The 125,547-nt window shown below is 28.6% G+C and overlaps 2 protein-coding genes across 8 annotated transcripts; one reads left to right on the top strand and one right to left on the bottom strand.

Moving 5' to 3' along the window:
* The first annotated feature begins 15,443 nt into the window (after nt 1–15,443).
* LOC129959982 (nephrocystin-1-like) lies at nt 15,444–70,719 on the top strand. 7 transcript variants are annotated; one of them, XM_056072939.1, is made up of 24 exons: nt 15,444–15,581; nt 17,173–17,290; nt 18,307–18,402; nt 20,149–20,243; nt 24,469–24,538; nt 27,628–27,658; nt 27,748–27,772; nt 28,726–28,768; nt 29,880–29,945; nt 31,833–31,917; nt 34,375–34,463; nt 34,581–34,656; nt 37,748–37,800; nt 42,487–42,564; nt 42,697–42,769; nt 44,591–44,634; nt 45,871–45,944; nt 46,368–46,435; nt 47,942–48,041; nt 54,147–54,256; nt 57,135–57,208; nt 57,297–57,341; nt 57,578–57,694; nt 65,435–65,973. In XM_056072939.1, the coding sequence occupies exons 3-24, from the start codon at nt 18,355–18,357 to the stop codon at nt 65,582–65,584; spliced, it is 1,614 nt and encodes a 537-aa protein (XP_055928914.1). In that variant the 5' UTR covers nt 15,444–15,581; nt 17,173–17,290; nt 18,307–18,354; the 3' UTR covers nt 65,585–65,973. The 7 variants fall into 7 exon arrangements, with proteins under 7 accessions (XP_055928914.1, XP_055928917.1, XP_055928916.1 ...); XM_056072942.1 differs by lacking the exon at nt 65,435–65,973 and adding an exon at nt 70,655–70,719 and having other exon boundaries at nt 15,474–15,601; XM_056072941.1 differs by having other exon boundaries at nt 15,474–15,601; nt 28,729–28,768.
* Nucleotides 69,706–104,777, bottom strand: LOC129959980 (myotubularin-related protein 2-like). The gene is made up of 13 exons (XM_056072935.1): nt 104,290–104,777; nt 102,702–102,777; nt 94,776–94,870; nt 93,769–94,065; nt 90,476–90,550; nt 89,078–89,152; nt 85,610–85,798; nt 84,354–84,638; nt 84,126–84,233; nt 80,462–80,554; nt 75,027–75,140; nt 74,695–74,874; nt 69,706–70,380 (listed from the first exon to the last, which is right to left on the bottom strand). Exons 1-13 carry the CDS (start codon nt 104,527–104,529, stop codon nt 70,234–70,236), a joined length of 1,974 nt encoding a protein of 657 aa, XP_055928910.1. The 5' UTR covers nt 104,530–104,777; the 3' UTR covers nt 69,706–70,233.
* Between the last annotated feature and the right edge of the window lie 20,770 nt (nt 104,778–125,547).

Here is a 125,547-nt window from a genome sequence, read left to right as displayed (position 1 = left end):
ACATTTTTTTTTCAAAATATTTCATGCAATAATGGAAACATTTAACACTAGGTTTACCATGAGTTGGCATATACCTATTTCTACAAAAGGGTCAAAATGACCCCTTTCGATATTTAATCAGGAAAAATATAAATTGATCTATCTATTATGAAGTTAAAATAGAAAAAAATTCTAGATTTTTAATATATTTGTTGAGGTGTAGTGTGATGAAAAGACAGTTCCTATAAGTTTATTTCCTGAAAAAAGTGTTTATTTTCTAATCAAGGTCTTTAAGACCATCTATTCTTCTACCATCATCTTCTACCAAAACATTGACTCACACGTCTTCTTACTTCTTATAATAGTTTCTGTCTGACTGACTTTCGCTTCTTGTTTCTTATAAACACTATTATACCTATTTCTATATTCATACCTACATCTATGTGCGTCCCTATTAAGCCGTTGCATATTTAAATATAAATGTATGTATTCTCAACAATATTTATTCGACTAGTCAAAATGATCCCTTCGGCAAAAGTAGGCGTGCTATATACATTCCTCCGAAACTAAAAAAAAGAAAAAGATAAGATTTTCGATTATATGTCTTATAAATGTAAGTAAAAATTAATTAAAATACTCTCATAAAATACGACAATAATTTTCTTGAGGAAAATTAACGTAAAGTTTTCTCAGATTGGTCAAAAGGACCCCTTGGTAAACCTAGTGTTACATTCTACTGAAACAATGAAAGTATGTTGCAAGTATTTCCATAATTTCTTAATCCCATGCTTTTATTCCAGCTTTGAAAGTTAAGGAATAAAGTCATAAAATCTTATTTCCTCAAATTATTTGGAGAATTTATTAACAAATCTGTCATGCATAGATACAATACGGCACACCATTATAATTTTCCATAATAGAATAGAACTGTGCATTTTGTATAAGAAAGTTAGAGAATATATAATTAGATCAGATGTTATATACATTTACATCAGATGGCGTTTGACTCCATTGGGGGCTTTATATATATAGCAAGTAAATAACCCGGTTTATTACAGCTTGATGTTTAAAAGGCATTGAATCATGAATATCAAATTAGAGGTCAATAGAAATTGAGCACAGTCAATATACTCAGCGAACAGCTGTTGCCAAAGAAAATGATTCCTCTCGGCAAGCTAGAAGGGAAAGTTAAATTCTTTTTCATCTAACTTAGTATTTTCATTTTTTTTTTTTCAATCCTTACACAAAAACATATGGGAATGGTCTTCCTGAAACATTCTCGTATAGCATCCAATTAATTTTCTTCGTCTCCCCGCATAAAATTGTAAACCTTGGATAAGGCCTCGAATACCTTGAATGGCGTTCACCAAGGCCATACAAAATACTTACAAATTACAGATCTGGTTATAGTTACAAAATACAGATCTTTGGCATGAATCTAGCATTTTTACTGAATCTATTTTGAGAATGTGTGTTTTGGAAGCTTTTTTGCTGACCGATTCACACTGAAATTGGACACGAAACTACAATTGTAGTGGCAAACTACATAACGAATCTCATGCCGGCGTCCTGGCATAGGGGTAGTGCGTCTTCCCCGTGAACTGGGCGTTCTGGGTTCGAGTCCCGGTTTGGGCATGGTAGTTCTTCCGTTATTCTATCTGTGAGATGTGTGAATATGCCCCCCTGTAAAAAGGGGTTGTGCAAGCGTATGAGTGATGCGTGAGTAACAAAGTCTTCCTCTTGGCCCTAGTTGGCGCTACTATAAAAACAAGAGACGCTCCCCCTAGAGCTTAAATCGCTGTCTTCGCATACAGCGGGCTTGTACGTGGCAAGTGCCATAAGAAACAACAACACGAATTTCATTTATTTAAGTCATTGAATTATCGTTTATGAATTATCGTGTTTACATGTATGAGAATGTAAGAACAAATCTGTCAAACAGTTGACAGATTTGTTTCTGAAATTTTGATGTCACAAACCACATGGAGTTGGACAAAATGTAAACTGTCGTAAAACGAAACTTTCTTCAGTTTTACAAGACAAATTTCTGTTTAAAATTGTTTTTTTTTTTTTTTTTTTTTAACTTTATATGTCATGACTTAGCTGTTGAAAAATAGTTCAAACAGACTAGTCATAAACAGCAACAGAGTCTGCAAAAAAAGTTTTCAAACAAAGAAACAGAGAAAGCTGCATTAGACACAACCTGCTCTCATGATTTTTATACTAAATTCCTTTTATAAAAAAATCTAAACGTAGGATAATATCCTTGACTAAAGGAATGTAACTTAACATACCCTAATTTGTTGGATAGGGAGCGTATGAAACTATATGGTAAACACCTCCTCCTCGTGAGATCTAGTTTCTTTCATAAAAAATTCTGAAATCAGCAAAATTCTGCAAAATGATGTCCTTGATCCAAATAGAATGTGTCATATCTCTCATAATAACGAATTATTCAAAAAAAATAGTCTATTACGATTTAAAATACATGCTGCTTTATTTATAAAATGGTAAAAAATCACAGGTTTTTTTTTTTTTAATTCTAAGATTTTAAACCGTAAGCACGAATTTAAAATATAGCACATGATTCTTAAGCATATTTTTTTTCTGTCACCAGACAACTAAAATGAAATATTTAGAGGTGAAGTCAAATAAATTATCCTGTATCATCATTTTAGCATAAAGGTAAATATTGATGGGTGGAGGTATCATTTTTTTCGGGCTTTTTGATAGAAATGATTCGATGTATAATTTTTATCAATATCTTTCTTTTGATTACCATGCAAATACAAGACTTTTGAGCGTAATTTGAATTCAGCATATAAAATTATTTCGTTCGCTTTACTTCAGTGTCCATTTAGAAAATGCAACAACTATAAAGACTATACAGACTATATAGACTATATAACTATATAGACTATATAACTATAGAGACTTTCTATAACTATTTATAGAAAGTCTCGGTGAATGAAAGAAATTCTTTCATTATTTGTGATAGTCATTAGACTATATTAGAGTTATTTGTTGTATTTTTTCTGTGCATACACATAAACTATAGCATGTTTACCACTCCATTCGGAAAAAAATGTCAACCCTAAATATAATATATAAGGAAAATGCAACTATTTGTAAATGCGATTGATATCTGCCACATCAGACATGGCTATGCACGCTTACAAATTTGAAAGCCGCGATGGCCTAATGTTAAGATCTGGGTTTCAAAGTGGAGGGTTCTTGGTTCGAAACCAGTTTCCATTCAAGGTTCTTCGTATATATACACATTAAATCGGAAGTCGTGGGCCAAACGTTTTCCCGTTTGGTATGGGGTGAAAAGTTTGGAAGGGGAGTACTAGCTCAGATGCCCCTCTCGTCATTTGTCCAGGGTTGAAAATTATGCAGCTCGTCCCAAAATAGCTCTTATGTTATTTTCAAAACGGTAAGTTAATATATCTATATCAAACTTCACACGATTGATCCAGATTCTTTTTTCAGGAAAATTATATTTGGAAAGAAAGATGAAATTTTAAGCCAATTTGCACACTTATTTTTAAATATATTTTTAGATATACATTATTGTTGCAAGTCAAGAATTTTCCTCTTTCAATAAATGAGAAGGCAACTTATTGATAAAGAATCGAAGACTCTTGTTTCTAATGAAAAATCTTCACTAAATTACACACGTATGATCTTCCACAATCCAGAAACAACTATTAATCCATATTTTGACACCAGCTTGTCATTGGAAGCATCAATTTATCGTGTTTTCGAATCGTTTCTGTTTATAAATTCAACAGCAAGTGTCAAATGTAGTAAAACTGCCAATTAACTTCGTACTTGTTTAGATCGATGCGTTTTCCTATAAGATAGTAGACGGGAAAATTTATCGTATGTGTTTCGCTTATTTTTATTTAGACTTTGCTTTTTCATCGATCTTGTAACAATGTGTTATTATTTTTGAATAATAGATTATTCCAATAAAATCAGTACTTTGTTATCATAGGTATTAATTTAGCATGTAAGTGAATAGTAAAAATATAACTATTAACGATATTTCAAAAATGCATGCATGAAATATTCAAGCTTCATAAAAGCATAGTAATGATTTTAATTCTAGAATGTCTGTCATTCACTTCGATTTTGCAACTAATATCTGTTAAAAATAAGCTAGAAAATATCCAAACTCCATTTATTTCATATTTCGATTGTTAAATATTTCATGATTAGCATGCTTTCTGTTGTCTATTGTTTGCTTATTTTAATCACAATAAGAAGGTTATATTCAGTCATGAAAAAATAACATACATTACTTTGAAACGAAAGATACTATTCAAACCTCTAAAATTGCATTTTTGCATATAGAAACGTAAACTACTAAAGTTTTGCAGGTAACACCAATATTTAATGTAAAAAATGAATGCAGCATAGAATTTGTGAAATCAGCTATTGGGTTCTTTATCTGACTCTCTGATTTGGATGTACGGTTCTGATACTTAGTCTCTATGCTCTCAAAAACCCTGAGTTCGTTAGTAAATTTAATTTCCCATAACAAATTTCAATATTTTAGGTCTATTCATTTCGAAACTATGGACATTAACCTAAGGACAAATTAAATCTGTCGAGGAACAAACGACATCTCGCATGCGTGAAGTGGAAATTTGGAGGAAAGTGGATGACTCAGTTGCCGTCTTCGTCATCGAATTATGTTTCGAAATTGCGAAGTCAGTTCTATGACAGTTCAGATGCAAGAATTGCTAATATAATTAAACTAAACTAATGTTTCTTAGGATAAGATTCATTGTTAACGCCATGTATATTTTCCAAAAAACTATTTGGAAGGATGATAATTCATGGGAAATTATTATCAATATTTTATAACACAGAAGGATTGTCTGAAAGGATTTTCTCTTTTGCAAAAATAAATTTAAACTAACGAAATAGCCAAGTCTTCGTTAATGAAGTCAACTTTTTTTCTCCATGAATTTCCTTGTGGTCTTGAGAAAAATAAAAATTATATTGTTGCGAAGTTTTTTGTTGTTGTTTGCTCAGCTATCAGAAAAAATTTCGATAGGTGAACTTCACATTTCAGATTTTAGCAATACCTATTTGAAAGTATTTAATCTTTAAAGACGTTGATTTAGATAATCTTTTAATGTGTTATCGTTTAATGTGTTAGATGTGTATGAATATATTAACTATATAAAACATAATTAATTACATGAAATTTGCAAAAATGCAAATGAAATATCCTTAATTTTACACCAAAAGCTTATGATCAAAGATTTAAATAACTCGAGAAATTGAAGAAGTTGGGGGGGGGACTCTGCAAAAAATCATTCAACCTTATATTTTGAAGAGACTACTTCTATAAAAATTCAAACCTCTTCTGTCACTGATATTATAAAACGTTTTGTGATCCCAGAACATCAAAAAAAAAAAATCGATGCATTCAAAACCAATATTTATGCAAGTGGTGCACCTTCTCACGTAACTTGACATTTTTTAAGACAAGCATTCGCAGACGAGCAGGTGATTAGCCATCACTGTGAAACAGCGTGGCTAACCTGATATTACCCCAATTGACTTTTGCTCGTAGGGCTTCTTGAAAAACCAGGTTGCCTATCTTTTGTTTATTTTATTTTATTTTTTTATTGTTTCGAATTTTTGTATTGTTTTTCATTTAATAAATAGCGAGCGCATCATCTTTATTACTTGTTGCTCAAATTTTGTTTCATTTTGATAAGCAAATTACTCTCCACGGTCGTCTGAGCTGGAGAATTTTAATAATTTTAATTTGAATAACCGTATATGTTTTCAATATTTAAGGCATGCGAAGAATGAAATATTTTGACAGTATGGTATTTAATCTCTTTTTTGTCCAGGTCAATATCGTGATTTGTCAATTAGAATGATTTTGAGTACTGCAATCAGCAGATCCTCTTTTGTTAAAGTATTATTCCATGTTAAGTTTAGTATTCCATGTTATTTTCTCCCCAAGGATGTAAAAGAACGATATATTTTTAAGGGACTTTCTTAGATTACCAAAATAGCGTCTTAAATTTTTTTAAATTGGCTGAGTGAATTTATATCGAATGCCTCAAGCATTCCATTATGTGCGATTGAAAGATGCGCTGAACATCGGATGAAATAGTATGAATGAAAAGAAATGAGAAAATAAAAAAAGTTACAAAATTAAATACTGCTAGAAAACTGTGTTAAAACAGAGACTTTCGCTCTTTTTTGTTAGAATCCAATGGAAGTTTAGATGAAAGATAAAACTGTCTTGATCTTTAAAATTACTTAGTGTCATTTGGAAAAGTATAAATTTAGTTTCCTTAAATCGGTCATTCAAGAGCATTCCACGCTTCAGTCCACCCCTTTCGGAAAACGAATCTCTGCACACTTCAAGCTTCTTCCTCCTAATCCACATTCGAATGAATTAGACTTCAAACTTTCCAGTTGACGCCCTGCCAACGTGATTTTTTGCATTGTCAATCATTTCACTAGCATGATCACTTAGTAGCACTGAGTGATCATGAATGACCGTCTTTAGGTACTTGATTTAAATTGGTGTGGAAGGAAAATTGAGTTTCATAGATAGATACGGCAACGCTTTCCGACGATTCATTTATTTATTTATAAAATGAACTATGAAATTTGAGTATTTTAAAATTATTTTCGTCCTCTAGTTGTTATTTTAATATTCCTAAATAAGCATAGTTATTGAAATTAGTTTATAGTTATAGTTATTGATATAGTTATTGAAGACTTATTATTTTACAGAAATCCAATGCTTGTTCTGTTTTAACAAAAACATGTTCCTTCCTAGTTAATTAGAGCATGTAAATATATTTATTTTCGCCATAGATCTTTATTGAGTTACTAAGGATAGCTTGAAAATAAAAAGAAAATATTCTCCGGAATTAATTTTCAGTGTTTGCACGATATAAAAGCGTGCTATCATTCATTACCATATTAGAGCAATATTCTGGCCTGCTCATCATAATAAAAATTCCAAAAAATAGTGTTCTTGTAAAAAATTTTATAAAGCCCTTTTTCTTATGGAAAACATTCTAGTAACGTACAATGAAGAACAGAATCATTTCACATTCTTATCCTCTGTGTATTTCAAATACTTATTCTCTTGAGGTAGATAGAATAAAAGAAGAAATTTTTAATGAGCTGCATTAAAATTATATTCAATTACTATGCAAAAGTTCTTTAAAAAATTAAACTTCCAAGGAAATTTCAAAATATTTTCTCAGACAAAACAGATAATTCATTCCTCAAAAGCCACCAATCATTTTTTCTTTATTCATGATATGACAGAAACATGATCAAAACAGTGGCAACTGGTCGAATAGAGTTGCCGAGCTATAGCACCAGCAGCAATTATTTTTTGAAGTTGCCTTTTCGTTTTTTTTTTAATTAATTTACTTAATTTTACACCCTGAGAATTCACCAATCACCAAAATGAAATAACAGTAAAACCATGAAGAGAAGACAGAAAATAAATCAACAAGCAGGCGAAGCGCGGCCCACAAAAGATCACTGCTCACTCAACAGATCTGAGAATGGAAATAAATGTGCACACCCTGTCAGTCAACAATATGTTGAAAGCTTGTCACTGGGTTACCAATGGCCGCACGCAGCATTTCAATATGAACATTTCGAACAATGCTGGTCCGCTTTATTATTTACACTTCCTTGAAGCCTTGAAGCCATAAGTCACAAGGGTTCAGATTTGGTGACCGTGCAGGCCAGATAAGGGGAAAGCAAGCGAAAGACATGTTAGTCGGGGAAATAAGCTTGAGTCATGTTTTTTAAACGTCTTGCTATATGAGCACTGGCACCATCTTATATTGATACTATGGTGGCCAAACAGTCACTTTACCTTAATACCAGGACAACATGATCCTTCAGGAGTCTCCGGTATCGGTGAATGCTGACTGTATGCCTAACAAATCTGTTCACATATTTGAAAAAATACGGGCCAACAATGAAATTTGCCGCGAATCTATACCAAGCCGTGACGTGATGTAAGATATGTAAGCAACAAAAATGAATCATTTTTGATCAAAAAATGGGTTTGGTCTGAAATCTAAATAAAATAAAACTTTTTTTTTTTTTGCTTTTGACAATCTGAAGTTTATTTAAAATATGATCTTTAATGGATTTGTTCTTTCCATGTGTAATTTTAAAAGATCAAAATTAATTTTATCTCAGGAGCTATATTACGAATTTTAGTATGAAATTTGATACACATATATAAAATGGTATACATAAGGAAATACTAAAAAACCTTGGATTCTGTAATGGGTTAATCTGAAGTAATAATCAATTGTGTTCATTAATTCGATTAATCAGTTTTTCAATCTGAATAAATCTGTCCTCTTTGTCCTGAAATTTCTATCGGCACCAATTTTGTGAAGATGCTATAATAAATAAAAAAGTTACAGAGGTGCCCATTATTTTCGTTGACGACTGTACAATAAGTTTTTCTAGATTTTGCAATCTTATACAATATGGTCTACTTGGGTAAAATGCAAATAAAAAAGAAAGAGGTCTGCTGAGAAAAGTGAAATTTTTGAATAATTTAGCGCTATGATGATTAAATTTAAAAACTCGCGCAATGAATCGAGAAATTATCAAATCATACAGAGTGAAAAAGTGGAGGAGGTGCTTTCAACCAATATGAAAACACGGTAATCAAATTGAGTTAGGATTTCAGGACTACTTTTATTTTCAATCACATAGTTAACTTGTATCAGATAGCAAAATCAACTTGTACAGCACATCCCAGGTAAAAAAAAAAAGTACGAAAGCTTAGAAATAGTAATAAATAAATAATCTTAAAACTTCTAAACCTGAGAAAACACTTTTACAAAAAATCTTAAAGTGTCTTGCAAAATCAGTTTATTCATCATTGTCCATATGCAGTAGAGAAAGGACTTAAAAATAACTGCAGAAAATTTATAAATCCATGAATAGGTAAAATAAATGAATTTTTGACTATAGACCATATAATAATTTTAATTCGCCTGAAATCCTTAAAATGTGTATAAAAATTAAAATACTAATAAAATAGAATTCACATATAATAACGAGAAATTTTTCTTATGTTTTACAAGTTTTCTTTTTAGTATAAGGATTTTCTTTTGCAATACCAAAAGCCTTTGTTTTACACATAAATACAAATCATAATCTCAGGTGGAATTGCTTTGCAAAACCGTTTTTCTGTTGGTTCTCTTTAATGCTCTTTATTCGTATGAGGTAATAAATTGCTTTCACGCTGAGGAAAAGGCAACAATGATTTTTTTTGCAAAACATATCATGATCAAATTGACAAGACGATGAATTCCCTTTCCCGCTGATGTAAAGAAACATGTTTTCTTCGCATACCCTTGCCTTAAAGGCTTTGATCCCATTCATCAGCTCGAGAAAAGCGGAATCAAGGATATTCCTTTATCGCTCATTCCAAGGAATTGACAAATCGTATTCAAAACCATTCGTTCATTTGTCTCTATCGTAATTTGTTCCCTATCTGGAATGAACGGCTAATCTCTACTTTATTCCTTTCTCCACCAAAATATTTTTTAAATTTACTTTTGAAAACAAGTTGCTTTGATGAGTTCGGTTTGTGATGGTGTCAGTGAAAATTGCCTTTTCTCCGCGCCCTAGCTTTCAATCCGTTGTTTTGGTGCGAGAGTGTTAGTGATAGTTTTTATCTTTATTTTGTAATGCTGACAAATAAGGTCATCTGTCATTTCATTTTTGTAGTTTGTAAAAGGATTCCCTTCCTGGCAAACGCAATCCGAATTTATCTATCCCCTCTTGATAGTGTTGTAACCATGAGCAGAAATGATCAAATTAATATGGATACTGTTTAGAATAACAATTACTTCAGAAATATCAAAACCGCAAATGAACAAATAATGCGCTTGGAACCAAATTAACATCAAGGAATAAGTGTTGACCTTTCGAATGCATGAAAATCACAGAAATTACCTCAGTTAAACCCATTTCTCGTGCAGGCTTTCATAAAAAATATCATTAATAAGCATGATTCAATAGACAGTATGAAATATACTGTACAATATAAAATGATCTTTACAATCAAGGACCCAATATGCGCTATCAAACTTTTATAATTAACTAAATTTATGGACAAAGACGTTGCGACTGATCTCATATGGGAAACATCTCTTCTCGTTTCTTATTAATTGACATACAAACTAATATCCCCATGGAGGAGCTGGCTCAGAAACGCTGGAAAAAAATAACCTCAATGTAGAAGAAATGCGGAGATTCTTAAAACAAAATTCTAGAAAAGATATTTCACCAGTTTTAATCACTGTCCTTGGAATAACTCTACCTGACTCCATTAAAATTTGGTTTATAAACCAACGTATCCAACAATTTATAGACACATCCCGACAATACAACAAATATTATTCTTTCACTCACTCTACTGGTATTCGAGAAAAAAATCATCACTCCTGCTACGTTTGTGGCGTGGTACCTAGTCACGGACCAGAAAAATGCCATAGATTGCAATGGTTCCCATAATACCAAATAGACAGTCCATCGTACGTAAAAGAACAAAATATTCTAGAACTCAAGAGCCACAATCATATCACAAATGACGAAGTTTGCAAAATGTTTCAAATGTCAAGCATAAAACATTCCGATACTGTTAAAATCATGCTAGCAGCTGTTTACTTGTAAGACACTTTCAATACGAAATTCAAATCATTTTTCCAAACAATAAATGAAAGATTCGAAAAACGAAGTGTTTCAAACAAAAATCTATTGAATGCATTATCCAAAATCTGTGCAAAGTAACTGCATAAAATCTTGATTGAAGCACCTCTCCTGCAGGCAAAAAAAAAAAAAAAATCCCTATAAAATTTGAATCAAATTTCTAACACTAAAATATATTAAGATGCAAGTGGAAATAATGATAAGCAGACTATGCTATTAGACTGTCTTTCTTTTCTTTTGGTTTATGTATTTGTTTGTCCTTGGTTTCTTTTTTTTTTTCCTTTCTTTTTTCAGCCCACTAAATTTGGAGTTTTAGATAGTTTTCCCCCCTCCATTTTCAAGGCCACGGTGGCCTGGTGGTAAGGTCTCGGCTTCGGAACCGGAGGGTTTCAGGTTCGAGACCCGATTCCACCGAAGAACCGTCGTGTAAGGGGGTCAGTTGCACGTTAAATACGTCATGACCAAACGTCCTCCCGCTGGTGTGGTGTGGAGAGGGGGTGCCAGCTCAGGTGTCGTCCTCGTCATCTGACCGGAGTTCAAAATTACGAGGTCCGTCCCAAAATAGCCCTAGTGTTGCTTCAAACGGGACGTTAATATAACTAAACTAAACTAAACTATCCCCTCCATTTTCATTTACTTCGTTACTTGTTGCCACAGTCTTGATTTTTTTGTTCTTTTGTCACAGTTTTTCATTGCACATTTTTTTTCATTTTTATATTAAAAAAATAATTAATGTCCTTTCTGCAATGGAATTGCCGTAGAATTAAAATTAAGAAAACCTGGTGCAACAACCTCCGTTTTCCACATCCTCTTTTTGGATTTTTAATAGGTTTTGAACCTTCCTATGTAAACTCTCTGGGGAAAAAAACCCCTTTCTAAAAAGATAAAACGTTTAGCAATTTTATCTAGAAATTCACTTATCGCATTCATACCATAAACACCATTTTTACAGTTTGAGCGATCTGTCACGCTTTGGATGAGCTGACAGTTCCAAATAAAGGATATAGCCCTATATTACTTTCAAAAGCATCGCTTTCCATTAGCAAAAAGTTATTCTATGTCTCACCTCTAAAATTCACATAAAAAATAATCTGAAGCAAAAAAATCTCATTTTTATGGGTTCCTGGCTATTCAGGTATCATGTGAAACGAAGAAGCAGACGGTCTTTGAAAAACAGTTGCGGAATCTTCGTCATTCATTCTTAGATTGGACTTCAGCCTAGGATACGATTTCCAGTTTGAGAAAAAACTCCACCCAAATAGTCTCAGACAATTATCATGGAAACACATATCGAGCTATGATTGGAAACTTCCTAGACATCATTACCATCACAAATAGACTAGAAGTAAAAATTCAAAATAGACTTATTGGACGTATCATTTTTAAAATGATCGTAATCCCAGGTCTTTTATACAAATTCAATCTTTCTTATTCATCAAGTGCAGCGAAGACAACATTTTCCACATCCTATTAAAATGAATAAAGCCTTCAGAGTTGCGCTTTCGAAAAAAAACTTAAAATAAAACGACCGAACATTTCATTTGCTTTTCTATTGTCTCTCGCAACCAAACATCATTTAAGCATTTTATTCAAGTCTCAAGTACTTAGATATCCACTAACTGTAACCTTTTAGGACCGTCTATACCACAAGCACAGATCTAAGCATCTTAACGCTTATTGGTTGTGTAAATCACGTGAACTAAATACTAGGTTTTACTTATCTTGGCAGTTTACTGCCTTTTTGGCGAACACACTAACTCGATATGTATATAAAAAAAAAATTTTTTTCGGCTTTTTATATTTGTTTTAAAATACTAATATAGTACAATGAATGGATACCAGGAATTTTGTTTTTGTTTGGTCGTAATGCTTATTAAATTTCTAGTGTGACATATGTGTAGGTTTAATATATTTTTACTTAACAAATGGTATCATGTATAAACAACAACAGTGGTATTTTATTGGAAAAAAAATTATATAGATTTTTATTTCTGCAAAGGCTTTATTTGTTCAATAAATAGAATATGGTTGTTTTAATATATATACATATATATATAGATAGATAGATAGATTTCAAATAACAACCACCTAGCATGTTAATTAATCTCTAAATTGTGTTTTGAACACTTTTGATTTTAATATTGCTATCTGTAGTAATGTAAAATATCATAGTACATATTTTTAGCAGATTTAAAATGCAGGTACTGCTGTGATTTATGATATTTCTATACAATATAAATATATATAGAATACATATTTAGAATTAAAATAAGTTAATAAAAAGTAAACAAACAATATAAGAATCTTTTAAATTCTATAACAATCAAAAACCTGAATCAGAAAGAACAAAAATGCAAATTTATATTTGCATGGATAAAATGCATTACCCATTGCATGGATCCCACATAAAATATGTGGTCTAAAATTATTAACTCTTTTTGAAACGAAATTAAATGTTGAGTTGGGTTTTAAAATTACAAAGAGCAGAGAATAGAACATAAAATGCTATATATAATTTATAATTCTTTTTTGGGTTAATAAATCAAATTACCAGATAGTTTTCATAAATTCAAAAAGATATTTTTAATAATCGAGTATAAATTTTTTTTTACTCGCCACAAGCTATGAACCTTGTTTCAGGAGCATAAGCTTGAGAAAAACTCTCCGCCCTTCACAGTGCTGATAAGTTTTCAAAGTTTTTAAATGTTTATTATTCTGAAAGTATATGCACTTATATTAGCTTCAACAAAAGTATTTTTGTAACAAGATTTCAGCAAAAGGGATTGTAAATTATTTTGTAGCTGAATCTGTTGTATGTAATTGACCCTATAGTATACACACACTCCTTTTATTTTTGGCAGTTTCTTTGATAGACAGGATTCATCTGGATCATGAACTTTAATAAACTTTTTTGCTCTTAAATTTAATGAAAATGTCATGGTTGAAATCTAAATAAAAGAAAACTCATTTGCAATTTTAAGGGGAAAAACTTTAATTTTACTTTTACAGTTTAAAGTTTAAATTAAAACATAACTTAAAATTTATATTTGAATGACCATTCATAAACGCATTATGTCTGTAATATACTTTTTGAAGAATATTTATAAATCTTTGTAGATATTTTATTCTATATCTGCTTTCCAATTTTTTTTTATTTTTATTTTGTAAAATATCCAGGATTTGGGTATATACCCCTGAGTATTTTCCCACCCCACATCACTAGTTAGGTGCCTTCTACCTGTTTTATTAAAATGGATATTTTGTCAAAAATTCACCAATACAAGACTTAAAAAAATATTTTGAACACAAGGCAGCAGCATTATTTAATGATTAAATTACTATAATTCACAATATTTTCCTGTAACAAAGTAAGAGTTAAAATATGTGATTTTTATAAGCTTTATATTAGGCTACTATCTTCTTTCATTATTTTTGCAACATTTTTTTTTTCTTTTACAAAATACATTGGTATGATAAAATTTCAATTAGTTCCTAAACACTAATGATTAGGCATTATTAATAAAATTTTTAGAAACTAGTTAAGATTCTTCTGGTGGTTTTTAAAATTAAAGAATTTGATTCCTTTAAAATGTTACTTCAAATAAAAACTAAAATAATAAATAAAGCTTTTTTTAAAAAAAATCTACAATTTCTCTATTGAAATCACATATCAAATCTTAACTCTATAACTCAGTCAGCTTTTGAGTAATTAGATACCATAACCCAGATAGACATAACTCCAAAAATGTGTTTTCTATATACCGGAAATTATAAAACATGGAGATTCACCAAAATCTCAAAATTATTTTTTTTTAATTACAATATTTTTTCTTTGTATACAAGAAATTAAAAAAGAGGAATTCTTAAGTATTCAATTTTAACCCTGCTAATTTCATAAATTTGCAATGAACAAATTTAGGTGAATTATTTATTGCTGAACAAGCATAAGAAAAATATTTAATGTTTATTTTTAAAAAGGAAATAAGTCAAAGGATGCAAATGTGTTTTCTTTATTTAAAAACCGAATTATGTAGACAATTTCACAAAGTATCAAATAAAAAAATTTAAAAGAATACTTTAAATATACTTTATTTACATAATAAACAATTCACTTTTTATACATTTAAAAAAAATTTACAATTAAATTTATACTCTTCAAGATGCATACAAGTTGAAAGATATAAGTAGTCAAAATCTCCTTTATTTGTTCAAAACTCTTTTAAAAGAATAGTTTTTTTTTTTTTTTTTTTTTTTTTTTTTTTTTTGCACAGCTTTTACAGAGGTGGATACCACAAATGTGGTCTTAAATGGAAAATATCTTTCAATGCAATTTTGTTTTTGGTCCTGAACTGGCAATTTACTGTCATTATGAATGTTATGACTTGTAACTAGGTGTTTGGACGTATTTTTTAAAGAAAATTTCATTTCTCAGTAGATACACGAAATGTTTTTAGATCGTTAGTTAGCAGATTCTTTTTTTACACGTCATAAATGGACATTTAAATATTGTTTTCTGTAGAAGTGGGCGTCACATAAGTTGCACGTGTAATTTATTGGGGGTACTTACGAAGATCTGAATGGTCGCCAAGGGTTATCGCCAAGTAGTAAACAAAGCGAGCGATAGCTTGCCTACCTTCTATGGTTGCCGTCTATGACCATCCAATCAGCGTTAGGTTGCACTAATTCCGAGCTTCTGATATAGGCGCTTCGCCAGGACAGAGCGAAAACAGAGTCGTTATTTCCTACGCTGTTTGCATCCAAGTTCAATAAGTTGCTATGGTAACCGATAAAGTAGTCTGGATAGCATAAAGAAAGGCGTTTGATTTAAACCGAGTATAAATGTGTGTATCTTTCCTTTATGGTAACAGTGCTTTTCTCAAATGTTTTCAATGATAGAATTATAAATTTTGTTATCAATTTACCATTCTTTATATTTTTGGATTTCATATTTATAGCTTCAAGATATATTTAAATGTTTGTTCAGAATAGCGGAGCAGTTGTTAATCGTCGCTTGAATATAATGTATCTTCAAGTATTTATCTCCTTAATCTTTATGACATAAGTATATGCTCTGTTATAAACAGAAAAAAAAAAATTTATAGCTGAAAGTCATTTTTTTTTATGCATGTTAGATATTCTTCCATGCTTTTTATTTTAAAGTTGCATAATAAACAATGTATGCTTTAGGATTTCGAATTCACGCATTTTAAATAATTTAAAATATACAAAAATATTTTTGTGAAAAGTATGTGATTATTAAATGTTTATTCAAAATAACAGTAACAAATTAATAGTTATTGAATATTTTGTAAGCATAATATTACAATAAAGTTAGATTGTTATCATAAAATTATTTTGAGGAACAAATGGGAAAGAGTTTTCCTCTTTTGCTAGTATTAAATGATAAATTCTTGGTCTTCCTCCCAAATACAAAGCTTGTCTGTAAAAAATCTATCCATCGCACATAGGAACATAAAAGGGAATAGAGAAATAAAATAACTGCCTAGATGATTAGAGAAAATATAAATGAGTTAAATAAGAGGAGGAGAATGGAAATAAAATGTTGTTTATTAGTACAGCAGTTGTACCAGCCCATGTATAAAGATAAAAATTCTGCTTGTATATTATTTATGCTGCCCATAGGGAAAATGGTTAGCAAATATTTTTTCTCATTAAAAATCTCTGAGGCAACAAATTTGATGATTTTTTTTAATGAAAACATTAAAAAGAATTTCAACTAAATGAATGTTGAGTAAATTGGATTTTAGCAATACATATTATTGAAAATTTATTTGTTTCATTATATTATTTTTTTTTGTTACATTTCAATCAAATAAAATTTTGGTATCAAATGCCAAAAGGAAAAAGAAAAAAAAAATTATTATTATTTTATTTTCGAAATGAATAGCTTCATTTTGCACAGAATCGTATTAGAGATATCTTATTAATATGACCTTGGACTGAATAAATAATTTTTTTAGAGTTATATTAATTTTTTACTCTTTCCCAATTAAGGAAAATTGTTTATAAAACGCTAAAACATAATAATTTTTGCTGAATAATTAAGCTATGTTTTTACATTCTAATTAGATCAATACAATAGAATATCTGTAGATCTTTGAGCCTCTACTCTGTCCTCTACAAACAAATTAAATTTATCACAATGCTAATATTTTTCTGAAATAATCTGAAACTTTACAGGAAGATTGGCTATTGTTAAAGAATTATGTGCCAGGAATTTTAAGTGTTCATATTCTGAAACTTTTTACTTATATGCACTAAAGCATTGGTAAAATCATTTAAATTATACAGCTTTAATATAATAAAATTGTAAATTGTGTTCAAAAATTTAATTTTTCTATTTTTAGTAAGCAGTTTAATATATTATTTTTCTCTTTGTTCATTGTGCTTAATTATTATACCTTTCCCTAGGTTTACTTGATGACCTGAAGAGTATACCTAGGGTGTCAAGCCCATTATACATAAAGCAACTACTTTAGTCATATATCTTGGTCACTCCATGATAAAATCATGGGATCTGTTATGATATGTAGGTATTATTTTTATTGGATTTTAATAACTCCTCATTTGCCCTTCAGATTTAATTACCAGTATTGTCTTATACTGACAGTAATAACCTTTTCTCTTCTTCTTATTTTATATATTAGCTCAGATTGTACTTAACAAAGCTGATTTATATTTAGGTAATTACCAAAACAATGATTTTCTTATTTAAATGATGTCATTTATTCATCAGACTTCTGCCAATCATAATAAATATTGATTTGTAATATGTTTTTAACTATAATTATAAATGTATTATGAATTATGTTAATGGATATAAAATACAAGTTGATAATTATTATTGAATATTGTTTTTCTTTTGTTCAATTACAATGCTTCATTAATAAAAAAAATGTTTGTATAAAATATATTTACATTTGGCTTTGTATTTAAATATAAGTCTGTATAAATAAATCTGTCTGTATAAATAAAAGTTTTTTTTTAGTTTTTTTTTTACTTAAGTGCTTGGTAATTTCAAACCAGCTTAATATGCTCAATATCCAGTTTTTATGCTCAATAAAATATCTTGTTGCTCACTATTTATGTTATATAGATAATTAGTTTATGAGAAACTAAATATTATGTGCAATTTACTGAAAAGCGTGAAATTTCAGAATTTCTGTTACAGTTTTTAATTTGCAGTTTTGTGATAAGATTTATGCTCATTTTTAATGTTGTTATATAATCTGAGAGGAAAGAAGTATTTTTTTTATGTTTATAAAAAAAAATCCTATGACTCACTTTCTTTTATCTAGTAAAAAATTTTGCTGGTTCTTTTAATTTTAGTTAATTAACTTTTTAGTTTACCGCTTTCTGTTTTTTTAAAATACGATATTAATTATTATTTTTAGATTATATGGTATGTAAGGAAGCATCAAGCAATTAAATCTTTGAAATGACATAAAAATGATTAGTAATTTCTAAGTTTGTGGATTACATTATTATATTTTCTCATAAAATTTAATTTATATGGACAACCTCTGGCTAACTATTTTTGTTTAGATAATTGAAGACTGCTGATCAATTGCTTCCTTTGATAAATTGTGAAATATGACTGATGAAGATAGTGACAGCAAAGATGATGATTTACAAAATATGGTAAGCATTCACTAAATAATATTACCATATAAATTATTCATTTTCATTTCTGAGTCAATATAAAAATGTTCATTGTTTTTTTGGGTTTTTTTTAGAAGAGTAGAACTCCTTCTTTTTTTGAACAACTGGTATCAATAGAAATGTTTAAAATAAAAAGAAAACTTTACAGGAAACACAAAAATATCTCTCCCTAAACTTTGAAAGCTCTTGAATAGTTTTTTTTATTTATTTATTTAAAAAAAATGGTATTTGAATTATTTGCTGTATCTTATAGAAATGTATAATTACTTTGAATCATTAAGCTTAACCATGTTCTTAATTATTTTTGCTTGTTTAAATAGTAGCCATAAACAGCATTATGTAGTTGTCATTAATTGACTAAAATCTGAATCTTAAATGTGAAAACTAATGTATAAAAATTTTGACTTTTTTAGATTAAATGTTTTAAATAAGTAACAAATAGTTTTTCACTTTTGAATCTTATATCTTGCCATTTTAAAAAAAATTAAATTAGACTTCAAATTTAATTTTATTTGAATATTCAATGGTAATCCTTAATTAGCAAGGCTTAAAAGAGGAGAATAATTGAAGACTGTATTCATTTAACTATAATGATAAATATTTATGTAATTAAAAAATAATGAATCAATTGATATCCTTTTTTTTATGTTTCTTAATCAATCATAAAGAATACTTGTTTTGGAGATAATGCAAATATTCTATGGCTATATTATTTGACTTTCAGTTAAAAGTAATTGAGGTAGATAAAGTGATAAAGGTATCTACTTTTTCTCTTTTGGATGTTGTTGTTAATGAATGCATTAAGTTTTAAAATATATTAATTATTTATCTATTAAGTTTTAATTCAGCATAGCTTTACTTCCTTTTAAAATTAAATAGCAGATCCTGAACTCTTGTTTTTTTAATGGAAAATTAACTTATTTATAAAAAATATTTGTGTGGCATTGAAATGAATGGCTCATGAGGTATATGCTTCATCACATTTTAATTTAATGAATTTTTTCAAAACACTTTAATATCTTTCACTCCGCAAAATTAATTTAAAAAAATTAAGTGAAATTTGAACTGATTTTAAACATACTGGTAGTGACTAATTTCAGTTGTATTCATGGTGTAGCAAACTGAACTTGGATTTTTTTTCTAAACTTAAATATTATATTGATTTTTTTTCTATTCCTATCAATGTTTTAATAATAATTCCTTTATTTTCTATGTACTTTAAATATATAATCTCAGATAAGAGGAATTTTTAAAATTTGTTTATAGAATTTAAAGATTTGATTATAGATTAGAGATTAATTTTGAAACCATGAAAATATTAATTTCCCTGATACCTGATTAATCTTTAATGCATAGGAAACTTTTTCATTTCAAAACTGATTGGTTGAAATTTTTTAATTAGAAATATGTATCTAATAAGTGAAGTAATTCTATACTTTGATTTTTGTTTTCTGATTTTCCTTTAAAAATTATTTCTATTTCTATTTATTTCATTATTCTTTTCGTAGTATTGCAAAATGCTTGCGATACTACGAAAGTATTGCAAAATGCTTGCAATACTTTTTTTAGCAAAATGTTCTTTTCATGTATGTATTATGTATGTTTATTATTTGATAGAAAAGAGAAGTTAGCATAATTTGCCTATGTGAATAATTAAGAGTTTGCTTTAATTTTATTTGACATATTTTGCATTTATATCTTTAGTTTTTGCAAATATCTTTGTAGACTTTTGTATGTGTGGCTCTGCATGATTTTAGAGCTGAGCAGACACATGATTTATCATTTCAACAAGGTGAATTGTTAACTGTGACTGGAATCAGGTACTTGTTTAATCTCCCTTGTTCTTTTGTTGATTAAATAATGTACTGAATTTTGTATTTTTTAAAAGAATTTTTATATATACCGTTGGAATCAAGAGGTTTGATAGAGCTGTAATTTAATATAAATGTAAATAATAGTTCTGGAATGAAATTTTGTTTAAAACTTTCTAGATCATTACTGTAAAAAAAGAAAAAGAGCAGGAAAAATATTTTTTATCAGACTCTTTAAACTTGCAAATAAGGGGTATGAAGAAACAAAGTGCTATCTTGTAATCATATATAATTTCTTTTTAAGCAAAATATTATCAAAACAACATTATTTGCATGTTAAAATTAATGAATTTCAAAGAAAATGTTCTATATTTGAAGAAAATTTAGAGTTTTTTTTTTGTTTGATTTTAATATGATTTTATAAATAATTAATCCTAAAACAGAATTGTATTCTTTTTTTTTCTTTAACATACTATATATATCTGTGTCTCAGTGAAGCTTTTCATTTATTTAGTGTTATTCACTTTTTGGTTTCAACATTTCTTTCAGGGTATTATTGCTAACAAACTTTTAAAATCTTGTAGACATCATATGAATAATGTATGAAAAGCCTTTTCATCAAAGCTTTTAAATTAGGATCTCATGTTGTGTGTCATCATTAAAAGTCCTGAAAAATTGCTTATTTTTAATGGTATTATAAAAGGGCCTTAAAAGTTCTTTTTTTTTTTAATCCAGATACTGATTTTTATTCCTAAAGGGTAATGATGGGCAGAATTTTCTGAAATGTTAATCTGTTAAATATTACATGAATATATTTTTCCTTGCATTTTCTGATCTTTCATCTTCGATGGAATGCCTGTAAGCTTGAAGTAAAAGGGTTTCCCTCAGTTTAGGGAAATATTGATTTTGTTGGGAAAATATATTCCTTTTATTGACTTGCCCCCCCCCCCTTTTGTCTCCTTTTACTTGTTTAGATAGGGAAAAAAATGATACTTTTTCAGGGATATCTAGATATTCATGGTAATAATGTGAATTTGTTTTTCAGCCCATTATTTCTTTTCTGCACATTATTGCATTTTTAAAGAACATGTTTGTATTATATCTCAAAATTGTTATTGATGAATTATTTAAGTATTTTTATTGCTCTTAATTTTTATGCAAAGGTTTTACTGCTTTTTTACAATATTCCAGGAGAATGTGCATTTAATTCACTATGAATTTTCAAAAGTGAATAAATACACTGAATGTTTGAAGGCTGGTAAAAATAAAATTAAAGCAGTAAGCATTACTAAATAATTGAGAATATCAGCAACATCAGCCCCTTCACAATATCGCCTATTTTTGGAGGAACAGAGTGTTAAAGAAATTGCTCCTAATGTCATCAATAAAGTTAGAATTCAATTTCTTGATATCTTTATGAAAACAGAAATATTTCTTAGAAAAGGATATTGCTGAACTTTGATGTTAGCAATAGTGTATTGACTGAACAAGCTGAATAAACCGGAGAATTTTTATTTACTAACGAAAGCAAATATGTTGCAAAAATCTATGAGTGAGAAAACACAACCATTGAAAGAATTAGATAACAAAATTTGTATAAAGAAATGGGAATTTTGTGTACATAGTTTATAAAAGTTGCAGATTTTTATATCCAAGATTTGTTTACTTGTGTCCTTAACCCTTTTAATTATTCTTCAAGGAATCGAAACATTAATGAAATGATGGTGTAATGTTTTTTAGTACAGCTAACTGTTATTTAATAAAGTTATTTTATACATGCATTAAAACTTGCCTAAAAAAATATTTTAAATAATTTTGTTTCAATGTTTGAAAAAAAAAATGTTCATCAGTTACTAGTGATATTCTACAAGGTGTCTCAACATCGAGATTTGAAACTTCTAGAAGGGTTATAGCATAACTAAACGACTCAGAATCATTTAGTAATGCTGGTCGAAAAATTTGCCAGACACGGTTATACGCCACTGCACGTGTGGAAGATTCCCAAGCCTTTCCTAAGAGAATCTTCATTTCGGCGTCCAGTGACCATAACCAGAGATGTCATAACTGTCCACATTGAACAGAACAAGATCATTAACCAATGACGTGACAATGATGCGAGAGTTACCTAAAATTAAAATATGAAATGCATAGTTTATGTCAAGGTTGTGAAAAACACCTTCACAGTCGACTCAACTTTTTGACTGGAAGGACGTTAAAAATCTTACTGGGGTATATTAATTCCATTCATATTTGTCTTCTATCAAAAGAAGAATGACAACAAGCAAGTGAAAGTTAAATTATTTTCTTTTAATTAAAAAGTAATAAAGTCTTGATGTCATGGATAAAATTACTGATATCCATACGGGAGAGAAGAAAAAAAATGGGGTTTTTCTACAAATGAACTATGCATATTGGATTTAAATTTTGTGTCTACTGACGTCAGCAGGGGCGTCATTGCTGTGTCATTTTTTATGATCTTGCTCTACTTGCTTAGATAGTTGTGATATCATTGAATCTTCATATGGAATGCTTGATTGAAGATTCTGTTAGGAAATGTCTGGAATCTCACCATGTGCAATGTCATCTACCGTGACTGGCAAGTATTTCCGACTTGGCATTACTATGGGATTCGGAGTCGTCTAAATGTTTCCTACCCCTCCTAGAAGTTTATAACCTTTGTATATTTATATGAAATTGATAATGTTTGCCCATCTTAATGAATTTCATCGTAACATATAGTTCTGCTATAAAAATACTACTTTAATATCGGCTCTTTTTTTCCTCCCTCTAAAGGTTTTAAAAAGTGCAAATTTTTTAAGATAAAATTTGACTATACATCTTGAAAATAAATGTCTTAACAATGAATGTAGCATCAGCTCCAATAAAAATAATGAAATGCACAAATCATGTTCAGCAAACTTTCAAATTTATTTTGTTTCAATGGTTTTTGTTCAAAATCTTTTATTTTAATTATGGATCAAAAGAGATTTCTTTTTATATATAGTTTTATTTTTAATATTTTATATCTTTTTATATTTAATACTTATTCAGAATGTCCACTGATATCGTAGCCCAGTCTCTAATTTCTAATCCGTTAAAGATAGGCATATAATTCCATTTGGAAAAATTCTTTCAATTATGAGAAAAATTATATTTTATATTGCTTTAATCAATAATTGTATTTCTGAAAATCTTAAAGATTCTAACTTTTTATACGACCCCGTGTTCCTATTAGTTATATTTGGTTTTTAAAAATATTCTCATAGTCTCATAAAAAAATGTTCTCAAACAGTAGAATGATGTTTATCGTTTTCCTGCTTATTACATCTACTAGTATCTGTACTTTGAATCTTTACGCTCGACAGTACTCAATGAAGATCCTGACAATACACAAATTTTTTTGTAACTCCTTCTGCAGCGTAAATCCATGGTTGACCATGAACGTCATCAATTCCTCCCCTCCTCTTCTCTGCTAGGAAAACGGAATATTGCATGACCTTGCTAGCAGAAAAGGTCTCCTTTTGTTTCCATTGTTTTGCAACGAAAAAATAAATTTGAATTTATCGAAGAAATAATTAATGAAAAATCAAGGGGAGGAAGGGGGTTTCCGCCGTTCTTGTTTTAAAACAGTATAATTTGAGTTTAAATTGACGGACCTCTGTTTATAAAAAACTCAAAAAAAAAAAAAATTGAAAAAGATAACGAAAATGACGGATGCAGGAATTTCAGTTTCAGTTGAAAAGTGTTTAGGGAAAGCTGACTATTATGAAACAATATTCCCCCCCCCCCTCATCTTCCAACTATTAGTAATAACATGACAAAATTGCACAATATATTAAATAAAAAATTTGTTCATTAAATTTCACAATTCGGGCTTGGAGATGCATGGAGTCACCATTACGTCTATCTATACGCCAAATTTCATGGCTGTAAATGCGATACATTTTTCTGAACACTGCATGCGCTCACAATCACTTCCTTATGTAAGTGTAGATAAATATAAGCACTTTAATAAGTTTTAAGGTGCAAGAATGACTTTTTATATTGTTTTTTTTTAATACTCTTTTATAAAGAACACAGTCGATATTAATGTATTTTGTAACGTTGAATATATATTCAACATTTTCAAATGAGATTGCCCGCTTCTATTGTTTGCTTTACCTTTTACAGTTATTAGTATATTCTTATTTTTAATTCATTAACAACAATTTAATGCTATTTGTTATTTTTTTAGGGATAGTGGTTGGTGGGAAGCAAAAAATGATAAAGGAGAAACTGGCTTAGTTCCTTCTACTTTCCTTAAAGTATATATTTACAATAATTCATGATTCGTTTAGTTATCTTAAAAATTAATTTTGCTCAAAAATTTTAAAATTACTTTTTGTTGAACAAATTTTTGTTTTAAGTTATAAATTGTATTTTATAATATTAAATAATTATTGTGTTATTCTCTTTTTAATAAATAACTGTGAATAAATATCCATTGTGTGAAGAGAAATGTTTAGTTATACGGGGTGTCTATAATTAAATGACTCTATTTTAAAGTTGTCTACAGACGTAACTATTGTTCAGAAAGTTATGAAATTTTTTGTAAGACATGGGAATGAATTGGAAACGTTAAAGAATGGGAATTTGTTTGAACAAATAAAAAAATAGTTCAAAATTTCGTTGCCAGAAAACGTATTTTAATGAATTCTACATTTCAAACACATTTACGATGGTTTACAAATTTAATAAAACAGGTTCAAGAATTTGACTTCATATCAGCTATCATATAAAATAGCATATTCCACAGTTGACCAATGTGTGTTCTTGAAAATGCTACGAACATGTCTTAAATCCTGTCTTTAAGATCGGGTAAAGTTCTTGTATTATTATGACATACTAGCTGTTTCAAATGTCCCCAAAACTAAAAGTCGTATGCATTGTAGTTTGGGGACCGGAGAGGCCACAGATCAGAGATGTGGCGTTTGATGACACAATCATCTGTGATTTTTGAGAACGTTTTTAACACAAATCTAATGTGTGAAGGAACTCCATCTTTAAAACAATTGTGCATGAAAGGCACTGACATAATTGCAGATCCGGAACAGTTTTATTCTGTAACAACAATGCATATCGTAACCCGGTGATCGAGCATGTTATTGAACCTTTAGCACTTAATACCTCGAAGAAATACGGGCTGAAAACAAATGATAAAGTAAACCAACACCACACCATTACTTTTAGTGACTGCAATGGAACCTGTAAGGCAGAACACAGATTTTCTGGTTCACAAATTCGGCGGTTGCGAGTAACCGAACTGCCCAAATGAAAGTGCGCTTTGTTACAACCTTCGTAAAACAAGGCCTCACAACTTATTTGTGACCTCACACGGGTAGGATGATTGGCTGCCATGAGCAGAATCCCGCTTTCTTCCTTGATGTTTAGGTATATTTTAAATTCACTTAAAAATAACTGATTATTAATATTAAGACATTTACCTTGCATAAAATTAAAAATTATTTATTTATTTCCTGTGTGAATAAAAGAAACGGCATGGTAGAAAATCTTAAGGTCCTCTATATCTTATTGATCATTTAATAACATTTAAATCATAATGTAAATTTATTAGATATATATATTGGGATATGATTGTTAGTTTTTCTTGTTTTAATGGAGATTTTCGTTTTTATTCTATTAAAAATCGTTTTGTTTTTTCCCTGAAAGTATTTTTTAAAGCTTAAAATTAAATTAATCTAATACTTTTTAAAGCTTTTGATGATTTTTTTTATTATAGTGACAGGTAATACATGTATTTTATAAGTTAACATAAAATTGTTTACTTCTCAAATTACTTATGAACTTTCAAATAAAATATTAATGTATTTAATATAAAATTTAAATTTTACACCAACTAATTCTGTTGATAAAAAAGAATTACTTTCACAGCTTGTTTTTTCACATTAAGAATTGTTTTCATTTAATATATTAGTAATTCATACAATTTAATAAACTAGCTTTTATTATATCTGATTTTATATTTCAATGCATTTATAATTAATCTCGAAAGCCAGAAAGGAATTGAAGTGAGAAATGGTCTTGAATCTCGAAATCATGTGGAAGCAGCCTCTGCATAAGTTGAAGTTTGTGCGAATAATACCCGAGATACTCCATTATGATCTTCTGGTCGGTTCGACGGATCATATCTAATTCTTCTGCAACACGACGGACGCTGGTACTAGCCTGTACGATGGAAGTTTTGTTTTCTTCCATCTGAAGCACAATCTTCTCTATTGCTCTTGCGGAAAATGGTTTTCTTCCACTTCCAAAACGAGCCTGTTTCGTCAAATTTGGCTATTATTAATCGAAGTTTTTAACAGTCAGTGGATCTTTTCGCATCTTATTCTAACTCCGATATTTCCGTAAAGTAATTACTGTGGAATTGTCGTTTTTGGTTAGATAATTTAGCTAACAAAGCTTGATATAGTAAACGTAAGGATTTTCTGATTAGCAATAAAAAGAACATAGAAAACAAAATCTGTGCAAAAGATTCTAGGTTTTATAACAGCTGTTGCGTGATGTGGACGGAAATTTACGTTTTTTCTTCTTCATTCGTTTAAATCTTTCGCTCAAAAATTAGTTATCGAGCAAGTTTTCGATCAATTGCAGTTATTGAACGGTATCTCGTTAAGAGACCCCGTGTTTCGCAGTTGCTAACGCATTCGAAGATAAATTTCATCAGGGAACTCGATTACTTACATCGAAAAAGAATTTTGTCTCCTGAATGTTTTGTTTTCCTCGTGTTAACTGTTAAAATGATTGTTTTTTTGTAAGTTTCACTTTTTAGTTCAAAGTTTTCGATAGCAATTGCTAACCCGATCTGCGTAAACCATCTCAGTGTAACGTATATGCACCTACTTTCGGCTACTTTTGTAATCATTCTACTGTACATAGAGAAGAATCCAATGTCCCTCATCATATTCATGAAAACCAGTTTTTTTTTTCCCCATGCATTTCTTTTATTATGAATTTTTGAAGACTAAGCGAATTTATGTCGCACCCTGTACATTGATCGATGTATGTTATTTTAAACATGCCTAGCTTTTGTGAGTATCATAACCTACAAAGTGATTCAAGTGATTTAAATTTTGAATTCATATAGTATATCAGGCTTCAAAATTTTCGTTATATGTATTAGAAGTTTTTCTGATTTTGTTAAACCAATGTATAACTAAGAAAAGCTCTTTAATTTAAAATTTAAGTGACAATTTGGAGAGTAATTAAAAAAATTAAACAACTAGTTATTGTTTTATTGGGGTCAAGTATATTTTTCTGTTAATTATTAAAACTTTTATTGCAAAGTATGGTTTGAACTCCAGATAATGTATATTAACCTCTTTCAAATTTTTAGATTCCTGATCATGTAAAATCAAAAACTGATGGTAAGTTTTTTTGTTTTGTTTTTTCATTTACCTATCTTGTATTTATATTTTTTACTTTGTATTTATTATATCACTCTTGATTTATTTAGGTACACTGGGATTGGAAACTGAAAAGTGAGTACGAAAAACATTTTGTGGTTTACTTCCTTTTCTAATTAAATAAATTTAGCTTTGAAATTTTGATCTTAACCTTGCTTGTATTATATGAGAATTATCGAGAAAATAAATTTCCCTCTCTGCTAACACCTCAGAACAGCCGTATTCTGCAAAAACTAGTGTGCATACCTGAGCATTTTAGGACAAAACAATTGCCTGCAATAGTCTAAACATTCTTGTCGCGTGAATTATTGCTGATATAGCGACTAAAAATACTCTTATCTTATCCTGTTTCTCTAACAAAGTTTGTAAACACGCAAATCGTGGCGGCAATTGTAATTCATTGTCAGTTACAGAGTCGAAATTATAACCGAGCATTAAAGCTTACTTAATGAGGAGAAAATATATCGATTATTTTTTTTTATGTTTCAGATTGTAAAATATTAAAACTTCGGGAAGATATTATATATATTTTTTTTCTTTTCAAGTCAAAAAATTATTTATTTAAATAAAAAAATTATACCGAAATATTCATTGGTGACCAAGTGATATATAACTTATTTACAAATATGAATTTGAATGACTCTTGTTCTAACATTCGAATGAATATATTTATATAATGAATAATCTTTCATGTTATCCAAAGCAAATTGTATTTCCGTTTATGGTATTAAACATATCACTCTGTGTTTTTTCATATATATAAACTAATTTTAGAGGAATTTTCTGGAAAAATTTTAATGAAAGTGTGTTATATTAAAATTTTTTGTAGTGGTATATATTAGTGGGAATGATTTCAAAGTGTATCTTTGACTGTTTAAAAACATACATTTTTTGCTATAGGAAGATTACTTTCTCATTAATGAAAGATAGTTTGAAGCTTTTGATTGGTTTTAAAATCACTTAGTATTTTGCAGAACTCAATTTCAGTATATTCACATATCTTATATGAGTGTTTCATTTATTTTCAGAAGGAATGTACCATTCTCTGATTCCAAAAGTATATCCAAAAAGGTATTCTCTAACTTATTAGCACTTATTTTAAATTCTGCATATTACAGGAGCAAGAACATTTGTAAATGCAGGTAGTGCATTTTTGTTGGAATTTTTATTTGCAATAAAATAATGAAATAACATTTTCCCTAGTTTTTATTTGCTTGACACAGAACTCCATGTTTCATGAACTAAAAGGGTTTATTATATATTATTTTAAACAGAAACATGCCGTTTATTATAATTTGCTGCCAAACTTTTCAAGTGCAAGTGTTTCCACATTCAGTTGTATACAGGCAATATTTTAACAACGTCCATCAAAAAAGTTGAAGCTATATTTACACATCCAATAGATATTAATTTGAAAAATTGTGCACTTCTTATATTCTGACATTTTTATTTCTTTGTTAATTAATTAAAAGAAAAATGCTTGTGAAGTGAGTTCTAACCCTCTTGGTTTTAAAGACCAAATTTTTTTAAAAAAATGGCGAGTTCAGAGGAATAAAAAAAAAAAAATGGGCTGGAATTCTTATAAGTCTTATAAAATTAATATCAAACAATATTTCCTTTTCATGTGATGTTAATTTTTTTTCATTAAATTACAATTAAAATATTTTTAGCAAAAAGTGGATACCACATTAAGATTTTCCCTTTTAAAATTGTATTGAAGATATGGATGAAATGAAATAATTTTATTTCTGTAAAAACTCGCAATCTTTGTATTTTTAATTTGGAGCAGAGGGTTAATTTCTCCAAGAACCCAGCTTGTTTGTAGATTATTATTGCATCATTTTAAACTCAGGGAAAACACAAGATTATGTTTCACATGAACCAAACTTCTACAGATTTGAAAATTGAAATTGTCATAATTCATTTTACTGTAATAATAGTGTGTATTTGATGATTTTATATAAAAACAGTTTCGAGTCGGCGAGAGCCTCCCCCACGCCCACTAGACCTTGATTGTTCGTCATGCTAGTTCGAAAACGTGTTTGCAAAAGTAAACAGAAATAAATAAATGATCAGCTTAATGATTTCTTAAAATCTTAACAATTCTCCGTCTCATTGTTAATATTTATTGTAATTATCTTGCGTCTCTAAAATGACTAACATTTGAAATATTTTAAAATAGCCAGAAAATTCTGAATGTAACGAAGATTTTATCACTGACGAAACTGAGCCTCCCAGAATTCTTGTGGTAAGAATACTTTCTTGTATAGACATTGACATTTTTATTTCAAATAATTGACAAGTTAGTGTGCCAATACATTGAGAATCCAAGCAAATATAGTGCATCATTTAAAAGATCCGAAAAAATATTTCTTAAAACCATGATAATTATAATTAATTATAGAATAATTTTGTTAGTTATTCATATGTCAAAGAAATGTGACATTCAAATTAGAGATAGAAATACTTGTAATCGAATTAGGAAGGATTAATCTTTGAACAATTGAACATTCTAGTTTTAGAATAAAGACAGTTAAGTTGTTATGCATTCTGATTGAATAATCAAACCTAAATTTTTTTTATAATCTCTTATTAATTTTACATTTTATATTGTTCATAGCTTTTATTTACAGAGTATCTATTAAATTGAAGTTGCGATTTTAAAACGCATCCATCAAAATGCCTTTTATAATACATTTTAAGATATGTTTTATTAAATTTAATTTGCATGAAGGAAGTTAATCCAGAGTGATCTAAACTTAACTACACTAAATCTTAAACTACACTATCAGATCAAAAGTATCCTGGCACATTCAGACCTACATTTTTTTTTTTTTTTTTGAAATTTTCCCCAAAAGGTTGGATGAAATGACCTTGAATGTCAAACTAGTAAAGAAAGTGCATGCACTCATATTTAACAATGAACATTCGACCACGAAGACATTTAAGGGACTGACCAGAAATTGATGAATTGGAAATGATTTAGGCTCAACTCATTTCAGAGAGAAATGAAAATTAATTCACTAATTGTTCTGTTGGTTACACGTAATGCATACATGCATTTTTCTAAAAATAACACGTAAATTTGGCAAGAAAGTTATATAAAGACTTCCAAATATTTTTGCTTATAACATGCAAGGCTTTCAATGAAAACATGTGAAGCTTACCGAATAAATGACAATGTGCTCGCAAAGTATATAAAAATTTAAATTAAATACTTTGAATATTTGTAGTAAATAATTTTTAACTGTGTCTGTGTGAAATGCTGTATATTTTTTCTTTACAATTTCAAAGTCATATGTAGGGGTAACTTATATAACGATTTCAAATTAATATCATTAAGATTCATAAAGATAGCGGCATTCCAGCCAATTGAATTTCAGTTTGCTCTTAAAAAGAAACTAAATTATAAAGAATATTCTCAAACTGATATTTTTTAAACTTGAATCTTCGAATAGTTGTATTAAATCGTATAAAAATTAGATACGAAGATTCTTTGCTCTGTAGCATTTTACGCCATTAACCTAGATTGCAGTGTTGTCGAGCTTTGCATCACTGTAAGTGATGCTTGCCAATAATGTGGTTTATAAACCACTACCTGGGCATGAAAACCAAGAGTTAGTCATGATATTTATTCTGAGTTTTTATATTATCCTTAGATGACATTTTATCAAGCATTCTGTAAGTTTCGTAAAACTCGGTTTAAAACCCTGCTTGTTATAAGCAAAAGATACGCTGAAAAAATTGGAACTAAACAAACTTTTTATTTTCCCGAATACAATACTATTTCCATGAAAATGCGTGTGAATATTGCACACGAAAAAAAAAAAAAAAAAAGCTACAATTCATTATCAGTTTTCGGGGAAACTGGGTGAATACAAATCATTTTCTTCTTCTCTAATTTCTGATCATTCCTTGCAATCTTCTGGTGACCGAATTTTCAGTGTAAAATGGAATTTCAAGCATATTATTTACTTGTTCAAAGACAGCTCGCCCATCCATTTTGGATAAGTTCGAAAATATATGCAAACCCATAATGTCCAGATATTTTTTTGATGATATAGAATAAGTGCTATTTCAAATATACTAAATAATAGCAAATGATAGAATTACAATTTTTACCATATATTTTTAGGATCGTTTTTCGGAGTTATCAATAAATCACGATGTGCTGCCTGAAGGATTTCGACACTCAATGCTCTTTGATCTTGCCCAAAAGGGTATGTATTTTTATTATTATTATTATTTTGCGCCCATTGCACTTTTGAAAACAAGAAATAATTCCTTGTTCTCGGCTATCTTATAGTTTCTTAAAAAGATGGCGTCATTATACTCAATATGCTGATAATTCTAATAAAAATAGGAAAAGATTATTATTTTTTTATCAATTAATGTCAATATGGGAATTTGTATCAATGAATGTTAATATTATCATATATATCATTATAATTAATTCCATTGCACGAAAAATTAATTAAGCCTTTTTAATAAGATCTTTCTCAAATATTGTTAACTAAAATAATGTTTTCATCCTTCTTTTACATTTACGCACTTTCTACAACGTATTGGAAGCTTTTATTCTTGTATGATAAAAAGAAATCGGACTTATGAGATCCCAAGCTACGTCAACAACAAAATTAAAATTTCTCAGAATAATTTTGAAGTTATTTACTATGGCTTGAGTTATTAATATAATTATTTCCACTGATTTTTTTCCGTTGCTGAAAATCATTTGTTTTTCGTTACCTTTGCTGATCAAAATTTTGATTATTAATTTTCGGAAAACGTCTTATATAATAATGCCGCAAAATATCAATCTTGCTCCAGCCTGAAGTATTCGACTTGTTATGAAACGATGAGATTTGTCTAATCGGATTATAAAGTACAATAAGCACAATTTATACGTTTCTGATTTATTTGTTTCATCAGTCTCGATTCAGGAGGCAACTATTTTAATACTTCGATTATACAATGCAAAGGACGCAGGGCCTACGTTATACATCACTTTCCCTCAATAAAATTCGCAGATTTTCTTGATTAACTATTTTTTTCACTATTCATTTCAAGGACTGCTCTGTCTGACAAGCATATCATCTTCGAATTCCTATGTCTTTGAGCACCTACGTGTTTTCTGTATTATTGTTTTGTTTGTTTCTTAAACTTTTAAAATGTCTGGAGAGTATAAAACACTTACATCGAACGATAAAGTTAAAATTTTAAAAGAATATAAAGAAAGTAATAAAATTAATAAAAAACAGAAATAGCAGACTTTAAATATTTCCTTTTCAACTATGAAAGTCTTCGTCTATGACAGAAAATAAATGATGACCAACAATCTTTTATCTGTAATATAATCTTTGTTTCAAAATAAATTGTCTTTATTTACAGATTGGCATAACTTTAGATTTTAGAAAATGCACTGATTTAAATTTTAAGCTAAATGATGATTTCACGATATAATAACTGAATATGAAGTAATCGAATAAATTAAAAATAATGAATAAGAATACTAAATAAATTAAAAGTAATGAATAAGATGAGAAAAAGTTGCTTCCAAAAATTGATTGTAAAAGAGACGTCAATAAATTTGTGGTGTCAAATTAATAAAAATTTTTATTTATACAATATAAACTTCAGCCTAATGAATTAAATTATGGCTTTCAATTAAACGTAAATGTCAATCTTTATTTCTTGCTTCGTTTATTTATCAAATTAAATACACATAAAGTATTTTAAAATCAAATTTAAATGGATATTATTTATATTTAGCTATTTCGGGTTTTTTTTTTTTTCCTTCAAACTACTTGATTTTACTTTAACAATATTATTGTTTATAAATATGTACTTCATATTGCTAAGGCTAAGCAAAGCATGCGACTCCTTTACAGACTAAATGATTTCGTCGGGTTGTGTACGCCGTGTAGTCTCGCGGACTAAATTGTTTAGTTGTAATGGAAATGTGAATATTAGAGAAATAAATTAAACTTAACTAAATTTATTTGCTTTTTTCTTTATAAAATAATTTCCTACCTTTTAATTTCCTCCCTTGGTTTGAATTCAAAGACTTAAATTTTTGAGGACTTTAAGGAAAGTACTTTAATTTCTGAGTTGTGAGGGTTTGCCACGCCTTTTGGGATCTAATAGTTGCAGCTTTAATTGTCTTAAACTGCTGCTTAAACATTTCTTCAATTTCAGTTTCACATCTGAAATGGGAAAACCTTTTCTGAACTGATAAAAGGTCGCCAACTTCCTCCTTTGCTCTTTTTTTGCTTTGAATTTCGTATCGTCGAAACCTCGTCGCATTTCTTGCCAATGATTATGGCTTAGACTCACTTGTAATAACATCTAAAAATTAAATTTAAGATTCATCATTCAAGTTAAAATAAACTGAGTTATGGTTTCTTATCCTAATTACACTTTCTTCAAGATTCTACAACATGACACCGTTATATTTTAATTTTAATTAGTGCTTGGAAAACCTTTTGGTAAGTTTTGCTTTATGAAACTGGAATTGGTGTCTGCTTTAATTTTAGATTAATATACTGCCTGTAATAATTTATCATCTCTATCTGCTTCTAATATTCTCTCAATTATTGGGTTTTTAGATTAATATACTGCCTGTAATAATTTATCATCTCTATCTGCTTCTAATATTCTCTCAATTATTGGGTTTTTAGATTCCCATTACATTATAGGAAATTTTATGGCTCCTAAACTAGATGAATCTGGTATCGCTTTTAAAGATATATGTTATGACAAGACACTAGTAAGTACTTCAATATATAAATGAACATTTTTTAAATGTCATATGTGTATTCTATCTTCTATAACTTAAATTTGTGTGTATGTGCGTGCGCATTTTAATTTATTTTATTATTTTCAGCTGAAACCTAATTCAACGCTACTTCAAAAGAAAATTAGCTTGATTGCTGCAAGACAAATACCTGAGCCTCCTAATGGTAAATCAATGAAATTTATTTTATTGTTAAATTTAATCATTGCTGATTCTTCTACCCTCAGTCGTACCCAACTCACTTATTTACTGAGAGTTCTGGAATAATCTTGTTCCTGGAAAAATTTAAATACCTTTGATGTGACTTTTCAAGGTTAGATGAATAGAATCAACTGCACTGTTTGAAATGTGTTGGAGTTAATTGTTGTAAAGTTGATTTTGGAAAAGTTAATTCATTGTTGTAATTTGTCTGTCCAGAAGTTCTTAAAAACTCATTCTTAGCTAAATATTTGTGTGCACCGCATATTCAGACACATTCTGTTTTTACATAGTAAGTTGCAAAAAAAAAAAAAAAAAAAAAAAAATGATCACTGGGATATAATTTGAAAGTTATCCCATGCAGACACAGATTCAAGGAAGTGTTTTAATTTTTATATTGCACATTATATCCATCACTGAAGTAATCTAATTTCTTTTATAAAACCATTTACAGTTTCTTGGATCTCGAATCTTGTACGTTATATTCCAGATCATGATACCAAAGCGTAAAATCAGATTTTCATTGCATCATGACAGAATAAATAGTGTATGGATCTCAGATGCAGTAGTTCAAGCTTCCTCTTGTATTATGAAATCAGACATTGTGATAAATCTGACCAGATAACAGTTATATTTGAGGAAAACGTTTTCTTTAAATTAGAAAAAAAAAATGAAGCCTGTGATTTCTCAGTGTATAGATTTAGTATTAACTTATTCAGTTTTTTTTCCTATTAATTTAGCAATACATTATTCGACATATAATTATTAATATTGAGCACCATATCATTTCATTTCGATCAGTCGAAAACCCACTGATTGTACTCAACTGGATCATCATTATCAGATTCTCAAATTTTGACTGTAAAAGTTGGATAGGGATATATTTAAATGGGCACTTGTCACAATGTCTCAGCATACTTTCTCTTCATTCTCCTTAACAAACAATATATGAGATAAGTTATTTGTAACCGTTCTTAATATCTGCTCTTGATTCAATAAAATAACACATTGCGCTTACACACATTAAATGTATGACCTTTACACCATTTAGGTCACAAAGGACCACATTTTAAAAACCTTATTTTCAAGTTAGGATATTGCAATTTAAAATTTGAGTATAGCTCACTAAAATTGCATAAAATCGAACGTTTTCTTTAGTACACTTTTTTTCTCTATGCTCGCCACATCCTACATCTCTGGAAAAATTATAGATTTTCATCAATCTGTTAAAAGTTTTTCAAAATTCAACTGTTTAGGATTCAACTGTTTCCCTATTTACGAGTTGATTGCTAAAAAAGACCCGACTGTGAACATTTTTTTTTTAAATCTTACGAACAGAATAGTTAGATATATTAAAATCTTTTATTTTTCTTTTCGACCATATTTTTGGGCTAGAATCATCAGAATTTAAATCCTTTTGTTTCTGGATGTACAGTTTAAGTTATTTTTATTGTATTTACAAGCTTTTTATTACACTATTTTTCTCTTTGTAAATCGATTTCAAGAGTAATTTGAAATTTTCTTTTTACATTTTCATATGCTCTTTGTAATTTTTTTTTTCCCTTAAGATGATCTTAGTTCACCAAATACATAGAATTTTAATGGACAGTATTCCAGTTTCTTGGAATAAAGAATTTAACCACAGTATTTCTAATAATTCATCAGGTGTTAATCCTACGTCATGAATTTCATGATCTTAGGTGTATTTAAGCAACTTTCTACATTATTCTCATAAATTTGATTTTAAATCCCTTATTCCTGTAAGATAAATATTTTTGTCCTGTTTTCACACTGAAGACCTTTGATAAAATTATCCTACTCTTTTATACAGTTAACAGAACAAAAGGTTTTTTAAAGGAAGTTTTATATTTTTTCAAAGAGTCACTATGTACTTTTTGTAAAAGTTCATGCTTTTTCAAAATTATACTTTGCCGATGAAAACATAGTTTTTAACTCTTAACTTGATTCATTTCTCAGTTGCAAATGACAATCGCTATGAGTAATTTTTCCAGCGTTTAATCGTTAAAACTTAATTTTAACAACTTAATCGTTTTTTCACATAAAAAAAATGTTTAATAAGATTTTTTTTTTTTTTTTTTTTTTTTTTTGCAAAATAGCATTAGTATTTTGAATTGAACAAAATAGTGCACACTTAATTGTTAACGAAATAATTGCAATACATTAAAATCCAGACAACTTAGTAAAAACTAACACATTTAAAAATTATACTGTGAAATATAATCACCAATGATCTATGCTTCACTGGCTTGCATGTTACACACAAGGCTTGATATATTTAAATATATTTGTGCTTTCTTTGCCCTTTTACAGTTTGAATGGTTTAATTGCTTATAATAAGATTTCTGAAGCGTGGACATTGTAGTCTGTAATATCCTTCACTTTTGAATCTCTCCCTTTATACAAAATATTTTAAAGACTGATATTTTCATCTTGATGTTTATTTGTTCAGAAAGCTCCTACATATTCAAAGAAATGAGCTTCGAACTTTTTCGGGAAATTCATTATGCTTCATATAAGGACCTTATTTATATGAACGGTTATATTTGAAAAGGATGGTTATACCAATGGTTATATTTTAAAGTTAAAAACGGTTATTCATTTTCTTAAGAATAGAAATTAAAATAAATTTCCAAATAGAAATATTTGAAGATACAACGTACAATCTCTTGTTCTCATTATAGTAGCTGTAATGATTCTCTTATGCCAAACCCTTTTAGTATTAGCATATGGCGTGCATTTTGTTGAAAGGTATAAATTGCTTGAATAATTAGTTACTGTGAAACGGAAATATTCAGAAATTTTAGCGGGACTTCTAGTTTCTTTTCCTCTGGAATAGATTTTGTATTCCAATTGCTTTACTTTAAAGCATTTTATTTTAAAGTTATAAAAATTAATTGATATGAATGCATGTTAGTTCCCCTGTTTGGAAAATTAGTGTATATTTTTGTATAACTTTTTACTCCCTTTTTTCAAATCTTGCGATCCTGGAATTCTGCTTTTCACATTATTAATAATCTTAATATGTATTTTATGAACAGATTTCATTGTGAAGAGTCGTCATATAAGAATGTGCTTTCATGATGGTAATAAGGTAAAAAGAAATTATTTTCATTTACTTCACTTCGGTATGCTGCTAAAAGTGGTCCAATCCAAAGAAAAGGAATACCGAGATAATGTTTGAAATCAGCCGACAATAATGTATCGTCAGTATATAATATATATTGCCCATACACTATCTGTTCAAAAGTATCCAAGCAATTTCGGATTTACACATTTTCCCCAAAAATCACCAGAAAACATGAGAGAATGCCCACAAATTTTGATCATGTACAGAATATGCATGAACTTAAAATTTACAATGAAGATACAGTCGCGGACATTTAGGGTATGGACTAGATACTAAGGAAGAAAGAAATACTTTATTCTCATCTTATTTCACAGAAAGTTTATTATAATTTGCAACTTTCATCAATGGTTTAGTTTGCTCAAAATTTATTCGGAAGAATATATTTGGAATATTTTTCAAAAATTCCATTTTTTTTTTTTTTTTTTTTTTTTTAGCATGCTTAGTTTTCAACAAAAACATATGAAGTTCACAGACACTGTGCCAATGCATTGTTAATAAATTATATTGAAATTAAAAGTAAATACTTTGAATATCCTAGAAAGTATTAGTTTTTGAAGTAAATAAACTTCAAGTGTGTACTTGCATAAACTTAAAATATTTTTTTCATCATACTTCCAAAGTTATATATAAAAAAAGTTAAATTAGATAAAAAGTCTAGTTAAATACCGTTACGATACAGAAGGATATTGGAATTTGGAGAGATGAAATTCAGTTGCTCTGTAAAAGATTGGAGGAATTTCCACGAATTGCTCATTTTTTAAATTTCAATCTCCGAGTAATTGAATTCAATTGCAAAAATATCAAAATTTTAATAAATACACTTTTGAATACTTATAAATTAAGTACTTAAATTAGATTATAGTAATTTAGGCATTTAAAATAACAATAGATTTTATTCTGATAATCGTTTTATTTTCACAAACATTAGAACTGCAACTTAATACAGACTATAAAATTAAAAGCATCCGGATACTTTTACCCTGATAATGATAATAGATGAATCAATTACTACTGTGAAATGGATATTATTAATATATTATGTGAATACTATAAACACTAAGCGGGTGAATTGGGATATCGAATTTGAGCTGGACCATAATGTCCTATTTCATTGACAGATCTTACCAGTCTTCTTTCACTAGATTGATGTGTAGTTCCTTTAAATACATTCCAAAAATTGTTAGATAGCCTTTTCCAAAGAGTAGCAAATGTCATTACAGCCAAAAGGGACATCACTTCATGTTAGTAATTGATGCTTTTACACGATAAGCAAAGCATAAAGATATTTTAAATTCACTTAATTCCTGTGAGTTGTGTAAGGCTCTCATCGAATTAACGAAACAATGCAAATTTAAATCCTTTTCTCATTACCAAAAAGTATCCAGTGCCTTTAATTATATAGAATATATCATGCATAATTAGTAATCTACGTAATATTACAATTCTAATGTTCATACAAATAATGGGAATGACATAATAAAGTTAATCATAATTTATGATATCTAATTTACTACAATTTAAATTATGTATTTCATTTATTAATACGCAGGAAGTTGGCGTATTTCTGATCTTTATACAATTCAATTCCTAAAATTCAGTTACCTTTAATGCCAATATCTTTCTGATTTTTTTAAGTATGCACCTGGAATTCTTATATAAGTTGCCTTCAGACCTGTATCAAATTTTGTAGATATCCTAGGAAATGAAGTATTTGGGAGGCCCTTTTGGAAAACCATATCTATTTAATGATTTAAATTCAATCGCTATGTAACAGGTTTTAAGAAAAAAATATTATATCTAACTGATTAACGAAATATTTAATGGAGAGTGCCTTCCAAAAAAATTGGTTTCTGTGCCTCAATATAAAATAAAGTTAAATTAAAATTTCTTAGTTTAATGTTATTAAATGTTTAAAAAATAGGTTATACAAGTTTCTTTTAATGCGCTAAATACTTAAATAAAAAGTTCACAAGAGCTTTTGACTTGTGAATCAGTCAACAAAATGCAGAAAAAAAACCTCACTGATCTGCAAACAGTTTTGAGAACAAGAAAGATAAATCCTAAGAATAATGTTCTAAAATTTAAACAACACTTGATTTTAATGTGAAAATTTTCAAGTACTTGAATATAATGAATCAAATGAAAATACGAACTTAAATAACCGTGGAAATACCGCCGAAAGGTATGGAGCCCTTAAATAGTGACCTACTAATACTTGGCACATTTGATAATCCAGCCTTGGTTATTTTATATATCTCGCTTTCAAATTATGAAAGAAGAAAATATGGTATACTTCAAATACGCTTAGTTAAAAATTGAGTACTATAAATATTCATATTTCCTAGGATTTTCGAAGTATTTACTTTTAATTTTAGAATATAAATTCCACATTGTCATATATTTTACATGTTTCGTACAATTTGATTGAAAACTATGCATGTTATAAGCTAAATTGGAAAATGCTGGAAAAGCGTATTGTTTTAAATAAATTCTTTATATTTTTTTCCGAATATGCATATTATTTATTTTTAAAATATATGTAAGTATTGAGAACCATTAATAATAAACAAAACCAGTGATGAAAATGGCAAATCATTATAAAATTGTTGTGAAACGGATTGAGCCTAAATTATTTTCTTCTTCATTAATTTCTAGTCGGTCCCCTAACTGGCCTTGTTACCGAATAATCATAGTAAAACCTGTCTTCATACATATTCTTTTCGAATTATTAGTCGAAATTTAAAGGTAGTTAAAGAAATGTGTAGATCAGAAAATGTCTGGAAACTATCAGTAAGATACTTATATGCACATTTTTTTCTTTTACAGAAGTGATATTTTAAAACATTAAAAAACACATTAGTTCGTTTTTCATTTTCTTTGAACTTGATTACTTTTAACAACATACCGACAATATCTCTTATTTTTATTATTTAAAGAGTTTATTAACTCTTTTGTGTTTCAATAAATGAATTTATTAAAAATAAATAAATTAGCATTTACTGCTTCAAGATTTTTATATAATAGTTAATTTTCCCTTATCTCTTGCAATGTTTGTATTTATACTTTTATGTTTAATTTATAAATATTTCTTGAAAGCTAATTTGCTAATTCTCCTCCCATTTCTTTGGCTTCTTATGTACAGTCTTTGACTTATAAACACATTTTCTGTTGTTTTGTAACTGTGATTCTACTGTAAGAACTGCAAAGTTTTGTGCACCAATTTAAATTGAGAGTAGACCTCTTTATTTTTTATTTTTTTATTTTCATAAAATTATAAAACTTTTTTTATTTATATTCCCATGACAATCGTCTTTGCATTTTTTAAATTGGCCATTGTGAAGGCATTCTTTTAGCCAGCAGTGTTATGGGAAAGTTAAAAATCTTTTCAGTGTTTTTGAATTCGTTTAAATCCTTTTGAAAATTATCTTCAATTGTATATTTTATATCTTTTCCATGTTATTTCATAAGTGTACTATTCAATGAAACTTATGAAAAATGGGCCCTTGAATTGGCTTCCATATTGTCCTTGAATTTCGACCATGTAAAGAATTTGCTTTGACTCTCATTTTACAATGAAGATTTGGCCACGAGAGCATTTGGAAACCGACCAAGGAAGAGAAAGGATTTGGGATCAGCCCATTTCACAGAAGGCCAAGACGAACAGAGGGGATGGGTGAAAACTACTGCATAAACTTCATCATAGAGCAACGGCCTTCACTGCATCTAAGGGTTATTCCACTTAATAGTAATTGTTGAATTTACAAAATAAGCAAAAGTGTCTGATTAAATAGTGCATATCAAATTCTATAATGTTACAATTTTAATGTTTCTGCATATAACATAAATGATGTAATAAAATTTATTTTTTATTTATGATGCCTATTTTGCTGCGATTATTTAATTAATAAGTATGCGCGGAGGTTTAACATTTCTAACCATTATGCAATTCATTTTAACTATTTTAAGATTTATAATGAATAAATATCAATTTGTGGGGAATTCAACTGTTAGCTTCTCATAGAGGATTAGTGATGTTCAGCTCGCCTCAATACTAATATCTTTCTCAATCTTTATGGTATTCAATTGGGAATTTTATATAAATTGCCCTGTAAATCTGGCTTTGAAATTATGAAAGAAAAATGTGTTGTTTCGCATATGTGCAATCAAAAATTATTAATTTTGCTTCGTTTATTTTTTCGAATATACACTTTCGAGTAGACTTTCAATTTATTAAAATGTTTCGATGGCATGTTATCATATATTTTGTAAGTTTCATACAATTTGTTTGAATATCCTGCAGGTTACTATAAAAATACCCCCGATATTTATGATTTTTAAAAAATCTTTTCTTCTTTGGAATATGCGTGCAATTTGTACGAAAACGCATGTCAGTATTGCGCTTAGCATTCAAAATCAATGATGAAATTTCAAATAATTATTAGCCTTATATGAAAAGAGATGCCCTGTTTTCACTTTGAAATGACTTCGTGTTCTGTCATACGCTTGACGCAGCTTAGCTAGCATTAGTCATCCCACAACAATAACAACATCCTGTTGCTCTTCATTTTTTAAAAATACACTTTAACATGTTGTGTTTCTTTTTTAATGTGTTTGGATTTCTTTCAATGTGTTTTAAAAGATTATGTTCAGCAGGTACTCAGCAATATTCACACTGTGAAGGCGAAATGGAATAAAAGTTCTCCCAAATTATGGATGTTTAATTCAAAGGTAAAATGCTAAAAATGTTTTATTTTTAAACTTTATAAGAGCTGTTTATTATAAAAACTATTCCCCTGTTTTTATAATATAGCATTTTCTTATTGAAATAGATTAAAGATGAACAGTTAACTTTTCTTTTAGGTGACACCTAAGGACTCGTGTGTTGAAGAAGGAGAAATATTTATTAAATGTAATGAATGTGTTCCCACTTTAGGTACTTATTGTTTAAATTTTTATTTTTCATTTTGTATGCATTAAATTTTTAAATTTTATCTTCTCAACAGCTGGATTGAAAAAGTTGGTCTATTTTTTTAAATACTTATACAAGCTCTGTTTTTAAATATTTCTTTATTAAGTTTGATAATGTTTTGCACAAGTGCAATCGTTTAGCTATAATGTAGTATTAAGTGTCGATGTCTCAGGCTGCAGTCTTGTGGAGAACTGTAAACACGAAAAATGTTTTCGTCTTTTAACTCCGGGAATTGCATTTACAATAGAAGTCCCTCAAATGATATATTACATTAACTTCTTTGTCCAGAAACAGTTGCAGTATAAGTACTTTTATTATTAATCTAATGCAAATTGTTAATAACTACCGGCATAAAATTACATTAAAATATATCCTAATGATGTAAGATCTTATCGAGTTATTTTCCGTATCTAAATAGATAGTGCTCATAAACCTAAGTAACCAATCGTTGTTATCCTAAATGAAAATACCGCTGCCAAATAATTCTATTAGGAACATCAAACTTATATATATATATATATATTTCGTTTTTGACATTATTGTTTTTATCTAGCTGTTTCTGTTTTCAAGTGAAAAAATTGAATTAATTTCTATGATAGTTCCGGCTTATTATCATTTCCTTCAGCTTTTAAATAATGTACAGCTGTAAAAGAAAAGGATACTCCAGATAAAAGAACAACTCAAAATTCATGGCATTCAAATTACATATTTTACATTCTCCCGCTGACTTCAACGAGGAATCATAGTAATTAATCATTTAATTTTGACTTAAACATGGATTTTTATTTATTTATTTATTTGTAATCTTAAAACTGGACGTTTTAATTTCCTTTTGAATAGACAATCTTACTTGCTTTTAACTTGATTGAGGCTTTAAATTAGTTTGGATAATGTCTAAAAAACCTACAACGATCCTGTCAACCTACAATATGTTGGTGGAGAAAATCGGATACTTGTCTTTGTGTACCTACTTATTTTGATTTTAAACTGTATTTGGTGCTGAGAGTCAAAATGATTTTTCAGTCTTGTAATCGCACTAGCTAAATTTTTCCACAAAACTGCAGGGATTTGATTTGTTTCTCTTCTTCACGAAATTCTGTGGTGATCTAATGGTAAGGTCTTGGCATTGAGGATCCAGGTTCGACATCCGAATCTACCAAAAATTCGTCTTGTACGTATAGTAACACGTTATAGCATACGTTAGTCTGATATCGATGATCCGATGCAATTCCTGTGGGCCACAATTCAGAATTATAAGATTCTTCACAAAATAAAAGCTTATGCTGCTTCTAAAGGAGACGTTAATATAACTAACCTAGTATTTTATGTGACGGAACAAGTTATTTTTTATATTCGTTTATAAAAATTTTTTAACCCAATTTACAAACTGCATTTTCTGCCAAACAGCTTCATTTCTGAACTGAGTAATTTTATTTAAAAAATAGTCTAAACGAAAACGAAAAAAATAAATAAATAAATAAATAAATAAAAAGCTAACTTTATTACTTCTTAATTAGTAATGTACTGAAAATCGAATAATACTTCTCCTGTCAGTGAACATTTTATTTATACAAGAAAAATGCTGTAAGCTAAATAAAATTAAGTTAATATTTGAAAAAAAAAAACTGCTGTTTTAGTGTTCTGCTCCTGTTCTGTTTAATGTAAAACTCCTGTATTGTCTTTCCCCTTTAGTGAAGTCAGTTGGTATACACAAATAAGGAAGCTTTTATTCCATATGTCTTTTTAATACATTTCAGATGTATTAATTTTTTTTTTACTTTTCAGGGATTTTATTTGAACTGTGTATCAGCTATGAGCACGTGAAGGGAGTAAGTTGATAAATGTTACTAATTATATATAAATAAATGTGTAATATGAAGATGTAATACTGTTTCCTTATTAATGAAGCTGTAAAGTTTTAACAGTACTGCTACCAAAAACAATTATGTTAAATAAATTATTATATTATTTTATCATAGAATAAATTTTGTGTACAAATATAATTAATTATGAGATTTATAGAGAGTAATTTCTTATAGGTGTTTTTGAGCAAAGTGGCTTTGAGTAAACGTTGAATTTAAAAAAATATCTTTGTTATTACTTAAGTAAGAACTGAGCTGAATATGATTCAAAAAGATTATAATGAAATAAGAATTATATAATATAAATCAGCTTACGTGAATAAATAAAACATTCAGTAAGCATTTAGAAAGTACCTTAATTTTTAAGCTACATTTCTGATCTGTGCATTCCATTTGCTTTGGATATCCCATGCTTACACTATCTAAAAACAAAGATATTTTAGGATGCTAATGATTGCTGATATTGAGATATTAGAGTGTTATTGATTGTTAAATGATGAAAAGAAAAATTTTGAATATGGAAATAAAATAAAAATTTTAAAAGTGTGATTTTTTTTTCAAATTAGAAGACAATATAAGCTATTTTTTTAATATATTTTTTTTAAATTTTATTGTGAGCACTTTTTTAACTAAAAGTGCTTAACTAACTTTTTTATATAATAGACAGATTTAATCGCGTTTCAACCTGTATATTAACGTGTTTTTGTCTATTAGACTCGTTTGTTTGGGATTTTTTATTGCTCGTGGTCTATCCAAGCAACTTACAGTATTTCAAAGCTTTGATCAAAAAATCATTGAACTACTGCTACTTTCCGCAATGGCCGGAATAGAATTTTTTTTAAGTGTTTCTCGTATTCACCAAATCATTTGTTTCATTATTTGCAATCAATGCGTTATTTTTACCAATCAACATTTATTATTTTGGAATAAAATCATTGTTTGAAAGTTGCATGAAATGAGACAAATGATCGAATAAAATATGTAGTATAGTATTTAATAAAGCTTATAAACTGTCGTCTTTAACGTCTTTAACTGTCGTCTACACCGAAAAAGAAAAGTTTTTAACTAACACAGTGCTACCAATACTGGGGATAAACTAGTCAGCTTTAAATAAAGCAGGTAATTTATATCTATTCAGAACCTTTGCTACAAATGTCATTAAAATTTTTAATCAATAACTTTTTTATAATGTTATTTCTGCAGACTTCTGGTGAGATGTGTTCTGGTTGGGCCTTCATGAAATTATTAAATGATTCAGGGGAGCCTGTCAAAAGCAAGTATGTATTTATTTCGTTTATTTTGTATGTATTTATTTATTAAGGAGGAAAAATTAATTGGTTGTCTAAGAGGAAAGACATTATTTGTTTCTCAGATATGTCATGAAATGAAATAGAAATTATCGTTACGTGATTACGTTATATTGCAGATTTTTAGTACTTATCTTTGAAATATTTACTTTTTATTGTTCTAATTCATTTTTAAAAGATGCGAGCTGATCATTGTCGATGCTCTTCAAGTATTATTAAAAAAAAGTAATCCTGTTTGCAAAACTGAATTTTTTTTTTATCTTTCTGTATTCAATTTTTATATTCTTATTTTTGTTATTTTGATGTTAATTCATTTTTGATGTTGAATAAAAATAAAATTTTTATTTGTTAGTTGTTTTCATTTTCCATTAGTTAACTGTTGTCTCTTTTAAGAACTAACATATTGAAAGTCCAAGATACAGAGCCATTTACTGCTTATTTTCTTCGTGCTAATTCACAAGGTAAGGTAACTTACTATATTTCTGTATTTGAGAAAATATATTTTATTAGGGTTTTTTTTTTTTTTTTTTTTTTTTTTTTTTTACAATTAACTTTGACTGACTTATTCATAGAATTGGATTATTGAGTTTCTGTAGTACTGAATAAAATAATGCATATAAAAACATCTGATTCAGAAGATTCTTTCATTTTCACACTTCATTTGTTATGTATAAAAGGAAGTTCATAGATCTTACTACAGACTAACAGCATGAGTTTACAACCTAAAATAACCTTGGCCATAGTGTGTTTTGATTCAATACTCTAAATAAGACGAAAAACTGTGATATAAACCTATGAGTGGTTCTCCTCGTATATGTCGAGTTTTGATTTCCGTTTCTTGGCATATCAAAGAGTATCATGTTTGCTTTCTGAACCTCTTTGAATTAAACAACTGAGTCTAAAATTTTATATAAATTAGAAAATCATATTCTAAAATTCATACATCGCATGATTAGACAAATCGATTGGTAGTCAACTCTTTAACGGATTTCATTCAACAAAAGACACATCTATAATTTTGGCTGGTTTCAAGAGCAGATTTGATTTAATAAGCAGAAGTCAGATGCGATCCACTTAGAGGCTCTAAACGGCCTGCCGTAGATTTTAAAATATAATGGCACAGAAATTTTAAAGATATTAGAATTGCTATATTTATAGCAAAATATAGATATTGGAAATACAAGATCAAATAATGTTATAATTATTATTTAAGATAATATTTGACTCCTATTTTATAATAAATTACGTTGGCCCTGCTAAAAAATTTTGCCCATTTTTGATCTGGCCCATTTTGTTCTTGAACTCTCATGTCCAAAATTATTTTATAATTCCAAAAACTATTTTTTCGAACTCGAGGAGGTCTAAAACGTGAGAATTTATCAAAACTGTCAGATTTTTTTTTTTTTTTTTTTTTTTTTTTTTTTTTAAGATTAAAATGCCTTCTCTTTGTTTAGCTGGCATATGGGAAAGAGAAAGAGGGTTTGACTATAATATTAACTTATTTTTTCTCTTAAACTTTTATCTTAGTGAGCATGAATGATCATAAAAATTTCTTAGATTAATTTCTTACTCATAAACACACACATACACAAAATGCTATTTCATAATGTTTCTAATGAAAATATACACCTTCCACTTTTGACTATCCATTCATCTGTTTCTGTGTTTTTTGCCAAAAATAACTAATAAAATAATTTTAATTCAAAAAATTAAAATGGCTTCATCAGTCTATTGAAATTTATTTGAATTACACATAAAACTGAAGCGATACATCTTTGCATCCAATAGAATTATAAACTACAGAATAAGTTTTCTTCAAATTCGCTCACAAATACTGTTTTTTGGTGCAAGAGCCATAGATTTGATCATGCTGCACCAAGCTAAGTGCAATTCCGTTTTATTTATGTCGACGATTTAATGATTTCCATAACAGTGCAAAATAAAATATTATCCGTCAATTCTTTTAGGTATTACAGGTTTCTTCAAAAAAATTAAAGATAAGCAAAAACTCCCTCGCATTGTCATTTCGATTTGTGATCCCGATAGACCTTCCAACCAGCAAATGAGGTAAACATTTTTTAACTTAATTATTTTTATACGTCATTTATAAAATAAATGTTATATATGCGTGTGAGTATTTTATAAATAAAGAGAGAATGAAATTTGAATCAGCAAAAGTCGAAATGTAAAAGAAAAGGTTTGTTAACTAGTATAGATAACTTTTAAACAACAAAATAAAAGCAAACAAAAAGAAGGTTGCACTAGCTCAAGTGCTTTCACACACTCACGTATGTGTGCAGTTAAGACTGTCTATGGGCATAAATAAATTCTTGGGATACACGAAAACATTTGATTTTTAATATGTGATAAGAATTGCAGTTCATTTACAAACTATGAAAAAAAAAAAAAAAAAAACAGAAATAAAAATATTTTTAACAAATAATACAGAGTTCCAAACGATTTTTTGATATGCGTTAAAAAATTATTTATTTTTGGCTGAAATGTTGCCAGTTAGAGAATAGAAATTCCTCTTCGGATTATAAACAGGGAAAAAAAATGTTAAAACGAGACTATAAATAAATGACGCAGTTTCTTAGGGCTGAACTTTGATGTTAAATAAAAATTGATTTATTGTTCTATTCTTAAATCTAGTTTTGTAATGTATGTGGTGAAGGTTCTTTTCTTTCTTTTTACTCTTTAACATTTAAGAGAATCCACTTCAAATCCCTTCTTAGTACAAGCTCATTACTGTCGACTGGTTCTTCCAGCATCGCAAACCAAACGTTTTCGAGTCATCTGTAGAAAAGTGGCCACTTGATGGGCATATATTCAGTTGTATCTTGAGATTTATGCTGAGATAATGTATTGGCTTAGGAAAATCTATATAGTTGGATGATTTGCCTTTTTCTCAGCTGCATTCACAGCATTCATTCTGTATTTAAAGTTGAGTACAGTACACTCCCGAATATCCGGCCTAATGTGGCGGAAGGGCAGACCTGATTATAATAAAAAGGCGGATAAACCGGAATTCTATGAAATCGTTTCTTTGTCCACCCATGCCATAAGACACATGTTTTTATATCAAAATTCACTGTTATAATACGTATTTTCTCACTTCTTATTAGATACTAAGCCCTCCATTTATTTCAAGCGATATAGAATAGAAGACTCTGTACCGGTAGTTTATATACTGCATTGCACGTTTCAAGAATTTATTAGAGAAAAAGTAAGTTAAAGGATATAAATAATTCGTATTTTAACATAAATTCTGTAATGCCTAACTTAAACGCAGGAAATATAACGTAAATCATAGACCTAATTCTTAAGAAAACTGACTCAAACTGATTTTATTTTTCACTGATAAATGAGCATGAACAGACATGAAAAAGTAACCCTAAGATAAGAGTCAAAACATACAGTTTTCAGTTATTGAAAAGATCCATAATATCAGACGTCCGTTTCATACAGACGGAAACAATGAGCAACGAGCAGAAAGCTGTTCTTTTCCTGTCACAACTTGTATTTTGCACATGACACGCAGGAGAATCGTAGCAGACGCTGGCATTCAAAGCCTTGCATTCCTCATTTAATTACGATAAAAGAAAATTAGGTCATTTAGTCGCGAGCCGGATACTCGGGAGTGTACTATATTTCTAATCTGTTACTGACACGAGATGAGGTGACAAAAAACAAAATAGTTTCGCTCGAATCAATTCGAATTCAAGATCAGCTTGTAAAAATTGCAATTTTCGGTCCTTTCTCTATCATTTCGTTTTTCTCAGCTTTCGTCGTATTCAAACCTAGATATATCAGATTACTTTTTTTGAAGGGGAGGGAAATGTCCCCAGAAATCGATTTACTTTCAGACTCGCCGCTCTTCTATCCAATGTCGTAAATTAGGCTATCCCCCCCTCATTGTTTTGGGATTTATTAGGTACAACTGCTTTAATACGTATACTTATTCTTTAGCATATCTATTTTTCTTTTTGTGTAACATTCTAAATTTCGATTGAGGATTGTTTTTCACATAGTTATGGCCCACCAGAAAGAAAAACATTGAAGAGGCCTTGAAACAAATAAAGTATAACGAAATAATTATTACATTTTTTAAATTTATTTGTTGCAGTGTGGGTTTAATCCTTCTTTCCATTATTTTTTTTCTTTTCTTTTTTTGTAAAATAAATCAGGGTGATATAATTCATGCTTTAGATTAAAGGAAAAATGTTTTAAAAAATCCTAGTATAAATGTATGATATAAAATAATGAAAAAACAGTAGGATGAAAATATCCTTCATCATGCAAATTTACATGTTAAGTTTAGTATAAAATCTTCAATGTCCCTCTGTTCTAAATTTCTTCACTCATTATCGCTTTTATTAGCAAAAAAAATAATAATAATAATCTGAGATTAGTTATAAAAAATATTCAAAAAATGTCACGTTCCTTCCAACCAAAACAAACAGTGGAATGATAAGTTCAAATCCGCTATAATGATTGTGACATTTGATAATTTCATTTTACAGCTACATTCCTTATTACGCAATAGATGTGAAAAAAATTGCCTACAACAACCAATTTATAGTACACCTGTTTCGAGTACTTTGTTCACTAAATGTTAGGATGAAAATTTCCAACATCATGCAAATAAGGATTACAATTTGTTGCAGAATGGAATTAAGAATACGCAAAAATGATAAATATTTAAATTATTTTATATACGTAATATCCCTATCACGCAGAAAAGTGGTAATAAAGCGAGCAAAAATAATGGCTTCTTAAAATACGGTCAAGAGGTTACAAATACGTAATTTTTATTTTATTTTATTTCTTAAAAGGTTTGAAGCAAATTCATTTTTAGTATTATCATTCAGTTTTTGGCTGCTTCGAATCCGAGAGATGAAATGCCTCAGGAGATAAATAGTTTTCAACTATTGCTAGATCTCGAGTAATTTTTTTAAATTATTATTTTCATTCTGGTGAAAGATCCTTCTGCAAATTCCATGGTGACTGGTAAAATCAATAAATTTTCAAAATATAATTTAGATTCAAATGGATTAGTTTTCTAAAACTAATTCAAATGAATTAGTTTTAGATTAAATATCTGTAATAATGTGATCCTGGAAGGCTACTCTTGCCAAATTATATGGATTTCATTAAATAAATCCAATGTAATATCGTCTTGGAGAATCGCATTTAAATCTTTGCAACATACGAGAAGGTCAACTTTAGGCAAATGAGAAAGTGAGAGAAAGATTAATTTCAAATCTTTTCTTATGCCACGTTTGTTTACGATCAAAACTATTTAGTTTGCAAGCCTCAAAGTACTTTTAACGTATGCAAATTATGTAATAATATTGAAATGCGTGTATATTCGGATTAAAAGAAAACTTTAAAAAATATTTTTCTTCCTCAAAACTAATTAGCGTTGCAGGAAGCTGACACATCTTCTGACCTACGCTGATTATAATGTACTTTTGGAGAGTAAATGTTTATGTTAAACGTTGGATTCATCATTGTTTATGAAGAAAAAGTGCTAAATTTTGAACATTTCCTCTCCTGCTGTATTAATTGGTATCCGTACTTTTTAATAGTTAATTTTTTTAACATTTTTAAGGACTTAACGTGTTTATTATACACTGAAGAGCCAAAGTATTATTACTACCTCTCTAAATCTTGTTGGTCAACTTTTAGCTTCCAGAAAACTTTAGCACTCGCTGATGTGAATTTAGCATATTTGTGCTATACGCTTTTAGGCAAAAAATACAAAATGCCCAACACATGGCTATTAATTCTCATAAATTACACATCGGTTGGTTATGAGCTTGAAAGAACCGTCTCATGCTATCACGCAAGTGCTTGACTGAATTAAGATCTGGAGAATTTGGCAGTCAGGACAGTAGGTGGAATTTCGACTCTTGCTCCTGAAGCCATACGGACACGGTCTAACTTTTGTGACAGGAAACTTGGCCTTGCTAGAGCATTCTATTATTTTTTGGAAAAACAGAGCCATGAGCGGATGTAACTGATTCACAATGACATTCATGTAATCAAAAGCTTTCATGTTGTAGTCTACAATAACTACAAACCCTTGTATTGATAAAGTGGAAGTGCTTCACAGAATAATTCAGCCATTACCAGACAATTGTACCTGGCTTATTCTATTCTGTAGCTGTTCCCCAGACAGTCGATAAATTCAGGCAGATGATGCAAGAAAAGTCTGGCTTCATTTATCGAAGAAACAGTTTTAAGGTGTTCAGGGCTTCGTCGATGCTGCTGCCTGCAAGTATAAAAGATAATGATGTCCAATCAGCAATAGAACTTTAGTTAAGGGTCAATATATGGTCAACTTCGCATCTTCCAATTCAATATTCCAACAGCAGTCCATGCTGGTTGTGGATGGTGCTGAATTTGTCATCTACCACTGTCCCATTCATGCTCGATCGGAAAAAGATCTGATGATTTCGCAGAGCAAGGCAATATGTCGGCACTCTGTAGAGCAAGCACTTTGAAAGACAGCAGATGTATGGGGGAAGAGCATTTTCATATTAGAAAATGCTCCCTTAAATAGGGATAAAAATGAAGCACAACCGGTTTTGTCACGTCTGATGAAAAAAATGTTCTGCCAATATGCGTGAAATAATAAAGAAAGGGCTTTTGATATCAAAGGAAATTGCTCCCCAGACCATGGCTCTTGGTTCAGACTTGCTGTGTCTACGTCGCAGTTAAATTGTTTCCAAGTGTTGACGTGGTCTCCTTCAAGTCAATATACGGTCATCACATGCACCAAGACAGAAACATCACCACTCCGCCTTCCAACGAGTTCTTTGCCCACCGCAGAAATCGCTGATCATAATAATTTCATAGTATGAAGGATACAGTGATTTTGGTTCAGAACTATCTCTCAAGTAATTAAATTACTGTCGTTCGCTACTATTATTCGAGTTATTATCTGGTAGATTTATAACATATACTCATTATCGGTTCGTCATTTCAAGAATTAACACTGCTACAAAAAAATCAGTTGATAGCATTTTTTACAAAAGCTACTTTAACCTAAAGTAGTCAAAATTTTCAGTTTCTAAACCATGTATGAAATTTATTAGGTTTCAAACATGTTAAATAACAAAATATGATATAAATTCCTGGTAATTTTATCAATAGAAAATTATGTGATGTTGATATGAGGATTCGGTAAATAAAAGTGTCAGACCCCACACATACAATGTCTTACTTATCCAAAAATGAATATCAAATAAGTTATGCTATAAATGATCTGCAATATTTATCATTTTACATGTAATAAATAATAATAATTGATGCCTTCTTACGAAAATTTTCATTTGAGTAAAACATTCTAGAGAACTATCTACATGCTTTTTTTACCTAAGAGTGGCCTCTAACAAAACAAAATGAATATTCAATAAATCAGATTTAGTTTCACTAGATCAGATCAGATTCATAAGTTTTGAAGAAATGAAATCGAAACTCATAAACAGACAAAGCGGGGAATGGGGGGGGGGGGTCATGAGAACAAAGACGAACTTTGGATGGGAATAGCGAAAAAGAAAAAAAGAAGAGAAGGATCATTTGGCAGCGCTCCAAGCCATGTCTGATATGAATGCAGTTCTAATACCTCTAAATTTAAAGGGATAAAGAGTTGCTTTGAATCTGATAAATCCCTCAATTGTGGACAGTTTGGTAGCCTTCATAGGCTGCTCGCCGAACAACCACAACGCCCGTTTCTGTTGTTTTTTTAAATTTATTTCCTCTCTTATATTTTGTTTCTATTTCATTTTTTTTTCCCCATTTTCGTTTATCATTGAATACTCTGAATGGAAAAGTAAGCAAATGAGATAAAAATCGAAATTTCAGCTTTTTAAAATAATTTCGGGTGGGGATGGGGGGCACTGCAGGCCTAATGGAATGCAGATGATATTAAAAAAAAATAATAACTTGAAATATTTCTCAAGTTAATTTCGTAAAAATGTTGGAGACATGAAAAAAAAAAGTAAAAGGGGAAAAAATCTGTGTGTGTGGCTTTAAAATGAATTTATTATTATTTAATGAAATTGTACAACTACTTTGAACTATTATTGATAATAATACATGAAGAATATTATTACATATTTGAGTTTCTTTTTATTTATTTATTTGTTCTTATGAACCTTTTAGCTTCTTACCATCGAGTTTGATTGGACCATGGAGTTGCATCGCTATTCTTTCTTTATCTCGCAAAATTATAGCAGAGGACCTTTTGGAACGAAGTTCATTTGACAGCTCTGGTAATTATGATTTTATTTTCAAAACTTTATTCCTTTTTTATTGAAAAAATTCGTGCTGAATGACTCCAATACAGAGTGTTGCACATATTTTCTGTTAAAAAGCCAATGTGAGCACGTGAATCTATCGGTTTCAAAAGTAAAAATTTTTTCTAAAATCAAACCCATTATTAATAAAAAGTGAGCTTATTTCTTTTATTCACAGCATAAAGTATAAAGCATCTACTTTTTTTACATTTCCTGCATTAATGCTTTGATAGTTGTTATCTTGATTTAAATTATTGTAGGATATGACAAGGGTACCGATTTTATAATCATAAATTAATTCTGAGTTTAAGTGAATCTGGTAACTATAATTTTCTTCTCATCCTCTGTTGTTATATGTTTGTTCAGTCGACTTTGCCCTTTAAACTAATATACGAAACTTCTTGAAACTAATAATTCGTTTAGATGTAATTTATAAATAAATATACATGTACTTCAGATAGTAATAATGGAGACATGAACACGGCCGGGAACATCAGAGATTGGCAAACTTGCACCGACTACAGTAATTGTAGATTTTACCGTTATTTCTTCAAATGTTTGAACAGGTTCGGTTGAAGGTGAAAATAATTCTCGGATCAAAACGGTTTCTAAGTTGCTTATTTTTTTATTGCCGGATTTCTGTCTTTCTGATTCTGTTTAGAAAATAAATACTTACCTTATTTTTTTATGTAGAATAACTAATAACAAAAAAACAATCACCAAAAAATAATAAAAAAGAAGAATATTGCTGAAATTATCACAATTGCAATAATCAACAGTAAATTCAAAACAAGGAATTTGTTGACCTCATCTGTCTTCATAAAAGCATCGACGTTACGTGTTTCCATTTTAGAAACATTCGAACAAGACGAGAATTTACATCAAAGGACTGTGACCAAAGAAATAAAATTTTGCCTCTTAATTTCTTAAAATAAAATTTAATATCTTAAAAAAGACAGTATGAACCTAGAAACTCAATGTTTTTAAGCATCGATCAACTATATGTAACTAGTTTCAAACAACCTTTATGTACCAAATTTTATTTATATATTCGCTAAATTTTATGTATGTATTCCCCAAATTTGTGACTGCAAATGTCGTTTATAAGAAATTTGTAGAGTAGTAATAAAATTAGGGTAAAGACCTTAAAACTTAATATATATTAAATATATATTTTATACTACTTAAAAGTATTTATGATCCCCCCCCTTATCTACGTATAGAAAATATAAACCCAGGTGAAGGCGTCGGCACAGCAACAATTTTGCGTTATATAAAATTCTTTCTTCTGGTCCGTGTGTGTGTGTGTGTGTGTGTGTGTGTGTGTGTGTGTGTGTGTGTGTGTGTGTGTGTGCGTGCATGAATGAGTGAATGCGTGCGTATAACCCTAAGGATAGCAAACCTAAAAGTTACCAAACTTTTAATCCATATGTTTGGCGACGAAGTTTAAACTTTTAGGCCACACATATGACATTTCTTCCCTGCTTATACGGTTTAGTACTGTGGAGACTAACTGTAATTTAAAAAAAGTTTGGCATTTTTGTGAATGATTATGAAGCAATGTTGAATAATGAAAAAGTATGCAAAACGCAGTATATATAATTAAGAAATTTAATACAATGAATGATTGTAATATTCTAACATAATTTCATTTTTTTTTTGATACTACAAGATCAAATCTGTCTTAAAGCAGAAAAATAATAAAGAGCAAATATAAATATTTTAATTACAGAACAGCAAATAAATGTAATTCCCATATAAAAATTATATATATAAGAATTAAATCTCTCGTACCTAATGTCGAGAAAAAAGTTTATAGTTCAGCGTAATAAAAATATTTTTACAACAATTAGATTCATATCAAAATAAAAATTTGTTATTTTCACGTCAATTTTATATGGTCTTTTAAGAGACAATTGAATAATAGTCAATGATTCCCACTTAGACTTGCTGCTTTTTGAAACTACAAGGAATACAATTTGAATGTCTTCTGAGAGTATTAGATGAAGAGTATTCTCACAAAGCGAAAGAGCTAAGCAATAAGAAACAGATGTCCTGTCACTGTCTTCAGATAGCCGGTTTTAAGAGTAACCGCTACTGCTCTAAAAAAACTGCAGAAGGGGAAAGACATTCCTTTATCCATAACTTGATACTTATAAAAGTAAACCCGCGTTTTAGACTCGGCAATTCCGTTAAACATAGCAATCTGAATATCTACCGACATGAATGTTAATTTCACTTTAACATAAGGAACTCGAAAGTATGTTCGCTCATATTTTGAAAACAGATGATTGTAGATTGATGAAATATAACATCCGAGCATAAAATTTGATGAAATTTTAGTGGCAGGATTAATGTTTCTTCTGTAAATGTTGAAGTTAGTACGTATTTCAATATGTTAACGATCCTTTTAATTTTTTTCTTTAAATGTTTAATTTTGTAAATTTTTCGGAAACCATATTTCAAACTTTAAACCAAAACCTCAAATGATATCTTTAGGTAAAATGCATGAATAATGCCAGCATAATATTTAATTGTTCGGATAGAAGGAGGTGCACGTGTTTACTTCCGCCTGTTCGTTCATTTGAGTTATTACTCAAAGATTCTAATTATTAACTCCTTTTTAAGAAGCAAATAATTTTATCTTTTGGAAACGATGTCACAGCTCATTAAGTATAAGTTACTATAAACTTATAAACATGTTACTTACTCTTCTTTATGTATATTATTTAATCTATTTCTTTCTTTTAGAGATGGCTTCTATTTTTTTTTTAGATTGTTAAATTTTATGTGTTATAACCTTTACAATTTTAATGATTCTTTAAATTTTAATATTTCATAATTCTTCCTTTAGAACGAATTTTATCTCCAGTTCTTGCAAGTCTGCCCCATGTTCTAAATGACCCTGACTTACTGGATGCCCTAAGAGTAACCAGACATTTTGTTTTCTGTTAAATATTACTTTTTATTTGTATTGCTACTTCTTCATTCCCTGATTTTTTTTTTTTTTTTTCAGATATCTTGGACTTCAGTTATGAAAAATCTTAATACAGATGATATAGTAGGTAGATATTTCTTTTTGTTTTTAATACTAACTTTGAATTTAACTATTGCTTTATTTAATCATTTTCTTGTCATGTGTAATTAAATGATATTCTTTTTTTTTAATATTGTAACTATTATTTCTAATACAGCCTTTGAGGCAATCAGTGTATGGCAATGAAATCACAATAAAATAAAATTATTTTCCGATTAATAAATCGAATATTGTAATCAAAGACATCTTTTTTGTTTCAGAGAATGGATAATATGAAGAAAAAGACATTTCGAGATTTATTTTGTGAAACTGTTTTTGTTATCGCAAATAGTAACAACATTCTACCGCTCAAGTTTGAAAAATCCGAATTGGAAAATGTAAGAAGGATTTTTTTTTTTCATTTGAATATTATTGTACTTATTTGGTATTTTATACTCATAAGAAATTTTATTTGAGAATATTAGGAGATCAATGCCTTATCACTATCTGATGAGCAAATATGTAGGGTAGCCCCCCCCCCTAAAAAAGGAAGCAAGCTTAAATTTTCCTAAATATTGCACCTAAGCATATACTTTCAATTTCATTAAATAAGGTTGGCAATTGCATGAACATACTGTGGCCTCTGTCAAAAGAGATAGTAAAAAATTAATAAATAAATAAATAAATTTTTATACCCCTCCTATAGCGAAAAACTATTAGTGAGTAAAATGTTTTTCTTATATTCATCTATTCACATACAAAGTTCCATAATTCTATCTGCAAAATTTGCAGATAGAATTTAGAGTTAAAAATAAAATTTAGAGGGACTAATCAGAAATTTAGATTGAAATACTTATTTCAGAAATGAAAATTTATTCAGTACAGAAAAACTATCATATGCAAATGTTTATGCACAGTGGCAGAAAAGAAAAAATGAGCCAACCAGCTTTATTCTGGCATTGTTCATGGTACATTTATAAAAAGTGTCATTTGAAAGGGCTTAAATTACTCCTAAAAATTTCGTAAGGGGCCATCTATTTATTGAAATAGGAGCAAACTTCAAAATTTCCAATAGCTGTACCCATTTTTCTCATCAAATTTTAAAACTACATCAAAAGTTATTACTGGAAACCAAGTTTCATTAGTTTAGACATATTCGTTTCGAAATTAAGAGCAACAAAATTTTGATTATCTAATATTAAAATTAAATTATGAAATTTAATTCATATCTTTAAAAACTTACGAAGTTATTGACGTAAACTATTTTTATTATGAAAAGATAAGATATTCTATAGATTTTGCATACATATTTAACTTCAAAAAAATCATTTTTAATAATTGAAATAATGATAGAATTAGAATTTAATTTTTTAATTGCAATAATTTTAAATTTTGACATAAATTAAGGAACAAGATCATTTTATGGGGACATGCATAACTTCGGCTTATTCCTATGGGTAGTTTTCCAGTTATATTAAGTTTTCTGTATTACTCCTCAAACGGTGCATTTAGTGGCGCATTTACAAATTTTAAAATATCTACAACTTTTTATTTGGTATTGAAATGCTGCTGACTATACATTTCTTGAAACAAATATCGTTTTCTACATTTTTGTAATATAAAAATATATTTAAAAAATTCGCCAGCGACAATAAATATAAAAAAAAAATCTTCATTGTCATAATATTTTGTTAACAGTCGTTGTTTTTAAATGTAGAGGGTAGTTAGTCTGTGTCCGTGAAATAAGCTTGAATTTTTACTCGTCTGCTGATATAATGTCACTTACAAAATATAACAAATTTCAGAAAAATGGGAATTTTATTTCGTAATTATAAATTTGCAGGATTTAACTATTTAATTTTACAAATATTCTGACAAATTATTTCTCTTAGTAATTTTTGGATAACAAAATCCATATTTTCTAACAAGAAAAGGGACATTAGTGTTTACTTAAATTTACTAGTGTATGTTAAAATGTACGGTATTTCTTACACAATTCTCAAATTCTATAAGATTAATCTGGAGTGATTATAATTATTGTATTATTACATATAATCACAATTGGAATTTTAAAAAATCGGGCATTAAAACATTATTTAGTAAGCGTTAATTAATATAATATATATATTGAAAGCAGAGTAGTGGCCGAGGAGAGAGAGGAAACTTTGAATCTTTAACTTCGTTTTATTCTCTCCCGGGAAGCATGATTTATTTACAAGCAGCACGGTCAAGGCACGTCCGCCCACAGCGAGATACAAGAGCAGATTAGCGTAAAAGAGGGAGAAATTATTTATCCCTGGTTTTATATACCATTAGATTCCGATAAGGATTTCCTACACGCGTCGACCACAGGCAATGGAATTATAGGGATCTTTTAAAAGAATGTGCTTGATGGACAGTTTTTTATCCCTTCACTCGAAGTGTGGGAACTTGTCGACTTTTAGTCCATTCAGCAATTTTAGAACTCGTGTTGAATTAATTAAATAGAAAAAGTGGAATGGGATCAGGACATAAGAGACTATTTTAAAATGAAGTTGGTATGTGCTGAATTGAGTGAAAAATTAGGAAATTAAGTTTAAATTAGATTTTAAAATATCATTACATATATATATATATATATAAATTAAATTCTAATTAATTTCTTAATTTTTATTTTAATTTAGCCCAAATTAACTTCATTTGAAAATGTTCTTTTATTTCCTGATCCAATCCGCCTTTTTTTGTTTAATTAATGCTACAGAAGCTCTGTAAACATGCTTAAATCAGCGGTTCCCACATTCCGAGTGAAGGATAAAAATTGGTCGATTTAAACAAATTCTTTTAAAAGATCCCTATAATTAATTCCCTTACCCAAATCGACACGTGTAAAGAAATCCTTATCAGACTCCTTTGGTATATTTATAATCATAGGGATAAATGTTTCGTTCACTCTTTTCTCTTTTCGCTCTTGTGTTGTGATGTAGATTTAACTTGTCGCTTCATGAAATACTTTGTCCGTAAAACATAGAAGAAAGCTGATTTACATATCAATGAATGAAATACTCTATTTTTTTTTTTTTTTGTATGCTTGTAAAATAAAGCGGTGTATCATTTCATGTCTATTTAGAAGTAGTAAGCAATGATGATAGTATATACTGATAAAGAAAATGTAGGAATAAAGCGCAAAAGAATAAAAATCGTTAATTTTTTTCTTTCTGAATCGGTAAGGTATTAATTTTGAATCTAAAACTGGTATTTCTTTTAAATAATAAAAATATATTGAATTTTTATATATTTTACTCATACAACAAAATGTTACATTTTAGTGCTTTCAACGTAAAGGAGAATCAGGCTCAGCATATTTCTTTCCTGAAAAAAATCTAGATTTCCCTGAAATTTTCGTTATAAATATTTTGTTATGAATGAAATGGCAAATGATGTTACCAATGAAGGTTTAAAAATGCTTTAAAAGTATAACAAAAAAAATACTATTATGGATGTCCAAAGAATATGTAAATCTTTCACAACTAATTATAGAAACAATGTCTTAACAGAAAATGTCAAATATATTGATTTCTATGTAATCATGGTATATTAACCAAAAGTATAACCATTCAGGGAGATTTTTCCATGAGAAATCTATTCATAACATCAAAAAAAAAAAAAAAAAAGTGCGTTGCCATAGGAAATTTTACTGTTTGTACAATTTTAAATATGTAGACAAACCCCCTACGAAAATTTTAAGCATGGCATTTTTTAATATTCATTACTACCTTTAAAATGGTAGTTTTAAGTTTTTAAGTAGGATGTTTGATTGCAAAATAAATCGGGGTGGCTTCTTTTTTTTCCCGCGATTGTATATCATCCAATCATCATGCCATGAAAGACTATTTACTAATTACCCGTAATGTTTACTTTGATAGGTCGATAGTTGTAACTTCGACTTTAAAAGGAATGGAAGAAAACCTGAACCTTTAAGATATCACAGATAAGTTCTAGAATCCAAATAAGAAAATGAAATTCTTTGCCCAAACTGTGAAATTTCTAAAAGAATGACTTATTTCATAGCAAGGATCATTTGGAAATGCTAACGATTTATGCTGTATATAATCATAATGCTGTCCTAGATATAGAAGAACGCAAAAACGTTTTCTGAATTCAAGGCATTCTTCTAGGAAGCGCGTTTACTGAACTGTTTAGCTATAAAACTTCAGCATCTATATTCTTCCAGGGAAGATGGGGCTTTGTAGAAATGATACAGAAATAGTCATTCTGGCTTATTTTTCAAATTATCCTCATACTGGAATATGAACATTCAGTTCAGAGTTCAGCATTCTAAAAATGACAGTGTAAAAATTAATAACAGTAGATAGCGTAAATTAATAACTGGTATCCATATAACATTTGCAGAATCTACGAAACAGTTACATGGTCAACAATAGCGAGTTAACAAAATTTGGTAGGTGGCGCTGTTGTGCTATAGAATTAATCAAAATTCACAAAAATCATATCTTAAGACATAATCTTAAAATACAGACACAAGTCTTGATGCATTTGTTTTATATATTGGTCCCGTAAAATAAACTGCAATTATGATATCACCCTCTGATACAATTGAAGTGGGATCTTGACAATTTAACAAAAAATTTATTTTATTCAGACACTTTTTATATAAAATTTTTATTTCATCAAGAGAACTAAGCATAATATTTTTAAATCCCCGAATAAGATAAACCAATAGTTTATTAAAAATTAATGATTAGTTATTAATACCATATTTTACATAGAATTCCTTCATCACGAGATGAGAAAGATGAAACATTTATTTTCTGTATGTATCATGCATAAACAATAGTCTTTGGCTTTTAACTGACATTCGTTGAAAAACGTACATAATTTTATTGGAATATTATAGTATCACAGAATGAGATGAGAGTTTGCTTCGTGGGGGAAAGGTATACCAACACGCATTTATACTCTTTATTAACTGAACGTATACCCCCCCCCTCCCAAAAAAAAAATAAATATTGCCTTATACCATTAACCTGTAGAATAATGGACATATGTGCAAAGAATGGCATTGGAAGATTTTCATTCCACCTGAAACTTTTCAATTCTGTCTTCAGTAGAATAAGATGTTTGGAATGTAAATAATTTTTTGTTACAGTATGTGCACTAGGGTGGAACTAAAAAATGAACTTTTGATTTTTTTTTAAATTTGTAATAGCGCGGAAAAGTTGCCTTTTGGTGTAGATAAGATAAATTAAAAATATGAAAAATATTGGAGTACATCCTGAGGTGCCACAAGGATATAAAATGATTTATAAAAACACATTTTTATAAAAACTTTTTCCAAGATTTTTACATGTCTCAAATATGAAATTTTAAATAGGCCTTATAATATGAATAGAAATATATAAACAGTTTTACTATTTCAATGGTATGGCATCCAGGACCCTTGAGTCATTGCCGTAGCGGGTGTTATAGAGATGAGTCGGAGATTTGTCTGCTTGTAATGACAACTTCAGCGCTGGTGTCAAGTGAGCAACTTTGCCGAATTCAATTGAGTTGGCATCTCCGGTCCACCTATTGTGTAACTCAGTAATGTAAGTGATTTGTTAGTTTAAGTGCTTTTTTTTTTTTTTTTTTTGTGAGTAAAAACAGCTCAGACCAAATTAGTGAAGACAAGACAAATGTCTTTTTAGGAAACGTAGTGATTTGCTTGAAGTTGAACTGTTTATTTACGAATCCGTTATGAAGTACTACTGTTATATTAGACATAACCTCAAAATTTCTTCAAAGAAAGATCCTTCTGTAAGAGAAATATGTAACACTTTGAGAGTCTCTGGAAGCATGTTTTAATAAGGGGAAGGGGTTAAATTACGTCATTTTCAAGCCATGAGGTTATGTCGATTGCCTTTGCATTGAAGTTTATTTTTGGAACTTTAAACCTTCCAACTCTACCTTCTGTTCTTGTTTTTAAAGCATGTCGTAAACCAAGTTCTCGTTGAATTTTACGTTTATCACTTATCATGAACAGAAAGATATTTTCTGGAGCAGCAAAGTACCCATTTTTTTTTTTTTTTTTTTAATAATAGGGTCTATAACGTTCTTGAGATCGTCATAGAGATATCTTGAATATGATTATGTAGCTAACTAGGTATCAATATTATCTATAGCCATTTAGGTAATATTGATATATTTATATACAAGGCATCTGAAGCTGAGTCAAATAGTATAGTGGACCCGGTTATCGACTTTCCTCGGTTCCCTTGTCACACGCAAGCAGTGGAAAGAGCTGTAAAATTGGAGACCGAATCGGCTCAAAATGTCTATGGTTTAATCGCAAGAGAAGGATACACAAGAGCAAAAATTGATTCACAAGTGAATATAAAGTAGAAACAAACATTTTGCAGTTGTAACATTAGTAATCATTAAGGATACAGAAGCAAGGAACACAAAATTTGACATTAAAAAAATATTTTATTACTATTATTGTATTTTGTAATTAATATTTTTTTTTTAGTTGTAATGCTTATATATGTAATTAAAACCTTCCACTGCAACATTATGCGTACAAAAAATTCATAAAAAATATTATTATTTTTACAAAATTTAAGCTCTTTGTGGCACTTCAACATGTAGTATTGCAACCAATTTTTTTAAAATTCTTTTTATCCTAAAAAGTAACTTTTCCCACTATTACCAAACTAAAATCTTAATTTTTTTTAAGGTCATTTTCATTCTACCCTAATGTGCACTATTCTAAAGGACATTAAGGACTGAAGTAACCAACATTTTCATGTCTTTTAATTTACTTGATATATATATATATATATATATTATGCTTTTAAATACTAAAGAAAAAATAACTTAAAATAACCCTTTCAAGATTTCCTTGATTATAATGTACTTAAATTACCCTTAATTTCTTAAGTCATTCTTGAAAGGTTTTCTCCTGTGATTTAAGGATATGGAGGTTCTTTTAAAAACCCTTTTCCACATTAATTTCCTTTAGACCTCCTCACTTTTATTAATCCCCTTCGCATTCGAATGGTGCCTCTCACTCACCATTCAAGACGGTGCATCATTTTGATATTGTAATTGTTAAAAATACCTAGAGAATGGTAAAAAGATATGCACACATTTTTTCAGAGAAATTCAACTTTAAACAATTTTATGTATTTATTTTTCGGAGCAATAAACAAGTTCTTGTATCACACGTATTACTTCTCCAAGTACAATATGTTAACAATAAATATAAGAAAAGCGCCAACTGAAAGCAGCTGTGACATTGTTTTGTTTTGTTTTGCTTTGCTTTTATAGAACGCATAACTCGTCTATTTTATGCTAGTGAAGTTATGTTTCTATGGGAGAACAGATTCAGAGCCTTCTGAATAAGCGAGTTTTAATTATAACAACTATATACTTAGTTGTTATTTACGCTACAGAATTGTTTTGCTATAGTTACAACAAATGACAATTTATGAACAAGTACATGTATTAAGTGAATAATTATGCATCAAACTTTTCCGAGTGCAAAGGGTTAATTCTTTGAAAGACAGAGAAATTGGAATACATATAATATGCAATCATCAAGGAAAGGAAGCAGGTAAAGGATTAAATGGAAGTCGCATCTTTATTATCTTCGTGTTCAAGGGGGAAGGGAATCGGTTTTTAGCAATTATTCGGATTTCTTTGAGAAATCTATGATCAATGGACAATACATTCGTCAGATTGCAGAATGCCTGGAAATGCAATCAGATCTTATATAGCATCGAAACGGATTTTATCTTAAATGTAGCTGAAAAGTATCGGATAAATTGAAATTATTTTCTAATCTTGTGAATATTAATTTAGATAAAGATAAAAGAAACGCTATTTCTGTCTGTTGGAATGCAAAAGAAAGGATTAATTCATAAAGAGTATGAAGAAAGCTGTTTACATTTAAGTCGGAATAAAATTACAAGACTCTTCACTAATACTATAATCACGCCTCTTCTTTCCTAATATCGTTTCAAACATATTTTCAGTGCCTTTCAATTTAGCACAATATTCATATTAAACTCGATTCGATATATATATTAATTTTCATTCTACTGTATTTTTTAAATGAACACATTAAATGTTATAGATATGAATTTATTATTTGTTCACAGGCAAGGAAGTTTGAAATTAAAAGACTTCTACATATTCAAGAAGCTCAAGAAAAAACATTACCTTTATCTGAAGAACTTGAATTTTCACCTTTTTCTTTGAAGATGATATCTGCAAACATTATTAATTTCAACGAAAGAGAAAAATTTTAATGAATTATTTTTATCTGAAGTTAGACATTTTTAGCTGCATTTTGGAAAATAATTCCTTAACCTTTCTTCCATTTTGAAATTCAGGAACATCTGAAGATTTTATAAATACCTTCAGTTGAAAATACACATTCAAAATAAATATGCTATGAATATCAAATGTTAACTTATAACAATTGTACTTTACTTACAAAATAAATTCTAAAATCCTTCTTACGTGAAAATTTTTATTTGTGTAAATTCCAGCAAGATTTATCCTTTTTCCCTCATTAAATATAAATTACTGACTAAGCGGCCTATTTTATCACAAAAATTCGCCTATTTTATCACAAATTTCCTATTTCGACAAATGCAAATCAGTGTAATCTTAATATATCAGTCAGAAATCTATATACTGGCATAACAAAACATTTTTAACAATAGCATTACTAAATGTAATTTGTCCAAAAGAAGAATAAAATTACTGATAACTTTTCACTATCAACTGATTTTATACAGAATATTTAAAGAATACAAGACTAACTTAACAGATAATACATATCAAAAACAATTTTTATAATGTGTGTGAAAGAAAACGTTGAGACACGAGAATATTAGGACGTATAAATTAAAACAAGTTTAATGGGGGGAAAATTGCAATAATGCATGTCAGATAGCGGCAAAGGGAAAATTGGTAAACGCCCTCGAATACATCACGATCTTTCCTTGATCGGCCGAAAATATTGTAATGAATTTCTCTTTCGATGAAACAGTTTCAAATGCATGACTCTTGAACTGTTCCCACAAAAAGAAACTGGGCCATGATGAATCATGCATAGGGTTTATACAAAAACCGACTTTTTGAAAAGCCGTTTTCGAATTTTTGTCAAAAAAAAAAATAGAATAGGGGAAAATATTTTCTCTAAGTTATATAGAATAACAAAAACGCGAAATCATTATCGACACACACACACACACACGCATATATATATATATAAATTAAGGATTAAATATATGTATTACTTACACAAAATAATGAAAACTTAAACAAAAATTTTGAATAATATTTATATTGTTTTCACTAATTTTAATTTCTCTTAAGAAAATAGGATTTTAAAAAACATAAAATATCGACTGAACGGTGGCTATGTTTTGCTCTTATTTTGGACACAATATTGCCTGAAATGGAAAATACTCGTTCACTAGCTACTGAGCTTGGTTTCATGCTATCAAATAACAAATTTAAGTGTTTTGTTATTTTATTCGTTGCCTCAAATAATGAAAATTCAGCTTTCAGTGCCTTTGGATTTGTAAGTTTTTCTACAGGGTCTTTAAGAAACTTATGAATAGATTTTTCCATGGCTTCTTTTAAAAAAGTATTACTCTGATGTTTCGAGTTTCTTCGATTTGCTCTTCATCAGAATCGGTTTCCACATAAGAATTTGGAAATGTTCTAGACAATATCTTTCCAGATAATGTAATAATTTAGGTTTTTGAAGCTAAAAAAATGTACACTAGATTTCTTCGCTGAACTAGAGCTGTTTTGTGGATTTTGCAAATACAGCAAAAGAGCTGCTAATTCTACTTGTCTTTTTTGAAATCGCTCTTCTAAAGCATATAATCATTTCAAACTTATTTCTGTGTTCAAATATTTTAGTTCATTTAACAGAAATTCAAATATACCTTCACTTGTTAATAAATTGTCATCTTGTCGCCCTAAGCCTTCAGCTGCCCCAACTGATAAAATTCGATTTTATTTTCTTTCTTTTTTGAAGAATTGGAATATCCAGGCATTCCGGAAAACCGGTTTTCTTACTTTAAAAACCGGTTTTTTAAAGCCCTCAAACCCTAATCATGCAGTTACGATGACAAGGGTACACAGCTACTCAATTTAATCTATCGGCATGGGCAAGCCACGTTTAACAAATAAACAGTGAAAAAAATCGCCCATTTCTGAATTCCCTTATGATTAAAAAAGAATATTCAACTTTAATAACACCAAACTATAACAGGATTATGTAGATTCAACAGAAGCTAATTTTCATATTCTACAATGCAAAATTTTAAACATTCACGTTATTCGGCTTTAAAATTTAGAATTGCGATATTAGATTTACAAAAATGTTGTAACACCTTCAAAAACTTTTGTAATGCCACTATCAAAATCTAATTGTTTTATTTTTTTATAAGCGAATAAACACGATAATCATCACCCGAGACTGGCGAATACCCAATAAAAGACTGTTAATAAATTCAAAGGTTATCAGGGCTGTCGATTTTACTGGATTAGATTCTTAGAATATTGGAAACATGAACAATGAATGATTCATAGCAAAATGAAAAAGTAATCGAGCTGAACCAACATCAAAAGTTACAAAGAATGTTGTGCTCGAAATTATACGTCCTATGGACCGGCATCACAATAAGTGATATTTAGCGATGGGAAAAAAGTAGGATTTGGATGATCCAGATGGCTGGGCTTAACTTATGAATGAAAAGTTGGTGTGTTTTTTAACCGTAGACAAGTTGGTGGTTCGGTAATGATCCAAACAACCTTTCGGTATAATGGACAAGTGTCTCTGAACTTTACTAGTGGCCACCAAATATCAACATTATATTAAGACCTTGTAGGATAGCATGTTGTCATTTATTAAGCATCGAAGCTATCAGTGGGAAATGCAGCAAGATGTTTCGATTCACACTGCAAATTCCTGGCATAATTCTCAGAACATAAGTTCTCAACTGACAAGCATGCAGGCTATATCTTAACAGAGAATCTCTTTGTCATCATGTGTCATAAAGTTTATAAAAATGGTAAAAAAATATTCTACTGTAAATGAATTATTGCGGATGTATGGTACGAAATTAAGCAACAAATCATGTTCTTGGATCGAAATATATTTATCAATTAATCAACAAGCATGAATGCACAATCAGGTTTTAAATCCTGTTTACTTTCATTTTAATTCATTTTCGACTACACTTTTGAAACAATGTTAATTTTGCTTTTAATTACTTAACAGCTTGCAATTTGCTCAAGTAGAGTAGAGTATAGTTGTACTCTCTAAATGCAAAGATAAAAACGGTATAATATACATATGTTCGTGAGTGAAACAAAGTCAAACATCAAAAGGTCCAAATTCAAAACAAATTGATCAGAGCAAAATTTTATTTGGATTGAGCCTAAGCTGATTTTGTCTATTCCTTTTAAGATAAGATTGCCCAGGCAGAAACAAACGAAATTGCACTGATTGGAATAGTACGAACAGTCTTTTGGATATAGAAATGCTCTGCTTAAATCAAAATCTGCAAATGTTTCACAAGAAGGAAATATCATAAAAATTAATATAAATATCTTCCATAATTCCAAAGCTTAGAAGAATTGTTAAAATAACCTATAACCAACTTTTTTTATTTACTTCATAGAAATTAAAATGTAAAGTTTTATTCTTGGGAGAAGAAAAAAAAAAAAAAAAAAAAAAAAAAAAAAACATTGTTAATACACGTGAAAAAAAAATCGGTAAATTATCAACCATTTTTTTTTATGAGCAGTATTGCCATTATACTGCAAAAGAGTAAAAATATCACTCTTTTTGTGAAGTAAATATTAAAAATTTGTTGCTTGCAGATTATTGAAACTCTTGAATCATCACATACATGACAAAATGTTTCCCCAAAGAGAAAGGTCAAACTGGACGGCAAAATTTTCCATCAACTGAGTTCAAAAGAGGCAGTGAATCCTTCGATTCCGCTTTCAGAATATGAAAGAAATATCACATTTTGAAATGATGCCTCAAGATTTCATATAACAGTAATTTATCCTATCTGCGATCAAATTATGGAACCATATTCAGAAAGAAAAATTCTTTGATATGAAGAAATATACTACATTTTTGTATTCTACGTAACAGCCATTTTCGACATACTTTTTAGCTGGACTAGTTACCCATGGTATTCTGGACCCATGTCCAACAGGTATAAAATGCTAGTTATAATTTTTCATATACAGTTTCTAATTTCGATTAGCTTGTAGATAAAATACGCTTACTGATTAAAAATACACATTAATTCATTTTTCATAATATTTTATTAGCACATATTTGTAGTGTGCTCTAATAATTAAGAAAATTTATTATTAAAATCAGGGATTTATGAAGCTTCTTTTTATGGTCTTAAATACAATAATGCAAATATATTTCATTTATTTATCCAAACAGAGAATAATTTAAATAGCATGCCTTATAAATTCATACAATATAAGATTTTAGTATAATGAATATTTGCTTTCAAGAACTATACAGATATTTGAATAATTCAATACAAAACTTTTAAAACAGCTAATATACATGTGTATTCCACTTACATGTTAAAGCTATACGACTAGACAATAAATCGTTTTAAGAAATAAATCGGCGCATATTTAAATATATTTTCAAGCAACATGTGTTAAAGAAACAATATGTAAAAAATTGTATTTTTAAGCAAGAAACTAGCACCTTAAAAGGCTGCAGTTTCATTCGTAACAATTATATAGTAAAAAAACAGAAAGAAAATATATATATTTTAAATATTTAAAAAACTATAGAATGTGAATATATATATTATACACAGATTATGTCATATTTTCATTGTTATCAATTTAAATTGAGGCAACAACTATAAACAGAAAAATGTTATACAGTCACAGGAGATGATAAATGAGGAGGTGAATTAAGATTACGGGCATTTTTGACTTCTAACTCCCTCTTCTGTTCTTCCTTTTTACGTAAAAGCTGAGCCTTTACTGCTAATAATTCCCTACTACGAATATGAATTGGTTCCTATAAAAAAGAAAGAGTACTCTTACAATTCAAAAATAAATGCATTTTATTATGTTAAAAAATGTACATTATTTATTGCCACTCTGAAAATGGTTTTTAAAAAGTTAAGTTAATATCAGAGAGAATTAAAATGCATTAAAAGTCATGGTATAATTCAGAGTACAATTCTTTCGAACTGAATTTTTTTTTAATTAAATATTTCTTAATTAATATATGAACGCTGACCAATAAACAACATACATTTGGAAAAGTTCAAAAAAAATTTTTTTTTCAGAGAAGCATGGATATGAATGAATGAAAAGGACAGCACCCAGAGAAATAAAACAGTATAGAAATATATAAAGTCATGAACCTCATTAGAAAAATGACAAAGTAATTCCATTTATTTGGTTGGAAAATAAACTGTTCAGTACATTATTCCATTTTTAAGAATACTGTGTAATTGTAATTATATTACAAAATGCTTCTGTCTTTCATAGTCATCATAATATTAAAAAAAATAACTATTTAAATATAAGAAAAACTTGCAATCATAACAACAGGAATGCCAATAGTATTGTTATTCATGTATGAAAAATATGCAAATTTAAAAAAAAGTATCTGAATACATCAGATTAATTGCAACTATTTGTGCATCCTAAAATAAATTACAGCAAATTATTTGATTAAGTCTGCTATTATGCAAGGGTTTTAAACAAGGATTGATATCCCCAATAGAACTATATAAGAATTTTTTAGTGCCACAAAATATTTTTAAAATCAAATAAAGGAAGTTATGAAAACTGTTTAGATTTTTTTAAATGCAGTATATTAATTCATTAACTTTATTTAATTCCGATATCGCGAAGAAAATGCAACCTATAATACGGCAGATACAGCATGATAAAATGGATCTCACCCCCCTCCATCAGATGGAAAATATAAGCATCTGGATAAAAGAATACCACTTTTCAAGCCGTTATATTAAAAAATCAGTAATTTTTAATAACTTTTAATGATGCTAAACACCCTGAAACATATGAATTCGTAGGAGTGATTTCAATTTCATTATGAAAATAATCTACCTTATAAATGGATGGGCAGATGCATTTTGTTAGTTTCATATCAAAACCATAATATTTATATTTTTCAGAGGTAATGTAGTGTAATGATTTAAGCTTATCACATTAATTAGAGTATTCTGCATATTTGAATATATTTGATTAATTATACAATAAAAGTAAAGTTAAAATATATCTGGAAACTTTTTTTAAAATGAATGCATTATAATGCAAATGAATGCAGCCAAAAATGACTGGTTTAAAAATATTTTGAAAAAAAAATGATAAAATAATATATAACATTACATAACATATATTATACACAGTTGAGTCAAATTATTATGATCACCTATTAAATAGCCGGAATAACCTCATCTTATAACCAAAACAACAGTAAAATAAGTAATGGGGCTTGGAGTTAATGAATGTAAGGCAGAGATATGCATTTGCTACCATCACGAAACTCGTGAAGAAAGATTCCTAGGTGGGGGATCTTTCTGTTAGATGTGTCAAATGAGATGTTCCACAGATTTCCACAAAGATTAAGATCTAGGGAATTTGTACGGGGCCTCCGAGATAGCAATAAAATCGATTTATGGGCATGCACACTGACCCTTTCTGCCATTACGACTCGAGAATAAGCGATGGGCCACTCGCTACTGTTGTCAATCAGTTTCCTAATCAATCAGTTACCTCTCGCATGTATTGGATTCTTAAACTTTTTGCGTTTCAGATTCGTGCAAATATTTCTAATTTAACAGTGGAATACAGAGAAGAGAATATGTATTATCTCCGACTTTCACGTAAGTACTTAAAACGATTTGTTTCTCTCTATTAGCAGTATTTTCCGAGTTGCAACTTTTTGATTGCAGGCATACATTAAACTTAAAATTATGTTAGCGTTAGACGGTTATTCATTGTAGCGAGTAGACATTTTGATGATATATATAATTCGGATTTTATATTACCATTTTAGGAATAAATTGTTTGCCATAATTTTCTTTTGCTTTTTATGAAAAACAACTTTCTTTTATGTATTTATTTTAAGTTTTTGTCCAGTGACATTTGAAAATTGTTTACCAATTTTCTTTTAACAATGCATAAAGTTCCGAGTATCTTATATTTTGGAAAATACTGCTTATAAAAAGTAAATTAATTGTTTCAAGTATTCACATGAATGTTAAGGATGGTACTGTATTCTGTCTTTTGAAATTGTATAAATAAACCATTATTTTTGATACACACAACTGATACTTAATATAAGAAGGAATTATTCTATTATTACATAAAATTAACACAATTGTTTTTAATTAGTACTTGTGTCTTAAAAAATCTCAATTGTATTTAATAGAGAAAACTCAATTGCATATAATAAACTTCTTAAATATTACATCTATTAATGATTAATTCTTAAAATTACAACTTAAAACAATTATTAAACATTAAAAATATTTTATGGCATTTCAGTTCATATTACTTTTCTGATGGCAGGCTTTTTATTGTTCTTTTGAGAGAGGGAGTTTATTCAATGGATATATAAATAGAAAAACAGGCATGCAATTCTTGGCTAAAATAAATAATACGGGAAAATACTTTTCAGGAATATTTTGCTAATTTGAACATATAACATTTATTAAAAAAATTAGATTTTTTTTAAAAACAAATTTTTTTATTAATGTAAGATAATTAATTACTCATTAATAAATCTTAATAGAATAAATAAATTTTAAAAGGAAAACAAAAATCTAATGCTGTAGGAGGCAGATTTAGAAGATAATGATAATATTTTGTAGTAGCTTCGTTTGCATTTCTATTGAAAAGAATTAGACAAAAAAAAAAAAAAAAAAAGACTGATGTTCAATTTAAAATAATATGAGCTTTGACTTTCTGGATACACCCTTCATAAGCTGAAGCTTCATTTGCAAAGTGATGCATAAAATTAATATTTCATCCAAAAAAATTAATATTAGATATAACAAGTTTTGTGCCAAAGAAATCTTTATTTGATATTTATAAGCGAAAATTGTCACATCAAACGAAGACATGGTTCAGCGTTTTTAACAAATTTTAAAATATTTAACATTTGTACAAAGTTTTCAAAACTGTTTATATATTTGCCTAGAGAATTCATATTAAGTAAATAATCTTTAAATTATTTTGCATAATCAACTATTTCTGTAAATGTAAATGCTTCAAATTGAATTTGGGATAAAAAAAAAATTTCTTATCATTTTATACTTTTACTACGTTAAAATCTATGTAAAATGATTAAATCAATAAAATTATAAAATAAGTAGACATGTTTTAAAACAACGGCATGAGAAGGAATATAAATAACATGGCAAGAGAAAAGCAACCATCGCTTAGTTTTTCTCAATTTTCGGCTGTTCCAGGCCCACAGGATGTATTTTCATCGCAGGGGACCCGATTTCGAGAGGATCCACCAGGGTACTAACTGGAACTCTTCCTCATGCTTCCCCGAACCATGCATGGACAATTCTGTACACGACATGTAGCATTATCCTGTCCATCATTTGAAGAATATATAGTTTCCATGTAAGGATGTAACTGATAGGCAACTCTGGCTAAGTAAATAACAGTTATTGAGGATGCTTTAAACAGGAATTAACGGAACTAAAGCACGCCAAGAAAACATGCCCCAGACCATCAAACTACATCTTCCATCTTGTTGGCGCCCAAAAATGGTATCTAGAAGGTTGTTTTCTGATGTCTCTCGACACATAAATTAGAGCCCGTCGATTCAATGCAATGGAAAACTAGACACATCAGAAAAAGCAAACTTGTTCCACTGTTCCAGAATCCAATGTTTGTACTGTAATGGAAATGCACATTTCTTTCAATACACGCCTGTAAACATGAGTGCTAAATTCACACATCTGCTGCGAAGGCTAATACTTAATAAAGTATATTGAACCGTTACCCTAGATAGCTTTCTGATGCATCTGCGCCGTTAAGGTATCGACGGTAGCGCGTCGAGCATTTTATGACTTATCCATTACAGCAGCTATTGCTGTAAGAAAAGGTACTCTGAAGCCATCTTTACATGCCTTCCAACAAACAGGTTTCTCAATCTTACCAATGACTAGCCACAAGTGTGTAGTTATTAGAAATAGAAAACAGCCACAGAAAGGCTTAAGCAGAATTAAAAATAAGTTTTAAATTTACAGGTCAGAAAAAAAAGGGGGGGATACTTTTATAGCTCACATAAAATTAAAACTGATGAGATGTCGTGAGAAACATTAAAATTTTATACCTGTGGGCGCATACGAGGATTCCAACGACAGTAATATCCTTTCCATAACTCAATGCATCTTATGCTGGGCACGGCAAAAAGAATATGCTGTTGCTGGTGAGTTGTGTACAATGGATTAATGAAATCACTTTGATTACTGTTAATGAAAGACCACAATGACACTGTTCTGTTCTTCAGATCCTAAAATTAATGAAATAATTAAGTAAAAAGAAAACTATACCAAGAAAATAAAGTAGATCTGTGCATAATGATATAACATTTTGAAAACATTCATTTTGTATATCAAAATACAAAATATACATTAATAAAATACAGAAATATTTTTGAAATACCTCTTTCACTCTTTGGCATTCAGAATTAAAGAGAAACGTTCCAAATAAACAACTGTACAAATGGTCTAAAATTGTTATCAGGAAATGTTCGTTAAACTCGAAAGCATTAGGAAACTAGAAAAGAAAAAAAATTTGAAGGAAATTCGTATGAAAAATTTCTACGAAAATATAACTTCATCTGTTACAGAATATTTTGAAAAATGAAGCATTTAGAAGTTTCACAATTTTATCAAATACTTAGAAAAATTAACTCAACCTAGATAATCATGGATATAGCAACCTGAAGAGTGCTATTTTTAAATAATCAACTCATTACCCGATTTCAACGAGTGCCTATAAAAAAAATACTATTCATTACTTATTAAAGATACATGATTTCTCCATTAGTTATACCATAAGTTGGTCAAACAACTGAATATTCACTATGATTGGTTAATTTAATGAATGAACCTGGAATCAAAAATTCTTCCTGGTCTTAAAGAATAATATGCCAATCAGAGGTCATTGAAGCTATGAAGACACAGTGCTATCAGAGTAAGTATATATTGTAGAAATTTAAAAATACAATAGGAGAACCCATTAAAATTTATTTACAGATAATTATTTTAAAATATTATTTTACTTCAAAACTCAACTTTAGGAAAAGAAATACAAAAATAAAAATATTATTTTACCTCAAAACTCAACTTTAGGAAAAGAAATACAAAAATAAAAATATTATTTTACCTCAAAACTCAACTTTAGGAAGATTTACAAATTATCAAATTTAAACAACAATAAATTTCAAAATCTACATTAAGAAAAAGTGCGGCAATTTCACCAATATATCAAAACAAGTATCCATTTTACAACACTAAAAGTAGAAAAAGTATAAATCGCAAGTTTCTCATATCCTGATTAATTACCATACAACTGAATAAGATGTTACAAAAATTAGGAACCTTTGTACAAACATTCATATATAGACCCATATATTTTCTAGGCATAGAGTTTCTTCTAATTCATAATAATGCAGGTTTCATTAAAAGGAATTCTTAATTTTTAATATTAATTATTTTTTAAATTTCAATACTTATTTCTCCATTGGCCCAACACCTTCAATTGTAAAGTAAAGAATAACTTTTTTTGTCAAACCAAAAAGGAAAAAGAAATGAAAAGATAATGTAAACTGTCAGTCAAAAAAATTAAATTAGCTTTTATATAAGTAACTTTTTCACATTTCTTAATATTGACAAATTACAAACAGTTAATTTGGAAGGATGCATCAATCTGAAATATCAACACAGATGTAGAAAGATAGCAAGACCAAAACATTTTAGAAGAGAACAACAATTTTTTTTCATCATGTATATATTAAAACTGAATCAAAAACTAAATGCTTTAAAAAATAAGTTAATAATTTATTCAGTATAAAAAAAATATTTCAAGAAACTTTCAATACAACTTGTGTATTTTTAATTTTATTTATAATAATTTTTCGAAATCTGAATGAATATGGAATTAATTAAGGAATTCGAATCAACTGATTGTAGAAACAATCCTTGATATAAAGAAAAAACTGTTCATATTTTAATCAAAATATTTTAATATAATAAGCAAATTCTAAAATGTTTATAACTATGCTGCATGGTAGAATCAACCCTCATTAATTGTTTACAATGCAAACATTATCTTAATAACATACAAGAAATAAACAATTTGAAAATTTGATTTAAGAGATATTGATTAGAATCCATCAAATATATGTAAAATGTTACAAACATCAGAAATTTATAAAATCAGTAAATTGGACATAACCGATAAATATAGATTAAAAAATTAATTGCTGAAGATCTTAGGGAGAGAACTAATGTACAGAGAATATACCATTCCCTGACACATGCATTTAGGTAAATTAAACAAAAGAACCACAATCAATCACCAATTCCGTATTAGTTCAGAAAACTTAATTGGTCAATATCAGATAATGCGGACAGATTTTTATCACTATAATTTTAAAATAAGTTTAGAATCTGAACAAAAAAAATTATCTAAATTTTTACAATTTTAAAAATTAATGAGCTAGAATTCACTTGCATCTCGAATGTCATGCCCTTGTCTCTCTATTGAAGATGCTATTGCTCCCCCTATCATGGCAAAAAATATCATGTGGGGAAAATTTACTTTGAAAAGAAACTTGAGATTTTTTTATTGTTGGTAACTTTTATTACTTTTCTTTATTTCTCCAGAGACATTATGAGATTTACTATTCACACCTCAATAACTCTCCTGGAGGATGTTAAATAAAAAAGTGTCAGTACCACAGCCCCAACATTTTTGAAGACAGATGATATTAATGCATTTGGTCGATCAGGGTAACTACAGAGACTTTTTAGTCAGAGAAAATTTCCCTGACTAAATTTACATTTCCCTGATTAACAGTTACTAATTGTATTAAGTTTCCAGGCTTTCACCCTCTACAAAATCACAAAATGTGTACAATATACATAATAAAAATAATTTTACCAATTATTTAATATGATATATACATACATAATGAAAAAAAATCCATTAAAACAATACATTTATATTTCTTATAGATAAAAAATTTTGGAAATTGCACAAGAATTCTAAGAAACATTAAAACTACTCTTTGCAGCACAATGTAAATTATATTAATCACACAGGCTATTATTATCTTTGCTCAAAACTTTAAAATAGTTCAATAATTAATTAGTGCTTCCTGCATGAGTACTAACTAAAATGTTGCAGCATAAATATAAAATAAGTATAATTATACTTATGTAATATATATTTTAACAAAGATTTAAATAAGAAAAATTGCAAAAATATTACTTTAATTTTATTTTTTTAAATCATAAAAAATTAAATGCTCTTATCAAAAATTTATGCTTTTATAAATGAACATAAGATTTTTAATTCAATTTATTATTATAAGTAATTCTAGAGAGAAGATACTAATTTTTAAATAATAATTCAAGTTACAAATAGCTTGACTATTACAATTAAATTGAAAAAAATTATAACTAGTAATGAACTAATTATTAATTTCAAAACTGAAATATTAATTATTAAAATACTAATAAAACATTTTGTTCAAAACAACCTCTCCTAATTTAAGTGAACTAAAAAGTTATAAAATTTCTTTTGCAAAAGTTTGAGGCTAGCAATTTTTTCCTTAACTCTCTGTATCAGCTACCTCAAGAATTTTAAACTGTTTTGCTATTAATTCTTTAAAATACTCTGCTTCTCTTTTTCTTTTCAAATTTTCACTAAATTTCTCTTTTCGTTTCTTCACTATACTATTCGTTTTTGACTCATGAATTTCTCACTTTTAAAATCAATTGTTTTGACAATTCAACCTATTCCACCATTTTTTTTTAAATATGAATCAAAGCGAAAATCACTACTTCATTTGAGGGAGAAGAAAACTTAGGCTTCGGACGTAGAAAAATGATAGCGTGAAATCTTCGATTAGTGCAAAATGCTCTCGTTGATATTTCTCTTGATTTTTAGATATTTTTATGAACTTCTTTTATTTTTTCAGATCGATAAAATTCCTCTTTTCCCTGATTTACCAGTTCTATGACCACCCTGTCGAATGAATAACAGTTAATCATTAAAAAAAATCGATCTAGAGAATGTCCATCATGCTTCTGGAAGAAAAAAGTTGAACCTAACTGGAAAAAGATTACAATTGCAATAGGTCATTTCACGAATTGCTGACCCATTTTATCAAATGAATACATTGATAAAAATTACATGCAAAAAAAAAAAATCCCAATATATTTAGAATTATTAAAAATTATATGTGCACTACAGAAGTTCAGAATAGGCTTCAAAGTCGCATGATAAAGCATAGTAGTAGGTTAAAAAATAAGATTTGTATCACATATTAAAAACGCTTTTTAAAATGTATTCAAAAAATCAATTTCAACTTCATTAATATCATTACGACCTACTATCACTATTAGCTGATATATCATATTTTTCCAATAAAACATAATAAGCTTCCCCATTTGTGGTCATGTCTGTTTTGTTACATCATATTTATTACAATTTAAAATGCCCCCTTTTTATAATGTGAAATGCCCCATTGGTTATCTGGAAATGGATGAACACCTGCACTATCTACTTGTAAATATTTAAAAAAATAAAATATATAATATTAACATTTATATTATTTTACCATATAAATGACATATAACTGAGATTAAAGTAGTAAGAAAAATCTTAATATAATGTTTAAAGGAAGTTACTGAGATATATAATAGAATTAGATTTTTAATTTGAACGTCAAATATAATTTCTATGCTTGAACTGAACTTGGTTAAGTTTAAAATAGTGCCAATTAAGGAAACAGAGTTATATTATTTCAATATATCTTTTTCAGCAGTGGGGGTAATTATTTCTTTTGAAAACGTGCAAACTATAACAAAGGGGAAAAACATTTATCTACAAAAATATTTTTAAACCCAGTTCGCATAATGTACTTTTCAACTAGAAGATAAAAGATCTGGAGAAAATGTTAGGGAATCATTATACAACTAGCCTATTTCGGATGGAATGTGCCCCTTTTCTGTTGGGCAGACCATGACCCCTTGTGGGGCGGACACGAACAACACTCCTGTTAAGAACCTAAAAACTTACCAGGGATAATTAAGATAAATGTTTCCCTATCTGAGATAATAAAAATTAAAGAAGTTTGAACGTTTTTAAAGTCTCAGCTAGCTTCGTATAGCCTATATTTCATACTGCTACTTCGGAATAACCATTTCCTGTATTTCAATATACGACGGTGTATATCTCTGAAGAAAAGAGAAAATGTCATTGAGCGTTATCTTAACATATATTCACGTCCTTGGATCTACCTTGCGCTGGATTCTTTTCCCGAATTCTCTTTCGCCATGATATATTTAATGAACAAAGCTTTACGACTATACTTTCGTTTTATTGTATTTAACATCTGGGAAAAGAAAAAAAATTTAAAAAAACATATTTTAAATTTCCTTGCATTTCTCAAAAAAAAAAAAAAAAAAAAAAAAAAAAAATTAAACACTTTTTAAAGACTTTCTTTACAAAATTGAGCACTTTTAAAGTACTTTAAGATGGTTTCCAAATCTAAGCACTTTTAATGATGCTATGCATCCTAATTAAGCGTGCAAGATTAAGCAGTTTTAAACCAGTGTTATGATACAAAGCTGAAGTATATTATTAATATGCTCCTTATACAATTTTTATTTACAATACTTATTCATATATTAAATTATTTTGTAAATAAATTATTAAAAACTTTTGAATTAAAAAGCAACAACATAAAAGTTAAAAGTGCTTTTAGGCAACAAAATTACATAATACAATTTACTGACATAAATTTCAACTATAAAATGCATATATTAGGAAAATCTGAAACAAATTATAAATAACTAACTTACCTTGCGAGTCATTTGCCACACACAATCAATAAACTGTACAAACACTGGTGAACGATCTGCATCTGAATGTTTGTCATCTCCATGGCCAATACGCTTCAATTAAAAAACTCGATTAGTACAGAAAATTATCAATTATTATCAAATTATGTATTAAAATATAATTATTTTTTAATTTAAAGTATTTAATAAAAAGCCATTCATTTTATTATCAATAAAAATTTAGGTGATAGCTTAATTTTAATGATACATTAACATATTCATAACTTTTAAAAGTTATGAATATGTTAATAACATAATTACAAGAAAATTTTGCCTTTTATTGCAGAAAAGGATAAAGACGAGAACAAATGTTTTCATATTATCAACATCATTTTAGTGTTTACTTCACAGTTTTTCTTCTGATAAATTCTGCATTTACAAAAAAATATATCAGAAAATTGAGTTTCGTTATAAATTTGTTATTCCAAAACATTAAGCCTTAGTATTCTTCAGTCTGCTGTCTCCAACAGGTATAATAATAATCCTTTATACTCAATTTCAAACTCAGAACAAACAACCTAAAGAGATTACAATTGTTTTAAACATTATGATGATCAATGAGTTAAGCTGCTATGTAAAATATAATTATATTTTCAACTCGTTCATTAATGTAATTTAATTTTAGTTTCTCATCATTATAGATTATTTAATTAAATTTAAAGAAGTTGGATTCACTGTCCTTTTCAATTACAGTCTCCCACTAAAATAAATGCTTATTTCAGAAAACAAATTATTAATTAATAGTATCAACTTGAATATCATCTCAGACAGTGTTTCTACAAGTTAAGTCATACAAAACACATTGGTTCAAGGAAAAATTCCTTGAAACTCTTCTTAACACATGTCATTATAAATCATGCAAATGAAAAGTTGTACAACCTGTTAAGAAATATTTAAAAAAAAAAAAAAAAAAAAAAAGCCAGAAAACTAATTTCTGATTTTCCTCTTGTTTTCAGACTTTCAATCTGATTCTACAATATGTTTTCAAAATCTCTCAGACATTAAAATTTCAATTTACAATCTTCAACAAATGAGACATAACAATTGTAACTTTTCTTTTTTCGTTTAATACAGGAAAGGTGTAAGAACAAAAATCCGCACCACACTCTAAAATAGTTACTCTGTTAAATCACGACCTCCGTAATACAAGGCCTCACAACTAGTTTGTGACGTCACACAATTAGGATGATTGCCAGCCGTGAGCAGAATCCTGCTTTCTTCCTTGATGTGTAGGTATATTTTAAATTCACTTAAAAATAACTTACTATTCCTAATATTAAGACATGAATCTTGCATAAAATTCAAGATTTATTTTTTCCCGTGTGAATAAAAGAAACGGCATGATAGAAAATCTTAAAAGTCCTCTATAGCGTATTGACCATTTAATAACATTCAAACTTTCGAAGATGTGAATTTATTAGATATATACATTGAGGTATTGTTAGTTTTCTTGTTTTAATAGTTTTTTTTATTTTATTAAAAGCTGTTAAAAATCGTTTTATTTTTTCCTTGAAAATATTTTTAAAGCTTGAAATTAAATTAATCATTAAGACTTTTTAAAGCTTAATGATTTTAAAGCTTTCAAATAAAACATTAATGTATTTAATATCAGATTTAAATTTTACACCAACTAATTCTGTTGATAAAAAAGAATTACTTTCACACCTTGTTTTTTCACATTAAGAATTGTTTTCATTTAATATATTAGTAATTCATACAATTTAATAAACTAGCTTTTATTACATCTGATTTCACATTTCAATGCACTTATACTTAATCTGAAGTAACAGTAAAGGATAACACAAATAAAAAATCACACACTATTTGATTCATAACATTTTATTTTCAGAGACAATAACAAAATACATTTTGTTTCTTAACTTTATTATAAATTTCATACAGACAAATGAAAATAATTATAATATTAAATAAAGTTAAAATACAAATTTATAAATAAAAGTTAATAACAATATTAAAAGAAACAATTGTGATAAAAGTCAATTAACAATTTATACTGATATTACTTGTTATGCTTGAAAATTTAATATTAAATATTTTTATCATCCCTCCTCTTTTTCAAGTTAGTAATTTTTAATTTTTTTTTTTTCCTTTCTTTTTTCTGCTTTCTTTACAGCTAGGTTTTTTTTCTGAACTAAAGCTTTAGCTAAATTATCATTTTTTTTCTTATCATAATTATTTAAAAATATATTTGTGGAGCACCAAACTTTCCAGATAATGGAATTAAACTGATGACCTTCATCACATGCTCCACTATCACAGAATTCATTTTCTTCTAGAATAGAATATGTAAGGCAAGAAACTATTTTTCTTTGATCGTGAAGTTTTAGGAATTCAGACTCATATTCGTCGCATATTTTTTTAAATACTGTAAAATTATAGAGCACTGCATTTAAAATATGTTCTTGCGGGAAAGAAAGTTTACCCCCATTTTCTAAACCTATATGAGCATGCAATTCATATTGTTTTACAACTATATCTAACTTTTTTACATAATATTTTAGAACAAAATATAAATTTAATTTGCTACAATCTATAGTCATGATATATATAATAAAAAATTAAGTTTTATTATTCATTAGATGATTTTAAACTTTTTTTATAAGAGTATAATAACAGTAAATCACTTAAGTACTTTGTAAGATTTTGGTGATAATTATTACATATTTCTAAAAAAAACTTATCTTTTATACTCCATTGGTACTTGAATAAGTTCTCCTGTACTGGTATTAAACGCTTCTCTAACAGTTAAAAACTGATTTTCTGGAAAATGTTTAGCACAGACCTACATATATGAAACAAATATTAGGCTTAAGTCAAATTTAAAAAAAATATATATGAAGTATAATTAAAAAGATACAGAAACAAAACATTTTAAATATTAAGAACAAATTTTAAAAAAAAGACTATGAGAAGTAACAATAAAACAAAGAAATTTTTTATTTAGCTCAAGCAAACAATACCAAAGTAATTGGAAGCATAAGCAACTAAATGTAGAGAAAACAAAATGACAGAAATGGAAGTTATACATAATTTTAAATGTTTCACAGTTCAAGAGAATTAATTAACTAAATATTGTACAAAAAAGAATGAAACTTACCTTACTATATTTAGTTGGCACGAAATTGTCCCGCTTTATTGCAGAGATCCATGCTCTTCTAGTGTTTTCATTTCTTGGAAACGAAAGTACTGAAATATTGGGGCTATTTTTCGTGTAAATACTTTTACAATTAGGAACACAGCACGCACTAGGCATCTTTATTACAATAAATTAAAATTAATATGAAAAAAGATCAGAAAACTTTTAAATAAAACCAGTAACACAATACCCGCACTTCGCTACGCCAACATCTACCGTGACTAACCGCACTCTTTTACACCAGCTGCCTTTTGAAAATTCATCCTAACTCGTGACGTCACGGGCTGAACGCGTTGGGAGTTGTGAGGCCTTGTATTACGGAGGTCGTGGTTAAATACATTCATTTCTACATGTAAACGATCCAGTCTGGAAAGCGCCGCATGACAAGATTTCTTTGTAATAATGAAAGAATAGAATTTCTAATGAAAAACCTACACTAACCAAAACATGCATCTTCGGACTACTTACTTGGGAAAATTTATGACCAAAACTTATCCACTCTTTTTCAATAAGCACTTCAAAGCCCTTTAATGTCCGATAATAGGGGTCCAGCATCAGCATAGCTAGACTTGTCAACTATATTAAAAAAAATTGCCATACGAATTAGTCCTAGACCATGACTTTTTTTATAAAACAATTTTTATGCAATTTCAATAAAATAAATTTCAAAATTCAAAAGTAAAATGAAAAACATACTTGGGAAGTTCTGTCCCAACCATCACTACAATGTACTACAACTGATGTTTTGTTGCTTTCTACTTTATGCGCTATACGCAAAGCTCCAGTCATAATAAAACGTATGTGTTCAAGCCAATGTGTTGAATCAATGCTCGACAACAGGTGATTTTCATCAATGGATGGAAAACAAACTTCTTTAAGCTTCCGTAAACTTTCTCTCATAACATGAATATTATGAATGTCTAAGAAAATTAATTCAGCATTTTGATATGCATCCTCACTTTCATACCCACCACCTCGAGCCTACAGAAAATAAACAAAAGAAATTTCTAAAATTATGCATCAGTGTAACATATGTTTATCACAAAAAAAATCACCCATCAATACACACGATACAAGGTTTTAATAAGTAATTCAGATTTTCTAAGAGATTAAATGTGCTGAATTTCTAAGAAAAACAGTAAATAAATAATAACAGTAAATTTCAGTACAATAAATACATTCTGCATATTGAACTACATATAATTTTCAAATGTTATATAAAAATTTCTTAACAATGAGTTGCAAAAAGAAAAGGAGGGAGAACTGAAAGCAATATAAATCCTGAAAATTTGTAATAAAATATCTGGTGGTAAATATTTTAATTTAGCTTTACAATGATATGTACAACAATAGTGTCATCTGACTTTTCACATAAGAAACATTTCTTCCTAAATCAGAATTTTGCCAACATAACATTTAATTGGCTACATAAAAGAAAATAAATTGTACCCCCAGAGTAGACAAAATTTTAAGCATTAAACTTCCATTTCAAATATCACACTTATTTTATCACTTTTATTATTTACACAATCAAAGTAGAATAATAAATACCAACCATAATGAACAACTAGCAAATCAATAGATATAAGTAAATACAAAATTAAAAGCTTACCGATTATACAGACTTTAAATTATAATAATTATAGTTTTATCACAAGACAATTTACTTAATAATTCTAAATGTATTAGTTTATAACTTTCGCAGTTAAAAATTGCGCACATTAACATCAACCAATTAAAAACTATTATACATTACTTCTGAATTATTAAAATTAAAATAAAATTATGGTCTACAAAAACCTAGATTAAAATATGAGTTACATACCTAGATTCCTATCAAATAAATCAAAATATACTTATATTTCACAACTGTAGCCCAATATAATTCAGAAAAAAGATGGAACAAAAGCAATGTCTTGATTTAAAAACTGAATGGCATTCGTACAGCTTACTTTATTTGCAACTGCATTGACACTGGGACGAGCATCCATAATGAATATCTTATGTGACTGGGCATTTGCATCCATAATCATCTGAATGTATCTTTCATCTTCCTTACACCGCTTTGAGCTAACTCCAACCAAAGGCTGGCTACATCTAGTAATACTAGCTTGACTTTCAGGATGAATCCAAGATAATACCTATAAAAAAAAGAATGAATGAAAATACAGATAAAAGGAAATACTGAGCATGGCATTTCACACTTGAAAAGTCAACTAGTAAAAGTATTTGGACTTTTCTATGCAAAGAATTAGAAATTAATATGAATATATGGTTAAGGAAGTACATTATTAAAACAAGAAAGAATGTCAGAAATAGTAAAACGAAACATTAAAAGAATGAAAAGTCCAAAATGTTACAATGTTGCAAGCAGTATCACCAATTTTACTGAAGTTCATTTTTGCAAAACAAAGATCTATCATAATGTCCACTGTTATAAGGAATGATTCCCTCCCCCTCAAGAAATATACTCGAATTAACAAGCTATCAAATTGCTCATTCACAAGTTTTATGCCGCTCTTGGTTCTTAATTTCTTTTAACTTATTAATTAGATTTTCCTATATAACTTTGAATTGAGAAAATATATAAAATACATCATTATTTTTTTTATGAAAAACATGCTAGAAAAACAATTCACCAATACTATGAAATAGTTTGCACTGTCAAATGATTCAAGTTGAATAGAACCTTAAGAATGCCAAAACTTTGATTTATGTTTACATTAGGATCAGCTTTTCCTGTTATCTCACTTATATTATAAATTTCACACTAAAATTATTTTTATCAGCAATATCAATATTTTAATTTAAGCATACACATAGGATTTATATGACAATCTGTTACGCCAATTCCCATTGTTACTAGTAGATAAAATAGGAAAATAACAGAATTATACATTGGTTCTAAATATCTTTATATTGCTCATTTTTATATATGTTGCAGCAACTTATCCCAATAAAATATCAACACGCAATTATTATCCGCTACAATTTTAAAGTCCTTATCTATTAAGCATGTTACAGATAAATTTTAGTTGAGAAACATAACTCACACTGGTAAATTTATAAGATTATGATGCTTTGTACTCAAGAGTTTTTGCTCCAACATTTCCAACCTCTTTACACAAAATTTTAGAATCATTAATAAACTAAATAAATATCCTTTATTTCGGGTATTACTCTTCATTACCATATTTGATATCATTAGCAATCTTAAAGATATTATTTTTATCTTAAATTCTTGAAACTGATTATATGTATTAGCTGAAACAGCAAACATGCAATTTCACAGAAATAGAAATTTCAGTAGTCAGTGTAAATACAGAACAATACTTATAGTTACTGTCAGGCAGTACATAATGAATTTTATACAGATTTAGATTAAATGGGTTTGGATTTCAAACAATATAACAAGCAGAAGCTTTTCATTTGATTTACATAACATTTGACAATACTAAAAGGTATATTTCTCAATACTAATCACATATAATTGACATGGAGCAGAATAATTAATCATTAAATATATAAATATATTAATATGCAATAATAATTAGATATTGATAGAATTCTATGAATTTGTGGGCTATATATGTGTATTTAACACATAATAAGTACTTCATTAATTTTAAGTCAGTATTTACTTAAAATTACTTGAATTTGACAAAATTATCATTGAGCAATTGTTTAAAGAATAATAATCTTAATAACATTTGAAAAGTTTGCATACAAGTAGAATAAATATGAACGCTTATTTTCTAGAACATATTAAACGATGCATTCGTTAATAGACGCAGTATATAGTGCATTTGCCGATTATATATAAGCATTTAGCATTTAATAAGGGTATACGAAATAATTGCAAAATTTCTATAGACGGAAACAAAAATTTGTAATGTAAATCTGACATTCTATGTACGAAACAGACAGAAAAAAAAAACTATAATATTTTGAAAATTAATGTCGTCTACAATTGCCTTTTTAATATATTTTTTAAAAATAGGCAAAAATTTCGACTTCTAGACAAATACATATAAAACATTATTTTTCTTATTACTTACATTTGTATACTGCATTATAATTTTTAGAGGAAACCTCACAAAAAAGAAAAAAATTTTACAGGAAAAATACTAAAAAGCAAAATTTTATTACATTTATTATTGAATATATTTTGGAGATCAATTGCCAACATATAAACTTTAGACTTTTTAAATTATGTCAATCAAGTAGGTTGCAACTAAAAACATTATGCAAATGTTTTTCTTCTATTCAGAATTGTGGACTTCATCTGCTCAAGTAATTTTTTTATGTCAAATTGTGTAAATTATTTTATCAATTTGAAGCGATGTCTATATCTACAATAAACGAAGTTACACAACACTGAAATCAGCCAAATAAGCATTGCCACTTCCTACAAGCACTGATCAGCTAAAAACCCTGTGTGAACATGATAAATGTATTTTCAGCTGTCAACCCAGTCGGCAAAAACTACAGCATGTGAGAATACCCTTAATATAAGAAATAGCATCAAAACCTAATTCTACTGCATCTTTTTGATTTCTAGTTTTATTGTTGATATCACATTGTTCAATCTTTTTAGATTTTTAATACCAAAATAAAAATTTCTTTCCTTTTGCTCTAGGATATTTATCTTTTTCATTTTAGCGTTTTCGATTTTGGAATCCTTCCAATTCCTTCACTCAGAATCCTAATGAAGCTAGAGAACACTTTGCTATCATATATTATTTTAAAATAAAATCATGGGTATGGATTTTGAGAACAATGCATTTATTTCTTTAAAAATTTGAAAGGTCGAATAATAAAATATTATAGAGTACTTAGGAATATTAAATACATTCAACTACATCATTAAAAGCTCACAAAAGGAATGTGTTGGAGTGAAGCGAGAAACGTATCACAAAGAAATACATTCACCAGAAAAATAGTTCGCTAGCTACAACCCCCCACCCCCCCCCCCCCAAATTATTTTAAAAAATGAAGAATGTTCTTCAACTTAATGCTATCAATTCCATTTTCAATAACTTTCGTTTTATCAGCACCTAGAATCTTGCTTCACAATGATGAGAAAAAAATATGTTAAAAGAGTTCTAAAAATTATATTTTAATAATGAAGTTTTAATTTTTAAGAATCTGAACAAAATAAGGAAAAGCTATATAAATGTCTATTATAATGCTCTTTATAGGTCATGTATCAGTTAACGTCACTGCAGAACAAAACATTTTATTGGTTTCAATGCATCATTTTATATTATAACCATTAATTACATCAACGTTCATCAAGATGGTTTATATACAAATCTAGATAGAGCTGCTGGGCATTAACAGATTAAATAATTTAAGCGATAATAAGACATTCATATCATTGTTATAAATATATTATCTCAATGAGTTTGGTTACTTACAGGAATGCGTCCTCTACTACGAAAATTTGCAACAGCTCTTAGATCTTCATCCGTTGCAGCTGCAGGCACAGCTAACTGAAAAAAAAAAATTGCATAATTATAATGAAGGTTGAATAAAATAATTTCAAATATTAGTATTTTTGGATTGTTTTTAGGATAAACACGATCGAAAATTTTCTTTACTCAACCAAGGAATAAACATGCACAAAATTTTTCATGATACAGCTGATAATAAAATTAAACATTTTACATATGCTATCTCTTTTCAGATGAAAAGTTTTGCACCCCAAATGTTTTTATGAAAATGAAGCATTAATTAATAATAACCAAGAGAAAATTCAATAAAAATTGATGCTTAGTAAACTTTAAATCTTTTAACTTGCAATGACCCTTTTTTACGTTATTTTGATTTACTTAGAATTTTTGACAAGCCAATAGCTTTTTTACCCCACAATTTAAGAATCTGTTACAGAGCAGCACAAAACAAATTTCAGTAAAACGTTCATTTTTTTTAATTATTGAAATTCTGCAAAAGTTGAAAATTAATTACAGATCATATCAATATAAAGTATAAAAAACTAATGTTAATTAATCATTACTAAAATAATATATGTGCAAAAACAAGTTTTCAACTTAGTGTGTTTGCATTGAAAAAAAAAATCATAAATTGGAATATTCCTGAAGAAATTATTTTCTGAATTAATGCATAGTTTAGAAAGGAATCTCATGCACACACACACACACACAAAAATTATAATTCCCTCGCTTTGAAGAAATTTTTTTAAAAAAAGCATTTTTCAGTTATTTTTTAAAAGTAAACTTCTAGTCTTTCTATCCAAGCAGTAAAAATATATTTATATATACAATCCAATATCTGAAGAATTTCAAGCATGAAAACTGATCGACTAATTTTTCAAATAGCAGTAAATAAATAGATGGAATCAGTTTTTGGACACATGATATAGAAAGATTCAAAATTTAACAAATGTGAATATCTTATTTTTCACAAAAATATATCAGAATATCATAAATTAAATATCAAATCCAAATTTACAATGATTAAGAGAAATACATAGGCATTTTGGGGGGCCAGAACCACATGATAATCACAATAGCAGTACATTTTTGAAGCAGACATCAACAACATCCTATATAACACTAATGCAATACAATATAAAAACTACTAAAATGAGCCACATTTTTACTACATGTAATAATATGTACGATGTCAATAAATACACAAACAATTACATCATTAAATAAACTGGATATCGTATAATGTTTTACAAGCTCACATTTTGATTATGTGCGAAAGCTCATTAGTAAAAACAATCCATTATAATATGCTTTTATAAACGTATATATAACGTAAAAATAATAAAAATAAAAACATCTTACAATGGCTGGATATGTATCACAAAGTTCATAGTGCTCATTTATCTTCGTAATCTTCCAGCTTTCTGTAGGCAGTCCCTAGAAAGGAAAAAAACATTTTTTTTTTTTTTTTTTTTTTTGTATTCATTCAACAAAATAAAAAAATTTTAGTCATGATTATTTATCATTCTCACTCAATATTCTTATTGGCAAAATATTGTTATTACTTTGGGAATCTTGAAAAATTATCAATATTATCATTGAAAATGTTTAACATTTCAAACATCAGTTAAATTTCATTAATGCAAATTCAAAGTATAAAAGAATTTTCTTTTCAACTAAAGAAATTATGACTTAGTCAATATTCATAACATACCTTAATATAAACAAAATAAATACAACTATGCAATTAAAGACCACTTCCAAAAGAGGTTTTAAGTAATAGTTGCTTTTTCAAAACATTACAAAAAAAAATTTCAATTCTGATTTTTTTTATTTATTTATATATATATATTTGCATTATACAAAGAATGCCCCCTCCCCACCTTCTTAGGTTTCTTCGACTTGCAAGTTATTAATTTATGTAACATAATGGATTTAAACTTAATTTCTGCATTACTTTTAAATAATACAGGCGTAGAGTTTTTCTTACATTTAAGGTACACATCTTATATTTCTAAAATCCCATTATTAGGTAAGTAAGTTTGTTGGCAAGACAGAATATGTCTAAATAAGAGTTGTTTTACACTATCGTAAAAAGTAGCTCTTGAACAGATAGCTGTTTTCCTCAATGGGGGATGATATACAGAACATTTATTAATTTACCCAATGCCTGATCTAATACAATGCACTGCTTCAGCAAGAGCCACTACCAGGCAGCTTAAATTGGAAGTTATTCTAACAAATTCTGATTTCAAGACAAAAAAAAAAAAAAAAAATCAGCTTCATTTTCATGTTTTCCATATAAATGGCATCATTACATCTTCATTCATTTACAAGTTATTTCTAGATACATGAATCACCTATTATAATAAATACAATCACATAATAAGTCAACATGAATAACAGTTCAACATGACAGAAAAAATATTCTGTTTCAAAGACTAAGAAAATTCAATTTCTGATACTATTAAACTTATTTAAATATAGCAGTATTTTGATCTCAAAATTATTTCCATTATTTCTTGCAAAATACAGATAAAGCAAGCATCTTAACGTTTTGTAGTGTAGATCACATTCCTATGCTTGAAAATCATTTTGAAACAAACTCCTACCAGAAAAGAAATTGGTTTCCTATTGCAAATTATATTGCCCATGGATAATGAAAGTGATAGTTCATCTAAATGTAACACATTATAAACTGCAGTTTATTCAATTTTGTATAACAAGCTGTAAATAATTAAGTGAAATTTACAATAGTTAAATCAAAATCTTAAATATGGCAACTGGCTTCTTAAAATATACTCATACATAAAATATTCAAGAAATTTTGTTCTTCAATTTAAAAAAAAGGGTGTATAAAATAAACTATAGTGGTGGTCAAAACTGTGGACACTTTTGAAAATCATTATATTTTCTAACTTTGTATGCTTATAGAAAATGTTACATTTCACAAAATGCAAACTTTTACATATCATTTTAAAGAGAATTTATTTCAAATTTCAAATATTTGCAATACAAAAAAGTTATTTTTACTTAATCTAAATAACAAACACAGTGATGGATTGTAATTTCTAACTTTCCTAACAAATCACTGTTCTTTTTCTGGGAACCAATCATATGTTAATAATTGCTAACAGAAGCTGATATGTTTAAAGTTGAAACAAGTCATTAATGTAATTTTTTCTGTAGAAGGAAGACTTTTTTTTTTATGTAATCAAATTGCAAGTTAGTAATTGTTATTTTTTTATATATAGTTGGAATTTTTGTAAATATTTCTAATATTTAGTCAAGAAGCAATAGCATCAAATAAATGAATAGATTGGACACCTAGAAAGAGAACTAAGATTAATGTGTTACATGAATGTGGGTTTTTTTAATACTGAAATTGCAAGACAGGTGGTTGGCTCAGTGACTTACATCTGGAATCCAAAATTTTGTTTACTATATCAGGAGACAAATTCAATAAAAAACAAAGCAGGAAATGGCTGAAAAAGGTGCACCACATCTGTTGATGACAGAAGAATAAAAAGACTATGTTTCCAAGATAGAAGAATGTCATCAGCGGTCATCAGAAGTCAATTGAATGATGCTAACATTTATGGCAGTTCAAAAACAATTAAGAGAAGATTATTAGATGTGGGACTAAAAGGTAGAATTGAACAATAATATCCTTATCTCAATTTACAGCAGCATATAAAAAGATTACGATGGGCAAAGGAATGGAATTAATTGGACAGATGATCATTGGTAACAAGTTATACGGAATGATGAAACATAGATATTGTTATTGGCAAAAATATGCAAGACATAGAATAAGCGAAGAGCTACATCCTGACTGCATTCAGGTAAATATGAAGAAATTAGAGTCATGCATGTCAGCAAATAGTGTTAGTTTCCTTCATGTTATGGACAGGACATTAATTGCAAGAAAATACATTGACACTACTCTAGAACCAAAACTTACACCTTCCATCAGTGATCTCTTTCCCGACAATGCATCATTTATTTTTCGGCAAGATTCAGTTCCCTGCCACACAGCAAAAATAGCAAAAGAGTGGTTTAGTACAAGCAGCACTGAATTGATATGGCCAGGAAACAGTCCCGACCTCAAAATTATTATGGCACTGTTTGAAAACTCTTGTGCATATGAAGCATTCATCAAACAAAAGAGAATTAATTGAAGCTATAATTGTTTCCTGGCATCAAGCAATAATGAAGGAAGAACTTAAAACTCTTGGCAGCTCAATGAAACATCAGTGTAAAGCTGTAATAGAAAAAAAAAAAAAAAAAAAAAAGGCTACCCTACTAAATACTAATAACTCACTGCAGTCATCAGCATCCAATATATCTCGCTAATTATTGCCGCTCAACTTTTTTTGTATAGCAAATATTTGAATTTTGCTTTTTGTATTGAAATCAGCAATAAATTCTCTTTAAAATGATGTGCAAGTGCTTGCATTTTGTGAAAAGTTACATTTTCTATAAGCATACAAAGTTAGAAAACATAACGATTTTCAAATTGTCCACAATTTTGGCCACCACTATATAAAACACGAGCACCTACAACCAAAGAAGAATTATGTCAATTTACAGATGAAAACAATACAATATAAGCTAATTATATATCACTGAATATTTTTTAAAAATGTACATACTTGTCTCTTATATTCAGCAATAGGCTCATATACAGTCCATCCATTCAGCACATACTTTCCTTCATATTCAAAGGTAAATAGTGGTAATTTGTTTGAAATAGGAAATGCATACTGCTGAAGTTTTTCAAAAACATCCCGCCGAGAGTGATTTTCTTGCTTGTGAGCAAACCGCAGATTACGCATGTCTTTGCAAAACAATTCAATGCCATAAGATAGTTCACCTCGACTGCTAGCGCCACCAACTTTTTCAATTCTGCTTACAACTCCAAGTGGTACGTCTAATATAAAGGGAGACTCCTAAAATTTTGTTTAATTATTTAAAAATTGTTAAATAAATTTTATAAAATAAAATCAATTTAATAGAATCAATTTACATACAACAATCTCAAGCATATTATTCTACATTTTTATAGACTTATGAAATGAAACAAATTTTTGTTATCTATGCCAGTGTGAACAGCATTTTCTTTTGCTATTTTATAATGAGAAACTAGCTTTTAAATTATTACTACTCTATTTCCCTTTACGAAAATGGATTCCAATGCTAATGGAAAGTGCATTTGAATTTATTCTTTCACAGCACTAAATAATTCAAATGCCAATGTGGAGACATTTTCTAACAAAAAAATACCGATTATAAATTAGCTGTAACATTTTAAAATTAATTGCATGCATAGATCAATTAAAGCTAAAATACAATTGATATAAACTAGCATATTATGTGTTCTTATAAAAAAAATTCCAATAACATTTAAGATTTCGAGATGTTTAAATATAATAGAGTTGCAAGTTGCATTCTGCTAAAAATAAAGCATGTAAATTCAATACTTCATGTTGGCATTATTCAATACAATATCAAGTATATTATTTTAAAAGTGTTTATGTCATAATTTACAATATAACAGGCACTTATTTTATAGACAAAAGTATTGCTTTAATTACTCAAATTCTGAGTTTATAGTAACTACAATGAGAAAAACAAGTTACACATAAAATGTTATATTTACCTTGTCAGTACTCCTAAAATAAAGCTTGTAACTTGTTACAAACAAGGTTCCTCTAACTGGACCAGTAAAAGGACACAGATAAGTGACATCTCTAGCTATAAGAAATTTATAATATAACATTAGTTTCAAATAAGACAAGAAAACTATCATTTTTATATATATCTATCTGCAAAACATAAATGACTCTCCATTATGGCAGTATAATCAGATTTGAGAGTAAATACCTAGAATATTAATACTGATCAACACATGTCCACTGACCTTTCAAGGAGGAGATAATTTTTCTTATATTAATTTCCATTTTGTGACTATATATACTAAATACAGCATAAGTAATTTGACGATCAGCGATTGTAAAACTTGCAGGAATTCATCACACACTATTCACCAAAATTTTATAATTTTTAATGCCTCAAAATATTTAATGTCTGCAAAAAATGTAAAATCAAACCATTATCTATAAAAAGCAATTAGAAATGAAGTTAATAAAAGAAAAGTAATAATCATGGAAATATGTTTATAACACATGAAATTGCTTAATGGGTCATTTTCAAAATTCGGTGCCATTTGGAAATTGAAAAGACAAAAATAAAAAATTTTTTAATTAGTACATTTTTCTTAATATTATTAAACAGACATTATTTCTGTATATTACTTGAATATTTTTGATACATTTTTTTCTTTTATATATTTTTAATTGATGTTTTTTTGGTCAGATATGATGAAAATTGTCATGTCTGTTACCGGACATTTTTCTTGTAATTTTTGTATTTAAGTTCAGTGTACAATAAAGTAAAGCTATATTTAATATAAGTATAGAGTCATTTTACCCATATAATAAAGACTTTTGAATAAAAAAATATTTCTTATGGTATTTTTATACTTTTGTTTGTCATGTCTGTTACTAATATAGAATTCTTACAAGGATTTTTTTAATATAAAATACTATAAAAAACAATTAATGCAAAATGTCTGTCATTCTTATATATACTAGGCAGAGTCAATTAATATGTAACTCTAATTGTAGCAATATTATGTCAATTTAAACTTTTTAAGGAAAATTTTGAAATGGTAACAGACATGACACAAAGTAACAGACATGACATAAATTCAGGAGCCAAATTTTGATGTATAGCTTGAAAGGTAGAATTAAGCTAAAATGTGTTTCTCTTTTAGTACATAACTTTTTACTATAAAATTTAAAAAAAAAAATATGTATATATTATTTGAAATTCACAGATACAGAATTGGAACGTGTACACATTTTATTTTTTAGTATTTTCTTGAGTTACAATGCTATTTATTCAACATCATATTTGGAGAGATCCACATCAAACATCAAATATTGTAATTGGCGAAAAGAGCATCCAGTTAGATTTGGATTTGGAAGTTTCATTACAATATCCTCTGCTTCAATATTATATTCTTTATCATCCTCTCAAAAAAACTTTGCATGATTCCTGACTTTTTTTAAAATACTTAACTGTAAAATTGTTGTCCTGGATGTCGATTATTTCTGAAACGAAATATTTTATCGATCGTTTACCCTCCAATTTTACAAGTACGAAGCTTCCTTCTTGAATATCTTGTTGAAAATTGTTGGATAAAGGAGAAGAAAAAGATTTACAATTATTTTCTGTGTTATTTATCGTCATGGCTGTGCTTTCTTGTTCATTTTCTTTTAATGCAAATACATTAACTATAAAACAGTCACAGACATTTTTCTGTCTGCAGAAACAGCTTAAATCCCTAAAAAACATTCAGTCGTTCCCAAAAGAAAAAAATTGATGTACGCTCATCGTTCCTTTTAAAACCGGAATATCAGATGGAATTATTTTTTTAAACATTTCTACATCAGTTTCACAGATATAATGAAGCTGAATGTTTATTTTATTTATTAAAACATTAAACAGAGTTTTTGCATCGGGTATATCTGTCCCATGTGCAACTATTTTGTCAGCAGCTCTCATAATGGCTCCCCCTATTCCATCAGCAGCACCCTTGCCATGACCAGCCTCAAAAAAAGACCATGATCCATACTTATAACCATTATTTGCTATATGCTCATTCAAAAGGAAGAAATTTTTCTTCTGCCGATATTGCATGGTAGGGCCATCAGAAAAAAAGTGGATAATTTCAACTTCGGGGGAAATTCTCTTAAGCTCGTTGAATATTGGCTGAAGGTGAGCCGAAATTGCTGCAGGACCATGGTCATAACATTCAGAAATTGTGCAGAACGAAATTGGTTCATGCTGGTTTCTTAGATATAAAACGCTAGTATGCAGAGTTGCCTGCTTTCTCGATCCTCCGAAATGAAATGCCTGCACTTCTGTAGCATGTTTGCACACGTAATTTTCAGAAATAAAGTTTAATAAAGCAAATGATTTGATAACATTGCAAACATTAATCAATTTAGTAAATACAATGTGATAATAAAAAACAAAGAAGATAAGAGAAAAAATGAAAACTGTAACAAATATGCGCTTTTAAAAAGTAAGAACTTACATTTATTCCCTCCCCTCCCCACCCTTAAAAAATTCTTCCTAAAATATCAACTAAATTTTAAACAAAACAAACCCAAAAATTGAACCATATTTCAAATCTTGAAACCTGTCAAGTCTGTTACCAAGTTTGTCATGTCTGTTACTATATAGAGTAACAGACATGACCAGTAACAGACATGACATTTCAAAGTACAAAAATTAAGAAAACTAAATAATTCCATAAAAACATGAAAATAAATTTTAATTAAAATTAAAAACCTAAAAATCTAAATTAATCAGTAGAATAAATTAATAAATAAATATATTTTATACAAAATATTAAGGTAACAGACATGACATGCAATAAAAATACTTAACACAAAAAGGCTTCAGCTCCTTCAATCAAACATCAAACATTCAAGATGGCTGCTTGCATTTCTTTCTTACAACATGTTTCACTGGTATACAAGTGTTGTCATTTCAAAATTTCAATCTTGTTGCTTAAAATGTTGAAAATATTGTATGGTAACAGACATGACTTAATGTCTGGACAGCTGTATTTAATTGGCAAAAATCATCTATTCTTCTTAAAAGGTTATTAAAACCTTCTTTATAACATAATTAAAAGTATATTTCACAATAAAAAAATATGTCAGAATAAAAATTTTAATTTTTGGAAAGTAATGCAGCAAAAAACATTTTGAGTTTTATGATTTGGACAGCTGAATTTTTGTTTCCTCTCAACTTCTTTATTAGAAAAAAAAAATAAAAAATCAGATGAATTATTTTAATTTTATTGTTTCTCCACTGGAAATTGCCTGCTAAAAAGCATGGTAAAAAGAAAAATCATTTAAACTTTCTAACATCTTGTAAAAAAAATGTGTTTCACATGGACAACAAATGGCACCGAATTTTGAAAATGACCCTAATATGATTCAATAACCAGCAAACAGTAGTCTCAAAACTTTCTCATATATTCACTAAAAAAGGTCTTGAAGGTCCAAAATTGGGCACCTTGGTTAAGGCCATAAATACTCTGCATGATATTGGTGAAAGAGTTATAATGAAGAAAATATAGGTCTTTCTCATGATTCTAGCATTTTTACTAAACCTAAAATATATTTTGGATGCCTTTTATTGCAGGCCAAATGACACCAAAACTTTGAATGAGAATATAGTTGTAGTCACAAGTACATACCAAATTTCATTGTGTTTATGAGTAATTGCATTTACACATGAAAGTATAGACCAGCAGATATTTTTGACAGATTTGCTTCAAAGTTAGATAAGAATCTAAATTTTAGATGCTACACTTGAGTACCAAATTTTATCTACCTTGCTCTTTGCATTTTGCAGTTGCTGAATTACATCCAAACAAGACTCCCAGAGAATGTATACCATTCCAAATTTGATACACTCAACAAATTTGGTGATAATTCCATACATCAAATTTCAACTGTCCAATCAAAGTCTTTTTGAGTTGAGTTCAGACAGACAGACTTAATGCCAAAAATATGTTTTTCTGACTCGGAGAGATCAGAAATGTGGAGAATCATCAAATTCTTGAGAAAAATGGATAAAGAATGACAATTTGTACTGTTCATGATAGCATCAGCACTAGTGATTCAGGCTAGGAAATACAAAGTGGATAAATAAATATTTTTGGATTATTTATCTAAAGCCAGGATAAATACTCCAAAACAAACTGGATATTTTGCAAAAAAAAAAAAAAAAAAGAAAGAAAGTATTTATAAACAGTAACCGGGAGACTAATTTTTTTCTCAAAATGATAAATATATATACACTTTAACTACATATATATATATAATAACTACACTTTATTTCATCATAGGCGGCATTTGCACAAGAAGCAATGATAAAACTGACATGTATTTCCAATGCAACACTAGAGCAGAAGAGCAAAAGAGACCAAAATTTTTCCCTTCAGTGGTTTTACTATGAGATTTTGATAGGGATTTCTTTGACATGTGTAATCTTAGAAAAGGGAAATTTAGGTATCTTTAAAAGAAAGTTGTAAACATTAAGGATTTTTATTCCATCACTCGGAGAGTGAGAAAATGCTGAAATGCATGTGGAATTAATGTAATAATTAATGTAATAGAGTGCATGTAGAATTAATTAAATAAAAAAAGTGGAATTGGATAAGGAAATAAAAGAATATTTTAGAATAAAATTAATATGAGCTAAATTAAGATAAAAATTTGGAAATTAATTAAGATTTTAATTAGATTTTAATATATGATTACATATTATATATAAATTAAGTTCTGTCTTCAACTTTTGGAAAGAAAGCACAGTGTTTGTGATTTCTGAGTGTTTGTGAAACACAGATTTTGGATTGCTGAGTATAGTGTCGGCTGCAGGATTTGCAGCATTAAAAAAAAATATTGAATATGCCCCTGTATGAGAGTTACATTCTGTCTTCTTTCTTAATGCTAGAAACACTAAATAAATTGAAATTCACCAATGAATTTGTGAAGTTTATGGACAAAACATGATGAGCAGTTTGATAGTAAAAAGATTGGTACAAAGTTTTAAAGATGTTCTCAATGAAGAAAGAAGTCGGTGGCAGCCTCTTAATTGATAATGATTTGTATATAGAAATTGAAGAGAAAATTCAGGAGAATGAAAGATTCATCAATAAGCCAATGTTAATGCATTTTCCTCAAACTTCCCGTTCACTTTCACATCATTGCAGGTGGTATCTTTCTACAATGAGGCAAACAAAAACTAGTGTCCTGCTAAGATAAATGCTTTAATAATGGTGGTAACTATGTCTAAAAATAATCTAAGCATTTTACTCCATTATGCAATAAAAGTGTTATTCTAATAATCTTTTCCATTTAAGTAATTATTTAATGGAACTTAGTTTCTGGATATCCCTTGTAATATACTAAAAATTCTAGTAAATGTATGGGCAGGAGTTAACTTCAATACAGTTTTATTCTTCTTTTTTCTAAATTAACTAAAATGATTAATTTTTAGCAACTTAAAAAAAAATTCTTCATTAAATCCATGATCAGAGAGTAATGTTCTCGCCACAATAAAGCAGAAATTCGAAAAAGAGTTTAGGAGCACATTCAGTGCTTATTTAGATTTAAACAGGAATTTTAACAAAATTTAGTTAAGCGAACATTTATTTTAGCCATGGGATTTTCATGACATTGCAGATTCATGTAGGAGAGTTAAAATTACAGAAATTAGACTCTTAGAAGAATTGAAAAGCTAAAACCCTGCACAGCTCAGAATTTAAAGTCATGATGAAATCTGAAATTAGTTGGTTATTGAATGATTTTAAGAATGCAGATTAATATAATTTTTGATATATACATATTGTATATATAAGGTACAGTCTATAATTTTTAAAAAATTTAGATCAGATTATTGAGTAAACAATTGCTAGTGGAATTCAGAATAAAATATTCTAGAGCTCTCAAAGGCACAGAATAATGGCATATAAAATGTATCAGAGTAAAAACACTAATGCAATTGTTAAAAACATGCCGCTTTCCCCCTCCAATCTAGCACCAATTCCTTCCAATTTACGGAAAACAGGAGTGAAGGTCAAGGATCATTCAATATTTCCTTACCATAAATTATTTAGCACAGATCTGCTTTGGTACACTCCTTACAATACCCATGTCATTATGTTTTGCCTCAGAAAGAACCAAACTGTGCTGCATGATTACTATAAGTAAATTTTGATCAGAATCAGAAAAGGCCTATGACAGCTTTCACATGTAGGATATTAATGAAAATAACCATCCATTAAATTCAAAATTTGAAGTCAATGACCTCCAAAACATAGAGGATATATATAATAATAAATCTAATTACTTCCTAAAAACTTTTTATTAACTGAACACTGTGTTTATGCCCCTAAAGGTTAAATGCAAAGGTAGAATATGTTCCTTTTTTCACTTTAAGAAATGGCACTTACAATGGAATACTTTTTATTTTCTTCAAAAAAAATGGCTTGTATTTTTATAGCAGTTGTAAAGTTAATTAAATGCATTCAGTTAAATGTTCCACAAATTAATTTGATTAATAAAGCAGTTTAACAACTTAGAGAATGTCTTGTTAATTCTTGCATATACACATGCAGAAAAACCACTGGTGTGACCTAAGGTTGCATATATGCATCGGCTGCAAGCCAACAGTTCAATCCAAAGTGATCATTACTTCCAGCCGCACACCACTCATCTGAAGTGCTTCAACTTCGAGCAATTAGCAATCAAAGGGTTAAAATTACTTACAAAATTTCCTTTACAACAGGTAGCAGAAAAGTTATTTCTTGATAACTTCATGAAAAGGAAAGAATTTGGTATTGATTCAAATCATCTTGCAGAGATTTTAAATCTAAAGATGCATGGAGATGATTTAGAACCATTTGATTTTTTTGATGAGCTTGCTTTCATTTATGAAGTTTAAATGATATTAGACTTAAGTCAGATCTTATTCATTATAGGGAAAAGATGAGTGATGGAAAAAAAAATTGATAAAAGACTACAAGTCTAAAATTGTAATGGAAAAATTTCTCTAATATCAGTGTTATATTATAATGACTTTATACATTTTAAGTCCTTTGTAACAACTGTTAAAAGCTTCAATGCTTTCAGTTGGATTTAAAGTTAAAAAAAAAATTAATAAAGAAGAAATAAAGAAAGAGTGTGAAATCTAAAAGAGTAGTTAAGCTCGTATATGTATGATATAACTGGAAGCTTCAACAATGTGATAAGGAGATAAAATGAAAAATAAAAACTAGACTTAATGATGAAGAAAATATCATGGTATAGAAACAGATAATAGATGCAAGCTATCACAGAATTCCAATTCTGATCCTGAAATATTAATATCTGATTCAGATCAATCTTTAAAATATAACAATCAAATAACAAAAATTATAAATAATGTATAATTCATTTTAATTTCTATTATTAGCTCTATCATTTTAAAAGCAACTACAATAATTTCTTTATTATGTTTAATTAAAATAACACTTAAAAAATACCTGCTAAAACATTATTACTCATTTAATAATTGCTATTCAAAATGGTTGATATTAAAATCAAGCATTTTATGTAAAACACATGATATAGTTTTTTTTTTTTTTTCTTTCTCTGTTTAAATGTTCTGAAGTTTTATAGCGAAATTAAAACATTAAAAAGAGCTCATATGTTTTTACATTTTCTTTACCTTTCTTTGCACTCAATATATATATATATATATATATATATATATATATTATTTTACATACCGAAACAAGTATTTTGTTTGAAGAGAACTAACGAAAAAATATTGATTTGGGGTATTTACACTTAAAAATATGCACCAGAGTATTTTACATCACTAATCTGCACTAATAATGAGAAAGTCATAAAATTTGACGGAAAGATTTCAAAATTTAAGATAATGAAGTTACCTCTTGAATGGAACTTTTCACCTGGTAAAAGAGGTGGCTCATCACTCCTATATGATAAATGGGATTCCTGCAATGACTAAAAATAATAATACACATCTTAAAATCTCTTTACATCAAAATCATAATACAATAACAAACTGTTTACTGAACATATCTAACATAAAACACTGATTTATATTTTAAAAAATACTAATAAAATTTTATTGAAATAAGACAGCATAGTTTATAAAATTAGTTTTATTCATCACACATAGTTAAAAAAGGTTATATTCATTTAGAAGAATGATAATTTTTAAAAACATTTTTAAGATTAGTGCCATTCATAATATTGTTATTATAATACTAGAACTCACTTTTAATCATAATACCATACAATATTTAAAATAATAAAAGCATTGCTCATGCAACAGATTCATCTAAATATTTACAACATTTATTTTGCTAACTCATCCAACACTATCAGTATCTGTGATAGAAGAAAGAAAATTATTTATACTTGATATGAAAGTAGAAACAAAACCTCATAAGGATTAGGATTCATGATTAAAACAGCTCATCTTCTGAAGGATGGTATCATATGGCCAACAAAACGTTTCTACGAAAATGCTGACTTTAGTTAGGCAAATATGATATAATAAATTTATATTACAAGAATAAGGCAAAAAAATGATGATTAAATTGCATAATCGCTCACTTATACAGTACTAGTTTTTTGGGTACATTTTTTAATAGTCATAAGTGTGCCATACATGAAGATCACAATTCCAATAGGCAAAATGGAAGAATGTGCCTTATTGGCAATTTTGATAATTACGCCAAACAGTAGGCAATTCTGAACTTTCACCTAAATGATAGCATTATTTAAAGTAGATTCATCAAATTAGACTACTCAGCTAAAAACCATTATAACATGAATTAAACAATGAAAATAAAAAAAATTCTCAAATACCAGAAACAAAATAATAACAAGAATATAAAATCTAATACAAAATGGAGATGAGAAATATATATATGATAATGGTAAATTATATATATATATTGAAGACATGAAAAGTTATAAAGTTATTTAAAGGAAAATTATTTATTCAAACAATTAATACCCAAAGCATGTTATAAAAATGAAAAATTATTTGAAAACTAAATTATAAATACAAAAAAATGAAAAATTAAGTAGTTCCTTTTCTTTTAATTGATTTCATAACAAACGGTAATTAATCGCTAATCAGTAACTTATAATTCTTTGTTTTCATTGAAATGAATTTTTAAAAATAATTAATAAAATTTAAAATGTACAAAGCAAATAAATTCATTTATAATGAAAAAGTAAAAATGATAAAACTAAATTTTGACATTTGAAGTAAATATAATTTGAAGATTATTAAATTGTTTATATAGCCAGAACAATATTAAAGCTATGATATGTTGAAAAATTTTAAATATTTTTTATCTTAAGTGAAATTATGATTTAAACATTAATTCCACATATATAAATACACATATACACAGAAAAAAATTTCTTTTAGCAATAAATATAAATAATAAAGAATTATTAATATAAAAACTTAAAAATCAAAATACTGAAGCATACTTTCAGTTCTTCTTTTTTAAAGGGTACATTTTCAGATGACGTAGTAGACGATGAAGAGCATACAGATTTTGATGGGGAATGGGATCCTTTTGATTGAGAGCTTTGACTTTCAGCAGATTCATGCTCAAGTTTCGAATTTAGTGAACTCGATTTTGATTCTGAGCCATTGGATCCATACACTCCAGCGATATGTCGGCTATCGCTAGTAGCTAATTCTGAACAGTATGAATTTTGATCCATAGCTCTTGGAGGAGGATGCAATTGAACAGCAACGTTAAAGTTACTATGAAATTTAAAAATTGGATTATTTATCACAAAACTCCATTAGTGCATTTAGTGACAATAATAATGAACAAATAATTTATAAACTATGCCCTGAATTATTTAAGGCACTTGAATAAACACTAAAACGCATATATTTACATGGCATTCAAACGAAACTTATTTACACTACACAATTTCCCGACTGAAGTAACTCAGTAGAGAAAGAAATGCCAAACGACGATGTACAAAAAGAAGCTTGTATGTTCCAGTAAAGAATGTTGGAAATTAAGTGGCAACAATAAGTCTGCAACAAATCATGTGATTTAAGGGGCAGTTTGGACCAAAGATGGTAGTAGATGAGAAGGAGAAAACGTGAATGGCAGAGGTGAATTTGTTGATTTCCATCTCCGTTTTTCTTTAGTTATTTTTGAAAATATTCTCATAGCTCTTTGATAATTGTTCTCATATATACACTGGAAAATACCCGAGTATCCACTTTGGATTGGACGGGTTTCTCTACCTTGGATACACTGGAAAATTTATTCATTCGCATTCCAGTTTGTTTGAAATTCTTAGAATTCTCAATAAACATTGGAATAAAGTAAAAATTCAAATGATATAAGTATAGACGTCTCAGCTCTGTCTACTTTCTGATATTTTTACGTATGATAAAAGTACTAAGGAAGATCGAGGCTGAATTTACAGATAGTGATGAAGTCGCATCTTTCTACCTGCCCTAAATGGCATGTACTTTTCTTTTTTGTTGTTGTTACACTACAAATTTAAACTAAGATTTTGGTATAAAAGTTATTTTCCAAAAGAATTTAATTTTCTCCAAATGAAAAGTAAGAATAAAATTCTTTATATTATAATATTCCCTAATGCTACAATACACTCCCGAGTATCTGGCTTGATGTGGCAGAACGACAGGGTGGATAACAAAAAAGCCGGATAGGCTGGAGTTCTATGAACTCATTTCTTTGCCACAAACACCAGAAGACAAAGTTTTTATACCCAAAACTCATTGTTATAATATGTATTTTCTTTCTTATTCAGTACTAAGCCATCCATTTATCTCAAACCACGTAGAATGTAGGGATGACGAATATTTTACAAACTGATGTTGAATAACCAATATCAAAATATCACAAATACCAGTGATCAATACTTTTCAAAGATAGGTGTGATTCAAATCCTTGATATGATTTTACAGGTGATATTTCGATTATAAGTCCTGGATCACGATAGAAAGTAACAATCGATACAATCGGTCCAGTTGAAGCTATTAAGCAAAAATTAAATCATGCATAGGGAAAGTGCTTTAAACACTGACGCACGTACCAGGAAAAGAACCCCCTCCCCAACACAATTGTTGCAGGATTTATTGGTCACAAACAGAGAGTTTCTCATTTCACAAAAGCCCAGTGCGTTTCTTCCATCTGGTGCAATTTGCTCTCTTTCTCCTTTTAGTTTTCTGGGGTTCTTTGATGTCTGTTCATTTAATCGACAATTTGCAGAAAGCTCCAGAACAACATCCACAGTAGGGATGACGAATATTTTAAGAGCGGTTATTACTTAACCAATATCAAAAAGTCATAAATACCAGTGATCAATACTTTTCAAAAAGGGGTGGGATTCAAATTATTGATACGGTCTTACTGGTTGATATTTATATTACAGGCCTTGGATCACGATAAAAAGTAACAATCGATACGATTTGTCCAACGGATGCTCTCGAACAAGAATTTAATCACGCATAGGGAAAGTCCCTTACACATTGATGGACGTTCCTGGAACAGACCTCGCACAAATAGGCAGAACCTATTGATCACATGCAGTGAGTTTCCCATTTCACAAAGAGTTCACAAGATAATGACAATCGCTGGAAGCAATGCGCGGCTTGTCTCATTGTACGAAAACAAGATTTCTTTCACACTCAAGTCTCCGCAGAAAAATATTTATTTGTTTTTTTAAACAAGTTTCTGCAGATATTCAATGCTCCGAACAAATTTTATATGCGATATTCTTAAATGGATATAAACCCCATAATTACTATTTTTCCATGATTGAAGCGATTTGATATTCGCATAATTAAATTTTCTGTGCCTAGTTAGTATGAAAATTCCGCTGCTCTGAATGATTGCCCAATTTTTTAAAAACAGATTTAAAGTTTATTTTTAATCTCTTTAAAAATTAAAAAGGATATTTTTAATAAATTGCTAATGATAAATTTCTCTTCATGGATTTTTAAAAACATCTTGGGCGATGCACAGAAATTCATCCAAATGTAAATATTTTTTTAATGTGTAATAGAAAATCTAAATGCTGGCGTAAAGTATATATCAATACTTTTGTTTACATATCATCAATACTATGGTTGACAATATGGTAAATAAAAATGCTTCGTTTATTAAAATTTCGTGAATATCGTATTTTAACGGGAAAAATTATAATGTTCGCATTAAAATATATCTTTAAAATATATTTTTTTCCCTTTAAAATATATTTAAAGGAAATGAAGTTAAATAAATTTCCAAAATAACATAAAATTTCTTTTGCTTTTTCTCCTTCTGCAAACTGTTCAAGAGGTATATAAAAGAGAAACGAAATCATTAAACTCGAAAATATAATCTCATAAATTTGCAAAACAAATTTATTTCAAGAAGATACCAATAATGTGTACTGAGTTTCAGCGTCTAAACTAAAGATTATTAAAAAAAATCGAATCGAAATTTCAGAAAATAAAAGAAGATGAATAATGCTAAAAAAGCCTTGCAATCCGCCTTTCAATTGCCTGTCATGTATATTCTAGAGTGCAATTTCTATATATTATTTTTACTAAATTGAATTTTATTTTTCATAGAAAGTTTTAATAAATGAAACTCATATAACATATATTTAAAAAATCATAAAATTCCATTAATTATAAAATATTTATTACCAAAACTAAGATACCTTCAAATTAACATTCTTATATATTAAAATAAGTGCTGCGTTTTTTAAATGTCTATTGAAAATTTTTTAGCTGTTTGTGTCTCTTAAATCTATGTACTTCTAGGAATTAAAGAAAAATTTAACAGTAAAATTAATATATAATATATTATTTTTCTAATATAAATATTATAATTACATATAAAACTTTAGTAATTTCATATCTAAAAATAAATCGATATTTCAAATTCTATTCATCAAAGTCATAAAAGGTTTTAAAGATTGTAATTTATAAGTCTCCTCTTATATTTGTGTATTTTACCCTTTAACAAGGTAATCCAATTGATATCCCCATGAATATCAGTGCATCTACATAATTTTCGAAATAAAACCGTATCTTCTTTTTTTTCTTTTGATTCAAACATAATTTTATAGCGTTACAGCGGTATTCGTAAAAAGGACACTATGTATGGTTTATCTTATTCATTAAGAGTGTAGAAATCTAGATGAGCCTATAAGATACTCTTATATGATTCTCATAGGACATAAAATCACCCTAATTCAAAATATAAGTTAAATAATGTAAGCAATTCACAGATTTGGTTCTTGTATAGTATTAAGAAAACTTTAAAAAATCCGAGGAGTAAAATACATTAATGTTGTCTATATTTGTTATTCCTATGCAGATTACAAAAAAATTGAAATTTATTCAAACAAGAACAATAAATCAGTTAGTAATTTAACTTAATTTAACTTAGTAACAGAAAAAGAATACCTATCTAAAATTTTCCTCTCCTTAAATATCCGATTTAGTCCTGTCAATAAATGATTAATCAAAAAATTAATAGAAAAAGTTTTCTTTCTTTTTTTAATACTAAAAAAAGCTAAAAAATCTTTTTACATCTTAAGCACAAAATAAATTGAAACAGTCCTCACGATTATCATAATAAAAAGCACAAAATATCATGTTATTGATTATTTATTTATTTATTACTGGAAAAATCCCTTGGTTTTGAAAATTTGGGACCTCCAAAAATTAGAACTTCAGCTTCCGCTTTAATTAGAACTTCAGATTTAACGGGAACTGACAGAAGTTTAAGGAGATATGCAATACGTTAAACAAAGCAATTCAAGGATTCTGTGATAGAAAGAATTATATAACATTAATTTTTAGAGTTTAAAAATATTTTGCTGAAGAAGTCATTAAGAAACTAAGTTACAAAAAATATTTAACAGAAATTTTAGCGAATATTAATGCTGGCAAACCAGTTGGTCTCCAAAGACGGCTAGTGTAGTAATTTACATTAAACAACATCTTTTAAAATTATTGCATATTTTGGAACTATTAGGCCGACTTTTGTTTCATATTTTAGCATTTTTAAAATTTTAATGTATCCAGTTGACTTTAATATAACTTTCTTTCCCTGTTTTTTCCGTTTGTGTTCGTTGAATAACAGTTTATTTCACATGATAAATTTGATATTATTATATAATTTATCGCACTAACATCAAAGTCACACTTTTTAATATGTACCAATGCAATCCTTCTTTAATAATTAGATTTAAAACAGACATTTTAGATAAAGAAAATTATATTTTTTCAAAATATAACTTTAAGAATACAAGAAGCCTATAAAATTAGTTATGTTTAGATTATTCTATTCATCTAAGGATTCTTTCTAACTGTATATAAGAAATGAATGATTTCTTCTACAACGATCTAAGAAATCACATCCATAAAAGTATCTATTTTGTATGATAAAGATAACACGATAACACACGATAACAGTTTTAAACTTATATTCAAAATATATTCAACAAAAAAGAATATATGACATTTTTTTGTATAATACGTGGAATATAAACATTTTTAAAAAATGTACTGTCATTTTATTAATATAAAATTGATCATTCTCAGGTTAATGCATCATTAAACCCCACGATAAACACCAGACAATGCTTCGTTATCAAAATCAGCAGAAGTGAGATAGAATTATCAAAAACTGCAACTACAAATTCAAGTGAAATTAATCTCAAGTTCCCTCACCATTGATATTTTTATCTTTGGTATTGAAAAATAAAAAGCATTCATAACGTTAAAAAATTAATATACAATCGATCATTCACATGTTACTGTACCAACAAATCATTAAAGGAATCAGCCGATTTCCATCTTATGTACGATATTAATGCAAAATCTTAAAGTCTGCAGTAGGCAAATATATTGTACGTGGAAAATGAATAAAAAGAGCCATGGATTTCCTTCAACCTAAAACAGCAAAGGAACAACTCCCTGTATTGACATTAAGAAGTTTTCCGGGGTTCTTTGATGCCTGTTCATTTTACCCACGATTTGCGATAAGCTCCCGATCGACGTCCACAGAAGGGGTTAGTCCTACAATGGGTCAGATAGCAGATTTACGATCATATCCGGAAAGGCAATAGGCAGTCAGAAATTGCATGTATCTTAGTTTGCCTATTATCTCTGTCTGAACTAATTTTGTAAGAATGTTATTATCTAAAGTATTAAAGTATTTACTTAAATGGATTGGAATAGAAATTTTACATAAGCAAACTACAACTTAAAAAAAAAATGGGAATAATTTTAGTTAACCTTTAATTTCCAGTAAAATTACAGCAATATATAATGCATCCTTAATTAAAACTTTCAGCTTCTGGTAGATCTTAAGAAAACAATTTTAAAGCTCAAGCAAAATTTTGGCCATGATAATTAAGCTTTAAGATACCATGATGTAATGAAGTTTGGTTAAAACAAGAGAAAAAACACCTTTCCAAATGAACTATAAGAGGGTATGTCAGAATTTACATTTCTTTGTCATTGTCTTCATGAACAGACCGTGAAAACAATTTGATATGCAGTGCTTATTTTCGAGAAGTTTCAGTAATTTTACAGTAGAATAATTTGGAAAGGTAATGGAGTTAAGGAAATATAATTCTTTTTTTTTTTTTCTTTCAAGAAAGTAAATTATCGTCTTTTTTCATACTTTTTGAATAAAGAAAGCAAAAGCTAGAATTTTTTTTAGAAATCTCTTAAATATGGGAGACAATATATATAAGTACTACATTCTATAATATCGAGTATAGTATAATATAGGGTAATCTTATTGCATAATATAGATAAACCACATTGAATAATATAGTTTATTGAACAATATAACAAAAGTCTTTGTGAGGTGTGTCAAAGAGCCCCCCTGTAAAAAGGGGTTGTGCAAGCGAGTGTGTGAGTGTCATCTTCATATGAGCTAGAAGTCAGATTTCTGCCCTCGGGTGCTCAGAGGCCTTTACCCTCAGAAGCTACTGACAAACTCGGCTTAAATCGCTGACTTCGTCATTGGGCAGCGGGTGTAATATATTTTGTATTCTTCTGTGAAAGGTAATTGTTAGATTTTTTCCCTGTCTAATTAAGTAATATGTTAAATGTTTATCTACATAATTTTCATGAGATTTTGAAACGATATTTCAAGGGTGGGTGGGTGGAATGTTGGCGCCAGTAAGCCAGCATAACGCTCTGCCTACTAATTTTTGCATCACGTGGCCAAATTATGTAACCCTTTAGTGTGTTCCTGTGAGTGTTAAAAAAAAGCAATGACAATACAGTCCAAGAGTTTGTGTTTAATTTATATATATGATTGAGTTTTAGAAAATGAGCTGTCATGGGCCAAAACATGGTCTAGTTCGTCAGAGACGGCTATGGGTCTATTGAATAATTATTCATTATTCGTACTGTGTGTGATTTATTAGTGGTGATATAGCCGATGATGACGAGCTTAATGTTAAAATACCAAGAATGAGAATTCAGTTATGGATATCTGGTCTCGTGTGACAGCAATCCCAGCAAAGAGGCAGGAACAATATTATCCTTTGAGTTATTAACAAATTAATTTCCCAAGATGAAGTTAACTTTGTTTTTGATGAGTTATAATTAATTTCCCAATATGACGTTAATTTTGTTTTTGATAAGGTATAATTAATTTCTAGAGACGAAGTTAATTTTGGTTTGATGAGTTTAGAATAAAACTATTTGTGATAATATAGTTTTCTTCAATTATTTTGAATTATATGTTTAAAATCGCGGGTTGAGCAAAATTAAATAAAAATGAATTAAAACTCGTTGCTGAGGAGATAGGTTTGATTGTAACAGTAGGGATGAAAAAGAGTGAAATAAAGCGTTTAATTGAGGGAAGTAACGTTTTCAAAAATGAAAACGATGCAATTAAAATTGCTGTAGATCACGTAATAGAGAATAGAAACTAAAAATCCGACCAGGACAGTGAAATAGAACTAAAGTTTCTCAGATTAAAGAGAACAAAAATAAAATTACAATTAGCACTATTAAGGGCTAATGAAACTAGTACTCAGACTTCCGTTAATCAAGGGTGTAAAACCGAACCAGAAGAGTCACTGGACAATTTATTAAAGTTTGTAAGAATATTATATATTAAACCACCGAATAAAGCTTAGGACTGGGTTTTCTTTTTTTACTTCGTTAGAGAGAGTATTTATTACTAAAAAGGTATCTGAGAAGTTTAAAGTAGAGATTTTGTTAAATTTGTAGGGGAAAGCGCTTCTAATATCCTAACTTATATTTCCGAGAAAGACTTAATAATTATGACGAATTTAAATCAATTGTTTTAAGAGAAATCGAACCAAAAGTGCAAGCGGTTTTAAAGAATTCTAGAAATGTTTCTAGAGATAATCAGATAATGTGCAATTCGCGTCGTGCTTAATGACGAGTTTTGAATATTATTTAAAATTAAGAAGGGTAACAGATTTCGAGACCCTAAAACAATTGATGGTTTCGGATAAACTATTTCAACGCTAGACAAAGAAACAGCAACTCATATCAATATTAGACACATCCAAAAGTAGTTTACATTTCTCGATTTAGGAAAGGAATTTGATTTATATTTTGCTTCCAAAGGCAAATATAAATGAGACGAAAATAGGGCAAAAAATTTACAGCAACAAATTTAAACCGAATCAAAAGTATTTTTCAATGAAGTGAAAATAAAAATTGTAATTTATGTTTAAAAGATAAAAATCATCTGTTATATGCTTGTCCTCAATTTAATAGACTTTCGGTTCTTGAACGCGTTGAGGTGGTAAAAAATAATAACGCCTGGTTTAAATGTTTATCGCCCAATTGCAGGGTTAAAAAATGTTCGTATAGGGCCAGTTTCTGCGACAATAAATTAATTCCCTTTCAGAAAGAAGCGGAAAATGCTTCGTCTACGAATGCAGAAACTGCTGAAGTCATAAATAATTCGCAATCGGGGGAAAAATTCTGATCAAAATTCTGCTCCCCCCAATAAGTAGAGTATGCCTTTCGTTGCAACTATTCTAATTGAAAATAAAAATGTATTTTGACTACAGTAAAATGTTTAACAAAAGACAGATATTCGCAATGGCAGGAAGTGTGAGAATAACGGCACACAATGTTCTCTCATGAGTCAGAATTGTATTCAGAGGCTACAACTGAAAAGTGAATAAATAAATAAATCTATTTCCAGCATTAATAATGTCTCGCTGGTATTTACGGTTACTGTGGCTAATAAAAACAAGAGTTTCGAAATATTTCAATGTTAGTGGATAAAAAATCATGGACTTAATACCAAATAAGATGATCGATATGCGTGTTCAGATTCCAGAATCAATTGACCTTGCGGGTAATAATTTTAATATTCCAGGGAAAATAGATATTCTAATTGGTAGGAAATACTTTTATGACATAATAAAGCCTCGAAAATTAAATGCTGAAAATGAGAATCTGACGTTACAAGATTCTGTATTTGAATATATTGTAGGAAGTAGATTTCGAGTTCAGATAAATTAAATTCAAACTAAAGAAAATTTTGGAGATTGAGGAAATAGGTAACGAATTACCTAAAAGTAGAGAGAATGCTAATGGGGTCAATTCATGTGACGTAAAAGTCACATGTCATGAGCTATCCGCGCATGGCATTTAAGTTTCATCCGCACCGCTTTCGTTGATTAGTCTGCCATTAACGTTCTCCGCCGAGTATGAAGCGGATGTTTTTTTGTTTACATTTGAAGTTATAATTTTTGAGTCATTTTCTTTCCTGTTATTATGTGTTATAAGAGGAAATACTGGTGTGCTGATGGATGCTTTAATGCGAAACACAAGAGTGACTGTCATGATAAAATGTTTTCTTATTTTCCTTACAACAATCCTGCCTAGGGTTGCTACCTTTGGTATAGATTTTTTTTCAAGCCTTCGAAGTCGGTGATATGCTTCGATCATTTTGAAGAATTCATTCAGTGTGTGTTCATTTATTAAATCGAAAATGGAATTCCAGTAATCGCAAATGTTTTAGTAATTTTTTAGAAAAATTCTTCAAAAAAAAGAATTTGGTAAGCGATTTGCCAACAAAAGCAATCAAACAAAATCGTGAGAGCATTTCTAAATCACTTTATTCACATTTGATGAAATTTCTGATAATTTTGAATATGCTTAGAAGGTTTTAAAATATTTACATGAATATTACATTGCATTTTCTAAAAAATCTTATCTAAATTTAATTTATGTAAGTAAACAAACTCCTGTTGCAAAAATAACTACTATAATGCTAAACTTTGGTGGAAGTGAATAAATTGCTTAAAGATTTATTTAATAAGTGAAATCTTTACTAACTACTGAAAATTGAATTTTCTTATTGACTGTTACAATATATATATAATTGATGTATTTTATTAAAAGTGCTCTTAATTTGATAAATTGAATGCTATATATAAGAAATATATATATATATATATTTATATTTTGAAAACATATGTCATTTAATTAAGTATATAAATTAGTTGTATAAAAACCATTAATTAACATCAAATAATTTTTGCATTTGATTTTTAGTTTTTGGCATTATAATAAAATGCATTATGAGGTTTTACATTTTTTATTATGAACCTTAAAGTTTTCTTTATCTTTTAGTAATTCATGTTATTCAGTTATTGCTGGGTAATCATGCTTAATAACAAAAGAGCAAAATGGATTGCTCAAGAAAGCATTATTACTAGTTTTCTAATTACATTTGCAGATTTGTGATGGATTCAAAATGAATTTATATCAAACAACTTTTCTATTGGTAAAAATGAAATGTCAATAGTTTATTGTATTTAAACTGAAATTGACTGTTATCATAATATCATATTATACCATTGTGCACCTCAGTGATTTCTGTTTTAATAAATACAGGTCTTTTCATTGAAAATCAATTTCCATATCAGCATTTATTATATAGTTTTTATTACCAACTTCATTGCTACATGCATGTTTCACTCTTTTTTTTTCTTTCTTTCTATCTTTTTAACATATCAATTTTGAATTATAAAATTCTGTACAAGCATAAAAGTGCTTCTTCCAACTCATCTTTATATCCTATTTAACTTCTCTCTCTCTCTCTCTCTCTCTCTCTCTCTCTATATATATATATATATATATATATATCATGATCTTATTCTTGTTTATTAAATTTACTGTATTGTATGTTTTATTTTATGATGTTCATTCAATGTAATTTTTATCAATGTAACTTTAACATTAAAAAAAATTTCATAAATGTTCTGCTTTAAAAGTATATTGTTCAACGTAATGTTTTTATTCGTGATAAAAAAAAAACTGTTGTTTAGTATTTAGAATGTTTCTGTTGAATAAAATTGATTTAATCATTTACATTGACATTCTTGACATACTGTGTTTATATTTTTTCTAAGTGTCTAGAAAAATAAATGTTGATAAATAGTTTTTTGAATTAGTGAATACATCAAAACATCCATTTGATCATATTTTTTCAAATAATTATCATATATATTTTATCTATATTTTTTTTGTAATGTGTAAATAAAAAATATGAAAGTGTAATTTTGTTTGTTTTCCTTTAATGATCTCTACAAATTAAAATGAAATAACTGATTCATAAGTTGCATAGATTAAAAAAAAGGTATCTATACCTTTTATATTTCATAATTTGAAATTGTAAACATAATTTATTCAATATATACTAATTTGAATTTCATGTTCTTTTCTCTGAGCAAACTGAAAACATCAAAGTCTCAATATTAATAAAATAAGAAAAAAAATGTAATAATTTTATTAGTAAGCTTTAAAATATTAACTTATCTAAGAGTAAAAAATTATTTTTAAAAAGAACTATATTTATAAGATTCAAAATTCAATAATATTTAAATAATATGTAAAATAGAACATGTGTAATTTTTCAAAAACTCTGCCATAGTCATTTGTCAACATGTATCCTTTGGATTAAAAAGGATATGGTAAAGAATAAAGCAGCACCAAACGAATTAAAAAGCGACGTTAATTAATTATGCAAAAACAATAATTCCATTGAAAATACTAATTAAAATCTTAATATGAGAAATAAAATTATATAACTACGAAAATTTGGAAAAAATAATTCAAAATAATATTTTTTTTAAAAAAATCAGAAGTTTTTGATAATCGATCGGCTAGCGTAACATTTACTAAACAACGGTTTCATCAACGTTATCGGCAGACATCCCGACATGCGCAGAACGGTTGAAAATTGGACAAAAACGGTTTGTTTGGTACGTGACCGTGAATTGACCCCATTGTGAGGAACATTAATCATGTACATATAGGAGAGATCAGACAAGTAAAGTATACTGTGGCGATGCAATTTAAAGAGCATTGGTCGTGTCTAGGGAATTCAAGGGATATTGCTCTAAACGAATCGAATAGCTGTGGTTTCGCGTATCTAGAGACCAGAAATATCTAAAATTGTACTCTGACTTTCTGAATGTGTATGAGGAGTTAAGGCACATGAGAGAGGTACAAGAAGAAAGCGTTGAATCTTCGGTGACATATTATATGCCTCATCATGGCATCTATAGGCCTTAAAAAAATCACAACTAAACTAGGTACCATGTTCAATGCGTCTAGTGGAAAATCGCTTAGCTCAATTCAGTATAACGGTTGAATGATTCAAGATAACTTATTTACATTGTTAGATTCAGAAAAACATATATTTGCATTTCCTACAGATATTTGTCAGATGTGCCATATGATTAATATAATTTGAAAGTCAAAGAAATCTCCAATGAATTTTATGGAAGGAAGGAGTTAATGAACCAGTTAAAACGTACCAGTGCTACCTACGGAACGCTTAGTGCTCCATATCTAGCCGTCATGAGAACACTCAAACAAATTACCATTGAAGAGGGAAAAAAACTTTCCAAGTGCTGCAACAGTCCTGTGTCATGATTTTTATATGGACGACGTTTTAAGTGGAGCGAATATATTGGAAGAGAAAAATTTTTTACATCAACTTGTTCACATTCTAAAAACCGCCCAGATATCATTACACTAGTAGTGTGATAATATTTCTAAGCTTATCCCAACCAGGAGAAAGAGTATGAATGCTCACCTAGAGACGAAATTAAAACATTAGGAACTGCCTGGAAGGCTAAAACTGACTGCTTTACCTTTAAGGTAGATATAGAGCAAAATGCTCATCCTATCAAAAGGTCGATCTTATCTATTATCGCCAGACTTATTGATCCACTTGTGTTGCTTGGCACAGTGATCACTAAGGCAAAAATCTTCATGCAACAATTGTGACAGCTCAAGATTGATTGGGATGAAATGCTTCCTGCGAAAGAAACTGGTGAATCGCAAAAGTTTGTGGCATCTCTAACAAACTTAAACGGCATCAACATCGAAAGATACATAGTGATTCTAAACGTGGAAGTGATTGAGTTTCATGGATTCTGTGACTAGACCAAAAAGACGTATTGTGCTGTAATCTACGCCAGAAAAGTCAATTCAGCGGGTGTACTGAAAGTAAAGCTAGTTGCGAGCAAATATCGTGTGTCACCGATCAAGCAGTTAGCTACACCTCGTTTAGAATTATGCAGTGCCTTTCTATTCACCAAATTGATTCATAAAGTAAAAAAGGTATTAAAAATGGATATTACATCAGTCTTCTATTACTCGGATTCTACAATCGTGCTTTTGTGGATAAGAAAAGAATCGTGAGACTTAAAAGCATTTGAAGCAAATGGAGTGGTGATTATCCAAGAGTTAACAGAAATGAATCAAAGGCATCGTGCTCCTTCCGAAAAAATCTCGCAAACGTCATTTCGAGGGGACTTGATCCAGATAGAATTCAACAAAGTGACTTATGGGGGTTTGTTCCATCCTTTCTTCAAGAACGAGAAATGAATTTTCCTGGTGATTGCAACAACATCCATGATCCACTGTACAGAACATGGACGTTTCTTCTGAGAAATTTTATTTAGCAGAACTCAAAAATTTGACTAATTGCTGTTTAGTTTCAGATGTGGACTCATTATTTTTAGATAATCTGTTTAGTGTGTCTAATAACTGTTAAAAATAATTAGTCTTAGCTTTTATTTTCAGAATTGTTAATAATATGAGAAACTCGAGCAAATTGACAGTCCCTTTAACCATCAAGGAACTGTAGTTGGTCAAGTTAAACTTTAGTCAAACTTGTTCATGGACCTTTAATCCCGAAATAAAATCTTTGAAAAAAGCGAGAATGTCAACAAGAATCAAGTAAGTTGCTTGAGCCCATTTCTAGATCAAAACGGTGTCTTACGCGTTGGAGGAAGATTAAGTAATTCTGATTTTTCATATGATAAAAAGTTACCCATATTACTTCCAAAGAATCATAAATTCACTTTGTTAATTATGTAACACTTTCATCTTAAATATTTACATGTCGGTACGCAAACATAGTTGTATTTGGCAAGATAGGTATATTGGCTTTTATCTGGCAGAAATACAGCCAGAAAAATTATTCATGATTGTGTCATTTATGCTAAAAACAAACCTATAACTGTAACCAAAATTATGTAAAATCCAATCAATAAAGTTAAATCTAGTTATCCATTTACCTATGTTAGGAGGAAAGACTTTTGTGGGCCTTTCTATATTAAATACAAGAGTCAGAAGACAGGCAATTATCAAAAATGTTATGTGGCTATTTTCATTTGTTTTGCTAGTAAAGCAATCCACTTGGAAATAGTCACTGACTTAACTGCAGATACAATGATTTCCTCTTTAAAAAGCTTTTTTAGCAGAAGAGGTGTTACTTCCTCTATCTATTCTGATAATGCAACTAATTTCAAAGAGGCCAATTCAGACTTAAAACGCCTGCAAAACATGATTGGTAGACCTCCTGAGCCACAAGCTAATTACTTAACAACTGAACAAATGACGTGGAACATTTATTCCACTAAAGCCACCTAACTTCGGTGGCTTGTGGGAGGGTTAAATCTTTCAAACACCATTTAAAGAGAGTTGTTGGTAATGCGCGTTTAAAAATTGAGCAGTTTTTGACTATTATTATTCAAATTGAAGGTATTCTAAACAGTCTCCCATTGACACCTTTGCCATCTGATCGAAACAATTTTGACCACAGGCCATTTTCTAATTGGCCGTCCCATAACTATAGTCTGTGTAATTTCTGTAGGTGTTTCAAGGACACTCGTTTTCCCAACTCTTCACACTTTCTCCTTCACCGTTGCCATAATTTCGACAAAGCTTTTTTTTTTTTCAACGCCAGTACGTTTCAGGAATACCTTACCTTCGGAACACCTTAACAGCTGTGTAAAAAAAAAAAAAAAAAAAAAAAAAAAAAAAAGAGTGACACTGCTATCTGTCTCAGCGTTGCGAGGCAGGCAACCAGTAACGAGGTAGAAAATGTGACCTTGAACCGCCTACAGAAAATACACAGACTATAGTATTCTTCATCCAAATTATTCAGATAGAAAAGATAAACTTTTATCTCAATGACAAAAACTGAGCAATATGGTTCAAATAATTTGGAAAAAATGGAAATTAGATTATTTAAATAATTCGCAAATTAGACACAGATGGCAATTTGAGAAACTATGGTTCTTATCAAAAATGATAATCATCCCCCTTGCCAGTGGACAATGGGAAAAATACAAGATTTAATTTATGGATCAGACGGCAAAGACAGAGTAGTATTTGTAAAAACTTCACAAGGAGTAAAAAAAAAAAAAGGCAATTTCAAAAATGTGTTTATTACCAAGTGAATAATATCAATGTATATCTGGTGTAATTGATTATTGAATTTAATATTTAAAATGGCATATAAAGCATATTCAAAGTTGTTCACCGTATATATTGAAATATCTCATATCTTTTCTTTTTAGAATTGCTTTGTATACAATTTTCAATTTTATTTTAAGTGTGCAACATATTTTGTATTCTTCTGTAAAAAGTAATTATTAAATTTTTGCACTATCTAATTAAGTAATGTGTTAAATTTTTATGTAATTTTCAGCAGATTTTGAAATGATATTTCAAGGGGGAGGGGAAATGTTGGCGCCAGTAAGTCAGCATAAGGCTGGTAACACACACACACAGTGGATTTTTCCGACGCAGTTGATTCACCGTCGCCGCCAAAACAACAATAGTGTATTTAATTATATTAGTGCTTACACATTTGGTGGAAAATAAAGGCGCGGTCAATTTGCCTTTGGCGAACTCAGTGCAGACGTCGGTTGCCACTGGCGACAACGGTATTTTTACCAACCCGTTCAAGTACTGGCGCACATAATTAAATGTAAACTTACGCACGGGGCGTTTTTTTAACGTCTAGAGTTGCATTTTCACAGTAAGTTTTAACTTTCTGCGTGAAACACATTTTTTTTAAGCATGAATAGATTTTTATCTATTATGAATATGAGTGAGTTAAATATCGATAATGAAATTTTAATTGCTTTAATCCAAGAAAGGCCAGTTTTATGGATTTTTAAAGACAGAAACGCAGCGGTTGGCATGAAATTTGTAATGACTTTGATTTATCAGAAGAAAAAGAGAAACGATTAATGGGAAATCCATACTTTCTTATAAGTACTTACTAGAAAAAAAGTTGGAGTGGAAAAAAAAAAATTTTTTTTGAGAATCAAGAAATTATAGTAGTATCTCTAGTTCCAGAGAATTTTATTTACATTGTACTATTGTTTATAGATTTAATTATAAATTCTTTTTTATTTCTAAGCTGGCTAATATTCACAAACGTTTTTTTTTTTTTTTTTTATAAAAACTATAAGCATTATTTGAAAATTAGTAACAATATTACATTTTTCAAAAAAAAAAAAAAAAAAAAAAAAAAAAAAAACTTATAATTCAAAAATATTTTACAAGTAAATAAAAATAATGCGAAGAAAAACGTTTTTCCTTGCAATACTTGTTTCAAATATCAAAACGGCTTATTTTACAGATATCTGTCGTTAATATGCATTAAGAATATTTTATATTGTAGATGTATGCCAGGAAATCATGCCTGCATTTGAAATAAAACATCTACATAGGATGTTTCTCATATTGTTTGCTTTCAATCCTCTAATTGATATTGTAAATTCAATCGTGTATCCATCTCTATCCCCAACATAATTATGAAGAATAACACAGGCTTTAATAATATCATGCACAAATTGTGATAGAACATTAAAATGTCGATGGAATATTCTCCATATATTGCTGAGAATATCAAAAGCTCATTCTGTGTATCTTCTTACTTGACAAATCGTAGATGAAATTTCTTTTCGACTGTCAAATGTGTTCCAGCATATGGCCGTAGCAAATTTTTAGGCAGCCCAAATGAAGTATCTCCAACAAAAAAGTATGGAACTTCTGGATTTTCTGTGCCTGGCAAGCACAAAATAAAACGGCATTTACTATCGGTAATGCCCATTAACACAACTGAACGGTAATACTAACTATATAATAAGTATATAGTAATATTAATTTCTATTTGTATATTTATGTGTATAAAACGTATCTCTGTTCATATTTGTACGTTTTCAGGCGATTGCATCAACAAACAAATTTACCTTCAAAACTTTATAATAACAATGTACGAAAATAATTGTAAATGAAACATTTATTGTACTTAATGCAATTTAATACTCCAACTTATAGATTTCAAAAGTTATTGCCAGCATTTCTACAGGCTGAATGGAATTCCTCATTTTGGTATATTTGTGCTAATATATTTTAGTCTCCCATGTAATCCACCAAAGGAAGTCTTCGACATTCTGGAGTGTTTGAAGAATTTCAACGCCAATTTCTTTTATCTCAAATAACGTGTAAAAAGCTCCTAACTCCTCTCTATTTTTCATTAATTAAATAAATACAAATAAGTCTATTTTTTTTCTTTTCCTCTTCATTCGATGACAAAATAACAATAAGGATAAAATCTGCACTATTCATTTCAAATTACACTTAAGCAGTAAATAGTTTAAATAAAACGGTTAAATTAAATTTGTTTGTTGATGAAATTACGCCGCTTCTTACGACGGCGACGGAAATTTTACCGCCGTGTGTGTAAACCTTCGATTTCTGAGAACGGTAACGATAAAATATCCGCAGCGGAAATAAACGCTGTGCGTGTAACCAGCCTAACATTCCACCTACTAATTTTTGTAGCGCCATCAGGTGGCCAAATGATGTAACCCTTTAGTGTGTTCCTGTGAGTATTAAAAAAAAAAGCAATGGTGATACAGACCAAGAGTACGTGTTTTATTTATATATGTGATTCAGTTTTCAAAAAAATGAGCTATCACGGGTCAAAACAGATTGCTACTTACAAAATCGGCTAAAGAGTAAATTCATATTTGAAACATAAACCTAACAACCACTGATAAATCTAATTTATTTAACAGAAAAAAAGTAAAGCAAACATTACAACAAAAATCAAAATTTAACAAATACAGATATTTTTTTTTTATTAATTTTAATACACATATATTCATTATTAAATAATAATCATTACAATTATTAAAATAAAATTTAATGAAATGTCTAATGTATGTTTGTATAGATAAGAAATACTGCGACAAAATTTCTAAGCAATAGTAAATGTGAATAGAGATGTGCAAATATATAAAACGAAATTTACCTTAATATGAATAAGAAATGACAATATACAAGTAAGCACTTTCTTTTGAACAGGATATACAAATTGTACTCATGGAAAACTTTCAGTTTTTATAAATTCAGAGGAATCTAATTTCATAATAATCATTTAAAAGATCATGGTTCAATAATTAAAATTAAATGAGTTTATTTTTAACATTCAAAAAACAACAAAAACAAAACAAAAAGCAAGTTCAGAACAAAACTTGCATTGCCTAAAAAAAGTCACTTTCATAACTAATTTCATGAAACATACTGCCAACAACATGACATGGCATTCAGGAATCTTTAAATAATGGAGGACCAATACCTGGAATGGAAAAAGATTAAAACATTTAACATTGAAGGCTAAAATTTCATAAAAGTCAATAAAGTGTACCATTTGCATTTTTTTTTTTTTCAATATGACACTATAAATTTAAATTGGGCAGTGATGTTGTTGAAAAGGGGATACATTTGATTGGTTAGCAATAAGAATTTTATCACTGTATCATTCTTTAAGTGATTATATGAAATCATACACATGACATAATCTAGAAAGACGCATCTTGATTGGCTACTATTGTGTGTGTGTGTATATATACATACACAGAGACAGAGAGAAATCCAAAAACCACAAATATAAAATAAATACAATTTTTGAAACAGAAAATTATAAAATTCAATAACTTTCATCAACAGAACAAGTATTTTAAGACATTTGTTAGATACATTTAATATTACTTCTAATGGTAATTTTTGTTTTGCAGCTTTATTAAAACAGTTTCACTGTTATTTTTAATTTCAAGACAATTTTAAGAAATTTTCTATTAATTTTTAGAATTAATAGAATTGTAACCCAAATAACATATTTACCTGATATAAATCAGTTTTTCTATTTTGTGTTTAATTGTAATAATTGACTTTTTTCAAATTTGGTTTTTTGAAATGCCAAAAATATATTTCACTGCTTAGTATATTAACACGAGTGGAACATTCTTTTGATTCAAAACATATTCAGCGATTATTAAACATCACTCTTACTTAGTATATCAATTCTAACAGAATATATCTTAAGTTCAAAGAAGAAAAAAAAAACAAAAAACAGTGTAATTGTTATCAATTCCTGCTTATCACAATTGCACAATACTTGAGACTCCCAAAGATATACACAACATTCATTAGTATTGGCATTAAAAGCATTAATTTTTAAATATTTCAGATTAAAATACATTCAAAGTAATGCAATATATTTCATAATTTTCAATTACCTGTTGAGATACTGCAATAAAAACATACAAAATACTGCAATGAAAACCATATGTATTCTTCCGTTTTTATTAAAGAAAAGAAAATGCATTTTTATTTAAGCATCAAGATTGCACTAATTCCATCACTACCTTTCTTTTATCGACTATGTAATAATTTTACAATTTCAGTTGATTCCCATTTTCTGTTTTTTTTTTCTTCTTTAACAATTTTTTTAATACTGCAACAAAAAACAAGAACACATTTTATATGTGGATTTCAGTAAAAATTAATAAATAATCAATACAGCATTTAATGATAAAGAAAATTAAACACAGGCAAATATCTGTATTCAGTTTTGGTAGTAATTCTATTGATAACTATTAATTGCTGAATGCATGCTAATATATTAAGTAGCATAATCAGAAAATAGTTAACAATGTGCCAGTACTTCTTGCATTTATGTTAAAATTATTAGGATAATTTAAGGCAGCCTCAAGTTGCAAACTTATGCATAGCAGCATATATCTTAACAAGGATTTATTAATTATCTAATAAATAAAGTCACTAGAAGTGAGATTCTGTATAAATATGGTAACCTAATCAGTAATAATAATGATACTAAATAAATAAACAATTTAAAGAAAATATGACATCAAATTCTGTAAAATTCCATAAGAAATTAAAACATGTCAAATATTTAATAATTTAATTTGTTTCCTTATATAATGCATGCATCTAATTATTGAATTCCTAAATTAAAACAAAATTATTCATAGTTGCTATAAATGCAGTTAAAATAGTCAGATTACATAAAATGTAACTCATTTATATCAGTAATATTTACATGAGAAAGTATTTTTAAAAAAACAACAAATTATATATTAAAAATATATAATTTTATATTATGAGTTTTCTTGATTACATGCTTTTTTTCAAAAATTGTATTAATTTAAGAATTATCAACAAGAGATTTTTATGTAGAGAAAATTATTCTCTGGATTGTTTTAACTAATCAAATATATTTGTCAAATATTTTTTTAAATGCTATTGACATCAGAACATCCAATTGAAGTCATATTTCTGATCATCATAAGCAAGGATAAGATAAAAAGTTGTTATTTCATAATTCTTTCGTAATTACATATGCTTGTTCAGCTTAATCGCCCCACTTACTCAATGAATTTACGGAAAAATGTCCCTTTGATATAAATTGAATTTTAAAGAGCAACAAAAGATTTTTAGAACTACTACAGGCATACAATGATATTAAAAAAATTATCGCTTATCTTTAATTCTATAACATCACTGAAAACCCAATATGAAACTGCTGAAATGCATTATCAAAAAATTTAAAATGGATAATATTGTTAGCTCCTTCCCTTTTTTCTAATTTTGGAATTTTTTTTTTTAATTATTACATTTCATATGAAAGCATTTTGTTTTTCAAATATTATATCAGGCCCTCTAAACACTCTTTCCACTTGCAATCTTTTTTGAGTAGGGAATTTTTTAATCCTATTATCGCCTGAAAAATGTTATCACAATTGAAAAAATGCAAACCAAAAAGAAATTAAAGCATTAATTAATGATATGTGAAAGTAATTTACATTGAGACAGCTGTTAATGAAATTTTAATTAAATCTTTTAAACTGGGATTTGTTCACAAACAACTAAAGTCCTGAACAAAAAGAACCCTGTAAGAATTTTTTCCGACATTCTATATTTTTCGATAAATTTTATTTGAGGAGATAAACTGGTTTGTAAAGCACCATAATTAAAAAACAATAATGTACACAAACATAAATAATTGCAACTTTTCTTCTTATTCAGAACTAAAAGAA

Source organism: Argiope bruennichi, chromosome X2 (assembly GCF_947563725.1).
Source record: "Argiope bruennichi chromosome X2, qqArgBrue1.1, whole genome shotgun sequence".
NCBI lineage: Eukaryota > Metazoa > Arthropoda > Arachnida > Araneae > Araneidae > Argiope > Argiope bruennichi.
Note: the sequence above shows the minus strand (reverse complement) of the source record. Positions and strands in the feature narration are given on the sequence as shown.

Bases quoted from the DNA above. Each gene is read 5' to 3' on its own strand.
- LOC129959982 (XM_056072939.1), top strand. From the start codon at position 18,355: ATGACTGATGAAGATAGTGACAGCAAAGATGATGATTTACAAAATATG. The intron at 29,946-31,832 runs GTAAGAATACTT...ATATATTTTTAG, and splicing joins AGCCTCCCAGAATTCTTGTG to GATCGTTTTTCGGAGTTATC. The intron at 34,657-37,747 runs GTAAATCAATGA...TTTTATGAACAG, and splicing joins AATACCTGAGCCTCCTAATG to ATTTCATTGTGAAGAGTCGT.
- LOC129959980 (XM_056072935.1), bottom strand. From the start codon at position 104,529: ATGGATCAAAATTCATACTGTTCAGAATTAGCTACTAGCGATAGCCGA. The intron at 94,871-102,701 runs GTAACTTCATTA...AATTTCTTATAG, and splicing joins TGAAAAGTTCCATTCAAGAG to CTAGAGATGTCACTTATCTG. The intron at 90,551-93,768 runs GTATGTACATTT...TTTCCTTTCTAG, and splicing joins TTGCTGAATATAAGAGACAA to GGACTGCCTACAGAAAGCTG.